This window comes from Heterodontus francisci, chromosome 36, assembly GCF_036365525.1.
Source record: "Heterodontus francisci isolate sHetFra1 chromosome 36, sHetFra1.hap1, whole genome shotgun sequence".
Lineage (NCBI taxonomy): Eukaryota > Metazoa > Chordata > Chondrichthyes > Heterodontiformes > Heterodontidae > Heterodontus > Heterodontus francisci.
Window position 1 is genome coordinate 20,409,017 of NC_090406.1, and position 144,179 is coordinate 20,553,195.

Sequence of the window (144,179 nt, forward strand, 5' to 3'; positions counted from 1 at the left end):
AGAGTGTATTGTATACAGCCATTATCCAAAACAGAGCAGGATAATGATGGGAGCCTCATTGACAATATGCATCAGATAAAAATAGTAACACAGCTTATATTTAAAAACTGTCACTAGAGCTTGCAGAGGCTGTGTTGAATGAGTGGAGATTGTGGTAATTGTGTGCAGTCTGCATCATCTCAACAGAGGGATGAGAGCTGCTAATAGGAAAAAAACCTGAAATGCAGGGGAACAAAACTGAATAAAACTCTGATTGTGTAGACCATTGAAAGAGGGCGTACCTTACATGACTGCTTCTGAATAAAGATTGGACAACTTCAAAGTAGAATTTTTTTTAATTTAGAAGCTAAACTGTCACAAACAGTTATCACAATGGCCCTACTCATGGTTGCTAGGACACTTGTACATCATATTTTATTGGCTGATTATGCTGATGACACCATTAATTTGGGTCTTATTCAAAGGAAGCAAATGAAATAGCAGCATTTCTTTGTTGCAACAAGAACACTGATTTGCATCAGAGATAATGATCAACATTTTAAATAGAACAAAGTATTCTGAGCTGGCCACTTGCCAGAAAGTATATTTAGATTTTCAGTAAAGTAACTCTTTACATACTAGACATTCTTCATCTCTTTCAAAAAGAGAATGCTTTATCATTGAAAGAATCATACAGAAGTGGATGTGTATCCATATCTGATCCAAGCACTCATTTCCCCTCCGTTAGTTTAGACAGAAATTAATTTCTGTTAAACAGGTATTTGGTTGCGTGTTAGGGGCAAGAGGAAAGCAAAGCAGGGTGCTCGTCGCTTTTGCACAGATTCCTTGTCCCATCAAGTATGGTGCACACCAAGATCTGCCACACATTTTCGGAGGTACCATTTCAAGTAGTGTGCACAATTGTCCTTTTGCTCACACATTTTTATTTGTGCCTGAGTGATATGGCACAATATTGTTGAATGTGGGGGTGGCAGCCAAACAAAAGCATGGATGCCTCAGCATCTGTTTGCTAAAGTGTTCCTCTGTTGTTAGGCGGTTTTATGGGGTCAGCAACCATGGATACAGAGGTAAAACCAAGAACCATCCATTCAGTGTTTCTTCCTCCTACAATCTTCAGGTCTTTTAAACCCAAGCTTGGTATTGCCTAATCACCTCTTCTGGATTTACCACTTCCATGCTTTTGTTACCTCCAGACTCAAATACTATACAACACTCTCCGAGCTATCTACCCTCCTTCCGCCCTCCGGCTTTGAGACGGTGAAGTTTATCCAAAACTCTGGAACACCCTCCCTAAATCTCCCACCTCTTTACCTTTCTTTCCTTAAGACGCCCCATAAAACCTAACTCTTAGCTCTAATATCTCAACGTGACTTGGTGTCAAATTTTGTCTGATAACGCTCCTGTGAAGTGCCTTGTTACATTTTACTACATTAAAGGTGCTATAAAAGTGCAAGTTGTCATTGTTGTTGTTTCTTCAGACTTTTCATCTGGTTGGTGTCTTTCTCCATGGTCTTTTGGAAAACAAGGTGAAGAATTTTTTTTAAAAAGGGGGCTCTTAATTTTATGATGAGAATCTTGAAGCATGTTAATAATTCCCAATTTTCTCAGTTACTTAGAAGCCATTTCAAGGAGGGGCAGTAATAAGCTACATACCAGGCTTACTCATCACCCCACCTGCTTAATCCAGGTTTGTGTGTGAATTGCTTTGACAAAAAAGAGGTGTTGTCAGCACGTATAGGCAGTTAGGAATGAAGATGTCATACAATACAAATTTTCAAACAATATAGTTTACCAGCTAGAGGGACAGCTTTTTCCCCCCAATTGAAGCATTGACTGCAGATCCTAGAGCAATACCAGCAGGGAACCACAGTTATACTGCTCACTTAGACTGTTCAGGAAGGCAGAGTTCTTTACACTTCAACATGGTTACAAAGCACTAATTAATGCCCTCCAACAGCTTGTGAGAATTTTAATATTCATAGAGAGCTGAGAATGACAGTGAGCTCTTTTTAATCTTTACAAATTGAATGAATGGCTGCTGAGTCTTTTAAATTTTAATCAAGTTTTAAAAAGCAGACCAAATTTCCTGTCTCCAGTGTACAGCACTCTTGATGCTCCCTGTGGTCTCTCAATCAGCACTAAACATCAATAGTGTTACAGTGCATATTTAACACTGGTGCAGTGCAAGCTATCTCAACAGCAATGTGTTTTCATTTAGCTACTTTAATATAGCAAATGTCCCACATCACTTGCCAGAGATTGGGATTGAGATTGGGAAGTTCATGCTCACACTACTGGGTGGGAGCAAGATGGTAGCACTCCCAAATCTCATGTAGAAAAACTCAGTGCTCTGTTTCCCTTCTCGATCAAGCCAACACCATTGTGAACAGGTTCTTACCACTGGGTGTTAGGCAGTAGGCCCCTTTGCCATTCCGGATGGAACGTGTGCTGTGCATGATCTGCTCAATTTTGCCCGATGGCACAGCTGAAAAGCAAAAATGGCCAGTTTAAACAACAACATATTGTCATGCTCATGGAGGGAACAGTGATGAAATATGAAATGAACTGGAGGAATTATGAAATAAAAATAAACGGTTGAACTAAGCTACAAGAAAATGGACACATTGCTACCCAGTAACATGGAGGGAGAGATCAGGTGATCCACTCCTGTACTGCCAATCAACATGTTTGTCTGTTGAAGACGGGACCATTATTAACACCTGGAATCACCTTGAAGGGGCACATTGATATATAAAACAGCCCGTTCCATACTAACGACTCCTATCATCAAAAAATTGGGCTAGCAAAGGCTTTTGCAGACAGACTGACTCTGAAGCCAAGACTGAGATAATAGGTGCGAAATAACACCTCTTTATCAAAATGGACCACACTCAGATGCCATTATGTAACAATGGTCCCCACATCCTGGGCATTGTACAAACACCCAAGGGGAGAGCATATTGAGTTACCTGACTGAAACCAAAGCCTGATAAGTTTTTACCTTAAAAGAAGTAATTTCTCAGTGTGAAACAGAAAGCCATACCAGCCAGAGACACGGAGATCAATCCAGCTAAGCAAGGACCCCTGCCAGCACCATCTTTAAACTATTGAGGCAGAGAGATTGCAAAGTGACCTTGAAAACTCCGCATCTGAGAAATTGAATCAGGACTTCCACCATCAACTTTGGACTGAGTTTAGCCAAAAGAGTCTCCGACACTTCATCAATTTCAAGACAAGGAATATTCAGGCCTGTAACGTTGTTAAAAATTCCTCCCAGTAAACCAAGGTGGTTTCAAAATGAACTCTCTCAAATAAAGAAATAACAATTGGAATCTAATTGCAAGCTAATCTCTACTTTCTATCTTTTCTTGCGTGTGTGAGTGGATGAGATTGTGAACATTTTAAAAACACTATCCGCGGTCAGTTGAGAGGTGAAAAGTGGAAGCCACCAACACCATTTCCCACCTGTCTGCACAATATATTTATATAGTGCCTTTAACATAATAAAATGTCCCAAGACACCAAGCCATATAATATTAGAGCAGATGGCCAAAAGCTTGGTCAAAGAGGTTGATTTAAGGAAGGTCTTAAAGGAAGAAAATGGTGTAAAGAGGCTTAGAGAAGGAATTCCAAAGCTTAGGACCTAGACAACTGAAAGCACAGCCGGAACAATTAGAATCGAGGATGCACAATAGGCCAGAATTAAATGAGCGCAGATATCGTGGAGGGTTGTGGGGCTGGAGGAGATTGTAGAGATAGGGAGGGGCGAGGCCATGGAGTGATTTGAAAGCAAGGATGAGAATTTAAAAATTAAGGCATGTAGGTCAGTGAACACAAGGGTATGGGTGAATGGGACTTGATGCAAGTAACGACACGGGCAGCAGAGTTTTGGATGACCTCAAGTTTACAGAGAGTAGAATGCGGGAGACTAGCCAGGATTAAATGATTAAATTATATAATTTTTGTGGGCTTTGTGGGACGAAGGGAAGGGACGTACCCAACAGGCTAGACTCAGAGGACTGATGGACATGGGTTAGAACAAATGGCTCCAGAAATAGGGTTGGGTGAGCCCATGGAATGATTTATAAACAAGGATAGCAATGAGATAAACAACCGGTTAGTCAAGTTTTTGGTAGCAGTTGAGTGTGTAATTTTGGGCACCAGGAAAAGTTCCTGCTGTTCTTTGGATGGCGTAATGGCTCTTTAACATCTGCTTGAACAGCAATTTACATTTCTACAGCCATTCATCGTGTTCAAATCTACAGCAAGACAAACAGTGAATATCAAACAGGAGGAGAAAGTGAACAAGGAGGTGGTTAGGATGGGGCCAGAGGCACTGTTAAAGAGAAGGCTTTGCTGGAGGCTTTTTGAAAGCAAATTGGGAGGTGACAGCATGGAAGGATTTAGTGAGTAGTTTCAGAGAACTGGGGCATTGGCCATCACTGACAGAGAGGAAGGAGTGGTGGCCGAGAACTAAGGCAGTTAGTTAGAGAAGCAGACAATATGTATGAGAACAAGGGACTGCAGGCGATCACTAAGGTAGGGTGCGGTGAGACCATGAGGGATTTGAAAGTGAGAGTGGGAATTTTAAAGTCAATTCACTGAAGCCAAGGAAGCCCCAAAGTTTAGAGAAAATGGAGATGACGAGAGTGTGGAACTTTGAACAGATGAGGATCCTGGCTGTGAATGATTTTTAATTTGGGGAAGGTTGAGGCAGGGAACATTAGAGAAATATAAAAGTGGATTTTCCTGTAGTTGTAATGGCTCCCTGGCTAGCTAATGAAAGAAAGTGTATCTAAACCCACAAAGAATTCCAAAACTCCTGCATAACGTTAGCTAGCAGCAGGCAATGTAACATACAGATCTGATGGCATAAGGCTGCTTCTAATCTCTTCACAGGAAACCACGGCTGGGAGTATCCATCCTGAAACCTGTCGTGCTGAGCAAGTGAGGTCATAAAATTAATGAATGGAAGGAACTACATAATGGAGGAATGTTCTGAACAGTAAAAAGCTACCTGGAGCCTAGCATTCGCAAGGATGAAGTTTAGGCAGAAGTGGACTGTATTTAACAGTGCTGAGTGAGGCATCCTATCTTCCTCATTCAGCCTTATTTTACCAATCGCAGATGCTGCACTGGGTACAGCTTCCGTAGACAGCTTGGATTGAATATTAGCCCCCTTTTACCCCACGATGGGTGGGAGAGAGTCAGGGGTGGCTAAACCATCAAATAGGCTAAAGGTGACCTTATCCTGTCGCACACAACCTGCCTTGTTATTTTTACAGTGGTGGATATCGAGTTGTCTGAATATCCCGCCATGGAGAGGAGGGTTGATCATTTGTGTTTAAATCTGGCTCCTAAAACATGATTGGGACCCCAATTTGGAATGAATGGCTGCACAGGCTTCCTAGAGGTCGGGAAACTTGGCAGTGAAACCAAGGCAAGAATGAGTGGCACTTTATTAAGGTGGTTAAAGGACTGGAGACATGATCCAAATGTTCAGTGCCCACAGCTGCTTTCTCTGAGCCATGATCTGGTGAAAGTACTTGTTGTGAGAGACTTATTAGTAGAGTTTGGATGTGTTCACAGAGATCACGATGGCTGGCAGGAGGACTGTTTTTGTTTGGACTTTGGATGAGAGTGAGCATCTTTAGCAGCAAGGAAGGGGACTGCAGGTGGCCAACAGAGAAGGCAACAATCAAGGGTTCGAGGTCACAGGAGGTACAGTCCACCTAACATGGTGTACAGAGGCTCAGCTTCCTTGCGCTGTCGGGGAAGTTTCCAAAAGCTGAGGTTGTAATGTCAGGTGCGCGCAGACATCATTAGGTTGCTAGAAGACAACCTGATGGCCATACATCATCAGTGTCTGTGAAAACCATCACCGCCCTTAATTTCTTTGCCTCTGGTTCCTTATAGGGTCCTATCAGAGACATGGTGAAGGTCTTGCAGTTGGTTACAAAGGTATCAATAAGATGACGGGTTTGCAAGGGCTGGGAGGTATATAAATTTCCTACGATGATCATAGCCAGAATGAGCAAGCACTCAATTCATATGTCTGACTGGCTTCCCACAGGTGCAGAAATAACACTGTCTGCACACACGTGGCAATCAGAGCACCTCAGATCAACCAGCAGCAATCAACCAAGAGATTTTATTACATCAATGTTCAGCTGGTGTACAACCACAAAAAATTGTTCATGCAGGTCTGCCCTGGGAACTGCCATGATGCTTTCATACTGCAGCAGTCCAACATGTTCAGACTTGGACCCAGCCTTAAAGGATGGCTTCTAGCTGACAAAGGATACTCCTTTCAAACCTGGCTGTTGACAGCTGTGAGGAACCCCACCAATGCACCCCAAGAGCACTACGACACAAGCCATATAACCACGAGGTGCGTCAAGTTGCACTTCAGGTGCCTGGACAGATCTGGAGGCGTCCTTCAGTATTCACCAGCAAGGGTCTCCAGGATAATCATGGTCTACTGTGTTCTGCACAACATAGTGCAGCAAAGGGGACTAGAATCACAGGAGGAACAAGCTGCTGAACACTCCTCATCTGATGAGGATTCCAATGGTGAGCAGGAGGAGGAAGACAGGAGGAGGGAGCACAACACCAAACCAGCTGATCGCAACACTGCTCGAGATGCCAGGGATATCCGAATAGCTTGAATTCAGTTAATCAATCACAGTGACATAAAGTAACTACAACATTCCCTACCCTATCCATCCACTTTTTGCACATGAACCAATTGGTCTCAGTCAATTCCATGTCTTCACATTCAGCAACAAACAAATTAAAAGCAGCACCGGCACTCACCATTCATCTATGTAGGACATGGGAAGGCACTGCAATAGTGTGATGTCCAAACGCTTTGACAGGAGCTTGGATTTCCATCTCCCTCATCACCACCGTCCTTCTTCTTAGTTAGCAGCAAATAGCCCATGAATAATCTGTCAGCCTGCGTAAGACATACTGACCTTCAGAATGGGCAGAGCTGCTATCTGGGCCTGCAGGTCTCATTGGTGCACTGCGATTCAAGTTAACAGTGGTGCAGTGGTTAGCACCGCAGCCTCACAGCTCCAGCGACCCAGGTTCAGTTCTGGGTACTGCCTGTGTGGAGTTTGAAAGTTCTCCCTGTGTCTGCGTGGGTTTCCTCCGGGTGCTCCGGTTTCCTCCCACATGCCAAAGACTTGCAGGTTGATAGGTAAATTGGTCATTATAAATTGCCCCTAGTATAGGTAGGTGGTAGGGAAATATAGGGACAGGTGGGGATATGATAGGAATATGGGATTAGTGTAGGATTAGTATAAATGGGTGGCTGATGGTCGGCACAGACTCGGTGGGTTTAAGGGCCTGTTTCAGTGCTGTATCTCTAAAAAAAAAGGTCAGTCGCTCCACAGAAGATTGCATCTTCATAAGGGCCTATGACATCATTGTCTAAATTTTTGAGCTGGACACTTCCATCCTCTGGAACACTGTGATTAGTACACTGCCAGCACCCGACACAGTTGCTGAAGACTCTCTCTATCATCATCCTTTTCATTGATGAACCCCCCCGCCCCCAACTGGACAAGTTCAGAATCTCTGTCCAGATGAGCAGCGCTTGGACAGCATCATGTCCTCTGACATGGACTCTCCACATCTGTCCCTGCCATCAGTCCCTGCTTCTGCTCACTTATGAAGTGCGATTCATCGAGTGAGATTCCACCTAACTTACGCGAGCTGGTGCCTGGCACCCACACACCCTGTGGTTGGTGCACCCGCAACAGGAATGAGATCTTCTAAGGAGTCCTCGTTATCAAAAGGGCAGATGCTGCTGCGCTTTGTGTCATGGCTCTGGAGGAGAGTACAGAATGCAAGGGAGATGGCAAGGAACTGAGGTGGAACCCGACAGATCACAAAGGTCACTGCAATGGAAAAGAAGGGACTGAAGATAAGAGGCACATTTCCCTCACTCAGCAGAGATAGTGAGATTGGTAATGTGTTGCAGCTTCTCTCAGACCGACATCTCCCAAAACACAGTCAACTTGACTTCAGCACTTAATCAAAAATGATCACCTTAATCATGTGCATTTCAACATTTGTACAGTCCCATGGCCAAACCATATCCATCCCCTCTTCTCACGCCTCCTCCAGTCACACCTTCTTTGTAGCAGCTGCAGCTTTCTTATTCCCATTGGTGACAAACAGGATCTCTTTTCTTGCTCTTACTGCACCTAACAGTACATCCAGGGATGTCTCATTGATCCTTGGGCATAATCTTTGGCCTCCTTCTTTTCATGACTCTGCTTCTACTTATCGCAACACAATGTAGAAAACTCCAAACCTCTTCTATTGTCTTTGTTAACAGGATTTTTAAATAGCCAAAGTGAAATCGTGTTACGCGGGTCCGCATTACACCGGCAGTTCACACACATGAAGCCCAGGAGTAAAATGATAATCAGACATCACTGTTGAAATCAACCATTCCCACAATGTTGTGCATTTGTTATGCACTATCGCGCTCTCCCCCACTCCCATCCCAACGCTGAGTTAATGTCTGTCCATCTATTTAGGAGTATGGAAATATTGGGCAGCCTTAATTTGGCAGGGTTTTCAGTTCTGTAAATTGTTCCCTCATTTGCTTCCGTACATTCTGGGTCGAGCATACATTCGTTCATGTTGCTACCTCCTCACAGGGTTACGGCACTGCTCTCCCAAGGGGCAGCTGCCCTAGAGTGTGAAACTCCAGGTGGCAATGAGGAAGTGGAAGAGATGTTAAATAGAAGATGACACAAATTACATACCAGAAATAGAGGGGAACCAAGGGGCTAATAAGAATGAGAAACTTAAAGTAATTAACATCAACAGTGAAAAGGTTTTGAAGAAACTTAAGGGACCAAAATTCGACAAATCCCCAGAACCTAATGGCATACACCCTAGGGTTCTAAAAGAGGTAGCTGCAGAGATAGTGAATGCACCGATTCGGATTTGCCCAAATTCCCTAGATTCTAGAATGGTCTCAGCAGATTGGAAGTTAGCAAATGTAACATTGCCTTTCAGGAAAGGAGGGAGAGAGAAAACAGGGAACTACAGGCCAATTAGCCTGACATCAGTTGTCAGGAAAATGCTGGAATCTATTAAGGAAGTTTGAACAATGCACTTAGAACATCATAGTATGATCAGACAGAGTTAACATGGTTTAATGAAAGCAAAATGGTGTTTGACAGATTTATTAGAGCTTTTTGAGGATGCAACCAGTAGGGTAGATAAAGGGCACCCAATAGATGTAGTATACTTGGATTTCCAAAAGGCATTCAAGAAGGTGCCACACAAAAAAAAAATAACACAAGCTAAGGGCTCATGGAGTTGGGGATAATATATTAGCATGGATGGAGGATTGGTTAACAGACAGGAAGCAGACAGTAGGGATAAATTGACAGGCTATAACAAGTGGAGTACTGCAAGGATCAGTGCTGGGGCTATTTACAATCTATATTCATGAATGAGATGAAGAGACTGAGAGTAATGTATTCAGGTTTGCTGACAACACAAAACTAGGTAGGAAGGTAAGATGCGAGGAAGACACTGAGAAGCTGCAAAGAGATATAGACAGGTTAAATAAGTGAGCTACAAGATGGCAGAGAGAGTATAACATGATGAAGTGTGGAGTTATTCACATTGGTAGCAAGAATAGAAAAAAGAGAATATTCTTTATAAGGCATGAAACTTCTAAAATGATGTTCAGAGAGACATGGGTGCACTCGTAGAAGGAACACAAAGTGAGCTTGCAGGTACAGCAAGTAATTAGGAAGGCAAATAGCATGTTGGCCTTTATTGCAAGGAGACTGGAGTACAAGAACAAGGAAGACTTTCTACAATTGTACAGGGCATTGGTGAGACCACATCTGGAATACTGTGCGCACTATTGTTCTCTATGTCAAAGGAAGAATACACTTGCATTGTAGACAGTACAGTGAAGGTTCACTTGATTGTTTCCTGGGATGAGGGTTGACCTATGATAAGAGGCTGAGTAAGTTAGGCCTATACTCACTGGAGTTTAGAAGAATGAGAGGTGATCTCATTGAAACATACAAGATTTGAAGGGGCTTGTTAGGGTAGACACAGAGGTTGTTCCCCCTGGCTGGGGATTCTGGAACATCTGGCACAATATCAGGACAAGGGGTTAATCATTTAGGACTGAGATGAGGAGAAATTACTTCACTCAGAAGGTTGTAAATCTTAGGAGTTCTCTACTCCAGGGGTTGTGAATGCTCCACCGTTGAATACATTTAAGGCTTCATTGTCGAGTATATTCAAGACAGAGACAGACAGATCTTTGGTGTCTCAGACTCGAGGGATATGGGCAGCAGCTGGGAAAAGTAGAGTTGAGGAAGATGATCAACCAGGAGGCAGAGCAGCCTCTCATTCCTCTAAACTCCAGAGAGTATAGACCCAATTTACTCAGCTTCTCATAGGACAACTCTCTCATCGCAGGTATGGTCTACCCGTGCTCCTATTTCTTATGTTCTTAAACAGGACAACAGGCCTTTCACCCACTTCCTGTAGCAGCACCTTCACTACTGCAATGGTAAAGCAGAGTATCCTTTTGTTGTGCCACTCTCTCACTTGCTTTGACATTCAGGTTTGCCCATATAATGGGTTTCTACGGTGCAATAAAAACTTTAAAGACCGCATTTGGTATTGCTGCAACTGCCCAGTCCGCACTTCAGCACATATAGTAGTAGTGTCTGTGACATCAAAGCCAGCGACTTCCTAGACAGCTGCCTGCAACAAAGATGGTGGGATCTGGGGTGGGGCGGGGGGGGGGGGGGGGGGGGGGGGGGAGTGGGGGAAGGAGAGAGGGAGCAGGTCTGCCAGGTTAGAGAGCGAGGTGCTGAGTCCCGGGGTAGAGAGACAGAGGCCAATAGACTGTGGCTGGCAGCAGCTGACACTGGACTGCGGGAGAGAGGTTTAATGGGCTCAGGAGAGAGGTGGCAAGGGCTCAGGAGACAAGACACTGGAGAGCGAGATGAGGGACTGGGGCAGCAGTATAAAGGATAGCGTGCGAGCTGAGAACACATGCGCAAAGCCACCTGCCGATCGGCGTCAGGGGTTACTTCCTACTAAATTGTCAGTTCCTTTTAAATGGCTGCTGCAGCCCTTTAATTAGCAGTAGAGAAACTACAACTCCCATTGTGCAAGATCTCCATGGTAAACCACTGTGCTGGTGGACGTTCACACAAAATAGTTAATTAGATGTGCCCCAAAGGTTTTGGTAAGAGAAACTGTGCTGAAAACAGTCTAAGGAAAACCTACCCACCTGAAACACTGTAAATTCCCACGTGGCCACTTGCGTAGTAAAACAAAACACACAGAGCAAGTTAGACCTCTAATGAACTTACGCTTTGCATTCATGATGAATTATGTGATCAATATCAGTTGGTGGTTTATTTTTGGTAACCAACAATTCCCGTTATGCTTTTTTCCCAGTAACAGCAGAAAATTAGATTCCTGATGCAAATAGTTTCACTGAACAATAAAATTTACATGAAAGCTGTAATCATACTTCAGAAGAACTTGTGTATTTGGATCTGGGTGTGCTACTGCATGAATCGCAAAAGGTTAGCATGCAGGTACAGCAAGTTGTAAGGAAAGCTAATAGAATGTTTTCATTTATTGCAAGGGGAGTTGAATACAAAATTAGGGATTTTATGCTTCAGTTATACAGGGCATTGGTGAGACCACATCTGGAGTCCTGAGTACAGTATTGGTCTCCTTATTTAAGGAAGGATGTAAATGCATTAGAAGCAGTTCAGAGAAGGTTTATTAGACTAATGCCTGGAATGAGCATATTGTCTTATGAGGAAAGGTTGGTCAGGCTAGGCTGGTATCCGCTGTAGTTTAGAAGAGTAAGAGGTGACTTGATTGAAACATAGAAGATCCTGAGGGGTCTTGACGGGGTGAAAGTGGAAAGGATGTTTTCTCTTGTGGCAGAATCTAGAACTAAGGGTCACTGTTTAAAAATAAGGGGCCGCCCTTTTAAGACAGAAATGAGAAATTTTTTCTCTGAGGGTTGATAGTCTTTGGAACACACTTCCTCCAAAGGCAGTGGAAGCAGAGTCTTTGAATATTTTTGAGGCAAAGGGTTGATAGATTCTTGATAAGCAAGGGGGTGAAAGGTTATCGGGGGTATACAGGAATATAAAGTTGAGGTTACAATCAGATCAACCACGATCGTTTTGAATGGCGGAGCAGGCTCAAAGGGCCGAGTGGCCTACTCCTGCTCCTAATTCGTATGTTCGTATTTTATATTTTACATTTTAGGAGTTAAGCATGGTATCTCTGAATGGTCATCATCAAATGATAACCTTGGTGTTAGCTGAAGACAGTTTTATACCAAAGGAGTACCACCAACTGTAGATAGGTGATATTCCTGACCTTGACGGAACTTGCTAAATAGACCAGCTTTACGAGATCTAACAGCATAGAGTCCCATTTCTGTCAGTCTCCAGTTATGACTTAAAGCACAAAATCAGAACCCCTCTTTTTCACAAATCGGCATCACAGATCTCCAGTCTTAACAAGTAGTGACAGAAAATAAAAGAGCAGTACATTGAGGTTGCAGATGCTGATGGAGCATCAGTTTTCTCAAATCACTTTATATATAATGTAAATGAGATATAAGGTTTGTTGTAAATTATTTAACACATGCACCCTGGAAGAATTAAACAAGCTTTTCTAAAAGGGAACATTTCAAAATGCATCGTCTCCAGGTTAATACAATTAATCTGCCATAGATATGAAAAGCAATTAATGATAAAAATAACTTTCCTGCTGCTGCACAGTAAGATTTTCTCAGACGGAGCCAAAAGTAATGCTTAAACCTTCTTCAGCTACTAATGTAATTTTGCAAACGTTTATTCTGGGCATGGAGCCTCAATAACAGCAAACAATGGTCAGAAAATTGAGGCTATGAAGTTGTAGCCCTGCTTCCATTGTGGCAAGTACCTTTTATGAGACTGCACAGAGCAGAAATGCACAAATTACCCCTACTGTCTTTGATATTCCTTTGAAGAAAGCACTATAGAAATCTCTTGCATGGAGAACCTCATCAAGTGCCTGCTGAAAGGCCATATAGTCAACATCCATAGAAACTTCCTTATTTACCATGCCAGTAACCTCCTCAAAAAAATTCAACTAGATTAGTCAAACATGACCTACTCCTCACAAATCAATTCTCACTCTCTTTGATCAACTGATTTTTGTCTTACGTGCTCAAGCCACTCCGTCCCTGATGATAGATTCCAGTAATTTCTCCAAAATTGATGTTAAACCAGTAAATCTATAGCTACCTCGTTTCTTCCTCCCTCCTTTCTTAAATAGTGACATTTCAATTTTCCAAACTAAAGGCATAATTCCTGAATCTAGATGTTTTAGGAACATTATGACCAACACATCTGCAATTTCCTCATTTATTTCTTCTAATACCTGGGGTGGTAACCATTAGGTCCTGAAGATTTGTCCAACTTAATTCCCATTATTTGCTCCATTGCCATTTTCTTAGTTCTAGTCATTCCACTAAGTTCCTTCCGTTGATTTAATTTTAGGTCCCCCTTGGAACACTGGTGTTTGTCTTCTTCCTTCATTGTGAAAATGGATACAATGTACAATACCACTGTAAATAGCAAGCAGAGTAATTCCATGCCCAGAGAACGTCCTAATGATCTGTTGAGCTGTTTTTGCACAAATGCCAGAAAATTAGTAATAAGCTACTAGAATTCAACATACTTGAAATCAACATATGAATGAGCACTTAAATTTATTCTGAATCACAGAAGCCTGGTTTAACAATAGTGGTGGACCAGAAAGTGTGACAAAATACTTTGGGGGACAGAAGACATCATGGTGAAGTATTCATTTGTAGAAGAAAATTTAGGGACACTGAAATAATGAAAATGAGTCACTAGAAACAATTCGAAAGCTTTGTGATGAATGTTTGGCATCTAATAAGCTGCTGGGCATTGAGCAGTTGGTAGAAGAGAACAAGGAGCTTTGCAAGAAAATTAAGTGAACAGGTAAAATGTGCAAGTTAATTATTACAGAGATTTAAACTACCCATCTGTAAGGGAGCATGAAATGGCCCGCCAATTGGGTGAGTCTTTAGCTGCTCTTATTTTGATTTTGCGCTGTGTTCGTGTTGCAGTTTCTAACGTACAAAAGATCAAACTGTCAGTTAAATAGACAAAAATGTAAAAAGTACTATAGTAGTTAAATATTAGTTTAAAAAGGCTAAAATGGCATTTTAAAAGGATTTTGGAAAATACGGTAATGGCAAAGCATTTCTTAATTATAAAAGACTCTCTCTGAGGCCATTCTGATTGATAGTGTAGAAAGTAAAGCTACAGACCTCTTCTAAGGTGAGATCTAGTGGCTTTCATCCCTTATTTCCTGCCTTTGCCCTCTCGCTCACCAACACAAGCATACATATACCCACAAAAAGGTTCACACACACTATATTTAAATGCCCCCTCTGCTTATGGGTGTACTTTGGGGGGGCCAGCATTTCAACATTGATTTCCTCTCTGATATTACGGCCCAGGAAGAGCAACCTGCAGGTGGCACAGGATAAGACAACATATCATAGCACCCTGCAGCTCTCCTGTCAATATATGGAAGCATCAGCATCACTACACACAATCTGCAAGATGCACTTAGCTCAAGAAGGTAATGATGGGCAAGGTGCAGTGGGCCGAAGGGTCTGTTTCTGTGCTGTATAACTCTATGACTCTATAAGTGAGAAACAGCAAGTGGTACCAGAGGAGCAACAAGAACCTGATGTTAATGACCCTTTTTTGCTTTGGAAATTGGATAGCTGTATTATGCTCCTGCTTCTATTTATTCAGTGAGAAAGCAGATAAAGGTACAGACTGTGTATTCTTTGCAAGTTCTGATGCCAAAGCAATACAGAAAGAGAAAATAAATATTTTGCCCCTTTATGCACTCTCTGAACATGAGCTTCTCCTGCAGACGACCCTAGATAGATGAGCTGAGTGCATAGCACAATCGCATGCCAAACAGTGAAATTACATAACTTAATATTTTAACAATTTTCCAGATTATAAAGGCATTATGTGCGAGTGCTACAGGCTGGTTAGCACATCCTGCACAGCACTAATCAAACCTGGATCTTTGTCTGACTTTTAAGCCCTGGTATTCCCATTTCATAGCAGTGGCATCAGTCTTTTTTTTTAAAAGAGATACAGCACTGAAACAGGCCCTTCGGCCCACCGAGTCTGTGCCGACCAACAACCACCCATTTATACTAATTCTACACTAATTCCATATTCCTACCAAACATCCCCACCTGTCCCTATGTTTCCCTACCACCTACCTATACTAGGGGCAATTTATAATGGCCAATTTACCCATCAACCCGCAAGTCTTTGGCTGTGGGAGGAAACCAGAGCACCCGGCAAAAACCCACGCGGTCACAGGGAGAACTTGCAAACTCCGCACAGGCAGTATCTGGCAGTATCAAGAATTGAACCCGGGTCCCTGGAGCTGTGAGGCTGCGGTGCTAACCACTGCGCTGCCCTAAATTACCAAACAGAAAATACATGCAGTGCAGGTCGGAAGGAATTTTCCTCAGTGTTTCCCAAAATCAGCTACAGTCTTTTTTTTGCCCCACTTGTATTTACTAGAACGTGGGAGAGCAGCATACAAGGTATCCTTGGTAGCTATAAGAAGCGCTGATAGGTCTGCCAGTCTTTTCATTAATTTATATGTTAAATGAACATAAGTAAACAAATCATTTAAAACATTCATTATGATTGATTTCCAAGAAGTCATTTTCAAATGGGGGCGGCACAGTGGTTAGCACCGCAGCCTCACAGCTCCAGCGACCCGGGTTCAATTCTGGGTACTGCCTGTGTGGAGTTTGCAAGTTCTCCCTGTGTCTGCGTGGGTTTCCTCCGGGTGCTCCGGTTTCCTCCCACAAGCCAAAGACTGGCAGGGTGATAGGTAAATTGGCCATTAGCAATTGCCCCTAGTATAGGTAGGTGGTAGGGAAATATAGGGACAGGTGGGGAAGTGATAGGAATATGGAATTAGTGCAGGATTAGTATAAATGGGTGGTTGATGGTCAGCACAGACTCAGTGGGTTTAAGGGCCTGTTCCAGCGCTGTATCTCTAAACAATAAACAATAAATGTTAGTGGATGACTTTGGCTTGCTGTGTGGTAACGACATATGCTGTCCCTTCATAACCAAATGGCTGTAGATTTAGGCCCAGGAAATGCTTGTCCCTTGGATTTCACAGAATTGCAGAATTGTTACAGCACAGAAGGAGGTCATTCGGCGCATCGTGTCTGCACCGGTTCTCTGAATAAGGAATGCACCTCGTGCCATTTCCCCACCACAGTATTCATATGGCTGATCCAGTTTTCTGGTCAATGGTAACCCCAGGATGTTGATGGTGGAGGATTCAGTGATGGTAATGCCATTCAATGTCAAGGGGAGATGGTCATTGCCTGACACTTGTCTGGCACGAATGTTACTTGCCACTTATCAGCCCAAGTCTGAACGCGGTCCAAGTGGGCATGGACTGCTTCAATATCTAAGGAGTTGTGAATTGAACACTGTGCATTTGAGTATCATCTTTGTTGGAATGACTTTTATACATTTTTTTCCATGTAGGCTGTGAGCTTGACAATCCCATGCTTCAAGCCAAGCTCTTATAAAGTGATACCATCAGTACCGGAGAAATTTGCAGTCTTGATCAGCGGAAGGTATATTTTGCTCTGTTAGGCAGTTAACCGGCAATGTAAATCAACTGGTGTTTCTCTTACCGGAGGCAGCGTGCATCGCTAGAAGTAGTGGTATTTAAGACATTCTTATGTTTAAATTGTTGCTAGTGTTCCTACCGATCCAGAATCAAATGTGGGTAAAAATAAAGTTAATGCAAGTGTAGAATGGCGCAATCTGAGTTCTGATGAAAGGTCATCGACCTGAAATGTTAACTCGGTTTCTCTCTCCAAAGATGCAGACTAACCTGCCTAGTATTTCCAGCATTTTCTGTTTTTATTATGGAATGGATCAACCGGTTTTATACTCACATTTGCATTTTTGCTCACATTAGTGATTGGAGCAAATATGCACCCGGTCCTCTTGGGAAAGGAGGGGTCCATGGAGTCAAGTTACCCTGTGTGCAAACAAATAGTAAAAATGTAAATACATGCTATAACACTCTGCTACACCATAATCTTGTAGTTCACTTACAATAGTTTAGGTGGCAATCCTGCATGAAATGAGCTGTTCTTGCCAGAGGCAATATGCATTACCAATGAGGTGGTATTTATGCTGTCCGTAAGTTGAAATTGTCAATGGTTCTACTGATCCTGCATCAAATGATAAAGTAATAATAACCAGATTTATTATAGTTTTAAACATTTTTATATTTGGTAACTCACTTCCAGGTCACAAGCTCCACTTTGCCAATGGACTTAATTCTCCAGTCTTACAAATTGCATACTGATGCCAAGAGAACATCTGTAAATGTTAAAAGTCAAACTGATACATTATAGAAATAAAACAGAAAATGCTGCAAACAGGTCAGGCAGCATCTGTGGAGTGAGAAACAGTTAACACTTCAGGTCGATGACCTTTCATCAGAACCTGACTTGCTGAGTGTCTCCAGCATTTTCTGCTATTATTTCAGATGTCCTGCATCTGCAGTATTTTGCTTTTGATATAGTTATTGAATCTGGGAGTGCTATGCCTAATTCAGTACAAACAGCTGGTTTGCTGTTGGAATCACCATGTTTTTTTTGACAAGCAGATGGTATTGACTGAAACATGCTTGCTCATGTCATTCAGGCTGGCGCAGCAGCCCTTTAAACACTGTTCTGCATGAAAATCCCTTAGCTGTTGGCAAATACTACCAGAGTAAGAAGAAACTTAAAAATGAGCTGCACATCTGCAAACTTAGCTGTTTCTGTGGAGTTGTCCTCAATGACGTGATGCCATTGCCCTTATCCTTCATCCCTCCCCACCCCACCACATAGAGGACAATGCAATCAAAACAACAGGAATAAAAACAAGAAATGCTGGAAATACTCAGCAGGACTGGCAGCATCTGTGGAGAGAGAAGCAGAGTTAACGTTTCAGGTCAGTGACCCTTCATTAGATCAAAACAACATGAGCCAGTTACAAGCCATGAGCAACATACTCAGAGCATTAGAATGTTATGATAAACTGACCATGGGTTATCATGAGAAATCAACACATTTTGGGCAGGTGCACACAGTACCCAAGTAACATGATAAAGTCGTATCACCAGGAGCACATCACCATCCCCATTAATTTTAAATCCATGTCCCCATGAATTTACTTTTATCTCAAGTGTCAGATCCTAACAGAACTTAGCCTTCTTATTTAGGAGTTATGCGTTTATGAGTCAGTCCTTTCCAAAGTTCCAGGCCCACAAAATTGAAGGACAAACCAATATGTAGATATTCCTGAACTTTGACCTCAACACCTATTTCCCTGGGTACAAAAGTCAGGAAAAAAAAAAGTGAGTGGAGACCTGCTTCATTGGGGTCCCCAGCTCTTCTACTTTGTCACTAGGTTTCATGGGTTTGAGGGATGGGAGGAGGGTCTGCATCTGGGTCTGCACTTGCAGTTGAGATTTGTCAGTACATGGGAAAAATCATAGGTTATAGTAAAACAGAACACTGGACTGTAACCAGGCCCAAGTTACCAATTTTCTTGAAAGGTGTTGCCACATGTTGAGGTACATCACCGTGGGCACCAGTCTCCCTTTGGTACTTTTCTGAAGTGGTCTTTTTGCATTTTACAGCCTTTGCAGTGCTGGCAGATTATGAAACCATAGGAGGCATTACAGCTAAGCTGATCCAATCCTCACTCAACAACAATACATGCACATTTCCAACAGGGGTTGTGGATAATGATCAGGAGTGAAAATCCTGGCTCCCTAGCCCATGTTGTGGAGGCCAACTCCAGCACTCTGCCACTACTTTCACTCAAATCAACTTACTGGCCATAGACCAAACCTAGGCTTTCATGATCTGTAGCATGCACTGGGAAGCAAATATACCAACTGAGCCATCAGGGGTCTATGAAAGACTGACCAAAATAAAACTATGGAAGAGTACATGTAACTAGTTGAGCCATTTGGGCCAAGAGGATTCCAGTTGTGAAGCTGGTCTTATTCTGAGTAAACTGAAATCAGACAGGGCAATAGTTGGGGCATTACTGTTAGAAAGGGGCAAATCTTGTAGGGTTCCCATTTCTGATTGCTATCCAATGTGTGTGCACATGCTGTATGTCTCAGCTTTGTTGTTGGATAGCCTGCTGAAAGTCAGTGCCAAAAGCTCACAATGAACAACGGTCACAAGCTATCAGAGGGCATTTATAATCTGTTTAGCCATACCAAAAAACGGAGTCAGCAGAGGACGTAGAAAATTGGAAGAAAACTTGCTAAGAGAAAAAAGGACAGTATAAATATCTCCTCTGAATCCAACTCTGGCAGGCTTAAACAGCCCAGTGTCAACTCAAAGGAATTTGTTAGTAACCACTCAAACAGGACATCATCATCCTGCCTATTGCAACTCTTGAAACTGTACAGAACACCACCATGGGTCCATTTTTCATTCCTAGTTTTAGAAGAGCTAGTGTTGACAGAAGAAAAAGGTAAAACATTGGCACCACCCAATCCCAAGCTTCCTGCTTTATAAATACAGTGCACTAGTCATTATGTACATTGCCAATTGTATTCAGTGCTGTCTGTTGTGTTTGCAATACTGCCAAGATGTAAACCCAATTTTCTTCTAATGTAAAGGCTGAGGCAGAGAAAGAAAATTCCACCCACAAATATACCATAAGGATACCATCATTACTGGAAACAACATTTAGCTTTTTCTAAGAATTGTGAAAATATGATTAGTGAGATGTTTTGAAACCTTTAAAAGACATGTGTTCTCACTCAAGAGTATAGTCTGAAAACTGCAAACACTGCAAGCTTCAGGATTTAATAAGACAAACAGTCATGGGCAGTGTAGGAGCGTTAACAAGGGTCTGCTTTACCAGTTAACTAGTTTTCTTCTTTACAAACCACATCACAAATCTTCCCGATTTAACAACCCTCCACTCCAAGCAGTTTGGATAATCATGGAGCAGACCGAGAACTCGAATTTCGGTAACTTAAAACTTTCAAATACTTTGCTTCCATTTTCCCCACCTCATAGTCTGGGCCCCTGAAATCATAAGAAAGTAGAACTCTGTGGTAAGGATTGTTAAATACTGTGGCAACAAATATCTAAACTCTGTGGCAATTTGAAATTACTGTTTTCTCTCAACAACATATAAAATAGCAGAGTTGGCCTATACAGCAGCACTTGAACATCCAAAATATCAACAGAGGGTTTAGTTAGTCAAGGGTAACCAGTGACAATACTGTAAAACATGTTAATTCCACTGTTAACTGTGGATGGTAAATCTCACTTCCTGCTATTCTGACTGATGCTGGGGTACAGTTCCACAGCTGCTGGCTACCCAGCACCACTTCACTCTGCTCCCACCCATACCCCAACACACACTGTTTCCTGGAGGCTGGGCCTGGCTACTGAAAACCAGATGGAAATGGGGGAAAACAGTCGGTTATCTTTCCCAACGTTTGCATTATACAAATGCTGGATATTTTTGGCATAGCAGTCCAGTGTTTAAAAGGTCAGCAAACGGGTGGAAGGGGATCACTCAAACAAATGGGGGCCTATTCAAGTACTCAGGGTATTCTCCTGTGCACAGATTCAAAAGTAGCAATAGATACTTTTTTTAAAAATGTGGTGGCAGAGAACTTGGAGGCGGTTTCCATCCCAATGCTGGGGCAGGTCATTGAGGCATACTGCATTAAAACGCTGCCCTCTTTTTGAGGGATTTCTCGGCAGAGGGTGAGCAGCATGGCCCAATATAGTACTTGCTTCATTGCCAGAAAGGCTGGGTTGGAATGTGTCTCCATGGTGGGCAGATGTTCTGTCCTCTTTCTGAGGAAGGGTCGCTGATCTGAAGCATTGACTCTGCTTCTCTCTCCACGGATGCTGCCGGACCTGCTGAGTATTTCCAGCATTTCCTGTTTTTGTTTCGGATTTCCAGCATCTGCAGTATTTTGCTTTTATTCTGTCCTCTTTCCCTCCCCTCTGGAAATGTGGCCCAATGAAAGGTTTGGAGATAGAATGCCTAGGCTTGAGTGTCATTAGGCTGTTCAACTTTAGGGGCACTTGATGGATCTGGAATGGAATTTGAACCCACCATCTGCTTACTTAGAGGCGAGAGTACAACCAGCTGTACCAAGCTGACATAATAGAACAAAAACCCAATGGTTCAATTAAGTGAACATAAAAAGCATACCTGCAGTTCCTGTATAAAGTATGATTGTGACAAAGGTTCAGTCAGCTGCTTGTAACTTAAAAGGAATTGGATCATGGCATGATTCAGATTTAGTGAAATACTTGTGCCAAATCACGATTACATATATAACCCAAGCTGGAACATGCACACAAAGAATATGGGCCCCTCTTAACTGATTGACTGCAAAGGAGTTAATACTGTACTGTTTGATAAAAGCAGTTCTCAGACTGTTATAGGACTGGAAAAGATTACAGAGACAGTAGCCAGGTGGCAACAAGGCTATGGAGGAATTTGAACACAAGGGTGAGAATTTTAAATCTGAAGCATTGCTGGATCAGAAGCCAATATAGATCAGCGAACACAGGGCTGATGAGATAACGGAACTCGGTGGGGGTTTAGAATAAGGACAACAGACACAGAAATAGAAAGTTTGGCAATGAGGAGGTCTGTAAACTACTTCAGAAAGAACAAAGAACAAAAAACAGTACAGCACAGGAACAGGCCATTCAGCCCTCCAAGCCTGCACCGATCTTGATGCCTGCCTAAACGAACACATTCTGCACTTCTGGGGCCCATATCCCTCTATTCCCTTCCTATTCATGTATTTGTCAAGATGTCTCTTAAACGTCGCTATCGTATCTGCTTCCACCACCTCCCCTGACAGCAAGTTCCAGGCACTCACCACCCTCTGTGTAAAAAAACTTGCCTCGCACCTTAAACCTACGTCACCTAGTAACTGACTCTTCCACCCTGGGAAAAAGCTTCTGACTATCCACTCTGTCTATGCCGCTCATAACTTTGTAAACCTCTATCATGTCGCCCCTCCGCCTCCGTCGTTCCAGTGAAAACAATCAGAGTTTTTCCAACCTCTCCTCATAGCTAATGCCCTCCAGACCAGGCAACATCCTGGCAAACCTCCTCTGTACCCTCTCCAAGGCCTCCACGTCCTTCTGGTAGTGTGGCAACCAGAATTGCAGATAAGTTAGTCTAATGGGAGGTAGGTGGTAGATGCAATCTAATGTGGTTAGATGTGAAGGGTGTTTATGGTCACTACATTATATGAAGGATATGATTGCACTAGAGAGGATACAAAAAGAGATTTAGGAGGATGTTGCCAGGAATGGAGAATTTTAGCAATGAGGAAAGACTGGATAGACTGAATTGTTTTCTTTGGAACAGTGGAACCTGAGATTTAAAAAGTGGTGCATAAAATTATGAGGGGCAGAGATAGAGTGGATAGGAAGAATCTATTTCCTACAGTAATCAATAACCAGAGGGCATAGATTTCAAGTAATTCGCAGAAGAATTAGAGGAGAGTTGAGGAGAAATTGTTTCACCAAAGGGTGGTGGGGATCTGGTACTCACTGCTTGAAAGGGTAGTCGAGGCAGAAACCCTCATCGCATTTAAAAAATACCTGGATATGCAGTTGAAGTGCAGTAAGCTACAAGGTTATAGACCAACAGCTAGAAAGTAGGATTCGGCTGGATCACTCTTTTACAGTCAGCACTGAAACAATGGGCCAAATGGCCTCCTTCTGTGTTGTAAATTTTCTATATTTCTATTAGTACAAATTATTCCCTTTAAGAACAAATTTAACACTCCACCCACCCATGCCACTGAACCCCTGTACACCACAAGCTTCCATATTATTTTGTACAGCAGAAACATAGGCATTTATGTATCACCTTATTACATCTCTCAAACAACTCAAAGAACTTGAAATACAAATGTAGTTTTGAAGTGGCTGTTGTTACACATGGCAAAGATCAATGGTGTGCGTGCAGTCTTTTGTTCTGCAACCTACACCAGAGTCCTGTTGCAGAGGCCTCCAAATGCGTTAATATATTAAAAAGGACACGGTATGCTGTCTCTCCTCTGTAGTATTGACTGTGGGCACTGGGCTTTTCCAAAGAGGAGGTCTATAAGCTACACACTACTCTGGCTTTAAGAAAACGTTTATGCTGTTTTAAATTCTTAGAAAAATCTGTCAAACTCTGACATCATTTTGGGCATTCACTGGTGACTAGAGAAATATGAATTCCTGATGAGAAGATTTTTAGTTATGACCAAATTTCCTGACTGGAAAATCTGACTGCACTACCACATGGGTTAAGGTTGGTACCTTTCATTATTGGACATGGCAGTTTTGAATGAACTACCCCTTATCCTGTCCCACATTAGGTTCTGCTCACCCATCATCCCCACCATCTTCGCTGAACTACATTGCCTCTCTGTCCCCTAATGTATTAGATTTGAACTCCTCATCCTAAATCTTCATATCACTCCACTGATTTTCCCCATCCTCTCTCTACAATCTTATCCAAGCTTATATACTCACCCTCTTATCCCCCTCAACCATTGTTTGGTCTCGAGTTTGGTCTTTTATGCACCTCCCCTCTATCCTTTACCCTAAAATGTGTGACACAGCCTTCAGCTGCTTTAGATCAATTCTCGGGAACTATCTTCCTAAACCTTTGCCTTACCTCTGCTCTCTCCTTTAAAAGGCTTAAAATCCACCTTTTTGACCAAGCTTTCTGTCACTTCCCTAAATCTTTCTCTTCATTTATGCTCCATTTACTTTGGTGTCACATAATGTAAAGGCTTTAATTATTTAAGTTTTTACTGAATTTTGCAAAGAAAGCTTTTGAGCTCTAGAGGCATGATCACCTCTGCCAGCTGCTTTTCTGCTCAGTTGGCTGAGGCGGCGGCCCAACAGAGGTCTTTAAGATTATGAAGGAGTTTGATAGGGTAGACACAGAGGTGTTTCCACTTGTGGTGGGAGACCAAAGCTAGGGATCACGAATATAAGATAGGCACCAATATATCCAATAGGGAGTTCACAGGAGAAACATCTTTATCCAGAGAGTGGCAAGAATGTGGAACTCACTACCACAAGGAGTAGCGGAGGTGAATAACAGACACATTTAAGGGGAAGCTAGATAATCACTTGAGGGAGAAAGGAATAGAAAGTTAGGCTGATAGGGTTATACAAAAGAGTGGTGGAAGGAGCATCAAACCCGATAGAGACCAGTTGGGTTGAATTGTTTGTTTCTGCGCTGTACATTCTATGCAATTCTATGTAAAGGATGTCCTACTGCTCATTTACTGTCAATTTCCATTTGGAGATATTTTTTTTTTAAAAAAAGGTTTTTACATTAAAGGCACCATATAAAATTCCCTCTGTGGTTGTTATTAAAACTGATACACTGTAGAGTGCAAACTGCACTGCGCTCTGCATATTTATATTTGGGTATTTCCACTTCCTCCTCTTATATAAAAAAATAACTTGCAGTTAATTAATGAACTGTCCAGGAGATCCAAAAGGGCCAGCCAAGGAGTTTAAAAATACTCAGTTTTACACCACACTGGAATTATATTCCACACAGTCAACCACAGCAGTGCAAGACAGCCTCCCAAGAATCTGGTGAGGATCTGATTCCTAAGTTATACTGCTACTCTCATGTCAATACATACTTGACCTGAAAGTGGTAGTAGAACTGCAGTCTGAAACCCATTTACAACAACAACTTGCATTTATATCATGCGTTCAACATAGTAAAACATCCCAAGACACTTCATAGGAGCACTTCCAAACAAAATTTGCCATGGAGCTACGTAAGGAGATATTAAAGGAGATGATCAAAAGAGGGAGGTTTTAAGGAGCGTCATAAAGGAGCAAAGAGAGATAGCGAGGTGGAAAGGTTTCGGGAGGGAATTCCAGAGCCTAGGGTCTAGGCAGCTGAAGGCACGGCCACCAATGGTGGAGGAATGAAAATTGTGAATGCCCAAGAAGCCAGAATCGGAGAAGTGCAGAGATCTCTGAGGTTCATGCTTGAGTTTCATGTTTTAAGACATGATGGCTTTAGTTATTCAATTGTGCAAAGCAAAAGTTAGAACTCGGAGCCACAATCCTTCCTGCTCGGCCTGTCCTGACCAGTCTAGTTTTGGATCTGGTGGAAAGTGGCAACCTTAACATGAACTAATCTCTAGAACCCAACCAAAATATAAAAGCAGCTTGACAATCACTCACTAAAAACTTTTGCTCGTCAAAGGAACTTTTTTTCCAAACCTTTGATTCATTCTTCAGATTAAATTTCTTTACTAAATACCTGTAAGGTCACAATCAATTTTTTACTGATAATAGCAACTTTGATCATTTCCTCCTCCATCGAAGGAAAAAAGAAATCACTCGAAGGACGGCCCTGCTTAGATTGGGGCTGTTTGTCATTACTGTTACAGCACTTCCATACTATTGCAGTCAGAAATTCATTTCAAAAGAATCATGCTGGCTTGTAATTTACTCTTAATGAGCTCCTGTGGCTGAACCACACAGACCAATAAGGCCACATGTTCAATCCACAGTCAGTCTTAGCCAGGGTAGCAGCAGGGTTGCTACAATTAGTCTCAATGCCCCAATTTAGGGAGGAGAGGAAAATCTTTAAGGAGTTCCATGTTAAGCTTCCCTGCGTGGAGTGACTGTCTGCTGATGTTGGGTGAAGACATGATCAAGTTTAGCTGTGATGAAAACCCAAATGATCAAATAATTGGCCGACACACTCAGTCAAGGTTCATGCATGAATAGTAGCTAATTGGCGTGGTATGATAAAGTAATAAGCCCCATGGGACTGTACTCAAGCATGGCTTCAGGAGAGGGGAGAGGAGAACATGATTCTGAAATATTAATGGATAATGACTGATCGCCTAGGCACACAAAGCATCCATTCGGCTCACTGGTAACACTTTTACTTGAAACGAAGGGTTGAGAGTTCATGCCCGAATACAGGACCTAAGCACACAAACCGAAACGTCAGTGGATTAGAGAGAGGGATCTATTGTCAGAGGCCCTTCTATACGATGTTAAACTGAGACCCTGCCAATCTGTTCTGGTGGAAATAAAAGATCCCATGGCACTGTAAAGTGCGGTGAGGTCAACATTTATCACAACTTAAAAAGATCCCTTGCTCTACAGAAATTGGCTACGTTTTGCTTACATAACCATAACTACACTTCAAAGGCAATTAATTGGCTGCGAAGTGTTTTGGGACATTCTGAATCCATTAAAGGCACTATATCAATGCATGTCCTTTCCAAGTAAAAATATTTTAACTTCTATTTTCAATGGAATTATAATCAGAGAGGTAGATGTTCAATTTCAGATTTTTTTTATTTAAAAGGATGCTGACAAATATGGGAATATGATTGCCAGGAAAAGGCCAGCTGATCCATCAAGGCTGCCCCAAACTCATGATGGCTGGAGTATCATCACTAAACACTTCCTCCCCTCCAGCAGTCATGTAATCTCCTGGGCGGAAAAAAAATGAATTACATTGCACTGTATTTTCAAATTTGCAGCCCAACTGATTTGTGATTGGCATTTTTATCTGGAGATGTGATCATTGGAAATAGGAGCAGGAGTAGGCCATTCAGCCCATCGAGCCGACTCTGCCATTCAAACAGAGCATGGTTGATCATCTACCTCGATGCCATTTTTCCCCACTATTTCCATATCCCTTAACGTCATTCTTCTTAAGAACAAAGAACAAAGAAAATTACAGCACAGGAACAGGCCCTTCGGCCCTCCAAGCCTGCGCCGATCCAGATCCTCTATCTAAACCTGTCGCCTATTTTCTAAGGGTCTGTATCTCTTTGCTTCCTGCCCATTCATGTATCTGTCTAGATACATCTTTAAAGGCGTTCCAGGTGCCCACCACCCTCTGCGTAAAGAACTTTCCACGCATACCCCCCCTAAACTTTTCCCCTTTCACTTTGAACTCGTGACCCCTAGTAATTGAATCCCCCACTCTGGGAAAAAGCTTCTTGCTATCCACCCTGTCTATACCTCTCATGATTTTGTACACCTCAATCAGGTCCCCCCTCAACCTCAGTCTTTCTAATGAAAATAATCCTAATCTACTCAACCTCTCTTCATAGCTAGCGCCCTCCATACCAGGCAACATCCTGGTGAACCTCCTCTGCACCCTCTCCAAAGCATCTACATCCTTTTGGTAATGTGGCGACCAGAACTGCACACAGTATTCCAAATGTGGCCGAACCAAAGTCTTAAACAACTGTAACATGACCTGCCAACTCTTGTACTCAATACCCCGTCCGATGAAGGAAAGCATGCCGTATGCCTTCTTGACCACTCGATTGACCTGCGTTGCCACCTTCAGAGAACAATGGACCTGAACACCCAAATCTCTCTGTACATCAATTTTCCCCAGGACTTTTCCATTTACTGTATAGTTCACTCTTGAATTAGATCTTCCAAAATGCATCACCTCGCATTTGCCCGGATTGAACTCCATCTGACATTTCTCTGCCCAACTCTCCAATCTATCTGTATTCTGCTGTATTCTCTGACAGTCCCCTTCACTATCTGCTACTCCACCAATCTTAGTGTCGTCTGCAAACTTGCTAATCAGACCACCTATGCTTTCCTCCAAATCATTTATGTACATCACAAACAGTGGTCCCAACACGGATCCCTGTGGAACACCACTGGTCACACGTCTCCATTTTGAGAAACTCCCTTCCACTGCTACTCTCTGTCTCCTGTTGCCCAGCCAGTTCTTTATCCATCTGGCTAGTACACCCTGGACCCCATGCGACTTCACTTTCTCCATCAACCTACCATGGGGAACCTTATCAAATGCCTTACTGAAGTCCGTGTATATGACATCTACAGCCCTTCCCTCATCGATCAACTTTGTCACTTCCTCAAAGAATTCTATTAAGTTGGTAAGACATGACCTTCCCTGCACAAAACCATGTTGCCTATCACTGATAAGCCCATTTTCTTCCAAATGGGAATAGATCCTATCCCTCAGTATCTTCTCCAGCAGTTTCCCTACCACTGACGTTAGGCTCACCGGTCTATAATTACCTGGATTATCCCTGCTACCCTTCTTAAACAAGGGGACTACATTAGCAATTCTCCAGTCCTCCGGGATCTCACCCGTGTTTAAGGATGCTGCAAAGATATCTGTTAAGGCCCCAGCTATTTCCTCTCTCGCTTCCCTCAGTAACCTGGGATAGATCCCATCCGGACCTGGGGACTTGTCCACCTTAATGCCTTTTAGAATACCCAGCACTTCCTCCCTCCTTATGCCGACTTGACCTAGAGTAATCAAACATCTGTTCCTAACCTCAACATCCGTCATGTCCCTCTCCTCGTTGAATACCGATGCAAAGTACTCGTTTAGAATCTCACCCATTTTCTCTGACTCCACGCATAATTTTCCTCCTTTGTCCTTGAGTGGGCCAATCCTTTCTCTAGTTACCCTCTTGCTCCTTATATATGAATAAAAGGCTTTGGGATTTTCCTTAACCCTGTTTGCTAAAGATATTTCATGACCCCTTTTAGCCCCCTTAATTCCTCGTTTCAGATTGGTCCTACATTCCCGATATTCTTCCAAAGCTTCGTCTTTCTTCAGCCGCCTAGACCTTATGTATGCTTCCTTTTTCCTCTTAGCTAGTCTCACAATTTCACCTGTCATCCATGGTTCCCTAATCTTGCCATTTCTATCCCTCATTTTCACAGGAACATGTCTCTCCTGCACGCTAATCAACCTCTCTTTAAAAGCCTCCCACATATCAAATGTGGATTTACCTTCAAACAGCTGCTCCCAATCTACATTCCCCAGCTCCTGCCGAATTTTGGTATAGTTGGCCTTCCCCCAATTTAGCACTCTTCCTTTAGGACCACTCTCGTCTTTGTCCATGAGTATTCTAAAACTTACGGAATTGTGATCACTATCCTCAAAGTAGTCCCCTACTGAAACTTCAACCACCTGGCCGGGCTCATTCCCCAACACCAGGTCCAGTATGGCCCCTTCCCGAGTTGGACTATTTACATACTGCTCTAGAAAACCCTCCTGGATGCTCGTTACAAATTCTGCTCCATCTAGACCTCTAACACTAAGTGAATCCCAGTCAATGTTGGGAAAATTAAAATCTCCTATCACCACCACCCTGTTGCTCCTAAATCTTTCCATAATCTGTTTACATATTTGTACCTCTATCTCATGCTCGCTGTTGGGAGGCCTGTAGTATAGCCCCAACATTGTTACCACACCCTTCCTATTTCTGAGTTCTGCCCATATTGCCTCACTGCTCGAGTCCTCCATAGTGCCCTCCTTCAGCACAGCTGTGATATCCTCTTTGACCAGTAATGCAACTCCTCCATCCCTTTTACCTCACTCTCTATCCCGCCTGAAGCATCGATATTCTGGGATATTTAGTTCCCAATCGTGCCCTTCCCTCAAGCAAGTCTCAGTAATAGCAATATCATACTCCCAGGTACTAATCCAAGCCCCAAGTTCATCTGCCTTACCTACTACACTTCTTGCATTAAAACAAATGCACCTCAGACCACCAGTCCCTTTGCGTTCATCATCTGCTCCCTGCCTACTCTTCCCCTTAGTCACGCTGACTTCATTATCTAGTTCCTTACAGGCTTTAGTTACTACCTCCTTACTGTCCACTGACCTCCTCATTTGGTTCCCATCCCCCTGCCACATTAGTTTAAACCCTTCCCAACAGTGTTAGCAAAAGCACCCCCAAGGACATTGGTTCCAGTCCGGCCCAGGTGTAGACCGTCCAATTTGTAATAGTCCCACCTCCCCCAGAACCGGTCCCAATGTCCCAAAAATCTGAACCCCTCCCTCCTGCACCATCTCTCAAGCCACGCATTCATCCTGACTATTCTTTCATTTCTACTCTGATTAGCACGTGGCACTGGCAGCAATCCTGAGATTACTACCTCTGAGGTCCTACTTTTTAAACGGCTCCTAACTCCCTAAATTCTGCTTGTAGGACCTCATCCCGTTTTTTTACCTATATCATTGGTGCCTATGTGCACAACGACAACTGGCTGTTCACCCTCCCCCTTCAGAATGTTCTGCAGCCGATCTGAGACATCCCTGACCCGTGCACCTGGGAGGCAACATACCATTCGGGAGTCTCGTTTTCGGCCACAGAACCGCCTATCTACTCCCCTTACAATCGAATCCCCTATGACTATAGCCCTTCCACTCTTTTTCCCACCCTTCTGAACAGCAGAGCCAGCCACGGTGCTGTGAACCTGGCTACTGCTGCTTTCCCCTGGTGAGCCATCTCCCCCATCAGTATCCAAAACGGTATACCTGTTTTGGAGGGAGATGACCGCAGGTGACACCTGCGCTGCCTTCCTGCTCTTTCTCTGCCTTTTGGTCACCCATTTCCTTTCTTCCTCAGCAATCCTAATCTGCGGTGTGACCAATTCGCTAAACGTGCTATCTACGACCTCCTCAGCATCGCGGATGCTCCAAAGGTGAGTCCATCCGCAGCTCCAGAGCCGTCATGCGGTCTAACAAGAGCTGCAGCTGGACACACTTCCAGCACATGAAGGAGTCAGGGACCTCAGCCGTGTCCCTGAGCTCCCACATTGAGCAAGAGGAGCATAACACGGGTCTGAGATCTCCTGCCATTTTTAATCTTAAGCTTAACTTAGATAAATGAAAAAGGAACAAAAAGTTTTTACCAATCACACGAAAAAAAAAATAGAAAAAGCCTTACCTTATCTACACACCACCGAGTCCTTTTTTTTTGGTTAGAGGATGAGGGCGGGTGGGAGACACTACAGGTGTAGTGTCTCAGGTTCAGCTGCTGCCCAAATATATAGGACTTACTTACCCAGCTGCCACCTCGCTCTCCCTGTCGCCGCTGCAAAAAGAAACCAGCTGCCACCTCGCTCTCCCGGTCGCCGCTGTCTCGGGAGACAATGGGTAAGCGCCTGGAGGTGGTCAATGGTTTGTGGAGCAGTGCCTGGAGTGGCTATAAAGGCCAATACTAGAGTGACAGACTCTTCCACAGGTGCTGCAGAAAAAATTGGTTGTCGGGGCTGTTACACAGTTGGCTCTCCCCTTGCACTTCTGTCTTTTTTCCTGCCAACTGCTAAGTCTCTTCGACTCGCCACACTTTAGCCCCGCCTTTATGGCTGCCTGCCAGCTCTGGCGATCACTGGCAACTGACTCCCACGACTTGTGATCAATGTCACTGGACTTCATGTCACGTTTGCAGACGTCTTTAAAGCGGAGACATGGACGGCGGGTAGATCTGATACCAGTGGCGAGCTCGCTGTACAATGTGTCCTTGGGGATCCTGCCATCTTCCATGCGGCTCACATGGCCAAGCCATCTCAAGCGCCGCTGACTCAGTAGTGTGTATAAGCTGGGGATGTTGGCCGCCTCGAGGACTTCGGTGTTGGAGATGCGGTCCTGCCACCTGATGCCAAGGATTCTCCGGAGGCAGCGAAGATGGAATGAATTGAGACGTCGCTCTTGGCTGACATACGTTGTCCAGGCCTCGCTGCCGTAGAGCAAGGTACTGAGGACACAGGCTCAATACACTCGGACTTTTGTGTTCCGTGTCAGTGCACCATTTTCCCACACTCTCTTGGCCAGTCTGGACATAGCAGTGGAAGCCTTTCCCATGCGCTTGTTGATTTCTGCATCGAGAGACAGTATCCAGAAATCTGATCTACAGTTACAATTTAAACTCAGTTCCTCGTAATTTATAATATTAAGCTACATGCAGCTTCCATTCCTGCTTGTGATTACTAATCACACCAATCTGTGAATCTATAAAATCTCAGTTTAAACCAGCGATATTGTAAAGACTGGGCCAGACTTGCAGTCAGCTGCTGTTTTGGATACTGAAGCTGATCTCATTTATACACAAGTAAAAATTTCTGTTTTTCAATAAACCACTAACTTTTAAATGTATTTATAATTAATTAAACTTATGTGATTAGCCTAGTCTCAGTGGTAGCACTCTCATCTCCAAGACAGAAGGTTACACAAGGCGGCAAGAAATCGGAGCACAAATAGGCGATATGGCCCGTTGTGCCTGTTCCTTCTTTTAGTAAGATCATGGCTGATCTTCCACCTCAACTCCAATTTCTGGCTCGATTCCCCCATACCTCTTGATTCCCTTAGTGTTCAAATATCTATCAATTTCAGCCTTGAATATACTCAATGACTGAAACCAATGGCTTATACAGGGATTGAAACCATGGGACCTTGGCATTATTAGCATCACACTCTAACCAGGTAAGCTTAACCAGCCTCAGGCTTGAGACCCAAGAGTATAATCTAGACTAACACTTTAGTGAAGTACTGAAGGAGTGCTGAGGTCGTTGGAGGCAAGATGTTAAACTGAGGGTTCCACCTGCCCTCTCAATTGGACATAAAAGATCCCACAGTACTATTTGAAAAAGTGCTGGAGAGATGTCCTGCTTAATAGTCATTCCTCAACCAACATCGTTACCTGGTCATTTATCACAATGCAGTTTGTGGGATCTTGCTGTGCATAAACTGGCTAATGTTTCTCTACATTACAGCAATGACTAGGCTCCAAAGGTACTTCATTGGAAGTGAAATGCTTTGGGACACTGACATCATGAAAGGCACGATACTGGTTCTTTCTTTAAAAGCAGCAGCTGGAAGGTTGCGGTATCATAACTGACAATGTATTGGCAATAATGAAAATACCAGTTTAGGTGCCTGTGTTTCAGTTGTATCTCGGAGCTTCACCTTGTGCCAAAACAAACTGCTGCAGTGCTAAACATATGGGTCGAAGAAGGTATTATTACAGGAACGAAATCATAGAATCATAAGAATGTTTACGACACAGAAAGAAGCCACTTGGCCCACAGTGTCTGCGCCGGCCAAAAACGAGCCACCCAGCTGAATCACACCTTCCAGTGTTTGGTCTGTAGCCTTGCAGGTTACGGCACTTGAGGTGCACATCCAGACACCTTTCAAATAAGTTGAGGGTTTCTGCCTCTACTACCCTTTTAGGCAATGAGCTCCAGACCCCCACCACCATCTAGGTGAAAACATTTTTCATCTCCTCTCTAATCTTTCTACCAATCACTTTAAATCTATGCCCCCTCGTCACTGACCTCTCTCAGGCAAATAGCCCCTTCAAATCCACTCAATCCAGACCCCTCACAATTTTGTACATTTCAATCAAATGTCCCCCCAGCCTATTGCTGCATAGCTGCATTTTTCCAGTCCTGGCAACATCCTCGTAAATCTCTTCTGTACCCTCTCTAGTGCGATCAGATCCTTTCTATAATGAGGTCACCAGAACTGCACACAGTACTCAAGTTGTGGCGTAACCAATGATTTATACAGTTCCAGCATAACCTCCCTGCTCTTATATTCTACACCTCAGGTAATAAAGGAAAGGATTCCATGTGCCTTCTTAACCATCTTATTGACCTGTCTTGCTACATTCAGAGATCTGCAAACATTGACCCCAAGGTCCCTCACTTCCTCTACATCTCTTAATATTCTCCCATTAATCATGTATTCCTTTGCCACTTTTCTGCCCCCCTGACCATCCCATTGATATCTTCCTGCAGCCTACAGCTACCCTATCTGACCCTACAGAAAAAAGAAATCATACTTACAATTGTATGAGGACAGTAAAGATGAATGAGGCATGCAGAAAGTTGGTTTAGTTGAAGAAACGCAAGTACAAGAATGTAAAACCTGCAATTATGAAAAGGGTCAATTCTGAAGATTGCTCAACACTATGACAATCAGTATGTTTAGCATTACACAGTAACATTTTGAAATCATTTCATACAAGAGTTTTGAAAATGAGCATGTGCAAAATACTTGATCGGCAAATTTCAAGGAGTTTCCCATGGAATGAGAAGTTGACGTTGATTCTTTTGCATCAAACAGTGCAATGTCTGAGGTACGACATGTCCTGAACTATCTTTTTTATTCTCTCCTCTCCCTTGGAGTGGCTACTATTTATCCATGAATAACTAACACTGTGTGGCAGGAGGCTATCTTACATCACAGCTGTATCCAACCTTGTCCATACCCACAGGTTTCTCTCAGGGACATTATCATAATCTGGATCGCTGATTTTCCTTTCCTAAACAGAGTGTAGCAGTGGCCAACTGTAATGCTCCTATTGTGCTAAAATAATCTTTTAAAGAACCATATACTTAGGGCTTCAGTTAGTCTTTTCATTATAGAATCATGACACCATGCTCCAGGTGGATCTAAGATACTGTAGCACAATATGAAAAAGAGTTGGGAATTCCAACAGTTATCCCTCAACTAACACCACCATAACAGATTATCTGGCCATTCAAAATTTTCCATTTGTGGGGCCTTGTTCTGTGCAGATTGGCTGCTGTGTTTGCCTACGCATCAAAAGTAATTAATTAGCTGCAAAGTAAAAGGATTTTGGCAGTTAACAAATGTGCAAATTCCAAAAGACATTCAGTACTGGGTTAATCTGTACAGTTACATTTTAGTGATGTGTCAGTAGCACCTTTGGGTGTTTTGTTTTATAAATTGTGGCTCACTTTGGAGTATTATCAAGATGGCATATAAATGCAAACTTGCTTGCTCTCTTTTGTCATTTAGAACTCACTGAAAAAATAGCTTTAAGTATCAATTTAAAAAAACACAGAAAATGGCGAGCGGAGGATAAACAGAAAATATGAGTTGCTGAAAATACTAAAAATATGAATAATATACTCAGCAGCTGGAAAATCCCTAAAGACTGCCAAGCTTGGTAATTAAAGCAGAAGTCTGACCTGAATCAGTGGCATTTTCACAATATATTTCAGTCATATTCTACAACCATGAAGGCTTCAATTTTACCAGTTCTGATGAAAGGTCACAGACCTGAAATGTTAACTTTGCTTCTCTTTCCACAGATGCTGCCAGACCTACCGAGTATTTCCAGCACTTTTTGTTTTGTTTCAATTCCACCATTTCTTTATTGTCATTATATTACAGTAAATATCCTCAGGTAAGTAAATTATTACTTCTCCCTGGCATCTTTTTTGTTGTGCCGTGCTGATTTGAAACATGCTACAATACAGCTGTATGCTATAATAAATTAACAGTTGACCATATGACAGAATATTACAAAACCTTCAAAGAATAAGAGGATTTATTGTGTACTAAAATGCCAAATGCTCCCCAACTGCTGTCTCATTGATGGAAGTAATCTTTGTTTTATTATATGCTCAGCTTTACTTTCAAAATAAAACTTATTTCCTTTGTTTTTGAATGCTTTTGTTCACAATGTGTAGCATTAATCTGTTTAGTTGGCTCCTGATGTGACTCACTTAGTAGCATTGGTACTCAATGAGTGGAAGCCATTTGCACCTTATTCCCCATTCACCTGTGATCCTCACCAGAAGCGTTGATCCATCTGTCTCTGGGTCCATTCACAGTTCTGGTATGTTGACTGACCTGAAGTTCAGTGCTGTTCCCTTTCTTGCAAAAGTATGCAAGGGAATGAAATTTGGAGGCTGGGTTATCCCAATCCACACAGTAAGTGATAGAGCCCAAGTACTACAGAAAATACGTTTTGTTTTCCTCTTTCTGCATCCACCTGTCACATGCAGGAGCTGAGTGGGTGAAGAAATCACAGGTGCAGATCCATGCCCCATCAATCCAGGATCAGCAATGTTGCAGCATTCCTGAGAGTAACCTTAAGCATGACAGGAATTAAAGTTTCTTTGGAACCTCCAAGCCAAGCTACAGTGTCTCTGTTTGACCGATATTTCTCCCCATTCAAACACATCTTCCAGATTTAAAGAGCTTAGGTACAGATTGATGGAGGCAAATCTCAGGGATCCCCAAGTGCAGGCAATGGTACTGCTGGTGTTTAACTAGATAAAACCCACCTTATCACTGTTTGTCCATCTAAGATCACTCAACCCATTAATGAGGCTTGTAAGGTTTGCAATAATTGAGTAGGAAGAATCCCATCCTGGAGTAACAAGTCAGCCCCTCTAGGCTCCATGAGTGAGCCAGACTGGCTGGTCATTCATAGCCAGTGCCCTGGAGTACTCCTGACCTGCCAAGTTCAATTTGACTGGGAACCAAAATTCCTTTGCCAGGCATGTTAGCTTAAAGCCAATTTCTCCCTCCCCAGGGGGGATATTTACCAGTCGGTCCTTAGTCAACTGACCAGTGAAGATTTGAACCCTTTTGAAGTAGGTAGCAGGTAACAGAAGCTCCTCACAACTAGCATAAGCAGCACAGCTCACCATAAACAATGTCACTGCATTGCCATATCCTTCTGACCCAAAGCATGGACACATATCACACATATCGTAACATGGGAATTCTCCAGTCAAGAGGTATGGAGCCTCAGCAGCAGCTGCTTGCCTCTCTTAGTAGTTGTTCATCAGTTTTTTATCCAGATAAATTAACATACGTTCATACATATCGGGCCTTCAGGAGCTGTCATAGCAATTATCTGTGATTCCAATTTGGTTATACAACCTATGGAGTGTGGTGTAAGGACTTTCACACAACAGCGTGCATCGTGCCAGTCATCATGTTCTAAATGTTTCTTGCATTTTTCAATTATTACACCCAGGATCCTTTATTGATCTGTGCATTAGTGTAATACAGCACGTGAAGACACCCTCCATCCTATCCCACTGATAAGTCCACTTTTCAAGGTGCTCACTAGGTCTGTAGTCGGGTCTGGCAAGAACACACTACCACATGCCAAAAGGAATGCCATGGTTCGCTGAGAAATGCCTGGATACTCCCAGTCCCTTATAACGCCATCCAATATCACTGGCTGGAGGACAGCCCTCAATAATCAGTAACACTGCTTGATAAACATGGTCTACTGATGAAGTAGCAGCCAATGGTAAAAGCCATTACTTCTACATGATGACTCTTCAGTAGCTGTGTGTGTGGTTTACAATGTCATCAGAGATCCCATGGTGAAATGACAGAATAACTACTTCGTCAAAATTTGTTTTTAAATTTTCAGTTAAATACGTTTAATATAATGTTGCAATAAAGAATTTTTTTTGTCGTTGTTGCAAACAATAATTGCTTCAAAATAGAGAACAATCCAGTGGCAAGGCTGCCAACAGCAGCCTTAAAAAGAAAAGGACATGTAGTGACCAAAAGTACTTTAGCACAGCTGGTTAACATTTACATTCAATCCCTCTCTGTCTGCCTCCCATTTTACCACTTTTGACGATTGCACCATTTTACCTTTGCATGTCTATTATCTATTGAACATTAAAAATTATTATTTTAGGGGTGAAACGTCTAAACTGCACCACTCCTGGGCACATTCTGGGAATGGATATAGCAAAACTGCATACTCTTAACCTGTGATTGCCCAATTTTGAAATACACATGCCCAGTTCTCACCAGGGAGTGAAACATTGAGATTCTCACCCCTTCAGTTCTCCACCACCTGTTAACTACTAACTTAATGCAACAATTTAGAGATGTGCAATAAGAATTATAATTCAAAAATACTTCTTTACCTTAGAACCAATGTTCTATTTAAAAGATTTCTATCATCTGATACTGGGCATATCCACATTTATAACCATCATGCACTTAATATGGAGGCGTTAAAATATGAACACCTGCAGGGTGCAAAGGGCACCATTAAAGCCCAGGACCAAGAAATTAATCAAGGACCCTACCCACACCCAGTGACTGTAATTACTTTAGCCTAGAAAGTAGTTTGTGATATTAATATACAAAAGCTTAATGTTTGTCTAATGATTCTCTGCCTGCTATTTGTTAACCTGTTTAAAACAAACCAATTAATTAAAATAGCAGATTGAGGAATGTCCTGCTAGTACATTAAGTGCTTGTTTGCCAATATCACAGACAGACACTCATTTCTAGTCAGTATATATTCCCATTAAATTTGATGAAAATGTTTTTCCGCAGTTGTCCAATTATTCTCCCCTCCCTTCCAATAGGTACCAAGCATGCAAGTATTCTGTTCCCCCAGCACCAACTGTACTCTGGTATCTCAGCCATGGACTATTCATTTGTGAACCTAGGTGGGGAGCTTCATCAGGTTATTCAACTATGAGGAGCATCACAACCTAGCCTGATCCTGCTCACTCAAAGTCCACACACTGCACATTCCAACAAGTCATTGGCTAATGACCAGAAGGCTGATTTTTCCCTTTGCTAGTCCAATGGCATTAAAGACCCATGACTGCTAACTCAGCACAGACTGGGAATAAAATCAAGTACCTTTCCTGGATTGTACAGGGTTATTAAATATAGCTGGACTAGCCTCCATATAATTCTGGATACAGGACCTTCCTTCCCCAATTTAACATTTCCAGATATTTAAGAGTATTCAACCCTACTAATTACTGATATTTATAAAATTAGTGGAATATGAGGTCTATTTATTTGCTTCAGGTCCTAGTGTTTGTCGATTGCGAAAATCACAAAAAAAAAGTTCATTTAACAAATGTAAAAAGCAGTAGTGTGGATTTGAAACTGTGATTTACTGCACACCCTTACAGATAATTAAGTTTATATTACAGTCATGTTTACCATTCTGGTGATCTTATAGGATAATGTATGCGATGTCACCTTGCTGGGTGTCAGTAAATGAGATGGATTTTTGTTTTTGCCCCTCCAGTTTTCTCCTTTCCTCTCCTGAAAGCACCCGCCTCATGCTGGGACACTTCCAAATGTACTGGCTGCCCTCACCTTATGCAAGAGAACATTCATCACTTGTGAGCCTAGAATGCAAGTGCTGACCTTGTGAGAGGGGGAAAAAGAGGCAAGTTGGAAATCATAGTCAAGCCTGATCCTATTCTCACCCAAAACCCACACATGTACACAATAACTAGCAGCAGTTACTGGATAGCAATCAGGAGTGGAAGCCCTAGCTGATTTTTTTTTTCCTCTTTCCTTCACCCAGGGACAGTCAGATTTCTCGCTCCTCTACCTCATCTCAGCTGAGATCAGCTAACTCAGCACAAACTCAGACTTAGACCTAGGACCCTCCTGGGTCTGTATGGCTCAGTTTCACACTGTGCAGTACACTTATCCGTACTTAACCATCAAGGGAAATTTCTTAAAGATGGATTTCAGAATCCATTAAATCTTGATTGCTCTGGACAGCTTACAATACAAAATGCAGGCCACAAGCAGCTACACTTAAACTTCAATAGATCTACCAAGTTGCTGCCAAACAGCTGAGGAATAGTTCAGTGCCCTAAACAATCTCAAAGCACCAGGTCTTTGCTGTAAAAGGCACCACTGGGTTGCAATTTGGTCAGATTCAGCTACTCCAGACATTTGAAAATGCATCCCAATGAACACTGAAAAATCCTGACCTACTGGCTGCAGGATGGCAGGAGTAATGCACAAACATCAAGTTTAGGATTTTGGTACACTGAGCTGGCTACTAAACTCACTTTACATTCGCAGCCTTAAACTAAACCACATTTATAAAATAAATGTCAGCAAATGTTGATTTTTTTTCTTACATAAAACATTTTTCTATTAGATTCTCTCCAGGCTGGTTCTTTTTCAATCAAGCTCTCATTGATTATTGTCTCAGGTATTCTTTTCCAACAAAGATTCAATTCTACAGTGCTAAGCTGTACCATTTCTAACACGCACTACCAATAAGTTACAGGGCGAAGAGTTTAATACCTGTGACTTGCTTACTGGATACAATATCCCAAAATCCTCCCTACTCCTCAGTGCATGTTTAAATGGAGCCAAAATATGGCAGCTCATCTAGGAGTATGGGAGGGGCTATGATACATCACAAGTTGACATAAATGACAGATCAACATTCTCAGTATTAAAGGGATGAGAAAATAGCATGGAGTCTTGCCTCTAAGAGCAGAGCCTTGCAATGCAGTTAACTTGGTCATTTTGGCCAATTTTTTGTGGCAACACTTCCTTCCCTTTCTGAATGAGATTACTACCATCTTAAAACTGCTATCCAAGGATGACTTACCATAATTTGAAGAAATGAAACTGTTTAAAAATACACTATATATCTCCCCTTACAGCCAAGAAGACCAAAGCGATCACATAAGGCGGCCTATCTCTTAAAGGGACAAGTTGAACATTACTCTGGTTTCATCCCTACAAATTCTTTTACAAATAGAAAATTAACAATTTACTATGGTTGTAAATAATTAGCAATACTTTCAAGGCTAATCGCTGCATCACATCTGTCTTCTATGCTTTACCTGCACTAGCACCCAACTTGAATTTAAAAAAACATCATGGTTGTGTTTGTGTTTCCGATGCTATCCAAAGTTCTCCTGAAAAAATAGACTCTCCAAAATGTTTGTTCTTGGTTCCATTCAATTTCGTTGCACATTTACCACTTCGTACGAGATGAACTTTCGGAGCCGTTCCAGGTACTGGCTGTACAGTTCAATGTCATTGTGACCGGCCCCTTCCACCCACAGCGGCTCCACTGCTTTCATGCAGCGTTCGTACAACGCCAGGCCATGGGAGAAATCGATCACCTCGTCCTCGGTGCCATGGATGATCAACACAGGAGATGTGATTTTGGAGATTTTATCAATGCTGTAAAATACAAGAAGAAAACTAACAGTCACAGTGTCAAAATAAAAGATATCTTACTTGATTCAGTGTGAATAACAACGGATCAATTCAGACCTGGTGAATTTTACTTTATTTTAAAAGGTTTTTTTGCAGAGAGGAGTGTGCTTTATTTTTTCCAATTCCCTCTTTTCCTCAAGGTGTTGACTCTTGCTGGGTTCTATTGGCCCCGTTTGCATTTGTTTTCTCACCTAGATGAGCATTCTTCATGTGAAAGTTTAGAGAGAGGCCTAGGCTTTCTGCCTGGCACTGTGCTGTCCGATCTAAGTGGGTGGACAGGTATTACCATATATCCCACTGATACCCTCCTGATTCCAGTCGTGGTTTCGGCTTCTGGGTCACCACCATACAAGAGACAGGCATCACGGGTCTCTGCGAGAGAGTAGGAGGGTGAAAATGAGCTGCAGCAGCCTTTTAAAAAAAAACTGCAAACCTCTTTTTCTTGGTTGAGGTCTGTGCATAGCAATGCTCATAGAGGCTCCTCTTCTGTGTTTGGCCTGAAGGCTCTTCTGACCACATCAGAATGTTGGGTGCTGGGGATTAACACTGTCATGGAACAGAGGAAATGGCAGGAAGCATGAAGATTTTGCCTTTGCTTATGTCTGGACATGCATATTTGACATGGTTGGGGCTGTCATGTGGAAAACTGGGAGGCGGGTAGGGATACAGCAATGTATGTTCTAGAGCACACATCCAGCTCTGCCTAGCCTAGATCCACAAGGAACTTAGGCCAAAACGTTGACAATGAGAAGCGTAACACACCCTTTTTCCCCACATATTTTCGACATTAAGTACTTACAGATTAGTTGTAACACAAGCCAAATACTGGGTGAAACTCCCCCTGCTCTACTCCAACTTGTCTATAGGAAGTACAGTAGAGGGGGAATAGAAACACCATATATGCATTCCAATTCCATTTAATAGTAAGGCAGGCGTTTGTCCCTACAACACGCATAGTACTCCACTCAAAACAGCAGCGCTGATAAGTCAAATAGATTACTCTTTGAATGGAAACAGCCAACTTTCTCTTGACATGTAAATGAATAATTCGTTTGTCACAAAACATTTCTTTTTGGGCAATTTTCCCATTCCTCCAATTGTTTCTGTTCAAACCAGCTGGATTCTGTCAGTAAACAATGCAGCAGCTGAAAACTCATTATTAGGTGAGAGGCGCAGTGGGACTGCCAGCGAACACATATGGTCCACATGGAGCAGGCCATGCAGTATCCAGGATCCATCCATCTAGTTAAGATATTCTGGTCAACAACAATGACACTATAGATTGGCTTAGGCTGAATGCATCATGGCAGCTCTGGCACCCACCTCTATGCTATGATGCAAATAACAACAAAAACCTGAAGGCTACAGGTAAAAGGTGCCAATATGGCCACAATGATTCCATTGGTGAGACCCTGCATTCTTAGGAACTCAGTCACCATGAAAAGGTGCAGTGCCCTCTTTTGCTGCAGCAGGATTTTGGTTGAAAATGTGATATCTGGTTTGCCAGTGTGAATGAAGTTATCAGGGACCAGATGTATGCATTAGAGACTGGCTGGTTTGGCAGCTGCTGTCAGCTTGAAAGGAACCAAATGCATGGAAGCTCAATGCAGCAGAGTTTCACAGCAGGAGACAGCAGCAAGTTTTCAGTGTTGGACAAAGGCAGTGGTAGGACAGCAGTCAGAAGAACATCACACCCTAGAAATTACAGTTTGATGATTTTAATGGAGGAGCTACCTACTTATTTTAAATGAGTTAATACGTCACTTAAAGTAGCACACTAATATCACAAACAATTATTTCCAGGATCGCAACTTACTGAACTTCAACAAGTGACTGGGACTCACTTAGTGCTAGGGGCTTGGATGGGGCAGAATTTGTAAGGAGCATCCAGGAGGGCTTCTTGAAACAATATGTAGATAGTCCAACTAGGGAAGGGGCCGCACTGGACCTGGTATTGGGGAATGAGCCCAGCCAGGTGGTCGAAGTCTCAGTAGGGGAGCATTTCGGAAACAGTGACCACAATTCCGTAAGTTTTAAGGTACTTGTGGATAAGGATAAGAGTAGTCCTCGAGTGAACGTGCTAAATTGGGGGAAGGCTAATTATATCAATATTAGGCAGGGACTGAAGAATTTAGATTGGGGGCGGCTGTTTGAGGGTAAATCAACATCTGACATGTGGGAGTCCTTCAAACGTCGGTTGATTAGAATCCAGGACCAGCATGTTCCTGTGAGGAAGAAGGATAAGTTTGGCAAGTTTCGGGAACCTTGGATAACGAGTGATATTGTGAGCCGAGTCAAAAAGAAAAAAGGAAACATTCGTAAGGGCTAGAAGGCTGGGAACAGACGAAGCCGTTGAGGAATATAAAGAAAGTAGGAAGGAACTTAAGCAAGCAGTCAGGAGGGCTAAAAGAGGTCATGAAAAGTCATTGGCAAAGAGGATTAAGGAGAATACCAAAGCTTTTTATATGTATATAAAAAGAGCAAGAGGGTAGTCAGGGAAAGGGTCGGCCCACTCAAGGACAGAGGAGGGAATCTACGCGTGGAGCCAGAGGAAATGGGCGAGGTACTAAATGAGTACTTTGCATCAGTATTCACCAAAGAGAAGGACTTGGTGGATGATGAGTCTAGGGAAGGGAGTGCAGATAGTCTGGGTCATATCATTATCAAAAAGGAGGTGGTGTTGGGTGTCTTGCAAAGCATTAAGGTAGGCCTGATGGGATCTACCCTAGAATACTGAGGGAGGCAAGGGAGGAAATTGCTGGGGCCTTGACAGAAATCTCTGTATCCTCACTGGCTACAGGTGAGGTCCCAGAGGACTGGAGAATAGCCAATGTTGTTTCTTTGTTTAAGAAGGGTAGCAAGGATAATCCAGGAAATTATAGGCCAGTGAGCCTTACATCAATGGTAGGGAAATTATTAGAGAGGATTCTTCAGGACAGGATTTACTACCATTTGGAAACAGATGAACTTATTAGCGAGAGGCAGCATGGTTTTGTGAAGGGGAGGTCGTGTCTCACTAACTTGATTAAGTTTTTTGAGGAAGTGACGAAGATGATTGATGAAGGAAGGGCAGTGGATGTTGTCTACATGGACTTCAGTAAAGCCTTTGACAAGGTCCCTCATGGTAGACTGGTACAAAAGGTGAAGTCACACGGGATCAGAGGTGAGCTGGCAAGATGGATACAGAACTGGGTCGGTCATAGAAGACAGAGGGTAGCAGTGGAAGGGTGCTTTTCTGAATGGAGGGCTGTGACTAGTGGTGTTCTGCAGGGATCATTATGTATACATACATACACACACACACACACACACACATATATATATATATACACATACACATACATATATACATATACATTTGGAGGAAAATGTAGCTGGTCTGATTAATAAGTTTGCAGACGACACAAAGGTTGGTGGAGTTGCAGATAGTGATGAGGATTGTCAGAGGATACAGCAGGATATAGATCGGTTGGAGACTTGGGCGGAGAAATGGCAGATGGAGTTTAATCCGGACAAATGTGAGGTAATTCATTTTGGAAGATCTAATACAGGTGGGAGGTATACAGTAAATGGCAGAACCCTTAGGAGAACTGACAGGCAGAGAGATCTGGGCGTACAGGTCCACAGGTCACAAAGTGGCAACGCATGTGGATAAGGTAGTCAAGAAGGCATACGGCGTGCTTGCCTTCATCGGTCAGGGCATAGGAGTATAAAAATTGGCAAGTCATGCTGCAGCTGTACAGAACCTTAGTTAGGCCACACTTAGAATATTGCATGCAATTCTAGTCGCCACACTACCAGAAGGATGTGGAGGCTTTGGAGAGGGTACAGAAGAAGTTTACCAGGATGTTGCCTGGTCTGGAGGGCATTAGCTATGAGGAGAGGTTGGATAAACTCGGACTGTTGTCACTGGAACGACGGAGGTGGAGGGGCGACACGATAGAGTTTACAAAGTTATGAGCGGCATGGACAGAGTGGATAGTCAGAAGCTTTTTCCCAGGGTGGAGAAGTCAGTTACTAGGGGATATAGGTTTAAGGTGCGAGGGGCAAAGTTTAGAGGGGATGTGCGAGGCAAGTTCTTTACACAGAGGGTGGTGAGTGTCTGGAACTTGCTGCCGGGGGAGGTGGTGGAACAGGTACGATAGTGACGTTTAAGAGGCATCTTGACAAATACATGAATAGGATGGGAATAGAGGGATACGGTCTCCGGAAGTGCAGAAGGTTTTAGTTTAGACAGGTATCAAGATCGGCGCAGGCTTGGAGGGCCAAATGGCCTGTTCCTGTGCTGTACTGTTGTTTGTTCTTTGAATCAGGGCGTCAGAATGAACTAGGTTATGCATTTTGTTTAAAGAGTCTGGAAATTATCAGAAAATAGACAATTTTTTGTGCTGTATTACTCATTTCTTTTAAGCAGGCTATTCATTTATTATGGTGGTTTTCAAACATTTCTGTCAAGATTCCTTGTAAATATTGACATTTCCATGAACTCTGTCACCCAACAAATAATGAAACACTCCCAAGAATCTCTGGCAAATATTAACTATCTTGGGTACCCTGTCTGAACTTCTACAGAGGAAGGGTAACATTGGAGAAAATGTTTTTATTAGCATACAGCAGAAATAAAGTGTCATTAAGTCAACAAATAAAGTACAACCTGATTTATATATAATAGTTGATCTTGTTCCTCAAAAATGCACTAAGTGCATGAATTGCAGCGACTGTTTAATGCAGAAAAAAAGAACTCAAATCGTATAAGATGGACATAAATCTGATGACTTTACAGACCACTGGCAGATAAAGGCCCACAGTTTTAAAATTTCTGCTACTGGGTGATTCCTTTAAGTAAACATTAGATGTATATTCCCTAGTGGCATGTGAAAGAAATGGCCATCTTGCAAAACAAGTAGCTTTGTCCACAAGTTTTAGAGTGTACAGTGATTTTGTTGCTTGGCAATGTCACATGTTGGTGTTTATTTCTGTGGGGAAAAAGGTCAGACAGAATTTCAGAGCTCGTTAGTTCTGCACTTCCTGTAACTAGGTTTAGACTACACAATGTGTGTATTTTTGTAGCACACAACATGTTTGCATGCTTTGTGTTTAATAAAACACTATTAAAAGGAATATATTTTATAGTAGACATATCCTATCAGGAGGTCTTTAGTTTGTAGGTGTGTCAGACGAATTGGATAGCTCTTTCAAAGAGCTGGCACAGGCACAAATAGTCAAATGGCCTCCTTCTGTGCTATATCATTTTATGTAAAACAGAAGACAGGTCCTCAGTGCTCAATGGTGTGTCTAAACTGGGATGTATGTATGTGACAGGAACCAGGGATGTCTTATCCTCTCATTCTTCCTCCCTGGGAGGAAATGCTTTGGCTCCTCTAGGCATCTGTTCTAGTGACACATCTGAGTTGACTATCCATATGCAGGATGGGGTTTTGGGCTCTGCTCCTTAAGTCACTGTTTACAAAGATGCTGCCAAAAATCACACAACTCAGTAAAATAGTTAATTAAAAAGTATAATTGCTTAACACCAGACAAAGAGCCATAAAAAAGAAACTTTTATAATCAAAAATGCCAGATTCTGCCTAGGTTGGAAATATAACGGGCCTGGCCGTGGCTATTTCCGTGGCAGTGCGGCCTCATTTTTTTTTTAAATGATAGATCTTTGAGCTGCTGCTGCATCACTGGCCCAGAAAGTCCAAAAGAGGTATGCAACAGAAGACCTTTCTCTGTCCCTTCGAGGACAAAACTGTAAAAAAAAACTTTCAAGAGAAGCAACAAGTCTCCACTTGGTATCAGCTCCAGACAGCCTTGTTGAGATTGGGAAACCACTATTTGGGAATTTGGGAGGATGAGCCCATATCCCACCATTCGCTGCCATCCATACAAGAGAAATGTCCGTGATGCACACCACAGATTGGATTTTGTGCTGAAGGCGGAGCTACCGGCATTGGGCCAAAAAGGCAGGGGTAACCCTACCTCTGCCTCTCCCCCCACCCCTGGAGCAATCCTCCAGTCTTTTGTCATCAAAGTTTTAGGAGGCGGGATCCCTGTCCCTTTAGAGAGGCAAGAATCCTCCACAAGTGAGCCGTGCTATCCTGCACATCCCTCCTGTTGGAATGTGCCAATTAGTGTGTACGCAGTCCAGCTGCTAGGTTGAGGCGGTGAGTTTCATGAATACAGTTCTGACAAATCATTTCTCACTTGTTTACAAAACTAAGGCATGAGGCTGATTCCTAATGCCAAATACCTGAACTATGCATTTGTGAAGTGATGCTTTAGAAGTACACAGGGTAGTTAAGGGTATGGAAATCAAAAATGAGATTTATTACATTAAATTAAATGGTGAGAGTAGAAAAAAGGGACATCAATTCAAATCATTGAGAAGTAAACTCAAGACTGATATCAGGAAATTCTTCACACACAGAACAATCATCGTAAAACTCTGGAATCATTTATGAAGCAATTGGATGCTGCAACGACTTTAGGATTTCTCTGGTTAGATGAACTAAGTTGGGCAAAATGGCTTTCCTCATCTATAACTACTTTGCAACCCAAAACACAACGATAAAAGTTGCATTGAAATGTTACACTCTCCTGGTACTTTTCCCTCTCCAAAAGATTTGACCACTATGGTATAGAGTCATACAGCATGGAAATAGGCCCTTTGGCCCAACACGTCCATGCCGACCATAATGCCTATCTATACTAATCACACCTGCCTGCATTAATTCCATATCCCTCTATGCCTTTCTCATTCAAGTACCTGTCCAGATGCCTCTTAAATGTTGCTACTGTTCCTGCCTCCACCACCTCCTCTGGCAGCTCATTCCAGATACCCACTATTCTCTGTGTGAAAAATTTACCCCTTTGATCCCCTTTAAGCCTCCTCCCTCTCACCTTAAATCTATGCCCTCTAGTTTTAGTCACCCCTACCATGGGAAACAGACTCTGGCTATCTACCCTATCTATGCCTCTCATAATTTTATATACCTCTATCATGTCCCCTCTCAGCCTCCTTTGCTCCAGGGAAAACAGACCCAGCCTATCCAATCTCTCTTTATAACTCAAGCCCTCCAAACCAGGCAACATCCTTGTGAATCTTTTCTGCACCCTCTCTAGCTTAATCACATCTTTCCTGTAGTGCGGCGACCAGAACTTCACACAGTACTCCAAATGCGGCCTAACTAACGTTATGTACAACTGTAACATGATGTCCCAACTCTTGTACTCAATGTATCTGGAAGAGATAATTACAATACGGAAACACACCATTTGGCCCAATCAGTCCACATTGGTTTTTATCCTCCACGTGAGTAGTTGTCCTAATCCCATGTGCCTGCCCTGTTTCCATATCCCTTTTCTCCCCACTTTTTTTCAACCACCTTATCGAACAGGAACAGCAGCAAGCCATGCAGACCCTAGTGCCTGCTCTGTCACTCAAACAGATCATGACTGATTTGTACCTCAACACCAGATTCCAGCCTTTGCTCCATATTAATGGATCTCAATTTCAAAAATGGATATTGACTTCACACTCACAGCAGTTTGGGGAAAACAGCTCAGTCAGATTACCCCTCAAACTGTTATATTCAAGGGAACAAGAAGCCACGTTTATGCAGTCCCTCTTCATAATTTAACCCTCCAAGCCCCAGTATCATGCTGCTAAATCTGTGATCTAACTCCTCCAAGGCCAATATATCCTTCCTGAGTTACAGTACCCCAAACTAAATGCAGTGTTCCAGATGGGGTCTGATCAAGACTCTGTACAATAGAAGCATAACCTCCGCCCCTTTGTATTCCAGCCCCCTCAAGATGAAGGCCAAAATTCTATTACCAGTAGCTGTTTTGATTGCTTTTTGTACCTGTAGCTTTTTAACGATTAGCACACTTGAGACTTCCAAATCTCTCTGCTCCTCTACAATTCATTTCTCATCCTTTTTTTTTTAAAAACTCCAATTTACCTTTCTTGACCTCACTCACCCACAATGAACTCTATTTGCTGTAGTTTTTCCCAACTAACTTAATCTTTCTATATCCCTCTGCAACTTACTGCTCCCATCTACACTATTTACTGCCCCTCCTAGTTTACTGTCATCTGTATCTTAGATATAGAACTCTTCAAGTCATTTACACATATGGTGAAAAACTGAGACCCTAGTGCAGATCACTGGGAAACACATGTTACATACATTCCACTAATAACGAGTACATTCTCTTTATCCCAATTCTCAACCAATTACCATAACAATTTATTCTTAAATTTTGATATGGTCTCTGTTTCAATTACTAGCTCTGGTAATGCATTCAACAGCCTCCCAACCAGTGATGTAAAAATGTTTCTCCAGCTCTGCACTAATTCTCTTACATTTAACTTGATTAAATGCCCCCACATTCTAGACACCTCAACTACTGGAAATTATTGTTTTTTTTTAAAATCTAGTCTGTCACACCTCTATCAAATTATCCTTTCGTTGCCACTCTTCTAACGAAAATAGCTCCAGTTGTTCGACTCACTCTTTGCATTTGTACTTTCTCATTCCAGACGGCATCTTACGGAGCCTTTGCTGTACTCTCTCTATTGTCAACATCCGTCCTATAGTGTGTAACCCAAAACTGCAATCAAGGTCTCACTAAGGATTTATATACATTCAACATTACATCACAATTTTTATTATATGCCTCCTGCCACAAAACTCAGTATTCAATTATTTTCTTTGCGTTTTAAAAAAAATAGCCTTATTGATTTGAAATGTTGATTTTAAACTCTTGTGGAACCCGAACCTCCACTGTTCCATACCACTCAGTCTTACCCCAAAGTACAATTACTTTTTAAAAACCAAAACACATTATTTCACATTCAATAACATTGAATTCCATCTATCACTATTATTTTTATATCCATTTCACCATCTGATCAATATCCCCTTGGAAGTTCCTTTGGTTCTCAGAACTATTTACTGTACGACATATTTTAATGTCTTCTGCAAATTTTAAGTAAACTTTAAATGTAATATTCTATAAACACAGCCGTGGAAGGAAAGTCTTTGGTGAGGTAGGCTCAATCTCTGATTCACCATTATTATGTTTGTGTGGGAAGTGTTGCTAAATCCTGTAGGCCAAGAAGCTACCACAGCTTATGACTCTGGTTTTCTGCATCCCTCTCCACCGGTTTATAGTAGGGTGCAGTCACACTACAGCTGTAGCACTGGGGGAAGTGGTTTGGTTATGCCCCAATGCTGCAATTACAGTAAACATGCCAGCCGAATCTGGCATCAGGGCTCAACGGACACCAGAATAAAGCTGGGTGAGACGCCTTGAAAAAGGGAGTCAGTTTTGACCTTGGCACCCAAATTATACTCCAGGTTTTTTTTTAGTGTCAGTAGCTTGAGCTTTATACCAATGTTAAACTTGTGGAGTGTGAGTGCACCCCAAGTTTCGGTATTTCCTAGATATCCAAACTTCAGCTCTACAGAACTGTCATCTTTATCATTCTTACCACACTGCCAAATGGCAATCAAAACACCATTATATTATATTGTAGCCACGAACGATAAGCCCCAACTTCAGTGGAAGAAACACTTAAAGACAGCTAGCTAGAATGGTAAACATAAAACTCTGCCACTGCCAGTCACTACTTTACTGCCTGCAGGCTTCACCAGCCAACAGAAAAAGGTTTGTGACCAGAAATGAAAGTCACAATTCACAGTGTATTTGCTGTGGTTGGTTTTGTGGAATCCACTCTGCAAACGGGGGCAGAGGATTCACAGCAGTGGAAGCTCCAGTATATTACAACCACTTCAAAAGCTCCTGTTGTGTAAAGTAAATATCTGTGTGTCAGCCACACATCAAAAATGGTACAAAATAGATGGTGGTTAAGGCTACTTTAAAAAGAAAACAAGTATACTAGTAAATGGGGAAGTATTTCAGTCTTGTGATTCAGCTAATATTTGTACCTCCACTTCACTGAATTATACTTTATAACTCACTACTAGACATCAATAATGTATTGTATTTACTCTAATAATTATTTAGATTGAGGTCATACAGTACATTCAACCACCTGTAGCACATTTACTTACGTTGGGCTTGTCCCAAGTGATTTATCTATAACCATCTCTTTCCAAAAATGCATTTTGTTGATAGGATTAGCTGCATTGTGTTGTCACTATAAAAGGGACAAGGTGGAAATTGACCAGAAATCAACTCAGCATACCAGCTCCAGTTGAATCATAGTAGTGTGCACTTACTTGGGGAATGCATCAAAGCAGTAAGTTTTCTTCGTGTCTGGGAATGCCACGCGCATTCCTGAGGTCAGAGGAGAGTGCAGAATAACGGCAGCACACTCATACCGGGAAGCCAAGTCTACGGTCGGAACGGTACCAATACTCTGTCCATACAATATAATGTTTTCAGGACTGATGCCATATCTGTAAGGAAAAGGAAATCAAGCACATGAGGGAGGGTCATCACTTAACAGGTCTCATCAATTGCTTCAAAATAGTTCCTATCGTGTTATCTTTTTCAATCTATTGTTAATAGTTCCTGTCTTTTTATCCTTTTTAATCTAATGCTGTGTTTGCATCCACCAAGTGTGGTTCAGATTAATACCCATCACAACTGATGGGCATTTGCTGCATTTGGAATACAATCCAACAGCAGACGTGGTTGAAAAGCAACATCAAACAGATGTCCCAAAGTGCTTTACAGCTAAGTAATTACTTTTGAAGTGTCGCCAGATTGATTTGTAAGTTAATATCGTTTCCAACATGTTCACAGCAAGTTCCCATAAACTGCAAAGAGAAGAATGACCATTAATTTGATCCAGTGGTACTGAATGTGGGATAATTGTTGGCTAGGACGCCAGGGAAATTCACTGCTCTTCTTGAAATAGTAGTATAGAAGGTATTCTGTCCATCTGAACAGGCAGACAGGACCTTGGCTTAACATCTCATCCAAAAGATGACACCTCCAGCAGTGCAGTACTCTCACAATGAGCCAAGTTTAGAATTAAATGTGCTTAACTGTACCAAAAGCAGTGAGATCCATCCTAGGTGGTACTCACAATTGATGCACATGTGAAGGGGATTTCCTGTTTTCTACTCTTGCCAATGTTTTTATTCAAATTCCCGATGGAAGTTCTACTTGTTGCAGGTCAGTACAGCAACTTAGGTTAGGACAGATATAGCTTAAATCATAGAACGGTTACAGCACAGAAGGATACCTTTCAGCCCACAGTGTCTGTGCCGGCTCTCTGCAAGGACAACTCGGCTAGTCCCACTTCCCCGTGCTTTCTCAGTGGCCCTGCAAATCTTCTCTCTTCAGGTGCTTATCCAATTCCCTTTGAAAAGCCACTATTTAATCTGTCTCCACCACACTCTCAAGCTATGCATTCAGATTTTAACCACTCACTGCATAAAAAAGTTTTTCCTCATGTTGCTAGAACAATGAAATTGGCAAGAGTGGAGTAGAAGCAGAGTTTGAAGAATATTTCATAAGTTTCTTGGAGCAATACGTTGCGGAACCGACTAGGGATCAAGCCATCTTAGATCTAGTATTGTGTAATGAAGCAGGGTTAATTAGTAATGTCATAGTAAAAGGTCGACGGGAAATACTGATCATAATACCATTCTATTCTATGTTAAATTTGAAAGTGATATATTCCAATCACTAACAAGAATCTTAAACAAAGCCAATTATGTAGGCATCAGGGGAGAACTGTCTAGGGTAAATAGACTGGAAGGTATGGCGGTAAATGAACAGTGGGAAACCTTTAAAGGAACAATTTGTAATGTTCAACAAAAATACATCCCATTGAGAAACAAAAACTCACCAGGAAAGACTCATCTATGGCTTACTCAGGAAGCTAAGGATAGTATTAGTTTAAAAGAGGCAGCTTACAATGTTGCAAAAAAAAAAGTAGCAAGTCTGCGGATTGGGAGTATTACAGAAACCAGCTTAGGGCCACCAAAATGTTGATTAAAAAGGAAAAATAGAATGAGAGTAAACTAGCCAGGAACATATAAACAGATTGTAAGAGCTTTTATAGGTATACAAAAAAAAAATAGTTAAAGTAAACGTTGGTCCCTTAGAAGCAAAAACAGAAGCAATTATGAGGAAATGGCAGAGACATTGAACAAATATTTTGTGTCTGTCTTCACAGTAGAGACACAGGTTTCATACCAGAAAGAGACAGTAACCTCAGGGCTAAAAAGAGTGATGAAGTTAAGGAAATTAAGATCAGCAGAGAAAAAGTATTGGAGAAACTTAAGGGACTAAAATCTGACAAATTCACTGGACCTGATGGCCTACACCATTCTAAAAGAGATAGTTGCAGAGATAGTGGATGTGCTAGCTATGATTTTCCAAAACTCCTTAGATTTGGGAACAGTCTCATCAGAGAAGTTGGCAACTGTTACACCGCTTTTCAAGAAAGGAGAGAGAGAGTCAACAGGGAACTACAGGCCAGTTAGCTTATCAGTCATTGGGAAAATGCTGGAATCTATTATTAAGAAAGCCTTAACAATGCATTTAGAAAAGCACAGTAGGATTAGAACAAACCAACATGGTTTTACTAAAAGGAAATCCAGTTTGACAAATTCATTAGAGTTTTTTGAGGATGTAACTAGTGACTGCCCTTGACATCAAGGCAACATTTGACCAAGTATGGCATCAAGGAGCTGAAGCAAACTGGAGTGAAAGGGCATCAGGGGAAAAACTCTTCGCTAGTTGGAGTCATACCTAGCACAAAGGAAGATGGTTGTGGTTGTTGGAGGTCAATCATCTCAGTCCCAGAACATCACTGCAGGAGTTCCTCAGGGTAGTGTCCTAGGCCCAACCATCTTCAGCTGCTTCAATGACCTTCCCTCCACCATTCGCGACTCCTCAGACACTGAAGCAGCCCGTGGCCAGATGCTGCCAAGACCTGAACAACATCCAGGCTTGGGCTGAAAAGCGGCAAGTAACATTCGCGCCAGGCAATGTCCATCTCACACAAGAGAGAATCTAACCATCTCGCTTTGATATTCAATAGCATTAACATCGCTGAATCTCCCACTATCAACATCCTGGGGGTGGGGGTTACCACTGACCAGAAACTGAATTGGACCAGCCATATAAATACTGTGGCTACAAGAGCAGGTCAGAGGTTGGGAATTCAGCAGCAAGTAACTCACCTCCCATCTCCCCAATGCCTGTCTACCATCTACAAGTCACAAGTCAGGAGTCTGATAGAATACTCTCCACCTGCCTGGATGGGTGCAGCTCCAACAACACTTAAGAAGCTCGACACCATCCAGGACAAAACAGCTCGCTTGATTGGCACCCCATCCACCACCTTCAACATTCACTCTGTTCACCACCGATGCACAGTGGCAGCAGTGTGTACTACCTACAAGATGCACTGCGGAAACTCACCAAGGCTCCTTCAATAGCATCTTCCAAACTATGTCCTCTTCCACTTAGGACAAGGGCAGCAGATACATGGGACCACCTGCACGCTCCCCTCCCAGCCGCACACCATTCTGACTTGGAACTATATCGCCGTTCCTGCATTGTCGCCAGGTCAAAATCCTCAAACTCCCTTCTTAACAGCAATGTTGGTGTACCTACACCCAAAGGACTGCAGCAGTTCAAGAAGACGGCTCACCACCACCACCTTCTCAAGGGCAATTAGGGATGGGCAATAAATGCTGGCCAAGCCCATGATATCCATATCCCATGAATGAATAAAAAAAACTAGCAGGGTAGATAAAGGGGAACCAGTAGATATAGTATATCTGGATTTCCAAAAGGGATTCGATAAGGCGTTACACAAAAGTTTAATAGGGAAGATAAAGGCTCATGGAGTTGGGGGTAATGTATTAGCATGGATAGAGGATTGGTTAATGGACTGGAAGCAAAGAGTGGGCATAAATGGGACATTTTCAAGCTGGCAGGTAGGGAATAGTGGAGTGCCACAAGGATCAGTAATGGGGCCTCAGCTATTTACAATCTATTATTAATGACTTAGATGAAGAGACAGAGAGTAATGTATCGAAGTTTGCTGATGATACAAGGGTAGGTGAAAAGGTAAGCTGTGGGGAGGACACAGAGGCTGCAAAGTGATATAGACAGGTTAAGTGAGTGGGCAACAAGATGTCAGATTAAGAATAATGTAGGGAAGTGTGAAGTTATTCACTTTGGTCATAAGAATAGAAAAGCAGAATATTTTTTAAAAGGTGTGAAAATTGTAAGTGTTGATTTTCAAAAAAAGACTTGGGTGTGATTGTACAAGGAATGCAAAAAGTTAGCATGCAAGTACAGCAAACAGGAAGGCAAATGGTATGTTGCCTTTATCGCAAGGGGAATGGAGTAGAGGAATAAATAAATCTTGCTACAATTGTACAGGGTTTTGTTGAGACCAGGTCTGGAGCACTGTGCAGTTTTGGTCTCTATTGGAGGTGGTACACCAAAGGTTCACTCATTTGGTCCCTGGGATGAGGGGGTTGTCCTATGATGAGGCTGAGTAAATTGGGCCTATACTCTCTGGAGTTTGGAAGAATGAGAAGCGATCTCATTGAAACATACAAGATTCTGAAGGGGCTGGACAGGGTCTGCTTTAGGTCGGGAAAAAGAACCCGACCTGAACCAAACCACAGTGGGCCCAAGCCCAACCAGAGTCCCTTCGAATTGCCCCGAGCCCAACCCAACCATCTGTTTACTTACCTTCCGGACATCGAACCTGCAAGAAGCTGCAGCACATGCACAAGACGTTATTGTGACGTCACTCGCTCACTGCGCAGACTCAGTTTCGTCCCGGACTCCCACTTTGGGAAGTTTTTTTATTTTTAATACTTACCAGCAGAGCACTTACCATGTGTGCCCGGCCCAACCTGACCTGACTCAAGCCTGAAAGCTGGGCCCAACCCGACCCGACGCATGTTGTCGGGTCCGGGTCAGGTAGCAGGCCTCTAGTAGACACAGATAGTTTCCGCTGGTCAAGGAATCTAAATCACGGTGACAGAGTCTCAGGATAAGGGGCCAATCATTTAGGACTGAGATGAGGAGAAATTACTTCACTCAACGGGTTGTGAATCTTTGGAATTCTCTCTCTCACCCAGAGAATCTTTGATGCACCATTACTGAATACATTTAAGGCTTGGAAAGACAGATTTTTGGTCTCTCAGGGAATCAAGGGATATGGCAAGTGGGCAGGAAAGTTGAGTTGAAGCCGAAGATCAGCCATGATCGTATTGAATGGCGGCGCAGGCTTGATAAGGCATCTGGTCTACTTCTGCTCCTATATCTTGTGCTCTTTTGCCAATCACCTAACATCAGTGTCCTATGGTTCTCAGCCCCTCTGCTAATGGAAAGTTTCTCCTGATCTACTCTGTCTAAACTCCTCATGATTTTAAACACTTCTATCAAATCTCATCTCAACCTTCTCTTCTCCAAGAACAGCCCAGCTTACATACATATGAACATACGAATTAGGAGTAGGCCACTCAACCTCTCGAGCCTGCTCTGCCATTCTATAAGTTCATGGCTGAACCGATTACTCCACATTTCCACCTACCCCCAATAACGTTCAACCCCCTTGTTTTATCAAGAATCTATGTACCTCTGCCTTAAAAATATTCAAAGACTCCACTTCCACTGCCTTTTGAGCAAGAAAATTCCAAAGACTCATGACCCTCTGAGTAAAAATTTCTCCTCATCTCAGCCTTAAATGGGCAAACCCTTTTTTTAAACAGTGACCCCTAGTTTGAGATTCTCCCGCAAGGGGAAACATCCTTTCCACATCCACCCTGTCAAGACCCCTCAGGATCTTAAATGTTTCAATCGTTGCCTCTTACCACTTCTAAATTCCAGTGGATACAAGCCTAGCCTGTCCAATCTTTCCTCTTAAGACAGGCCACCCATTCTAGGCATTAGTCTAGTAAACCTTCTCTGCACTGCCTCCAATGCATTTACATCCTTCCTTAAATAAGGAAACCAGTACTGTACACAATACTCCAGATGTGGGCTCACCAATGCACTGTATAGCTGAAGCATAACCTCCCTACTTTTGTATTGAATTCCCCCCGTGGTAAACAATAACATTCTTTCAACTTTCCTTATTACTTGCTGTACCTGCATACTAACCTTTTGTGATTCATGCACTAGGACACCCAGATCCCTATGCATCTCAGAGCTCTGCAATCTCTCACCATTTAGATAATATGCTTCTTTTTTATTCTTCCTGCCAAAGCGGACGATTTCACACTTTCCCATATTATACTCCATTTGCCATATCTTTGCCCACTCACTTAACCCATCTATATCCCTCTGTAGCCTCCTTATGTCCTCTTCACTCCAATCTACCCATGCATCTGACGTTCTTCAACCCTGGAACCATTCTTGAAAATCTTTTCTGCACCCTCTCGAAAGCCTTCACATCCTTCCTAATGTGCAGTGCCCAGAATTGGACACAATACTCCAGGTGAGGCCGAACCAGTGCTTTATAAAGGTTCACCATAACTTCCTTGCTCTTGTACTCTATTTATAAATCCAAGGATCCCGTATGCCTTTTTAACTACTTTCGCAACCTGCCCTCCCACCTTCAACAATTTGTGCCCATATACCCCCAGGTCTCTCTGTTCCTGCAGCCTCTTTAGAATTATACCCTTTACTTTATATTACCTTTCCTTATTCTTCCTATGAAAAAGCATCATTTCACACTTCTCTGCATTAAAGTGCAGCTGCCACGTGTCCTCCCATTCCACCAGCTTGTCTACACCCTCTTGAAGTCCATCACTATCCTCCTCACAGTTCACACAATATTTCCAATATGTGTATCACCTGCAAATTTTGAAATTGTGCCCTGCACACCCAATTCTAGGTGATTAATATACAAGAAAAGCAGTGGTCCTGGTACCAACCCATGGGGAACCTCACTGTATACCTTTCTCCAGTCTGAAAAACAACCGTTCACCACTACTGTTTCCTGTCAATGAGCCAACTTCGCATCCATGCTGCCACTGTCCCTTTTATTCCATGGGTGTCAATAAAATAGATCCTATGCGTCAAAGTTAAAATTTAAACCTGTGATCAGAAACCTAGCAACTAATTTGAGTGAAATTAAGACATATATAAAGTAGTTAAAATAGTAATTTTTAAACTCATTTCTATGTTTTCATGAGACAGCAAGGGCAGGAATTTCTTCCCAATGATACATCAATTCAAAATACAACACAAATCAGAATGCATTAGCCCTATTTAAATATCTAATTCTTTTATTGAATTCAAAACTGTACATTACAAATATATTTTGAGGGACTGCAGATATATTTTATTGAGGTGTACATTCATGACTATATTTTGTGATGCTATTGTGCAATGTGATTGCATGGTTCTTGCAGAAGGAGTGATCTAATATACCTTTGTCTGTATTTTCAAAGCAAACTTCTCTAACTATGTTCTAATCCTTCCGTCCTTCTCTCAGTTCAAGTTGTTAACCTGTTAATTGTGTATCAATTGTTTGATTAATATGCAGGTGGAGGGTGTTAATTGTCAGGAGGAATACATGTGCTTCACCACAATTTTGGGCAAAGTAGCACTTTGCATTTACCTAAAGACTATTTAATTCAAGATTTAAACACTTCAGTAGCTGTTCTGGTGGTTCAGCCATTTTAGTGTTCCACTGGACCAGGTCAGTGTGGTAGAAAGTCATGTTGGTACCAATGATTCCTCACATGACTAAATCCCCATTGTTGCCAGACTCTTGGGAGAAGTGGAGTAGGCAGAAAAAGTATTTCCCACAATGGAGGGGTGGGGAAGAAACAAGTCAGTCAGAAAGGATTTTCATGCATCTTTGAACACGCCTCAATTCCATGCACCAGTGATTGGGACACATCTTGTAGTGAACAGTTAGAGGTAGTGATAAAGGCCTGGGAGCAGTTCCGCTTCCGTGTGGTTGGCAAATTATTTTTTTTAAAAACTGATCGTGAATCGACAGAACAAACTACCCTGATGGTTAAGTGTCTAAAAGATCTGCCTGGTGTGGTACTGAGCCAGAGACCAGATGATCCATCCTTGGTTCGCACCGAGGGTACTACCCAAGGTTGAAAGGTGGGGAGGGGGAAGCAAAATCAACTTGGATTCCTGCTCCCAGCTCAATCTGTTAGTATCTTTTGGAAAACAAGCATGTGGACATGATTGGCATCAGTTTTAATGGAATCATAACCCAGCAAAGAGTCATCCTTTTCCAACGGGGAGGAAAGGGAGGAGAAAACTGGCAGGAAATGACGGGGGCGGGGGGTGGGTGGTGGTGGTGAGGATAAGATCAGCAACTTGTGTTAAGTGCTGAATAACTGCCAGTAACAACAGAATTGTATCTAAGCAAGGAGTCAGCAGCTCAAGAGAGAAATTAAGGTGGAAAATAACAGAGCAGACGGCGTTGTTTAACTGAACAGTTTAAGTCCTATGGTGCACATGACAGCTGTTAGTACTGCACCAGTGCCAACACAAAGAGTTACTGGAGCCCTGCCCTTATCTGTGCTGTCTTGTGCCCTGTACTCAAGCAATACGTCATCTTATTGCAATATCACAAGTTTCTTAGCATAGACTTTGACCTCAATCTAAAAGGTCAAACAATCTGGCTCCTAATTAAATCATTCCACATTTCAACAGTATGCCACCTATAATCCTCGTATTAGTCAAATGTTGTAGTCTAATTCAGAGCTGTTCTGTTTCCTCCAGCTGCTGCTGCTATCACATGATACTAAACTGAACAATACATCTGCTAACAAGCAACGTCTTTGGAAAATCAGTTCTCCCTTCCTCGCCTGAAGGCATGGTCTTTTCCTGGCGTACAGCACAAAAACTGCTGCCCCAGGACTGCATGAATGATAGGCAGCTGTGGGTGGCTAACTAACTGTGAAGGTTATCACAGCCAAGCATGCTTCTGTGTGGAAAGATGCAGTGGTGCTGCAGCACCCAATTTAAAAGGGATACAGAGCCCTTTTGATCAAAACACAACCTTCACTTTAGGCTGCAGACTGTATCAAGTGCTTCGGGGCTTGGGGATGGTGGGAGAAAGGAGAGATGCCTACTATTACGCCCTCTCCCTACATAAAGTTGATCTGCAGGACTTTTGCCACTATCCCAGGGATGACAGTCACCTGACTACTGGAGGCTCTGAGGCAATGCAGACAAAGGTTGAAGCAAGGAAGATTGGATAGATTGCCAGGCTCTGCATCCCCATTGACATTTTCATACAGCAGGTAAGAAAGGGAAGCTCACAAGCTTCCAAGCAGAAATGCAGGAGGAAGTTAGCAGCCACATTTGGAACAGGGTGTAGGCTCTGCCACGTTATCTGTGAGTGTCTTTTGCCACTATCCTGTCCCATTTGTGGCAGCACAACTAGTCCTAAAAGAGGAAATCCAGACATATAATACAAAATCCAAAAGCCACAGAGTCGCATAGGCAGGCAGCATTCTGCTATATTTTTCTATGGAAAACCATGTTTCAGTTTCAATGTGCTGGTGTTATGGCAACGCAAAACTTTCAGTACATGATGGCCTAACTAGCAGCAGACTTCGGAATAGAAAAACATTCCAGTATAGGGTACGGCCTTCTGTGCTTTTAACAGCAGCCTTGTCCCTAATGATTATGCCATTTTAAAGGTCCTAGTCCTCATGTGCTGAACTTGACCTCTGTTTCAGCATAAGAATTGTTTAAATCTGTAAAATATCTACCTTCCATTGAATTTTAAATGAAACTTCCATTGAAGATGTTTGATATCCTTTTGTTACTTCAGTCAAGAAGAATATTCAGTTTCAATCATTAAATGAAGAGTGGTACAAAAATATGCAAGTTTCAGATTTACCACATACAGAAACCCTGGTTCAATTATAGCAATTTTTTTCTAACAAGTTACTTAGCCAGGCATTCAACAGGATTAAATTGTTAAAAAATCTACTAAACTTTATGCTATATAAAATAGAATTTTACACTATGTTATACATTCTAAAGAATCATTGCTATATTAAGTGTACTGGAAAAGATGGTCATTCCATTGACCATGACATTTTTTGAAAATTCTTTCACAGGATGTGGGTGTCGCTGGCTAGGCCAGCATTTACTGCCCATCCCTAATTGCTCGAGAAGGTAGTGGTGAGCTGCCTTCTTCGACCGCTGCAGTCCATGTGGTGTAGGTACACCCACAGTGCTGTTAGGGAGGGAGTAAAAGGATTTTGACCCAGCGACAGTGAAGAAACGGCGATAATAGTTGCAAGTCAGGATGGTGTGTGGCTTGGAGGGGAACTTTCAGGTGGTGGTGTTCCCATGCATCTGCTGCCCTTGCCCTCCTAGGTGGTAGAGGTCACAGGTTTGAAAGGTGCTGTCAAAGACCCTTGGTGAGTTGCTTAATGATGATTTCCTAAGACAAATGGTGAAACTGCACTGCACATTTATAAACAGGAGGTAAAGTCTCCAGAGGTTCAGCTGGCAAATGTATTGCTCAGTTTGGAATTCAACCACAGCTTTGGCTGAATTAGCTGGAATCAGCATGAGCACTGCTTGATTATACTGCAATTGACTTCAGTGTGCCAAGGTTAGGGAGTGGGTAAATCAACCCACCAAGATCGCTAAATGGTGATTCCTGCTGGAAAATGCATGTGTATGGACGTTGGCTGACAATAAGCTCCCCCTCACCACATCCAAAAGACTGCTGGTATCTTCAGTGAATGGCCACTTGGATATGGTAACAGAGAACAGCAAGCTTTCGAGAGTCAGGGCTTACAGGAGAGGAGAACCTGAGGGAGGGGATGCCATTTTAAACACATCAGCAAATAAGGGAGGATGGAGCTTAGGTTTCTCAAGCAGAAAAGGGTTCAGATTAATGCAGAGCAACTGAGAACAAGCTGTCTTTTCACACTCTATTTACCCAGAGTGTCTACTCCTTCATTAATGACTATATTAAGAGTGTGAACCTTTAACCTAAAACCACACATGAAATACTAATCTTATTGAATCAGAAGGGGCTGAGAGCTGCACACTTTACCACATTTCACTGCTTTGTCTTCAATTTCAGTCAGTTCCAGGAGCTGTCACACCAGAACAGATTCTCAGCTATCAGAAGATATGTGGGTGGATTCATTTCTAAAAGCAGCAAAGGTTTGCTCAGTAAGAACCATTTCTGTGGGTTCTTCCATACATTTACCCAGAAAAGGATATATAATTCAAATTCAAACTTTCATTTTTCTCTTTAGAATTATAATATTACGCTTTCCATTTTGCTAACACTACCAGTTTTATACAGTCGCTTGTAACTGGTCTACTACTGAGGCATAAATTGCAGCTCTTAACAGCTACCCAAAGATTTGCACAGGCGGAGCTCATCAGGATCTCATCTTTTTACTTTGTATGCCTCATGCTCACTGAAGTGACTGATATTTCAACCTCCCAACCCTGACTTGCACATTGTTTCTCAAAGAATCAACACAACTTAGATCGACCACCAACTTGCATCTCTATTGCTCCATTAACAAGGTAAAACGTCCCAGGTGTGTTGCAGACAAAATTCGACAACGAGCCACATATTAAGACAGCTAACCAAAAGCTTGGTCCAAGAGGTAGGTATTAAGAAGCTTCTTAAAAAGAGAAGAGAGGTGCAGAGGTTTAGGAAAGCAATTCAGAGTTTAGGGTCAAGGCAGCTGAATATACAGCTGGCAATGGTGGGCCAATGGAAATTTGGGGTGCACAAGAGGCCACAATTGGAGCAGCACTGAGATCTCAGAGAGGTTAGAGAGATCAAGAGGGCGTAAGGCCATGGGGGAAATTCAAACGCAAGGATGAGAATTTCAAATATGAGCTGATGCCAAACCCAGAGCCAATGTAGGTCAGCAAGCACAGTTGTGCAAGGCAAACGGGACATGGTGTGAGTTAGGATACGGGTAGCAGAGTTTTGGAGAAGATAAGGTTTACAGTGGTGGAAGGTGGGAGGTTCACCAGGAGAGAACGGAATTGTCGACTTTGGAGACAACATGAATGTTGGCCGCAGATGAACTGAGACAGTGGTGTAGACAGATATTTCAGAAGTAAAAGTAGGTAGTCTTGTGTGATGGAGAGAATAGGAGGTCGGAAGCTTAGCTGAGCACAACTGCCGACAATTACGATTCTTCTTGTTGAGCAACAACTTAAACTTACAACTGTACAGGGTATTGGTGAGATTCCACCTAGAGTACTGCATTCAGTTTTGGTCTCCTTACTGAAGGAGGGATATACTTGCATTGGAAGAAGAGGTTCAAAGAAGGTTCACTAGGTTGACTCCTGGGACAAAGGGGTTGTCTTATGAAGAAAGGTTGAGCAGATTGGGTCTATACTCATTGGAATTTAGAAGAATGAGATGCGATCTTATTGAAACATATATGATTCTGAGGGGGCTTGACAGGGTAGATGCTAAGAGGATGCTTCCCCTTGTGGGGGAAATCTAGAATTAGGGGGCACCATTTCAGAATAAGGGGTCTCCCATTTAAGAATTTCTGTTCTCCAGAGAAGAGTGGAGGTTGGTTCATTGAATATATTCAAGGCTGAGTTAGACAGATTTTTGATCTACAAGGGCTATGGGGAGCAGGTTGGAAAGTGGAGTTGATGCCACAATCTGATCAGCTATGACCTTATTGAATAGCAGACCAGGCTCAAGGGGTTGCGTGGCCCAATCAAGTCCCTATTTCTTATGTTCTTACTCATATTGGACCCCTTGTCAAGAAGAGCCTCTCATAACTGATAAAGCATAGATTAACAAGAGAAACCGCAGTGGAGGCGGGGGGGGGGGTGGAAATGAGAGGAGGGGAAGGTGGTAGACAAAGTGAAAATGAGGAAACCAAAGGGATGAAGTTTTATCAAAGCTTTTGGACACAAAAATTTAATCAGGTAAATGGAAGTTCAGAGGAACACAGGTCATAGCAAATACATGGTCAGCTATAAAATGAAAATTTGCCCAGCCAACACATATACTTAAAATGCTGTTTTAATATCCAGGAACTAACATACACAGAGGCCCCGATTTTAATGGGGTAGAGTGCTCGCGAGTCACAAAGTGGGCAATGCTTGTGCAAAGACCATGGACACGGACTTTCACTTTCACTGGAGCCCCGCCTGAACTTGGTTATATGTGCTATTTGACCAACGGGTGGGAATGGAAAATCGCAATCAGAATGCAACAAAGAGGGACCTGCGGAATTCGCCTATGACATTTAGGTTAAGTGCCAAGAGAAGGCAGGGGCAGTTAGCAAAGTCCTCTGCCTTCTCCTGGCTCAAACTAAAATAAAAATTAAAAGACTTACCTCCTGGATCTCTTCTGGCATTGATCCACTTCCTGGCAGGTTTGGCCTGGTGGGGGAGCAATCATTGTTGCCTTGCTCAGGCCTTGGACTGAAATAGCAGATCAGGGCCTGGACCAGCTTGGAACAGGTGTCCTGCTCAAAAGAGGTTAGCATCGAAACACAGCAGGAAGGCAGTGGGGTTCTGACGGGGTAAATTGTTGCCCTCATTTTATCTGGTTCACTACCTAGTTTCCAGCAGGCACTGTGGGGAGATGGCAGTTGGGGGGCAGGGGTGTTAAAATTACACCATCATGCTGTCTTCATCAAAATCCACACACATGCACTTTACTAGAAGCAATGTAGACTGGAACCCTGTCTGATTTTCCCCTTGCCCAGTCCAGGCATGCTGACGGCAATTGTAATGTTCCAACTAGCGTCTCAGCTGACACATGCTAAATTAGCAGCAAAGGATCACATGTGGGGCATTCCTGGACCACCTAGTGAGTGCCACACCAGGAGATGCACCTTTACATTAAAATTAAACATGCTAGTTTCACATGCTGCCTCTGTACTTCTCCACCCCACCAACTGTTCACAAAGGTGAAAGACCTTGGGCTGAAATCTATACGCGGCAGCGGGCGAAAACAATGGCGGCCAGCCCACACAGGCTGCACATCATGGAGCCAGAGATATTAGAGATATTAAGCACTGCGGCTCATTTAAATAGCTGGGGCAGACTGCCTCCCTGAAAACGTGGAGGGGGCGGGCTGTCTGTCCCCGGCAATGGTGTCAGCTGCCTGCGCGCAGGCGCTGATGCCATTTTTAATGGGCTTCGAGCCCCACCATTCAATTTAAATATTTATAGGAACATTTAATTTTTAAAAATACATTAATTCTGTCCCTCTCCCACACCCCCCAATAACAAGTAAATTACTTGCCCTCTTCCTCAACCCCCACCCCCCAAAACACATTGTCCACCTGGCCTTCACCCCCCCCCCCCACCGCCCAAAGTACAGAAACTTTAAACTATAACCCTTCCCACCATCCCCCACACCAATGATATTACTTTGACCCCACTCCACCACACCCCAGCACCCCCCCAACACTGAGAAACTTACCTCCTTCCCCCCTCCCACCAGTGTTACGCCTCACTTCCCCGGATGGGGATCCAAAAGTGTGGGAGTGCCGGCCAGCAGCATGAATACCGCACTGGGTCAGATGGCAGGAATGTAAAGGTAATTAATTCATCAATTTAAATTTATTTCAGTATGTTAATAGCGGTCCCATCGCCGAGCGGCGGGCTGGCCGCCATGAGGCTTTGCCGCCGCCGGCAGTATCAGCCCAGGCCTTCATGGCGTTAGGGTGCGTGGCAGCCCTCTCTTGGAGGCATTAACAGCCCTGACCCCAGACGTTGGGGGGGGGGGGGGGGTGGGCAGGGGAAGGTGGGGGCCGTCTCTAAAATTCAGCCCCTTGTTTTTAATCAGATTGTACAACTAATATGACAAAACAAGGGATACAGGCATGGTATTGTCTGACATACTTAGTGCCCAAAACTGTGTCACTTCCTCATGCAAGGTTCTCTCTCCTCATATCAAGAGATAAGACTCATTCGCATGCAGTGCATATAGTCAGAGTCATAACAGCACAGGAGGAGGATACACAGAAGTTTTCACCCTTTCGTTGCCTTAAAATGTCTACTCTCACCTGCAGGTTACACAGCTAGCAACTGATTTTATGGGCATAAGACATTTTGTCAGGTTGTAAACCCTTTCCCTAACCCTCCACGCCCCTCACTCCCTGGTCAAAGTAAACCACATTGGCTACATTATACAATGTCTACAATGGCAATTTATTGGCACAGATTTCCTTGCAAATGAACTACTGCCTCACTGCAAAGTCTTTTCTTTGAGGGATTCCTGCAAAATGAGATGCAAATCTCAAAGAAAAGGAGAACACTTGTGTAGCAATGTCTCAGTTGCCTATGAAGTGCTTGGAGACATTTAAAATGTCAGGTTACACAATACAAAAAAGTTCCATGGTGGTTCTTGTGGGAAGAGATGGAACAATTGCTGTTCCTTAGGGCCACTTAGGCTAATTTGATCAATTCATAACCTTTCACTAGATAATTAGTCACAGGTAAGGATAATGAGAACAAAGAGTTGACAGGCGTGCCTTTGAACTTTGATTGCATCACTCATACTGACTACAATTTGGTAATTATTTTCCACTCGAAGAACTGACAGCTAGTGTGTGTCTAGCTGATTGTGTAATTTGTTTTATATAGCAGGGAGTCACTTTGAACCCTACGCACAGCTGCACAGGCTTTATCCCACTGGAATCAACTAGAGGGGAAGAGAAAAGAGCACCTTGCTGCAGGCAGCAAGAGTTTTGCCTGCAAACAACATTTGCAAATTTTTTTTATGATTGAAAACATACTGATCCTTTCCTTACATTACCAAAGCACGAAAATAAAGAAACAAGATGGCCTCTCTCTATAAATGTGCATCATCATCATACTAAAAAAAAATGACAGAGCTGTATAATGAAAAGAATTCTAATATTTCCCTTCAACTCTTACTTCCATGATTGACTCAAGTCTTAATGAAATTCAAGTATCTTCTGTCTGATGGCCATGGAAATTTCAGGATAACTGAGAATTGCTATATCAGGCCCATTCTACATTTACCGTACTTCCAATGTCTGGCTTACTAACAGCATCAGATGATGTACAGAAAAGTGGATTCGTGACCCTCAAGAGGCCGGAGCTCAGAAACCAGTTCCCTTCAAGTTTCCAGGTCATCTCAGAGAGGAAGGCAAAGTAGTGGTAAAACATCCTTTCAGCCATCACTTCCATGCATCAAGTTGAAAGTTCAATGTCAGTAACTGTGAGGCTTCTATAGATTGGACTGTTCTACTTTCCCACCTACAAATACAAGGAGATGGAAAAGGAGGAGGAGTTGTATTTATATTGTGCCTATCGCATCATGCAACATCCCAAGGTGCTTCACAGAAGTGTTATCATACAAAGTTTGACACTGACCCACATAAGGTGCTATTAGGATAGGTGACCAATAGGTGATCAAAGAGGTTGATTTTAAAGGAGCTTCTTTGAGGCGGATAGAGAGGTAGAGAGGGAATGTCAGAGGCTAAGGCCTAGAAAGCTGAAGGCACTACCGTCAATGGTGGAACAATTAAAATCAGGGATGTGCAAGAGGCCAGAATCAGATGAGTGCAGAGATCTCGGAAGATTGTAGGAGGTTACAGCGATATGAAAGGGATAGGTTATGCAGGGATTTGAATGTAGGTCAGCGAGCACAGGAAAGAGGAAGAAAATTAGGGAACGTCTACAAACCCAACATTTTAAAAACCAGCTTTTATTTTTCCAATTAGCAATATCAGTGATAAGAAAACTTAAAATTGTACACACCGATATCTGAATGGAACATTAAACTAGAATGCACTGAGGAGTAGCTATTAATCTGGAAGGATGAAACTTGACCTCACCTGAGACTGGAAAGGATTAAATGAAATTAAAAATGACACCACTAACATAACAACCAAGTCATCATATTATGCAACACTGGTAACAGTGACCCTAGTAGCTGGATGGAAAATTGAGCTTGTGATCTTTTTTGCTATTGGATATCTGGAATAGCCAGGTCTGTGGAATAACAGCAGCAGCATCTGTGACAAACATGCCATATTTAGGAAGGGTGTCTCAAAATTGATAAGAGTACATGTTCAAATTGGTATTTTTGTTCAACCTACCTTCATGCAGACCCCCCCCCTGCCAAGAATGAGGCACATTAATTTTGTCATATGAACATTGATTTGAAAACTGTTGCTGAAGTGAAGAAAGGACTTGTTTAAAAAAAAAATCACCAGTCCCTTAGCTGGAAAGACATTTGTATATTAACAGACAGTGCTTGTGGAGACAAAGGGGTCACTTCCCTTATCCAATTTAACCCACAATGGACTTTGAGCACCAGCCACTGAAGGCGAGGGAGCTCAAATTTCAGGATGACTGCTGGGATGGCCGAATCCACAAACAGGCGTGGTCAGGCCAGCTGGTCACGTGACTAGCCTGCTTGGCAAACTGTTTTTTCTGAATTGTATAAAGAGTTTTGAACAGAGAGACTGCAATATGCTCTTGGACTGAAGAAGACCTCTCCTGTCCCGTCTGCTCCTATCTTTTTCGCACAGAATTCCAAATCCACTGAAGACACATGAACCCCAAGAGAGAAAGGTCTCCTACAGCGAACAAGGTTTAAGAAGAATACTGGGCCCCAACAAAGAGCAAGATCTACCTACAATCAGTAAGCTCAAAGAACCGTAACAAAAACCATCTTCAGATATTGCCTCAAACTTTTCCACTTAATTTTCTTCTCTTTTCTGTCTCTATTTGTGTGTGTATCGTGTATGCATGCTAGCATGGGCGTGTCGTGTATCCATAAGCATTAACCGAATTAGAGTTTAAATTTAATAAATGTCACCTTTCTTCTTTAAACTCAAGAAAACCTGTTGATGCTGATATCTTTGCCAAAAGCAGTGAACAAGGATTCACCGAGGATGAGCTAAAAACAAGGTGTGTTTAAAATTAAACCGTTAGGGTAAGACCAGGTAAAGGCTGAGGGGGAACCCTAGACTCCTTTCTCACCGGGTCATAACCCCTACATATAATGTTCACAGCCGAGAGATGGGAGGGGAAGGCAAAGAGCTGCTATGACCGTCATCTGCTCTTGTAACTTTACCTACATTGTTGCATGGGGACTAGCTAGAGAAAAGTGAGTTCAGAAGAAAACGCTATATTGCGTGTGCACAAACACCTCAGAGGAAGGTTTCCTCCAGGCATCTGGCATAGCAAAATAATCACATTTATAAGGAACACATTTACAGTTTAGCAGCAGCTAGTGATCAATCAAACTCTCCCAATAAATGCTATCATAAAAAGCAGCTTAATTTTGGGTCAGCTGATACTCTAAGTACAGAGGAAAGAGCTTTATAGGTCTAATAGTCTTTTTCTGATTCCAAACTTTCATGTGTAAGGCATCAGTTTTTGTTAGCTTACACCTTGTCTTTATACTGTTTAATGTACAGAAAGAAGTGGTATAGTCAGAGATGCCCTTGGACTATGTCACCTCGTCAGTTTCGCAGTCAAAGTCGATTCTTACAAATTGGATGTTCAACTAAAATAAACACAGAGCTGTGACGGAAATCCCACATGCCAAATGGAAAATATTAATTTCACCGTATGGAACTTTGCCTGAAATTTTTACTGGACATCATTACAAATAACTTTTTTTAAAAAAAGCAGAAGAGCAGCTCAAGATGGCCACACATGAATTTGCACATGAAAAGCCAAAGGCTGCCTGGAGACCGAGGTGATTACCCAGTCTAGCCAGAACAATGGGGTGCTCTCTGATTAAATTACGTGGAATGGTTTTGTCATTGTTGGGTCAAGCGCCATCGACACCCATTGACTTTGAAAGAACCAAACCGCACCTCCCCGCCCCGCCCCACCAAGTATGACTGAACAGCCTTGAATTTCAAATATCATTCCAGAAGGTGCTGTTTCAAACAAAGATGGTCATGACTGCCTGTATAAACTCAATTTGTGAATTGCGCCAGAGAAAGACAGTAACTGAACTCCAAAGAAGGAACTCTCTCTCTCTCCATCAAAGTCCCAGGGGAGCCTCGGTTGCAGACAGACCTCAAATATACAGGACCTCACAGTCAACAAAAGGAGGAAGGATAAAGCCTCTCTTTGGCCTTCCGGAACCAGAGAAGCGTCCAAATTGTGCACATGGCCCAGTGAGGACTTCAAGACTTCAATTTCAACTATGGACACTGGGACTACACTTCCGCATTTAAATTCCACTTTTACTAAGGACTCTACTCCAACCTCCCAACTCTGTTTTTTCCCCTCTGTATCTATTTGTGTGTGTTTGTGTGCACCTCTCGTATGAACGAGAGTGTGGATGCGTCGCGTATTTTAGTAATTTTAACCAGTTTAGAGTGATGAGGTTAATAAGCTTATATCTTTCTTGTTTAAACTCAAGAAAACCTGTCCGATCGGTTAATTTACAACTATAATTAGAGGAGCAAGAGCAAGTGCTCACTGAGGTGTTAAGTTAAAATCACTATGTTAAAAGGGGTGAAAGGGGAGCCTGAGACCCCTTACTCACCTGGTCGTAACACAGCATAAAGACTTCAGAGCTGCTCATTATTCCGCTATTAACAGTCTCGCTGGACTAATGCTTTGTCTTTCACCACAAGCATTAACACATGCTTTGCCTTTGTCCCAGGACAGCTCTGTTATTTAATCTCTCCTGCCCCATCAAACACCTTCCCCGTTGTTCTCTCCCCCACCCCCTTCACTTGCTTAAAACCTAATTATTTTCTAATCTTTGCCAGTTCTGATGAAAGGTCACAGACCTGAAACATTAACTTTGCTTCTCTCTCCACAGATGCTGCCAGACCTGCTGCGTATTTCCAGCACTTTTTGTTTTTCTTTCATAATGACATCATGTACTTCCACAAGATTACAGAATGGCACGTTAGTAACCAAATACTTGCAATTAGGTTTAAAAAAAGTTATTGTCACTTTAATTAGTGGTCTTCAAAGTCACTTGCCCTTTGAGATGCGACAACACTTTTGAACTGATCAGCACCTTGGTACCTTGTTCTAAATGCTGGATTTACACCTCATAGGATTCATGGATGCTTCACAAGAGAATCGCTCAGTTATTGATTAGTATAGCACACTTTAATCTCAATTTAACTACATATTAAAAAATACCACCTCACTGTTCCCACTGGTCGTCACGTTTCAGGTGAAATCTCTCTGCTTAGTGCCTGTGACATACTTCCCCTACTGAATGCATATTCAAGTTAGTTGCAAGCATAAGCCAATAGCCTAAATGGTAATGCTCGGCAAGCTCATCGACTTTGCATTGGGGGAGTTGTGAAGTCAACATACGGTCACAAAACGTAACCAAGTCATCGATTCCAGAGTGAGTATATCCTGGTATTAAATTATCAAACTGCTTATCAGACATCCATTACTGGATGAACAGAAATTTCATCCAATTAAATATTTGGAAGACTGAAGCCATTGCCTTAGATCCCCACTCCAAACTCTGTTCCCTAGCTACAGACTCCATCCTTGGTCCTTACTCGCACCAAGTCCCATTCACTTATCACTATACTCGCTGACCTACATTGGCTCCCAGTCAAGCAACATCCTTGTTTTCAAATCTCTATCTCTGTAACCTCCTCCAGCCACCCAGCCTTCCAAGATAGACTATTTTAATCGCTCCACCATTGTTGGCCAAGCTTTCAGCTGCCTAGGCCCGAAGCTCTGGAATTCCCTTCCTACACTTCTCTGCCTCTCTATCTCGCTTTCCTCCTTTAAGACACTCCTTAAAACCTACCTCTTTGGCAAAGATTTTGGTGATCCAACCTAGCATCTTATGTGGCTTTGTGTCATATTTTGTTCTATTATGATCCTGTGAAATGCCTTGGGCCATTTTATTACATTAAAGGCACTATATAAGTTTTTGTTGAAACACTGCCAATCTGGTGCTGTACTTACATGAGTCATAGAATCATAATGGCAAAGGAGGAGGCCATTTAGCCCATCAGGTCCATGCCAGCTCTCTGCAGAGCAATCCAATCAGTTTCATTCTCCAGCTCTATCCCCGTAGCCCTGTAAGTTCATTTGCCTCAAGTGCCCATCCAATTTCCTTTTGAAATCATTCATCGTCTTCACTTCTACCGTCCTCGTAGGCAGCGAGTTTCAGGTCATTACCATGCTTTAACAAGTTCTTCCTCATATCCCCTCTGCATCACTTGCTCCAAAAGTTAAATCTGTGTCCACTGTCCTTGTACCAATAGCTTTTCTTTGTCGATCTTATCTAACCCTGTCAGAAACTTGCACATTTCAATCAAATCTCCCCTCAATTGCCTTTGATCCAAGGAGAACAACCCCAGATTCTCTGGCCTAACCATGTAGCTAAAATCCCTCATCCCTATTCTGGCAAATCTCAGATAAGGGCACAAACTGATAATATGATGGGATAAGTGTGAGACTTACTTCTTTCTCACTTGAACATGTTTAAATTTCATAAACCACTACAAATGGTGAGATGGGAAGGGCAATTAAGATTTCTTTTAACTTTCCATCAATTCCAACTTCCTAGGTAAGATTGAGGCTATTCTTGGCCATCAAAAAAACGAAATGCCTTTGTCTTCAGTCAATGTTTGCAAAATATCCATTGCGAGTTAATGATGAAAGCTATATTATTACACACAGCCTTAAAGCAGAGGACAGAAAAGTCTCCTGACAGTGAGAACTGTGAGGTCAACAGGCAGCAGCAGCAGAAAGTTTCCTGCATTTAAAATATCTGAACCAGCTTAGCCTTGAATAGCTTAGCTAGAGAAATGAACTTACATTTATGGAATTAGCGTTAGATAGGATACACAAAGAAAAGCTATTGCCATTAGCTGATGGCACAAGGACTAGTGGACACAGATTTAACGTTTGGAGCAAGAGATGCAGAGGGGATGTGAGGAAGAACTTGTTAAAGCATAGTAATGACCTGAAACTCACTGCCTACGAGGATAGTAGAAGACGATGAATGATTTCAAAAGGAAATTAGATGGGCACTACTTACAGGGCTACGGGGATAGAGCTGGAGAATGAAACTGATAGGATTGCTCTGCAGAGAGCTGGCATGAACTTGTGTTTCCATAATCAAGGAGTATAGAGGATTGAATTTCACTGTGAAAAGTATATACAGTTCATTTATGTATGTTATGTAAAATAAACCAATCAGTTTGAAGCTGTACCTGATTTGTTAAGAGTGCTTTTCAATCCATTTTCCGTAATGAGAGGGAAATGCAAATGGCAGCAAGTGCAAAATTTCAGTAGCTAGTTTATGTACCGGGGGTCTTTGTTAAAATCCCTGCAGCATTGTTAATTTATTTATTTATTTAGAGATACAGCACTGAAACAGGCCCTTCGGCCTACCAAGTCTGTGCCGACCCAACAACCACCCATTTATACTAATCCTACATTAATCCCATATTCCTTACTACATCCCCACCATTGTCCTACCACCTACCTACACTAGGGACAATTTACAATGGCCAATTTACCTATCAACCTGCAAGTCTTTGGCTGCGGGAGGAAACCGGAGCACCCGGCGGAAACCCACGCAGTCACAGGGAGAACTTGCAAACTCCGCACTGGCAGTACCCAGAACTTAACCTAGGTCGCTGGAGCGGTGAGGCTACGGTGCTAACCACAGTGCCACTGTGCCGCCACTGTTTAAGTAGATGCATTATGGTAAAAGATGCACTGTGAATCATAGGATGCAAGGTCTGCGGAGAGTGTGTGTCCAGTGATGCTGAACATGAACAAGCATCTTACACAAAAAACCCAAAGGTTGCGATAGTAACATTCTTACCTGAGTCAGTAGGTAGCGCGTTCAAGCCCCATTACAGATTTAAGCACATAATCTAGACTAATCCTTCAATGCAACACCAAGGTGCCATCTTTCGAATGGGATGGCAAACCAAGGGTCTGCGCCTGTTGAGGTGGATATTGGAGATTTCATGATACTACTCCAAGAGCAGGGAGCCATCTCAGTGTCCTGGACAACACTTTTTAAACAACCACCACCAAAGATTATCTGGTCATTTATTCAATTCCAAATTGGCTGCTTTGTTTGCCCATCTAACAACACTGTTTACAAGTCATGAAGTAATCCTTCAACTGAAGGAATCTTTGGGACATCCTGAAGACATAATGAGGTGCTAAATAAATGCATTCTTTCTTTGTCTCTCCTTCTGGACTAGATTTCTATATGGACCATATCAAAACAGAATTTGTCCTGGAACTTCCTCCCTTAACATGCATGGTTAACGCTAAACATTATGGTTAAAAACATTAGCAATATTGTGGTAAGAGTATGACAGTGATAATCACAAAATATCCATTTAGTTTATGCAAGACTTTACACTATTTGGAGTTGTGACAAAGCACTATAATCTGTACTCTTTGTCCACAGCCTAAAGTGTTGCTGGGTATCACTCAAAACCACTATATAAACAAGACCCATTCAAGAATATAGACAATCCTGAATTAATTTAACAGGCAGGTATTTCAACACTATCACTCAGATTATGCAGTCACATTATACTTCATGTTTTTTACAGTCACCTGCATTGTCTCAGCCAAACATGTCAGCACCTTAATGAACCTTATAAAACTGCCAAGAATGAGGCACATTAATTTTGTCATAAACATTGATTTTAAACTGTTGGAGTGAGGAAATGACTTGTTAAACAGATCAACAATGGCTGGAAAAGACATTTGCATGTTAACAGACGGTGAACGGAAGGACAAAGGACCATTGTCTGACACATTCAACCCACAATGGACCTTGATCACCGGGTATTATGTGCAAGAGGAGCATTCCAGAGACTGCTAAGGTGATACAATCCAGGACTGGTTAGACCAGCAGGTCACATGACTGACTGGCTGTTGCAGGGTCTTTTGAACTAGCCACAGAGAGACTGAACTGAGAGTGTCTGTTTGCTCCTGGACTGAGACGATCTCTCCTGTCTGCTCCCATCTCTTTCTCACTAGCCTCGAATCCACTGAAAACACATGAATCACAAGAGAGAAAAGTCTCCTGCAGCAAACAAGGTTTAAGAAGAATACTGGGCCTACCTACAATCAAGGATTCTACAGTGAGCTTGAAGAACCATAACAAAAACTCTTTAGGTTTTGCCTCAAACTTTTCCACTTTATTTTTTTCTTCTCTTTTCTGTCTCTATTTGCATATATCGCAGATGCATGCTAGTGTGGGCGCGTCGTGTATCCGTAGGCGCAACCGAATTAAAGTTTAAGATAATAAATTTCAACTTTTCTTCTTTAAACCTAAGAAAATCTATTTGTGCTGGTTTCTTTGCCTTATAATAGGAAAGCGGTGAAAAAGGATTCACCAAGGGGGAGCTAAAAACATGGTGTTTTAAAAATTAAACCCTGTTATGGTAAGACCAGGTGAAGGCTGAGAGGGACTCCTAGACAGCTTTCTCACCTGGTCGTAACACTTACAAAGCAATTAGTAAAATGTACAAACTACAGTAAGATGACAAATTTTAACAAAAATAATGAGCCCCTTCAACGTTTAGTAAAACATCTCATAAAGCATACCTGGTTCGCAATGCCTGCCATGCAGCGTCAATGTCTGCATAAAGGTTCTTCTCGGAAGGTTTTCCATTGCTGACTCCATACCCTGAGTAGTCATAGGAGAAGATGTTACAGTTGATTCTGGTGCCTAGACCAATGTAGAAGCTGCTCATCTGACCCAAATCCACTGCATTCCCATGGGAGAAGAGAAGGGTGAACCTGGAAGCAAAGAGAAATACCGTTACAAGCTGATATCAAAGTAATTTTATCAGTGCTATCATTGAGGTAGGAAACTCCACAGGTAGAAAGTCTGCAAAATGTTGCTATATTGCACTGGGCCTGTGGAGTAAACAGAAATATTTTCTGGCGATGAGAGGAACCTTATTTAAATGGTGAGAGAGAGTCCAGAAACTGATATTTGACATGGCAGAATTGTATTTGTACACTAAAGACCATAAACAGGCGAAACCCATTTCTACCACAGCAATCTTTGAGCCACACATTTAACTCTAATCTTATTTACCCTACACCAATTTTCTTGTGGCTCAGGTAATCAGAGATTACCACCTTTGAGGTTCTGCTTTCTAACTTAGCCCCTAGCTGTTCATACTCCCTATGCAGAATGTCTTTCCTAGTCCTATGTTGTTGGTATGTAAGTGGACCACAACAACTAGATCCTCCCCCTCCCACTGCAAGTTCCTCTCCAGCCCTGAGCAGATGTCCCGAGCCTGGCACCGGGCAGACAACGCAGCCTTCTGGACTCTTCGCTCTCAGCTGTAGTGAACTGTATCTATCCTCCCGATAATACTGTGTCCTACAATCACTACATTCCTATTTACTCCAACCACTAGAATGGCAAAGACTCTTCAATACCTGATTTGATGATTTGTAACCAGCAAGCAGCTTTTTCTTTCCCAATTTCAACATTTTTATAACTAATAAAAAAGAAAATAATGTTTTTATGCTTTTCCCCTGGGTTGTTCCCAGCAGTGTCCTGAAGATTAATCTTGAATTCCTGGATGGTTGGTAACCCTATCCTACCAGTGTAAAATATTCTGAGCTGCCTGCTTAGGCTGCGTTTGCTGACAACGCAATCATTAGGTGGTGCTGCACAGGCACATGCAGCCTGTTCCACTAAAACGTCACAGCCTGCGACATTCAGGCAGATGCCAAGACTAAAGATGGAGCTGCTCAAATAATCACACAAAGGCAGCGAATAATGGTCGGTGAGAGCAAGCGGGGGGCGAGAGAGCAGGGAGGGTGGTGGGTGGGGTGGGAGAGGAGAGCGCACCCGCCGCCACCAAGGTCTGTGGCCGATCTCTCTGTGCTTTCCGCCCTGTTCCCGCTTCCCCGTGTTACATGATTACATCATCTGCGCATGCGCCAACCAGTCCTGGCCATGCGCAAAGCCGCGCATGCGCAGAGAGCAGGAGCCCATTTGCACATGTGCGCAAATTGCCGCAGTCTGATGATGTTAGCGGCCAGCTGCGTCGTCAAGAATCACTTTGTTTCGATTCATGGGGCACTGCCACCAGTACTGAGGAAAGTGGGATCTGTACCGTTGGGATGATCTTCACCTGAACAGTGCTGGGAACAGCATTCTGGCAAATCATATAACTGGGACGGTAGAAAGGACTTCAACCTGAATAGTGGTGGCGAGAGATCATGTGAGGGAAGAAGTGATTATTTAAATAGAGAGGGGAAGGCAACACAGCAAGATAGCAATAAGGGCAATGATAATCAAGGCAGGAAGGGACAGAGCGTACAAATTTAACAGTGTGCCAGCAGATAAGGATAGAGATTGTGAACGAACAGAGTGGGAGGGGGGGGGGGGGGGGCATAGGGGAAGGTTCGGGTTAAGGGAGATTTAGAAATCCAAAGGGAAAGGTTGAGGCATCAGAACAGTATAGTGTTCTGGGTAAAGACAAGCAGAATAGGACAGGAAGGGACAGAGAGTTTAACAAAAATTGGACATCAGTGAATAACATCATTGCAGGGAATAAAAGTAACAAAATGAAATTAAAGGTTCTTTATCTGAACGCGCAAAGCATCTGCAATAAGATAAAAATCCTAGTGGCACAAAGAGATAAATGATTTAGATCCAATTGCCATTACAGAGACATGGTTACAAGGTGATCAAGGTTCGGAAATAAATATTCCAATATTTTGGAAAGACAGACAGAATGGCAAAGCAGGAGGGCTAGCCCTGATAGTAAAGAATGACATAAGGACAATAGTGAGAAAGGATCTGGCTTCAGAAGATCATGAAGTAGAATCAGTATGGGTGGAAATTAGGAATATCAAGAATCCAAAGACCCTGGTGGGCGCAGTTTATAATAGTAGTTATACCGTTGGACAGAGCATTAAACAAGAAATTATGGAGTTTATAACAAAGACAATGTAATAATTGTGGGGGACTTTTATCTTCATATGGACTGGGACAAAGAAATTGGCAAGAAGATGAATTTGTAAAATGTTTTCGGTCAATTTCTTAGAGCAATACGTTTTGTAACCCACTAGGGATAAAAGCTATCAGATCTAGGATTGTGTAATGAAGCAGGCTTAATTAGTAATGTCATAGTAAAAGATCCACTGGGAAATAGTGATCATAATAAAGGTGACCGCGGTGACTGCAACAACTACCGTGGAATCTCCCTGCTCAGCATAGTGGGGAAAGTCTTTGCTCGAGTCGCTCTGAACAGGCTCCAGAAGCTGGCCGAGCGCGTCTACCCTGAGGCACAGTGTGGCTTTCGTGCAGAGAGATCGACTATTGACATGCTGTTCTCCCTTCGTCAGATACAGGAGAAATGCCGTGAACAACAGATGCCCCTCTACATTGCTTTCATTGATCTCACCAAAGCCTTTGACCTCGTCAGCAGACGTGGTCTCTTCAGACTACTAGAAAAGATCGGATGTCCACCAAAGCTACTAAGTATCATCACCTCATTCCATGTCAATATGAAAGGCACAATTCAACATGGTGGCTCCTCATCAGAGCCCTTTCCTATCCTGAGTGGTGTGAAACAGGGCTGTGTTCTCGCACCCACACTTTTTGGGATTTTCTTCTCCCTGCTGCTTTCACATGCGTTCAAATCCTCTGAAGAAGGAATTTTCCTCCACACAAGATCAGGGGGCAGGTTGTTCAACCTTGCCCGTCTAAGAGCGAAGTCCAAAGTACGGAAAGTCCTCATCAGAGAACTCCTCTTTGCTGCTTTAACATCTCACACTGAAGAATGCCTGCAGAGTCTCATCGACAGGTTTGCGTCTGCCTGCAATGAATTTGGCCTAACCATCAGCCTCAAGAAAACGAACATCATGGGGCAGGATGTCAGAAATGCTCCATCCATCAATATTGGCGACCACGCTCTGGAAGTGGTTCAAGAGTTCACCTACCTAGGCTCAACTATCACCAGTAACCTGTCTCTAGATGCAGAAATCAACAAGCGCATGGGTAAGGCTTCCACTGCTATGTCCAGAATGGCCAAGAGAGTGTGGGAAAATGGCGCACTGACACGGAACACAAAAGTCCGAGTGTATCAGGCCTGTGTCCTCAGTACCTTGCTCTACGGCAGCGAGGCCTGGACAACGTATGCCAGCCAAGAGCGACGTCTCAATTCATTCCATCTTCGCTGCCTTCGGAGAATACTTGGCATCAGGTGGCAGGACTATATCTCCAACACAGAAGTCCTTGAAGCGGCCAACACCCCCAGCTTATACACACTACTGAGTCAGCGGCGCTTGAGATGGCTTGGCCATGTGAGCCGCATGGAAGATGGCAGGATCCCCAAAGACACATTGTACAGCGAGCTCGCCACTGGTATCAGACCCACCGGCCGTCCATGTCTCCGTTATAAAGACGTCTGCAAACGCGACATGAAATCGTGTGACATTGATCACAAGTCGTGGGAGTCAGTTGTCAGCATTCGCCAGAGCTGGCGGGCAGCCATAAAGGCGGGCTAAAGTGTGGCGAGTCGAAGAGACTTAGTAGTTGGCAGGAAAAAAGACAGAGGCGCAAGGGGAGAGCCAACTGTGCAACAGCCCCAACAAACAAATTTCTCTGCAGCACCTGTGGAAGAGCCTGTCACTCCAGAATTGGCCTTTATAGCCACTCCAGGCGCTGCTTCACAAACCACTGACCACCTCCAGGCGCGTATCCATTGTCTCTCGAGATAAGGAGGCCCAAAAGAAAGAAAAAGAAAGAATACCATTCAATTCCATGTTAAGTTTGAAAGTGACATACTCCAACCGCAAACAAGAATCTTAAACCCAATTATGTAGGCATTCGGGAAGAACTGGCTAAGGTAAATTGGGTAAATAGACTAAAAGGTATGGCGGTAAATGAACAGTGGAAAACCTTCAAAGAAACAACTCTATGTTCAACAAAAATACATCTCACCGAAAAACAAAAACTCAGTAAGACCCATCCATGGCTCACTCAGGAAGCCAAGGATAGTATTAGATTGAAAGAAGAGGCTGACATTGCTGCAAAAAAAAAAAGAGCGGCAAGGCTGAGGATTGGCCGTGTTTTAGAAACCAGCAAAGGGCCACCAAAAAGTTGATAAAAAAGGAAAAAATAGAATGAGTAAACTAGCCTGTAACATAAAAACAAGTTGTAAGAGCATTTTATAGGGTTCCAAAAGAGACAGCTGCAGTGATAGTGGATACGCTAACTCTGATTTTCCAAAATTCCTTAGATTTGGGAACTGTCCCATCAAATTGGAAGTTGGCAAATGTTACACCGCTATTCAAGAAAGGAAGGAGAGAGAAAACAGGGAACTACAGACCAGTTAACCTATCAGTCATTGGGAAAATGCTGGAAGCTATTATTAAGGAAGTCTTAACAAAGCATGTAGACAAGCACAGTATGATTTGAACAAGTCAACATGTTTTTATGAAAGGGAAATCCTGTTTGACAAACTGATTAGAGTTTTTCAAAGATACAACTAGTAAGGTTGATAAAGGGGAACCAGAAGATGTAGTATACCTGGATTTTCAAAAGATTAATAGACAAGATAAGGGCATATGACGTTGGGAGTAATATATTAGCATGGATAGATGATTGGTTAATGGACATGTGATGGAATCCACACCAGCCAAATGGAAACATATTAATTTTGTCAAATGGAATACTACTTGACCTTTTACTGGGCATTGAACATAACTTGTTTAAAAAGACCACAGGGATGAACAGCTGAAAACATGGCTGCACATTTGCATTCTGAGAGACAGTTGCATAGAGAGTAAATGTGAGTGCTCCCTGATTCAATTAGCAAGATGGGTTTTGTCAATAGTGTTGATCAAAAGACATTGAGAGCCATTATCTGTGTAAGAGCCAGCACGCCACCCCACCCCACCCCCAACCACCGAGTGTGCCTAGTAAGCTTTGAAGAATCAATAGCCCTCGCAGAAGAGCTGGTCACTTGACTTACCTGCTGACCAGACTGGGAACGGTTTTTGAATTGTGCCTCACAGAAAGGTTTGGGCAGACTGCAATTGAACTTCAAGAAGAAAGCACCGCTCTCTGCCTGTCTTTCTCTCTCTCAGACAAAGTTCCAGGGACCCACGAAAGCAACTTAAGCCTCAAGACAGAGGACTTCTCCAGCCTTCTGGTACCAGCGAAATAAGTCTGAAAATGTGCACTGGGCCCCAGCAAGAACTGCCAGACATAACTCCAATCAAGGACTTTACATCCAAAACAAAGACAATAACTGAATTCCATCTACTACTCCAAAACCCTCCCCCTTTCTTTCTTCTCCTCTGTATCTATTTGTGTGTGTGTTTATTGCGTATGCATGCTAGCACGGCTGTGTCGCATATTTTTAGTAAGTTTAACTGGGTTAGAGTGTTAAGGCTAATAAACTTGCACCTTTCTTGTTTAAACCTAAGAAAGCCTGTCTGATTGGTTCATTTACAATTACAATTAGAAAGCAATGAGCAAGGACTCACTGAATGAGGCGAAGCTAAAAACATCGTTTTAAAAGTTAAACCCTGTTACGGCCAAACCAGGAAAGGGGCTAGAGGGGAGCCTGAGACACCTTCCTCAGCTGGTCGTAACAGGCAGGAAGTAACATATTCAAGCTGGCAGGCAGTGAATAGTTGAGTGTCACAAGATTCAGTGCTGGGGCCTCAGCTATTTACAATCTATATTAATGACTTAGATGAAGAGACAGAGAGTAATGTATCGAAGTTTGCCGATGATACAAAGGTAGGTGGAAAGATAAGCTGTGGGGAGGACACAGAGGCTGCAAAGAACTCTCGACGGGTTAAGTGAGTGGGCAACAAGATGGAAGATTAAGTATAAATGTAGGGAAACATGAAGTTATTCACTTTGGTCACGAAAATAAAAAAGCAGAATATTTTTTAAAAGGTGTGAAACGTGTAAGTGTTGATGTTCAAAGAGACCTGTGTGCGCTATACAAGGAATGCAGAAAGTTAGCACGCAGGTACAGCAAACCATTAGGAAGGCAAATGGCATGTTGACCTTTACTGCAAGGGGATTGGAATACAGGAATAAAGAAGTCTTGCTACAATTGTGCAGGGTTTTGGTGAGACCAGGTCTGGAATGCTGTGTGCAGTTTTGGTCTCCACATTTAAGAAAGGATATACATTGCATTGGTCTCCTTATCTGAGGAAGGATGTTCTTGCCTTGGAGGCAGTGCAAAGTAGATTTACTTGGCTGATTCCTGGGATGGCAGGATTGACGTATGAGGAGAGATTGGGTCGACTAGGCCTATATCCACTAACGTTTAGAAGAATGAGAGGGGATCTCATAGAAACCTAGAAAATTCTAACAGGACTAGACAGGCTAGATGCAGGGAGGATGTTCCCGATGGCTGGGGAGTCCAGAACCAGGAGTCACAGTCTCAGGATACGGGGTATGCCATTTAGAACTGAGATGAGAGAAATTTCTTCAGAGGGTGGTGAACCTGTGGAATTCTCTACCGCAGAAGGCAGTGGAGGCCATGTCATTAAATATATTCAAGAAGGAGATAGATATATTTCTTAATGCCAAAGAGATCAAGGGCTATGGGGAGAAAGCGGGAACAGGGTACTGAATTAGACAATCAGCCATGATCTTTTTTGAATGGCAGAGCAGGCCCAAAGGGCCAAAAGGCCTACTCCTGCTCCTATTTTCTATGTCTATGTTTCTATGGAGGTGGTACAGTGAAGGTTCACTAAATTGGCCCCTGGGATGAGGGCGTTGTCCTATGAAGAGAGGCCGAGTAAATTGGGCCTATACTCTCTGGCGTTTAGAAGAATGAGAAGTGATCTCATTGAAACATACAAGATTCTGAAGGGGCTGGATAGGGTAGACACTGCAAGATTGTTTCCACTGGTCAAGGAATCTAAAACACGGGGGAAGAGTCTCAGGACAAGCGACCAATCATTTAGGACTGAAACGAGGAGAAATTACTTCACGCAAAGGGTTGTGAATCTTCGGAATTCTCTATCACAGAGGGTTGTGGATGCTCCATCTTTTAAGACTGGGATAGACAGATTTTTGGTCTCTCAGGGAATCAAGGGATATGGCGAGCAGGTGGGAAAGTGGAGCTGAAGTTTAAGATCAGCCACCATCGTAGTGAATGGCAGAGCAGGCTCGATGGGCCATATGGTCTACTCCTGCTCCTATTTCTTGTGTTCTTTCCAATTGGCGTGAGAAGGCATTTCGCCATAAAAATGGACACATTGGGGGATCACTGGAGAGCATGAGGGCTGGGCAGTTGGAGGATAGATATCATGTTATGTTAGGATCTAGACCAACAGGCCTGCAGTAACAGTTTATGTGCAGTCCTGATGCTGTAGCATGCAGCTTATCTATCCATTAGGCATAAGATCCTCATAACTGAATGAAAATCCACCCAGTTAACAAGATTCCATTTTGTAGCTACCAGATTTAATCATTTAATTCTGCAAAGCACTCAAACCAACAGCTGGCCAGCAACTGCATGAATGTAGCAGCTTTGACCTCAGAATGCAATATTAAACTACCCAATGTACATTCACAGCAGCAGAAACATACAGAGTTTGCAACTCTGAAGAATGCAATATTATTGCAAAGCAACACAGGGTGCTCAGCATAATCACAAGGCCGAAACGGCCAATTTATCTCAATCTTCAAGTAATAATGTAGATTACAGACACTGGTGCCACATCTTAATTGAAATATATCTGCCATTCATGGGGCCACTACAAATGGGAGCAGCCATATGGACCACAATTGTCTCTTCCGATCCATTGAGTTCCCATGTTTAAATGGTCAACTGAGGCGCAATTTTAAGGTTTGAGTTTTTGAGTCAGTGTTATACACACCAACACTGTACTTACTTTGGGTATCTGAGTGAGTCATCAGAAATCAAAGAGCAAATGCTGAAAAAAATCAACAGATGCAAACTCACTTGAGCTGAACACATTTAGAGTTGGAGCTCATCGCTAAAATGTCAAATCAACAGACAAGGAACAGTCAATGGGCAGAAAAATAAATGCCAGAATGAACTGGCGAACATATGCAGTCAGGATACGCATGTTAGAGCATCAAAACTTGCATTTATATACTGCCTTTCATGTAGTAAAATCTCCCAAAGGAACTTCACAACAGTGTTAACAAACAAAATTTGACACCGAGCCACATAAAGAGGTATTAGAACTGGTTAACGACAGTTTTTAAAGGAACAGCTTACAGGAGCAGAGAGAGGCAGATAAATTTAGGGAAGGAATTTCAGAACTTAGGACATGGACAGCTGAAGGCACAGCCACTAATGGTGGAGCAATTGAAATTAGTGATGCTCAAGAGGCCAAAGTTAGAGGAGCACAGAGGTCTCAGAAGGTTATATGGTTAGAGAGGTTAAAGAGATATAAAGGCCATAAAGACATTCAAAAAATAAGAATTTTTGGATCGGAACATTGCCGGACAGGAAGCCAACGAAGATCAGTGAGCACAGGGGTGACATGTGAATGGAGTTTTGTGCAAGTCAAGATATGGCAACAGAGTCTTGGATGAGCTCAAGTTTATGGAGGGTGCAAGGTAAAAGGCTAGATAGGAGAGCTTTAGAATAGTCAAGTCTACAGGAAATAAAGGCACAGATAAGGGTTTCAGCAGATGTGCGGATGCAGAAATAGAGACAGACAATGTTATGGAGGTAGAAGTAAGTGGTGTCTGTGATGGAGGGGATGTGGGGTCATTAATAGATGTTGTGCTGTGGTCTGAAAACAATGGCTTCAGTCTTCTTGATATATACTTGGAGGACATTTCTGCTCATCCAGCACCTGATATTGGACAAGTAACATGACAAATCAGAGACAATAGAGAAGGTCGAGAGAGTTTGTGCTGAGGTAAAGTTGATCATCAGCGTACACACAGAACCTGGCATTGTGTTTTTGGATGATGTCACTGACAGGAAGCAGAATGATGAGAAATAGGAGGCTGCCAAGGATAGATCTGAGAGGGACTGGTGTGAAACAGGAAGGGAAACCATGGGCAGTGATTGGCTAAGATTGAATAGATAAGAATGGAACCAAGCAAGGGCAGTCCCATTCAGGTGAATGACAGGATAGAGGCGTCAGAGGAGGATGGTATGGTCAACCCTGTCAAAGGCTGAAGACAAGTCAAGAAGAATGATCAAGGACAGTTGACCACAGTTTCCATCACATCGGATTTCTGACTTTGATAAGGGCATTTCACTGCTGTAGCAGGAGCAGAACCTTATTGAAAATGTTCAGAGTTGCAGCAAAGAAGGGCAAGGATTTGGGAGGTGATAATACATTCAAAAGACTGGAGAGGGAAAAAAGGTCAGAGATGGGACAGTAGTTTGCTAGACAGAGGGGATCAAAGGTATATATTTTTGGAGAGATGTCAATGGCAGATTTGAAGGGATGAGGGACAGTACCCGAGGAGAGGGAGTGGTTAGCAATATCAGTTAACTTAGGGTCAGGAACGGAGGTTGGAGTTTTTGGTTCCTGTGCTACAGTAGGCTGGTGGTAACACTGACTGATCAGATACTGGAATGTATTGTTGGGCTTCAGTATTTCAGTAGAATATAAATGTGGCAAATGCAGCCAAACTGAGTTGTGTTTCACTCAATGATGTCACATCTCATGTGCGATGCTGAACATAGGATGCCATGCTTCTCCTAAGATGGATTAACTGTACTCAAATATTTCATGAATTATTTTAATTAAGTCAATGTAATACATGAACAGTGAGTTGGCTGACAGTCTCAAGCACAATGTACATTGGATGGGGGGAAAAAAATCATACTGTAAATGCATTTGAATTCATTGAGTTCACGAAGACTCAAATAGAACGAGGAATTGCCTTGCAAAAAAAGGATTAATGTAATTATGGAGTGAAAAGGTGAGCATTTATTGTGAAATTCAGTGCGCCAAGGGCTGCTTCTACTACTAGAGTAGTCTACGACCATCCCAGATTGTCAGTCTCCCAGATTAAAAATAACTAATCTCCCAGACACTCCAGTGAGTAACCTGGAAGAAAAATAATTTGGATTAAATGGACTCTCAACAAACAGCAGGGTGACAATGTTCCGGGGATGCAATGTTCCCCTGCTCAACATGCACGTTCGAACCGGTGAACATGATAGCTAGAGCAGTTTCTGGAGCCCAGAGGGTATTGCAGCCACCATTACTAACCTATTTCCAAGACCACTAATGTGTCTGCCAACCAATGGCAGTTAACTGGGAGCAGACTGATTGGAAGCAAGAGATCACAAGGTGAAATAGCCTGGAATTTTGTTTAACAAGATGTGGCCACCCTATTGTACACAGCAGTAAAGCCACAATGACAAAATGGGCCAGACCATCTATGTTAAAAACAAAAAAAGGCACAAGGAACTAGTTAATAAGATTTTTGTATTGATTTTCGGGTTATTATTTGTGGTTCTCTCAATTTCTCAGTGCTTTGTTTCAACATCAAGTTCAGAGAGTGAATGGAATTGCAAAGATATCAGATTTTAAGCCAATCCAAACTCTCCTTTATTCCTATGCAAAGTCAAGTGTGATATAGAGTAACCACTCACAAACAGCTTAATATGGATAGACTATAATTGGTGCTCTTAAAATATGATTAATCTATTAATGAGGTTCTATAAATTATTTTATTTACAGACCCACATTAATAGAATCATACTTTAAGATTCCAACTATGAAAGCCACTCATTCGAACAACTGGTAGTATAGTTCCCAACCAATAATGTAGGTACTAGAGAGGGGTCTGCCATACTGAATTCTATTATTCAATTTCCAAAATTATCATTTAACATAGCTGTACATTACCCTCTCAGTAAACCAAATTAATACTCTCCCACCAAAATCTGAATTACTCAGTAACACAAATCCTATATGAAGAGTGAGAAGCTCTGCTTTTTTCTTATTCTAACTGAAGTAGATCCTAGCACTTTAAGCATACAAGGGCTATAACTCTTAATTTTACAGTGTCAGTTTCATGCACAGGCACAACAGTAAAACCTTGACTATCTCCATGCACAGACCTGCCTGTTACCACAGCATTTATGAAGAAGTTCTGACATTACTCTTGCTGCCCTTTAAAAAGTGAACACAAAGCAAAAAGGACATGGAGACTCAAAACCCAGGTTCATTCAGCACAACCATTGTCGAAATATAGACAATGAAACCAGTTTTGGAGAAATTACCCATCTACACTAACCATATACATTCATTGCTACACAGATGTTTCACTGCATTACAAACTTAACATTGTTACATCAGTCTGATCTTGACTATATAAATGGCATTTATAAAGAAAAACTGACATCCAAGTCATTTAATAGAGATTTTTGAAGAAAACCTTCTCAATTTTACAATTTGGACTTATCCCCAACTGTCTATTTGTGTTCACAGCAAATTGCAATTTCCATAGGCAAACCCTCACCTCTAGTGACTTAAAACTTACAACTATGCACAGTGTGAGTGCAAAAGGCACGCTATATGATTAACAATTGGTCTTTTACCCAGATATTTCATGCTAGTTACTCCTCATCTCTCCAAAATGAACTGATTTATTTACCTCCATTTTTAAGTTCTCCCGGTATCCTGGTCAATACTTATCCCTCAAGCAACACCATTGATTTATTTCATTGCTATTTTTGAGGCCTTGCTGTGCACAAATTGGCTGTTGCCTTTTCTAAATTACAACAATGACTACACTTCAAAACTATTTAATTGGCTGTAAAGTGCTATCGGATGCCCTGAAAGACTTACATTTCTACACTGTCTTTCTTTTAAGGGGTAATCACATTCCAAAGTCCCCAAGAAAACAATGTGCTCTCAGAATTTACTACACAAATTAATAACTGAACTTTTAGTAAAAATATCATTTCAATCTTTAGAAATTGTTTTAACAGTTCATTCTGTCTTGACAGCTTGGGGTGTTTTTACATTAAAGGGGTTGTACAAGTTATTACCAAATGGAAGGACGGACAGACAGACTGTGATAAACCTACCAAAAGGCTACATCCTACACAGCTGCAGCCTTAGCATTTGACAGTTTGATCGACCCTGTCTTCAGAAGAATTTCAAGAATGAAGACGAAGCAGACACTGATCCCATTCCATTCATTATGTCATTAAGACCTTGTTCCAGGACTTAATCTGACCATGTTTTCATGGTCAACATCACGTCAAGTAGACAGTTAAGACTCTTCAGAATATTCTATGAACACAACTATTGAGCCAGTTATCAAATCTGGTCTAGTAAAGCTGGTTTATCCCATAATCAGTTTAATGAAAATGTAATTATATTTTAAATGATTCACTATGACCTCATTCCTTCCTTTCTGAAGCACATTTAAAACATGGGTGAAATGAACAGACTATATAGCTGTGTGTCACCTACCTATATCCTGAATTTATCTCCAGACAGCCGTTAGACACAATGACAAAAGGTACAGGATCACTACAGCCTCTATCACATGCCTGATCTCAAGAGACCCAAAATCAGCTGGGTTGTGACAGTGTACAACTGCCTCCAATGAGAGAAGCAGTCAACAAATTCTATATTAAAAGGTCTTGCAAAAAGACAAGTAAAGTTCACAAACTCTTTACTGGTTGTTGACAGTCTGCAGGAGGTACTATTTACATCACCAATTGCTTTGGGACAGCAAGGAATGAGCATGCTTTGGTAGATTTAATGTTTGATAATGTTAATTTTGCATCCACATCAGATTAACAGCGTGAATAAATACAACATTGTTTACAACATTTTTGAATTCATGTTAAATTACTTGATCAATAATAATTCTCCCAGTGATACTTGGAGTATATAGAACAATGAGCTTCACTGAAACAAAACCACTCTGTAGCTTAGCCTGGCGTAACTTAGGTTTTCTTCATTTCCAGAATGAAACCTGATTAACTGTACAACAAAAAAATATTGGATCACAAAACTAACCAGGGTAACACATTTGAAATACCATATATAGTATGTTATTTGGCTGTGTCTCATGGTAAAAAAAATCATAGATACATCCAACAGTGACTCTTGCAAGAGTGCTACCAATTAACCCAAGTAAACACTTATGATCTAATTAAACACATGAATCGATTAACTTACCTAGCTCCCATCATGCTGGATTCACCCAATTTAGACTACAAGGCAGTCTTAGAAAGCAGCAGCAAAATCAAAATTATTGAATGTACAACTGCCACAAAATTGAGTTCATAACTTCCCATTCTGGCCCTAGACCTGCCCTAATGCTGAAAGATGATCGGTATAGGTCAGCAAAGTGGAAACTGCATTGCAGGGGCCGATACAGCTTGGCAGAGAACTCATCCCATTGTAAGCCACAATCAAATTGCAGCCTCAGCTGCACGTGGGGTTCACAGACACTTTTTAACTTTACTACTTACTAGGAGTCCTTTGCATCCAGAGGCAAGGACCAAAACCACCTCACAAGGCGACACTCCTCCCTGCCTCTGGAGGGTGTCCGCTGCCTCATTAATATTGCAGGCCTAATTTCTTCAGATACAGGGCACAGTGGTTAGCACCGCAGCCTCACAGCTCCAGCGACCCGGGTTCAATTCTGGGTACTGCCTGTGTGGAGTTTGCAAGTTCTCCCTGTGTCTGCGTGGGTTTCCTCCGGGTGCTCCGGTTTCCTCCCACAGCCAAAAGACTTGCAGGTTAATAGGTAAATTGGCCATTATAAATTACCCCTAGTATAGGTAGGTGGTAGGGGAATATAGGGACAGGTGGGGATGTGGTAGGAATATGGGATTAGTGTAGGATTAGTATAAATGGGTGGTTAATGGTCGGCACAGACTCGGTGGGCTGAAGGGCCTGTTTCAGTGCTGTATCTCTAAATCAAATCAATATCGCAACATTGCATTTCACACACTTAGTTTATGGTTTCCTCTTTAACAACTAAACCAGAAACAATACAGTGTAAGACATACGTGTTAGAAATGGTTCCAGAAACAGTGTTCAGGAGGGTTCACTGTACTAGTACAGACAAAGTTTGAGTTCTAAACAAATTTATATGTTTCATGTTAGTTTACGGGACTATTTAATTACTCTAGTAAGAATGATAAATTGTAAATACACAGTAGAAAATAGTCCTTATCTGTAACTTTGAAGGAATTCCTTAGGAGGCTCTTGAACACAGAACATAGAACAGTACAGCACAGTACAGGCCCTTCGGCCCACGATGTTGTGCCGAACCTTTAACCTACTCTAAGATCAAACTAACTACCTACCCTTCATTCTACTATCATCCATGTACCTATCCAAGAGTCGCTTAAATGCTCCTAATGTATCTGCTTCTACTACCACCGCTGGCAACGCATTCCACGCATCCACCACTCATTGTGTAAAGATCCTACCTCTGACATCTCCCCGAAACCTTCCTCCAATCACCTTAAAATTATGCCCCCTGGTGATAGCCCTTTCCACCCTGGGAAAAAGTCTCTGACTATCCACTATCTATGCCTCTCATCATCTTGTACCCCTCTATCAAATCACCTCTCATCCTTCTTCGCTCCAATGAGAAAAGCCCCAGCTCCCTCAATCTTTCTTCGTAGGACATGCCCTCCAGTCCAGGCAGCATCCTGGTAAATCCCCTCTGCACCCTCTCTAAAGCTTCCACATCCTTCCTAACATGAGGCGACCAGAACTGAACACAATATTCCAAGTGTGGTCGAACCAGGGCCTTATAGAGCTGCAGCATAACCTCGCGGCTCTTAAACTCAATCCCCCTGTTAATGAAAGCCAACACACCATACGCCTTCTTAACAACCCTATCAACTTGGGTGGCAACTTTGAGCGATCTATGGACATGGACCCCAAGATCCCTCTGTTCCTCCACACTACCAAGAATCCTGTCTTTAAGCCTATATTCCGCATTCAAATTCGACCTTCCAAAATGAATCACTTCACACTTTTCCAGGTTGAACTCCATCTGCCACTTCTCAGCCCAGCTGTGCATCCTGTCAATGTCCCGTTGCAACCTACAACAGCCTTCCACACTATCCACAACTCCAGCAACCATCGTGTCATCGGCAAACTTGCTAACCCAGCCTTCCACTTCCTCATCCAAGTCATTTATAAAAATCACAAAGAGCAGAGGTCCCAGAACAGATCCTTGTGGAACACCACTGGTCACCGAGCTCCATGCTGAATACTTTCCATCTACTACCACCCTCTGACTTCTATGGGCCAGCCAATTTTGTATCTAGACAGCCAATTTTCCCTGAATCCCATGCCTCCTTACTTTCTGAATGAGCCTACCATGGGGAACCTTATCAAACGCCTTGCTAAAATCCATATACACCACATCCACTGCTCTTCCTGCATCAAAGTGTTTTGTCACATCTTCAAAGAATTCAATAAGGCTTGTGAGGCATGACCTGCCCCTCTCAAAGCCATGCTGACTGTCTCTAATCAAGCTATGCTTTTCCAAATAATCATAAATCCTGTCTCTCAGAATCCTCTCCAATAATTTGCCCACTACCGACGTAAGACTGACTGGTCTATATTTCCCAGGGTTATCCCTATTCCCTTTCTTGAACAAGGGAACAACATTTGCCACCCTCCAATCATCCAGTACTACTCCAGTGGACAGTGAAGACGCAAAGATCATCGCCAAAGGCACAGCAATCTCTTGCTTCGCTTCCCGTAATATCCTTGGGTATATCCCGTCTGGCCCCGGGGACTTATCTGTCCTCATATCATTCAAAATTTCCAGCACATCCTCCCTCTTAACCTCAACCTGTTCGAGCATATCAGCTTGTTCCACGCTGTCCTCACAAACGACCAGGTCCCTCTCACTAGTGAATACTGAGGCAAAGTATTCATTTAGGATCTCCCCTACCTCCTCCGACTCCAGGCACAAGTTCCCTCCACTATCCCTGATCTGCCCTACCCTCACTCTGGCCATCCTCTTGTTCCGCACATAAGTGTAGAACGCCTTGGGATTTTCCTTAATCCTACCCGCCAAGACTTTTTCATGTCCCCTTCTAGCTCTCCTGAGTGGCTACCTTGTAACCCTCTAGAGCCCTGTCTGATCCTTGCTTCCTCAACCTTAAGTAAGCTTCCTTCTTCCTCTTGACTAGCTGTTCCACATCCCATCATCCAAGGTTCCTTCACCCTACCATCCCTTCCCTGCCTCATCGGGACAAACCTATCCAGCAGTCGCAGCAAGTGCTCCCTAAACAACCTCCACATTTCTGTCGTGCATTTCCCTGAGAACATCTGTTCCCAATTTATGCGCCCCAGTTCCTGCCTAATAGCATTGTAATTCCCCCTCCCCCAATTAAATATTTTCCCATCCCGTCTGCTCCTGTCCCTCTCCATGACTATAGTCAAGGTCAGGGAGTTGTGATCACTATCACCGAAATGCTCTCCCACCAAGAGATCTGCCACCTGGCCTGGTTCGTTGCCAAGCACCAAGTCCAACATATTCTCCCTCTAGTCAGCCTATCTACATATTGAGTCAGGAAATATTCCTGGACACACCCGACAAAAACTGCTCCATCCAAACTATTTGCACTAAGGAGGTTCCAATCAATATTAGGGAAGTTGAAGTCACCCATGACAACAACCCTGTTACTTCTGCACCTTTCCAAAATCTGCCTCCCAATCTGTTCCTCCATGTCTCTGTTGCTATTGGGGGGGTCTATAGAAAACTCCCAACAAAGTGACTGCTCCTTTCCTGTTTCTGACTTCCACCCATAATGACTCAGTAGACAAACCCTCCTCGACGACCTCCCTTTCTGCAGCCGTGATACTATCCCTGATTAACAATGCCACTCCCCCACCTCTTTTACCTCCCTCCCTATTCCTTTTGAAACATCTAAACCCCGGAACATTCCTGCCTTTGTGATATCCACATCTCCGTAATGGCCACAACATCGTAGCTCCAAGTACTGCTGCAAACTACTGATCAAGTAACATACTGCAGGAGTATCTTCACTGGCTACTGAGGTGCATACCATGGAGCCTTAGGGGCCATACAAATAAAGTTTAAAGTTCTAATTTACATACATCTCAAGCTGCTGGTATTAACAGATATTGGTGTTCTGATTTAGGATTTAGCCGCTAGTGAGGCAATGACACCAAGAACAGGCCTTTTCAAACCTCCAGAGAGAGGGCGAAAGAGACAGGTAAAGAGAGACAGATGTATGCGAGAAGAGAAAGAAGCCATAATTCAGATTGGCAAAGGTCTCTAGTATTTGAGAAACTGATGTTTAGTGGAATCAAATGCTTACTCAGAACAAATGAAACATCAATCAGATCTACTTATCTATTTGAAGAATTCATTAAAGGATACAAAATTAATTTTTAAAATTCATTTTACATGATTTTCAGGAAAGTGTGCAGAAAATAAGGCACCATAAGATTTTACTGTACACCAACAATCATAAAAAGGGAGCATTTAAAAATCCTACTGTAAAATCTGGTGCATCAACCATATTCTCACAACCTGAAGGTTTAGGGGTGCGACTGTGTTCCACTGAAAAACATTATCTTCTATTCTGCATAAAAGTTAGATTCAACATTTATACATACACGATGTGACGACTGCAATTTGTTTCACAATACTCCAAACTGATTGGCCTTTTAGATTTTAGGATGAAATGTGCAAGCACACCTTTGTTTAAAGCTGCTATTTTAGTACACAGATGGAATTTAAAAATAGTTTGTATGAATCACTCCTTTGTAACCAGTGATTCAGAGATAGAGGGGTTGGGAGGGAGAGATGTAAGACAGGACAGAGAGGGAGGGAAAGATAGAAAAGAAAGCAACAATTTACATTTATATAGCACTTTTAACATAGAAAAATGTCCCAAGGCGCTTCACAAAGTGCAGTCAAATATATGGATGCTAAGTCAAAGGGGCGATGACTCTATAAGGAGATATTGAGAGAGGTAACCTAACATTTGCTCAAAGAAGTGGGTTTTAAAGATGGTCTTGAAGAGAATCTGCATACTTAGCTTTATTCTATGCATATTCAGTACTCTGCATGGGTATGTCATCAATTTTCACTGGTGAAGCATTTCAAAATGTGTGATCTTCACACTTACTACAGTGTAGAGGTCTGAAACTGTAAAAATAACACTACTAAAAACACAACACTCACAGTTCATCATTTTGGAGTGTTTCAAACAGGGAGCCTGCTGACATGTACATTTCCTGCTATTCCAGTTATTCCCAAGGGCCTTGCCTTCTCAATCTAAAAAGAACAGAGAATCTGCATGGTAAGCTTTATTCTGTGAGTACAGTACCCTGCATCAGAAGACTGTTAGTGCTGCAGTAAAAAGTGTTCTGCAGTCATTAGATTTTAAGTGAAAACTGGCACCAAAAATATGTCTGCTTTACATGAATCAAATAGATAAAAAATATATTTTTAAAACTGTATATCCCATCTTATTATACTCCTCTCCTATTAATTTCCCCAAAGGTATCCCTTAGGAAGGATAGCTGGACAGACCAGACAGGCAGTAACGCCTTCTCTGCTGACTCCATGACTAGGCAGCAGGAGACATCAATTGCCTGGAATGATTTAACAGTGTATCTCCATCTGACAGCTCAGCAGCAATTGCTCAAAGACTGAGGGAATACGAACATACGAATTAGGAGCAGGAGTAGGCCATTCGGCCCTTCAAGCCTACTCCACCATTCATTAAGTTCGGCTGAACTGATTACTCCACATTTCCAACTACCCAGATAACCTTCCACCTCCTTGCTTATCAAGAATCTATCTACCTCTGCCTTAAAAATATTCAAAGACTCTGCTTCCACTGCCTTTTGAGGAAGAGAGTTCCAAAGACTCACAACCCTCAGAAAAAATTTCTCCTCATCTCTGCCTTAAATGGGCGACCCCTTATTTTTAAAAGGTGACCCCTAGTTCTAGATTCTCCCACAAAGGGAAACATCCTTTCCACATCTACCCTGTCAAGACCCCTCAGGATCTTATATGTTGCAATCAAGACACCTCTTACTCTTCTAAATTCCAGTGGATACAAGCCTGGTCTGTCCAATCTTTCCTCGTTGAGTTTGTGTAACAGGAGTTGTCAACTGAAAACCATATGACATTCTTACTGACTTAAGTAACTAAACAAACCCTCTGCATCCAATCCATCCAGCGATTCAAACTCACCAATAACATATCTTGAATTCAAAATACTCAATTCGTTAACTTGTTTTGAGAATTCATTGAATATGTCAATTATAACTAACTGGTTAGATTTAAACACTCATTGTGCTGTAAGGTCTCCAGTCACCGGTCATTCATAACTGGAAATATGTACCCGATTATTAACAGTAATTCTCGTCATTGATCATTCAAATTTAACACTCCAAGCCAATAAAAACAAATAATAATCTGGAAGCTGGAACTGACCAACTGAGTTAGATGCTGACATGGCAAGTTCGCCGAGTGAAGGCAAGGAAAATAGTTTGGCTTGAATAGGAGTTTGGCACTGAAAGCATCAGCATAAATCTGCAAGGCCAGACAAGTATATGAACGCTGATAATGTATTCTTGACATTCAAATAGATTGTGTAGGCAAGAAGCAATCAAGTTGTGAGAGGCCAGCAGAGTGAAAGGCAGATGAATGAGTATCTCTTTGGATTGAATGAGTTCCACTGAAATCCCAACAAATGCACAACACCCTTAACTGCAGCACAATAAAAGTCAGTTAGTCTTCCTTCAATTGTTGGTGAACTATTAGGGTATAGAATACCAGATCAAACTACTAAACACTTAGAGAAACTAAGGGCTAGAAACATCACAGTGGTGCAATAGTAAGTGTGCCTGATACTGGGGATAAAGGTATCTCATTCAGAATCGTTACCCCGCAACCAACTCGTATTATACTTAACCCCAGACTTAATTGGTTTATTGATATCAATACACTTTATGTACAATTAATAATTCTTTTCAGCAAATTATTCTGACCACTAACACCAACAGACATGACCCACCAGTAATTAACCCTGGCGACGACAGCTCAAAATGTTCCAATGACCCAAAGCAAATTTGGAACAGTGGAATTTACAATTGTACAACTCATTGTTTTTCACAATTCAAGTGGACCAAAAAGCAGAAAGGTAGTCCATTTCCTAGTACTGGCAAGACAGAACTTAAACAGCAAACAAAAAACAAAAATCTCTTGAAAATAATTAATATACTGCTAGAAAAGATATTGAATCCACATGTTAATGCTCTTGTATCTTTTGCTTACTTTAGCTATATTAAAATATACACCACTTACATCCACAGTGTGTGTATGAGATATGCAACCATGCCCAATGTGTATGGGATATACAGCCCTTGTACAAGTGCAATTTGTGGGCCATTTACCAAATCTGCTCTCCAGGTTTTGGCTCTACATTCTCCATTTTGCAATGGAACCCCTCTGCATCGCTAGTGCCAGTGTGCCTTCAACATTGCCTGCAGAAATGCTCACCATGGTCAAGACAACAAATATCAAACATTTTACAATCCACCAGAAAAGGTCAGGTCACACGCTGTACAAATATCTAGAGGCAAACCTGGAAGCATTAATTTTACAAACTACACTGTTTTACAGAGGTTTTCAAATCTAATTTGAAGTGAATTCTGCAATAAAAAGTATTTAAGGGGCCACTAATGCCAGCAGGCCAATTTGCCGGTAGGTTCAGTGTTAGGAACAGCTAGTGCTGGTGGGGAACAGAAAATGCAGTAGTGCATGAAATACAGGCTGCAAAGCAAACTTACTAGAGTATTCGGCGACAGACCATTAGTGCCCCTGGTTGCTGAGTGGATAAATACACCATATGCTGTGGTACTAAGCCACAATCACCACACAGTCCCAGGTTTGATCCTTGATCTGTAGTGATTTTGCTGGACTCAGTTGGGGCAGCAGTAGGTCTGCTGTCATTAGACTTAATGCCACAGTCATAAGGGAGAAAAATCAGCAAGGGTACCTACTCCTCATCACTAACCAATTATTACCCTGGCTGGAAGGCATGTGCGTGTGGACACTGAACAAGGACAGCATTGGGATCAGCTGTGACATACGCCATACTCAATCAACTTGCTGACACACACTGTGCAGGCTCGTAAGAATAATGGTTACCTAGATGAGGTATTGGAGTGTTACCAGCACTCATGGAACTCTACTCTGCATGAATCAGTGTCTCTGGAAGAGCAGGGTGAAGATTGGAAGAGAAAATAAAATGTTGCTTTTGATGTTGTCCATGATGATTCGATTATAGCCAGTACCAGTTTGAGAGATCATCTCTGCATTTGGACCTTGTCACTACAGTAACATTATGGGCTTTTCAGTTTGTGTGACATTCTGATAATTCCATCACACACCCCTCACCATGTGATGACTCACCCTGTTAAGTGGCAACACAGTATAGTTTGATGCCAGCACTCATTAATCATGGAGCTGCATTCTCCTTGTGCATTTTCTTGCATGCGCTGAGTACGACAGCAATGGGCACTGCGTGGGTACAACTTAAGGGGGTGGGTTGTTAATTCAAGGGCTGAGTCATCAAATTGAGTGGGAAAAAACTGAGGGGGTGGCCTTAGTCTCACAGCAACCTGAAACAGTCCACAGTTACCATAGCAACAGCTCCCTGATGCAGGGATGATCTCTAGGAGCAAGCATCAGTAAAATCTCTATCCAGCTCAGTATCGACAGGACTGAGCACAGAGAATAACATGTTAAATAAATCACACCGGAAACAACTAAAATCAGACAAACAGAATCAGTACTATTCTGTCATAAAACAGGACACCGCAGGTACACGGTAAACTGAAGGGGTATGCCACTCCTCAGATTATCTTACTGGAAGGAAAAAATTAAAACTGATCATTCAAGGAGCCGCCTGCTCTGCACCCAGCTGGCTACTGCTGAGACTCAAGAGATGTTTTAACAGCAAGCATGGTTATATTTTAGAACTTCTTGATTCAAGAGATACTGAGATAATACTGCATGCATTAAGCATTTCAGTACACAACCACATAGCTCCTAAGAAGCAGACAGCAGTTATAGCAGCTTCTTTACACAGTTTATTCACAGGACTTTGCTGAGAGCAGAGATTCCGCACATTTGTCAGGCACCAGCAAGGAAAAAAATCAAAACAGTTTAAGGAAGAGCACTGAACCCAAAAAGGACATGAATAAAAAGGATAAGAACACATTACTTTCCTCTTGTAAAATCTGACAGCCTCATGATGAGAGTATCATACTCTTCATTATGGCCTTCAGAACAGTACTCCAAGGGAATAACAGTTTCAGTAATTCCACCTGATTAATTCAAAACACAAACATCAATTACTAAGTTGGCATGCTACAACAAGGGAACCGACTGATGAGAGAGTTGGAATGCACATCCTGGCAAGATACCCGAGCGACATGTTTAGCTCTGTCATGCCAGGTTGCAGATGGAGAGTGCAGAACATTCCCAACAAACAAGGTGAAGGATCCAGGTTTGTGAAAATACACAGAAATTCATAGAAAGTACAACACAGACAGTCCATCCAGCCAGTGTCGGCATTTACTCTCCACATGAGTGTACAGTTTCAATCACATTTACTGATCTTGTTGCCATATCCCTTCAGCCTCTTTGCTTCATCCACCTATTCAATCTAACCTTCAATGATGATATAACTTTTGCCTCAACCATCAAGTTTCTCCTATTCTGTTCTAAATCTCCTTCCATTTGATCTCATATCTATAGCCCCTTGTTCTTGACCCCTCAACTACTACAAACAGTCTGCATCCTTTCATAATTTTAAACATTTCTAGAACATTGCAGATTAAGAGGCAATATAATAATAAAAAAACACTTATAATTACGAAGAAAGATTGGGAATATTATGTTCTCATAGCAGGTAGAATTCTGGTGAATCTCCACTTTATCTTCACTGATACCTCAATATCCTTCTTAATAGTATGTAGTCCAATGATGCAAACAGCATTCAAATGAAAAATGTTAATGTTTTATATAAGCTTATTATCGACCGTTTTTTATAATCTACACCCCAGAGATAAAACCTAAAATTCTATTAGCATCTTTCTTACAAAGCAGAGGCGCTACCTTTAACGTTATGTGGACATCTACCCTATCAAATCCCTCTGATCTTCCACAGCAATGAGCCTATTTCAATTAAGAGTATAATTACTGATTTTTTTTAATGTATCAAAATGTTTCACCTTGACCTAATGACACTGAATTTTAACTACTGCCTTTAAACCTATTCCCCCATCTTATTCCTTTGGTCTTCTAAAGAATTAACTATACCTTCTCTTTTGGGGTCATCTGCAAATTGTGACACCACTCCCTCTAGGTCTATATCCAAGTCCCTAATATACAGTGAACAAAAGTGGCACCAGAACTGAACCCCGACGGACACCATCATCGATACCCAATCAGACTCAAAAACTGCACTTATGTGCCTTGTTTTATTTCTAGAAGGATCACATACCAGTATCACTGGATCACAGGATAAAAATCAAATGTACAGGAGCTTTTCAAAATTCCCACAACTTCTCCAAAATGGCTGTTGGTGGAATCCTGTAAGAATCTGAAATATTGCCGCACTCCATCACTCAGTTATATAATGTCTATGGCTCAAGCAGCTATCTTCCTAATCTAAGTGGCATGCAATACCCCTGCCCTGCACAGCTGAGTCAGAAAGGTGCTAATTGGTTTCATAGAAAACCACTTTTTGCTTTATTATGTCAATATACAATGATCTGGTGTCCTTGTCCAGAGCTGAGCTACATGAATCACAAAAAGTTGGCATGCGGTACAGAAAGTAATTAGGAAGGCAAATAGAATGTTGCCCTTTACTGTAAGGGGGATACAGTATAAAAAGTAGGCAAGTCTTGCTAAAACTGTACAGGGCATTGGTGAAACCACACCTAGAGTACTGCGTACAGTTTTGGCCTTAAGGAGGGACATCCTTGCATTGGAGGTAGGTCAAAGAAGGTTCACTAGGTCGAATCCCGGGATGAAGGAGTTGTCTTGTGAGGAAAGGTTGAAGATTTTGAGGGGGCTTAACAGGGTAGATGCTGAGAGGATGTTTCCCCTCATTGGGGAATCTAGAACTGAGGGGCAGAGCTTCAGAATTAGGGGTCTCCCATTTAAGACGGACATGGAGAAATTTCTTCTCTCAAAGGGTCGTTAATCTTTGTAATTCTGTGCCCCAGACAGCAATGGAGGCTGGGTCATTGAATATATTCAAGGCTGAGCTAGACAGATGTTTGATCTGCAAGGGAGTCAAGGGTTATGGGGGGGGCAGGCAGAAAAGTAGAGTTAAGGCCACAATCAGATCAGCCATGATCTTATTGAATGGTGCAGCAGGCTCAAAGGGTCAAATGGCCTACTCCTGTTCCTATTTCTTATGTTCTTATGTAGCTATTGAAAATAAAATCTTGTCTCAGCACTTGGCATGATCTATAGCATTCAACACGTGCACTGACTTGAAGGGCAATGATCACCTAATATTTGAGTCACCTCAGATCACTCTCATTATCATGAACTCTCTACGTATGGAATTCTTTTCCCACAATTGTGAATTAATGGACAGCTTCAGAGAACTGTGGAAATGGTGACTGATATCTCTCCAAGCTTGTGACCTCAATCAGCTGCTGAGATCACACCACAAAGGAAAGGTAGCAGAGCTATGGAACAGGAATAAGCACCCCTGTTCCACGTCCACCCACAAATTTTACAGGGTCTTAAATCTACTCCACAAACTCCACAATACAAGCAGCTCTCTTTCCTAATTTTAGGAAAGCTATACAACATGACACGACTCACATCAAGACACCTCACTCTATCAGAAGAACTGCCCTGAATATATATCATCCAGAAAATATATACAAGTAATCCACGTAATCTCTCTTCCCCCACAATAAAGACTGTGTATCCTTAAATTTTCTGTTTTGTATTAAACTTACTTCAGTGCAGCACATACCTATTTAATGTACACCTCTGAGTAGGCTTGCATTCCACATTTCACATAGCTCCCTTCTGTGTTACATGAATACTGTCTGATTGCATTAAATTAAGAAAACATCTGAAACAGCTTAAAAATGGGAAAATCTTCAATTTCAGTTAAAAGGGTAGTACATGTCAGAATGGAAGAGCCAAGCCATCAGTCAATGTCCATCAAGGACAGGGATGCATTCTGCTGGAATGGAGTTGCACAAGTTATTGTCTGCATCCTGGGATTTCACTCAAGCAATCTTCATGCGACTGCCTTGGCAGCAAGTGTAGGCACAAGAGTGCATCACAGCCAAGACCATTCCTATCCCAACCGGACCTCTACTTTTTAGCAACAGTCACTGTACAATAAAAAAAAAATCACAAACCTTGGCTGATTCCTCCATCCTTCTTAGGGGTGCAGAGGCCAACTGTAGGATACCTACTGTTGCATCAGCTGAGATTAGGTGACTCAGCCTAATTCAAAGATTGAATTTGGGACTGTGAGATCTGTACGGTTCAGCAGTATATCACATCTAACTATTTGAGCCACTGGAAGAATTCCAGGTTATTCCCTTCCCAGGATTTGACTGAATCTCCAATTGCCTGATCTGCAACAAAACTATTTTTAAACAGTAAAATATTCTTTTGCACAAATCAGGCATTACTAAACTCCAGTGATATACAGAAACCATTAGAAATTAAAATTGAAAAATAAATGTACCACAAAAGAGAGCTTAAATATTTATGGCATAAAAGTGCTTCGTTTCACAAAAACAAGAAACACGTGTGGTCATATCAAGCCAGTCTCTTTAAAACACCCCACTATCAATTTCTCTATCTTTGGCTACTGATAACCAGTAGATCTATTAAAATAAACAAATATCCTTTTAGCAGTAAATTCATGTTGGTATGCTTATTGTGCATAATGCAACCTCACGGATCCAGCTTTGGACAGTGGGTGAGCGCTCACTGATACTGTTAAGTGTGAGAATTAAATCAATGCCTGTAGCATCAAAGCAGGATAATGAGAATGCACCACCGTATCACTAACAGAATGTTGTCCTGCAGCTCAATCTCCTCAAAGTGAAGGCTATTTCAAACCCTTCCGCTACTACAGTTTAATCAGCCACTAAAAGTCTGAAAATACTTAAAATATTTTTCAGTAAAATGATCAGACCTCTAGAACACACTTGCTGTCAGCAGATAAAGAATGTCTATCGGCTGGCTGCATTAAAGCATCAAAACCAGAAAAATATAGAGCACTTCAGGCTTAAATTAGGATGTTATATTTAAGTAGTATGTTTTCATGTGGAACTCCATGCAAAAGCTTTAACTTGGAAAATTGATTATTACATTATCCGAGGTTCACAATTGAGCAATGCCTGCTATAAATTTAGTTACTGGAGAAGTGGTGGGGTGTCAGGATTGGGCTCAATTGAGATATTTCCCACAATTGAACATCCAGCCAACATTCCATAAAAGTTCATATGCAAATAATTTCTTGGAGGAGGCACCAAAGAATTAATACCAGTCAACATCTTCAGACAAACAGGATGTTTGAAAATACTCTAGTTGAATTGAGTGAACTTCTACTTTTTAAGAATAGTATTGAGCAGAGGTATACAAAAGATAAATATTACTGACATTATAAAATAATCACATTTTTAAGTAATTAAAAAGGTTAAAAAAATGAATAATGTTCTAAACTTTACAGCTTTGTGCCCAAATTTGCAGTTCTTTCATCTGATGGATTGGCCAGACTTGCCAAAAATGTTGTTGATGTGTCTAAACTGGCAGTGAAGTATCTCTAGTGTATTTATGCAGGCTTCTGTACATCTATTTGTGTACTTCCTCTGCAGAGTCTTATTCTCAGTCAACTGTCACATAAGCTCAGATGTGATCTCGAGCATCATGTTAAAAGGGTCAGAGGTGAGATTTCAATCACAGTTTCTATTAGAAGCAGCAGAGAATCAACAACTTGATCTCAAGTTGGACACAGATCATCCAGACACAAATGACAAGTTGCAAAACACACTAAAGTTGAATACAAATGCATAAAATATTCACGCATCCCCTGAAAGTTGAACTTGGAAGGGAGTGCTTGGCCCTTAACCATATCTGGCATTTTTGAAATGTCAACCTCTGGTTAGACATCTCAATACAATAATTTACTGTGTAATTTACGTTATTTTCTCTGATCCTACAATATTAATTATCCCAAGCAGTTCTTCCTGCATCCTAGCCAACATTGTTCCTTCAACCATTGCTACCAAGAAAACAGAATAACTGGTCATCTATTTAACTGTGGGATGTTGCTGCAACAATCAACTTTGAAAGTCTTTCATTATGTAAAGCACTTTGAGATATTTTGATCCAAGTGCTGTATAAATGTATTATAATTATAACAAACACACAGAAGCATTCTGGTATCAAATCTTACAATATACCACAATCTGCTTTTCATCTCTGAACTGTCCTGAAACACTATTAGAAAAATCTCCTCAAAAATTATTTAAAATATTTTAGATCAAACAATTGAAGGGAACATGAATATTAAAATAATTTCCTCTGTAAGCAGTCCACGTAGATTCTAGTGGATTCCAGTCCATGAACCCCACCTACTTTTCACATTCAAGATGTAACCTGTGTAATCGTGGTGTTGCCGTGAATGACCTGCTGTTCAGCAATATATAATGAACAAATCACAAAAATATACAACCCTCCAAAATAACTTCAGTTCGTTTTCTCAGGCATGAATATGTAACAGCAAATCTTAATTATAAATATAACCTCAATAAACCAACAGGAAACACAGGAACACAATAAGTAGTGCTTTTTACTTGACGAATAAAGGTTAAAGCAGCAATAGACTATTGTTATTTATAATTTTTATATGAACTGATTGAACTACAAAACCTACTTCCCAGGAGCCCAATAAATGAAAAGGCAATGTTGAAATGCTATCCCTTTGCAATTTATTTTACAACAAAGTTTAATTTGGACACCTATACTGCTTTTATGCATTCAATGAACACCCGCCTCATCCACTAACCGCCCCCGCCCACCCCACCACCCATGTTTCCTAGTCAAGGAATGGAGGTCAGTGTTGTAACAACACAGATCACACAATCCAGCTCTCAATCCTCACTCTGAATTAACTCTGCCAAAAAGTAGGATTTGTGAAATAACAGTACAACATATTCAGAATTTTGATAAATTCCCCTGTCAAATCATGAAAAAGTCATAGTTTGACATCACAATTATAGCTTAGATTTCCTTCAATATCTAGCTGGATGTGCCCACTTAATGTAACAATTAAGCTTGGCTGTTCCTATTAATTGAAATAAACCTTTTCCATTTTCAGTCACTATATTACATTAATAAAAAAATCAAGTTGATCATTAATCGATTAGATTCTCCTCGTACCTCATTGCTGATGGACACCTCATGTATTATGAAGGACTAGCCTTGTAGAGGCTAGTTAAAGACAAAGGATCCTTTTTAAAAATAAGTTAATCTGTCCATTTCATTTTTTTAAATTTAAAATAGTGAGCACTGCTGAAGAGATCAACCTGAAGGTATTTCCTGATTCGACGGTCTGAGACAGCTGAATCAACATGCACATTGTTGAAATTGCATTATTACTATTTTCCCTGTATCCATTCATGTGGGCGTTTTAGCTGCCACTCAGACCCAAGTCCATCACTGCTATTTCCACGTTTTATTTTCTACCCCTTTTTTAAAAAATTTCTTTTTTCCCTTTCTAGACCTCACTCTCCTATTGTCACGCCTCCTTTCATTTCTCCCCTCTCAAGTACTCTATCCTCAAACTACTACCCCAAACTGCAGCACTCCAACATTTCTACTCTCCTGCTGCCAACCCAGACTTGACTCCCTCTTAGATAAGCCCACAGCTTTCCTCTGCGCCTCTCTGGGCACCCTCCAAAAGGCCCAAAGCACTCTTTGCTGCCTCCTTATAAGCAGCTACACAAACTGCCCCACCTTACTCTCACACTGACCTTCCTGCTCAGTGCATATGCCAAGGGCTAATCTTACCAATCTCCTTCTAGCACTGACCCTGTGGATTCTGCCAGCTGGTCGCCTATCACCGCCCCTCTTCGTATCTCCCTCCAGAATGTCCGTTCCCTTGTGAACAAGACCTTGACAGAGACCTTCTCTCATCACCAAATCACACCTTGGTCTGTTCCCCTACTTTCTCCTTTCAGCATCACACCTTGTTCCAACCCTCTCACCTTTAATTCAAAATGCTCTTTCTTTACCGCCCACCAAGCACCATAAAAATTTTCCTACCATGATATCTCACTGCTTGCCTCCCTCAGCCTCTCCACCAAGTGACATCTCAACCCTTGGTGATTTCAACCTCCATCTCAATTTATTGCGCTCTCACTCCTCTGGGTTCACTTGCCTCCTATCCTCCCTTAATCTCTCCTCCACATAAACTCCCCAACACCTATTCAAAGGCACCCTCTTGCCATCCTACATATCCTATTAACTCCCATCATGTCAACCACCAATTAGGCTATCTCTGATAGCTTCCTTGTATTGCTCTCCACCCACATTCCCCTTCTCGGTCCTAACCCTACTTACTTCAGTGTCGTCCTGGGAAAAGAATCTCTCACTTATTGACATAAATGCAGCTAACTAGCCTTTGGCCCTCTATTCATTACAACATTTCTGCAGCTACTAATCTGTTCAACCACATCCTCCCCTCCATCACTGATGCTCTAGTCCCAATTAAAACCATTACACTTTCTCACCCTGCCCATTCCCCTGATGCGGCCCTCATTTCCATTCCCTGATATCCAAGGGATGCACTTGAATGAATATGGCAGATAAATGGCTTAGCCATTCACCGCCAGATCTGGCTGAACCACATAAAGCACTCAGGTCCAGCTGTCATCAGCAAAAACTGCTCATTATTCCAGGAATCCTGGAATGCAATTCTTTTCTCAATTGCAAGCCATTTTCTTAAACCCTCTTCCCTGTCTCATCCAGCCTCACCTCCAAGTGCGAGGAGCTCATGGACTTCTTTGTCACTAAGATTGAGGTCATCTGATCAGCTGCCTCTGCTGTTTCCCTCTTCTTCTTCTGAAGGCTCCCCTCTGTCCTAGCCCTGAATTCGCATCTTCCTCTTGTTTCTCTATCCCCACCTTATGCCCTCTGAGTTTGTCCTGTCCATGACACCCACATCTTGATCCTTCAACCCTATCCCCACTAAACTGATCACCAAACTTCCCTCCCTGGCTCCCATGTTAGCCAATATTGTTAACTGTTCTCTCTTCTCAGGTATTGTCCCCCTCTTCTTCAAATCTGCCATCACCCCTCTCCTAAAAAAAAAACCCTTGACCCCATCATCCTTGCACCGGCCCATCTCCAACCTCCCTTCCCTCTCAAATCCTTGAATACGTCTCCTCCCAAAACAATGCCCATCTTTCCCAGAACTCTATGTTTGAATCCCTCCAAGCAGGTTTCCGACGGTGTCACAGTACCAAATCCGCTCCCATCAAAATCACAAATAACATCCCGTCTGACTGTGACAAGGTAAATGTATCCCTCCTCATCCTTCTCGACCCTTTAACACAGTTGGCCACATGAGCCTCCAACACCTCTCCACAATCGTCCAGCTAGGTGGAACTGCACTCACCTACTTCCACTCTCATCTATCTAGTCGTAGCCAGAGAATTACCTATAATTACTTTTCTTCCCGCTCCCGCAACATTAACTCTGATCTCCCCCAAGGACCTATCCTTGGCCCCCTCCTATTTCTCAACTACATGCTGCCCCTTGGCGACATTATCTGAAAACAAAGTCAGTTTCCAAAAATACGGTGACGACACCCAGCTCTACTGCACCACCACTTTTCTCAACACCTGCACTGTCTGTAAATTGTCTGACAGCGTGTCTGGCATCCAGTACTGGATAAGCTAACGTTTCCTCCAATTAAATATTGGGAAAACCAAAGCCATTGTCTTCGGTCCTTATGACAAACTCCATTCCATAGTCACCGACTCTATCCCTCACCCTGGCAAGGGTCAGAGACTGAACCACACTGCTTGTAACCTTGCTGTCGTATCAGAGCCCTAGGTGAGCTACCGACCACATATCCACCCCATGATCAAGACTGCCTATTTCCACCTCCATCACATTGCTGGACCCTGCCCCTGCCATGCTCATTTGCTGGAAAAACCTTCATCCATGCCTTGGTTACCTCTAAATGACTATTTCAACGCATTCATGGTCAGCCTCCAACATTCTTCCCTCCATAAACTTGAAGTCATCCAAAACATTGCTGTGTCCTAACTTGCACAAATTCCTGTTCACCCATCATCTGTGTTTGCTGACATACACTGCCTGGCAAGTAACGCATCACATTTAAAATACTCATCCTTGTATTCAAACCCTCCAGGGCCTCTCTCATCATTATCTCTAATGTCCTCCAATCTTACAACCCTCCTCCAATTCTGACCTCCCAAGCATCCCCATTTTAATCACTCCATCATGCTTTCAGCTTTCTAGGCCTTAAGCACTGGAATTCCCTTCCTAATTCCCACCCCACTTCCTTTCCTTCCTCCTTTAATGCTCCTTAAAACCTTCCTCTCTGGCCAAGGTTTCAGTTATCTATCCTAATATTTCCTTAGGTGGCTTGATGTCAATTTTGTTTGATAACACTCCTGTGAAGCGCCTTTAGATGTTTTACTATATTAAAAGCACGATATAAATACTTGGTGTTGTTGAAGAGTGTTGGCTTAACACTAACCATCAATGCTACTGGCCAACACAGACTGTTTCTTAGTCAGTTCATCCATTTAGGTCAACTGCACTTACCAATTGATTTGACAATCAACAAAAATTGATGCAGCAAAACAGTCCCTTTTCTGTATTTGAACATCAGTAATTATTTGATTTTTTTTCATTAAGAATGACTCTTAGGAGAACAGTGTCTTAAAATAGATTTGTTTAGGCTTGATTCAATTACCATACAATAATTGCTTCATAGGAATGGCTGAATGATAGGAGCATTTCTTGATCACGGGATGATAGGGCTTCCCTTAGGAATTATCTGCTGTAATATAATGGAACTTACTAAAAATGAATCCCCATAGCTCAAAGGGCAACTTTTCTAGACAAGTGATATATTATTTGTATCGCAGCTATTGAAATTCTCCAATCCACTACTCTAGCATAGAATCTGTTGAAGCATGATTAAATCTCAAAAGGTCTAAATGAAGGCACAACAGCAATATATTCCTTAGTAGAACTCAATGCAACACTTCCAAATTCATTTGCAGAATGTGGACCCCTACTGCGGATTACTACCCACTGACCAACCAGAACACAAAAAAGTGTGATCCAATGCCAGCTTCAACCTGATTACATCATCCAACAGTTCTCGGTCTACAACACTTTCCAATATCTACACAACCTCACATTGTACAGATTTAATTGTATGATTGAAAGTGGAAGCAAAAATCCCTGTGCTGACTCATGAAATTAATGCAGCAAATAACATAGCCACACAGACCAGGAGTGTCCCAGGTTGGATTGTTGGGCTGTGATTAATTATCTGATCTCAGCCAGGAGTGAACAAAAAATTACAATTGGCCACAAACCCCTAATTAGAGTGGGAAAAATGGTTTCCACTCCCATGAATATAACCATTTAGGTGAAGTACCCATGGAACCACAAGGAATCAATGCCTTCAGCAGAGAAAGGAAGAAAACAGTTGAACAGGTCAAGTACTTGTGGTAGAAATAATATTAATTTTTCTAAAGTTCTTTTGTAATATTTAAGTCATGCCGATGTTAGAAAACGCTTAAAATATACGTATTTCTAAAGATGATCTTAGTTGACAAACTTGTAAACAAAACCTGCAGTTTACTGCGATTTTATAGGGTGCAGTTTCAGTCACATTAATGCTATTTTGTATCAGACTTATGTCGGGTCACATTAGCACTACATCTGGAGTTATGTTGTTTTTCTGGATGGACAGATGTATAATGTTTTATCTATCACGTTACCACTGCACTGTACAACCAAAATATTGCTGCTACTCTACGTTGAACCCGTACAGTGGTTATGTTGCACTGTTATTCTGTGTGCTCAGCCCTCTAAACTGGTTCGCAATCCTGCTGCACCCGATGCAGGGTGTGGGAACCTGGGTTTCTGACCCACGAATGTCGAAGCGGCAACAGCTCACAGTACCTGGCAGTCGGGGAGCATCTGATAAACATGCAGGCGATCCTGTTTCCTCGGCTGGTGCGGATGAGGAAGATGTCGGTGCAGTCCAGCTCCCTCTGGCCGTACTGCCACTCGGCCCGCTCGGTGAAGCGCAGGGTCCAGCGGCTGCCCGACTCGTCGGCCACCGCCGCGTAGGTGGGCTCGGGGGGCAGGAAGGCCAGCTTGGCAGCGATCCGGCTGGGGCAGGGCGGGCAGCAGAAGAGGCAGCAGAGCTCGCTCAGCGACAGACCATTCATCCTGATGGCGGGCTAGCGGCGAGGAAAGATCCTGCTCGGCGGGGGGGCTACAGACGGCACCGCGATCAACCGGTGCCAAGCGGCGCGACTGACCGGAGCACCCCGAGACCGAGCGGCTACAGGGGAGTTGGCGGGGCCTATGGTTGCCAAATGGCTCCTCCGTCAAGTCACATCCTTTTCCTCCATTTCTGGCGATGAGCGAACACAGATCGCCGTTGACGGATGTGACGTGAGCTCCAGGAAGTGACGCGCTCCCTCCTCAGGCGTTGCCGCCTCAGCAGGAATTATCTGGGTCAAAGGTTGCCATGTTGGCCATTCTCCAGAGTGCAGTTCACCTGTAACGACATAGTTCTACATCTCAGCAGTGTTCCTCTGCTGCATTGTCACCCTTCATTTCCCTTTTTGTCCTTTCCCCTCCCCCTGTCTTTCTTGCTTACAAATACCTGCATTTATAAAGCACCTTTCACAACCACAGGACCGCCCAAAGCCCTTCACAACTGATGTGGTATTTCTGAAGTTCACTGTTGTAATGTAGCAAATGCAGCAGCCAATACAGCAAGCTCCCACAAACAGCAATGTTGTCATGACCAGATAATCTGTTTTTGGGATGTTGATTGAGGGATGAATATTGACCAAGACACCAGAGAAAACTCCCCCTGCTCTTTGAAATAGTGGGATCTTTTATGTCCACCCGAGAGGGCAGTCGGGACCTTAGTTTAACGTCTCATCCAAATGACAGCACTTCCGAAAGTGCAGCTCCCCCTCAGTATTGCACTGGAGTGTTAAAGCCTGTCTGCATCTCTGAACTTTCGTCAGTTCTGACAAAAAGATCACCTTTACAGATGCTGCCTGGGTATTTCCAGCATTTTCTGTTTATATTTGCTACTTTGCTCTTGTCAGGCTGCAATCCTATTTGTTTGCGCGTTTACACATACATACTAGAAATCGGGCCACAATTTGCTGTGGGAGGGTATCGAATGGCATTTACCATTAGTTGAGGTTGCACTTACACGTTTCAGTTTTTAATATCTTTTGCAGGGCAAGTTGCTGAAAGTGCAAGGTGATACCGTTGTGGTGAGGGAAATGGGATTTTAAAAAATTTGTTCTTGTTCATGGAATGTGGGCATCACTGGCTAGGCCAGCATTTATTGCCCATCCCTAATTGCCTTTGAGAAGGTAGTAGTGAGCTACCTTCTTGAACCGCTGCAGTCCTTGGGGTGTACGTACACCAACAGTGCTGTTAGGAAGGGAGTTCCAGGATTTTGATCCAGCGACAGTGAAGGAACGGCAATAAATTTCCAAGTCAAGATGGTGTGTGGCTTGGAGGGGAACTTGCAGGTGGTGGTGTTCCCATGCATCTGTTGCCCTTGTCCTTCTAGTTGATAGAGGTCGCGAGTTTGGAAGGTGCTGCCGAAGTAGCCTTGGTGAGTTTGGGACCTAAGTGAACAGGTCTAGCACCTGTATATCTCCTTAATAAGTTAGTGTGGGTGAATTCAAAGTCAAATCGGGTACAAAAAGAGAAATAAAGGGATTATGCATATGCTGCTCGAGGCACCTGAAGCTGTTTCCCCCTCATGACATTTTCCTCTTTATCTAATTCAAGCAAAATAATTGGAATACTTCCAGAGATTTCCATTCTCAAAATTCCATTAACTGCAACTTTTAATGCAACAGCAATTGAGAAGATTTCAGAAAAATCCTGTCTGCAAAATGAAGTGTTTTGTAATAATGCAGAAATACACACGAAAAGGAAATGTTGATGGCTAAATGCAAAAGCAGATAAATGCTCAATGGAAGAAGTAAACTGTTATCCACTAACTTCAAAAAAATCTTGCTTTAAGCATTATACTAAAGCAGGAGAGGCCGGTGGAGCAGTCATGTATATACCAGGAAATAACCTACAGTTTAAAAAAAAACTACACTCCAGGTGCAGTTACAGGATGCAACATGCATTCTGGTTCAATGTCATAAAATTGGTAACACTCTTTGTTTTATGTAATGCATTACCTCCATCTTCAAACAACATCAAAATACCTACACATCAAATAGAGTGATAAGAAAGAAACTTTAAATTAAAATTTTCAGTGGCATATTAAAATGAAAGGCAATATCTTTAAATAAATTTGAACCATCAATCTAAAAGTTGGCTTCAAATGATATTTAGAGAACATTAATTTAAACCGCTTGATTTGATTATAACCTTGTGATTTATTTACAGTTAGCCATTATCCTCTTATAGTGTTCAGTCATTGATATGTTGGAATGAGTTCAAAGAAGAATAAATTGAATAATTGTAGGGTGTGGGACTCAAAGTTATCAGGAAAAGACTCCTAGAGCGGAACTTGTCTCCACTGGAGAAAAGAAGACTGAGAAGAAACATAATCCAGATCTGTAAAATGTTGAAAGGCCCTAGGCTCTGGAATTCCCTCCCTAAACCTCTCTGTCTCTCTATCTCTCTTTCCTCCTTTAAGATGCTCCTTAACCTCTTTGACCAAGTTTTTGGTCATTTCATTTAACATCATCTTATGTGGTTCATGTCAAATTTTGTTTCACAATGCTTGTAAAGCTCCATGGGACATCTTATGTTAAAGATGCTATATAAATGCAAGTTGTTGGTGATATAAAAAGACTATCTAATTTGTGCTTTGAAGCCAGAATTTAGATATTACAAGTTTAAAATTAACAAGACTGAAACAAGAGTGTAGATTAGAAGATTTACAGAAGTGTCAGCTGTTGTCTGGATGGTCGCAAGCTCACCTCTGAGTCAGTAATTGTGGGTTTAAGTCCCACTGCAGGGCTTGAGCACAAAAATCCAGACTGACACTCCAGTGCAGTACTGAGGGAGTGCTGCACAGTCCGAGGTGCTGTCTTTCAAATGAGATGTTAAACCGAGGCCTTGCCTGCCGTCTCAAGTGGATGTAAAAGGTCCCGTGGCACTACTTCAACGAAGAGCTGGGAAGTTATCCCCAGTGTTCTGGTCAATATTTATCCTTCAATCATCATTACAAAAACAAATGATCTGATTATCACATCGCTGTTGTGGGAGCTTGCTGGCTTTTGTGCGCATGCCTCTGTTATACCGGGATACCATATACTTTATTAATTGCTTTGTTAATCTTGGCCTATACCACCTTCAAAGATTTGTGCACAAACATCTCCAGGTCTCTTTGTTTATGCACTCCATTTAAACTTCCATTAAACTGGACTCCAACATCAGACAGAAAATCCTACAATTACCAGTTCGGTCATTGTCCTTGTGCCTGACCCTTCCTCTTCCCCAGATCAGAGGATCAGCAGCAAGGACAGAGAGGCCGCAAAAGGTAAGTTAAACATTTTTTTCAGTATTCCGATGGATCCTCAGGGCAAGATAGCAGCCTGAAGCACTTGGAGCCAATGGCCATTAACACAAATTACCAATTCCAATTGTAAACACAGCATCTGCCAAAAGGCAGGGATGCACCTGGGGAGTATTTGGCCTAGGCAAAGGATCTGAAGCTGGAAGCCCTGACAGGTTTAGGCCATGTCAAGTACAGTGCACTTCAGCCCTGCTCTGCCTGACCTTGTCCAAGCAGAAGGAGAGGGCAGGAAAATCAAAGCAATTGGTTGGGCCTGCCAGCCTTGACTATCTGGCCTATGAAGCCCTCCTGCAGCACCGCACCCACCCCAATTTCTAACTATTATCATTTTTACAGTGCTGGGTTTGTCTAAATTTGGCACTGGTAGTTCGGAAAGCTCTGTTCTCAGCTCTGCTCTAGTGGATTCACAAACTTCTGACTGCACCAGAAAGGAAATTACACTGCCTTTGGCCATGAAGGCACGTAGTCACCCAAGAATTGTATAAATCGACCACTTCTTTAGCAAAACTCTACAGAAAAAGCATTCAAGTAATGAATTTTGGAGGCTTTCTATTAGTTAAATAGGTACCTGTCAAGTTTACATTTAATAAAAAGAACTTGAAAGAACCAATTTGAGATATGTATATTTCTTCAGAGAAGTTTTTAATGCATTTTTAATTATATGTCACAATGTAATTTTTATGTTATAATTCATCAAAATTAATCTTTAAGTCTACAAATTAACTTCAGGGAATGCTTTTAAGTGTATTCAATCACATAATGCTAATTTTTAATTTAACAGACATATCTGGCCATTTGCAACAACAAAAGAAAAACTTGTATTTATATAGTGCCTTTAACATAGCAAACAGTCCCAAGGCGCTTCACAGAAGCACTATCAAACAAAATTTGACACCGAACTACATATTAGGGCAGATGACCAAAAGCTTGGTCAAAGAGGTAGGTTTTATGGAATGTCTTAAATGAGCAAAGAGAGGCAGAGAGGTTTAGGGAGGCAAAATGCCACAAAATTGACAGCGAATGTTATTTTAATATGGTCCACAGATGTCACTGCATACAACAAAATGCTGCAAAGGGCCAAATTTTATATTTTAAACACCGATCCTGCCGTCAGGCCTGGAGCCAGGCGCAAGGCATGCCAGAGGCAGGAGTGGCCGGACACTCCCAAATCAGCAGCAGCAGGCCAATTGGGCTTGATGAGCTGTGAACTCCATCTAATTGCGTGGTTGCTGTTGGGCCTGGAAGCTGGGGAGCATGGCATCAGGTGATATCTCGGCAGTTGAAGGGGACATTTTTAAAGGCCGGGCTGCCAGGCCTGTAATGCACTCTGCATTTGGAAGGCCTGGCAGAGGAGGAGGTGACTGTACATGTTTAGAAATAGCTGACAGGAGACTCCGTGCGGCCCAATTCTTTCTTGATGCCTCCCTCCAGGTTCTCCTGCAGGTTGTCAGGAAGAGGAGGGACATCTCGTTCCACAGGAACGGGAGGACGAGACCTGGGAGCCAGACCAAGCACGCCTGGCTCCAAATCGCTGAGGATGTCAGCAGCCATGGTGTAATGCCACGCACATGGATACAGTGTTGCAAGCGGCTCAATGACCACATCCAGGCTGCGAAAGTGAGTATCATTTAATGCTTTCATCCTCTTGGGCCTTGCATCTGACAAAGTGTGATAATGCATTGGAAAGAGAGTGGGCAAAGGGTCAGTGGATGCAAGATGTCTGTCAGCGGCCTGTCGCAGTGGACCTGAAAGGAGGCTCTCTGTCATATTGAAATCTTGCGCGGTCCCTGGGAAGGGAGCACATGCAGGAGGCATCTGTGTGCCCCATTAGTGGGAACTTCACTGCCTGCAGTCTATGTGTTGGGACTGATGTCGCTAGGGGACAAACATCTCCCCTCCCTCTGTCTACAGGAGACGCTAGCGCATAATCATAGGCAGTGGGTGAAGGCAGGAGGTAGGCTGTCATTGCTGCATGTACTAACGCTGATGGAGGAGGAGGCCATGGAGCTGGCCGAACCGCAGGATAGATGGAGTGCTGCAGATGGAGAGACGGGCATCTTCCCAAGGAGGTACGTAAGGTACATCATGGGGCACAATGATGCATCTGCAACGATGGAGCCATGCTGCTCATCAGGCATCCGGTGCCCACAGGGGTCTACATTTGTAGGGGTGTGTGCTATAGAGGGAGGGCAGGTCCTTGACCCTTACATGTCTTTGTTCTGTCGTGCAGGTCAAGCTGTGCCAAATCAGAGAGCAGTCAAATCAAAGTGGGAAGGAGCCTTAGTAGGTCTATCGGTACCTCATACTCCTCCACCCTCCACCAGTGCAGATACTCCCACCTCCGGTGGATTTGCACGTAACTTTAGATATGGGCACGGAATCTGGTGAGCACAGCACATATGATTCCAAGCAGCTGATGGAGTCGGTGACAGCGCAGGCCTCTGATGGTTGGAGAGCTGTGGGAGGCCAGGCCCATGCTGAGCCCCAGGCTCATGATGTGCCTCTGGTTTTGGTAGCAACAAGGAAAATACTGGAGCTGCAGCAAGAGCTGCAGCAACATCTGGCAGAGATGCCAGAGGCTAAGCGTCCCCAAGCGCAGTTGATGGAGGAGTCTCCATCCAAGTCTTGACATCGACATTGTCTCTGACTGATGCATGACTGGCCTCCTCCATTGAGAGTTGACAGCTCTAATGGAGACCCACATCCAGCAGAGGACTCAGTGCTTGCTGGATATTCGTGCAGACTTCCATATCCTCGTCCTGACCATGGGCACAAGACAGCAGTGGCAAGGTGAGAGGGGGAGAGGGGACCTTGAGTCACCACCAGGGAGGCAGAAGACTGTCTTGATAGGGAGGAGGAGTGTCTGCCTCCCGCAGCTGTGGGCATCTCTCAGAGTCCTTCTGGTGCATGCAGCAGCTCCTCTGCCCCTCTGCCAGTGCCACCAGTTCCTCCAGCATCCCAGCCGAAAGAGGACAATACTATTTATGTGCAGGAGGCTTGCAGTATGCCTGGGCTCTCCAGGCCCAAGGCATCCCGAGGACGACTGCCAAGATCATCAGTTGCCATGGGGCACCAAGGTCAACAGGCAACCTCCACCTCAGCTGACGGCGCAGGGGCAGCATCACGTAGGAATTCGCATAAGAGAATTAAGAAGTGCACTTAGCATCACTGAGTTTTCACAGGTGAGCGTTAGTTTTTGTTTACACTGGCAGTCTCCTTTCTAAATGCAAATAAATTTTTACTGCTAGGCATGGACTCCCTCCCTTTCTTTTTCATCAGGGGCTTGGCCCTTCGCTGAATGCCAGCCTCTATGAAGAAGCTGGAGGTGATCAAAGATGCTGCAAGGGGTCAACTCTGGAGCATCATCATTTCTGCTCCGTGCAAATGTTCAATAAGCCCATCGTTAAGGAAGGAAGGTGGAAAGATGGCTGCATAAAGGAAGGTCTTTATTGGAAAAGGTACAAGGGCCATAAAGGATCAAATGAAACACAAATGTATATGGGTATCGCAAGCCTCCCTTGTGCATCTCTCACGTCCAATGTCATATTGCCCTGGGGTACTTCATCTGGCATAGCTTGCCCATCACCACACTCCACATCCACATCATCTGAGGGGGCAGCCCGATCCTCACTTTCATCGTTGCTCAACAGTTCCCCACTCTACAGGGCCAGGTTGTGCAGTGCACAGCAAACCATGATGATAGGTGAGACCCTTGCCAGGGCATACTGAAGGGCTCCACCTGACCGATCTAGGTACCTGAATCTCACCTTCAGCAGACCAATGGCCTGCTCAATGGTAGCCCCTATTGTCCCGTGGCAGGCGTTGTACCTCTCCTCTGCATTCATATATGGGTTCCTCACAGATGGGCAGTTGTTAGCACCGCAGCCTCACAGCTCCAGCGACCCGGGTTCAATTCTGGGTACTGCCTGTGTGGAGTTTGTAAGTTCTCCCTGTGTCTGCGTGGGTTTCCTCCGGGTGCTCCGGTTTCCTCCCACAGCCAAAAGACTTGCAGGTTGATAGGTGAATTGGCCACTATAAATTGGCACTAGTATAGGTAGGTGGTAGGGGAATATAGGGACAGGTGGGGATGTGGTAGGAACATGGGATTAGTGTAGGATTAGTATAAATGGGTGGTTAATGGTCGGCACAGACTCGGTGGGCTGAAGGGCCTGTTTCAGTACTGTATCTCTAAAAAAAAATGTCAGTAGCCAAGTCCTCAGTGGGTAGCTCTTGTCTCCAAGGATCCATTCCTGAAGGCTGGAGGGTGGGCGGAAAGGTTCAGGCACCTGGGACTGCCTCAAAATGTCGGAATCATGACCACTTTCCAGGAAGCATGCACAGACCTGCAGGATCTGTTTACAGTGGTCACAGACCAGTGATACATTAAAGGAGCGGAGGCTCTTCCATTTGATGATTGCTGCTGGCTGGTGTTCCGGAGCCTTGATGGTCACATGCGTGCAGTCAATGACCCCCTGCAACTGGGGAAATCCAGCGATGGCCCCAAAACCAATGGCAAAGCTTGTGTGTTGGGATCCGTGTGGAAGTGCACATAGTCTCTGGCCCTCCTGAGCAAGGCATTGGTGACCTCCTTGATGCACCGATGTGCAGCTGACTGCAAGATTCCACACATGTCCCCTTTGGATCCCTGGAATGATCCAGTGACCTACAAGTTCAGCGCCACAGTGAACATCAGGGCCATTGGCATTGGATTCCCACGAGGCACAGCTCATTCTGCATCATAGTACACAGGTTTGTCATGGTCTTGCTAGAGAGGCAGCATCTTCGTTGGCACTGCCTCTTGAACATCAGTAGTTGAGCCTCAACCCATACACTCTCTCTTGAGGGTAGCTCCTTCTGCGCTGAGCAGCACCCTCTCTCTTTCCTCTTTGAACTTCTGCCACATCGGGAGGCTGCTGAGGACTCTCCTGCGTTTGCATAGCTGTTGCAGTACTACTGCAGGTGCCTGGCCCTCCCTCCTGCTCAGATGAACCTCGTCTTCAACGGGGTCCCTGAAGCCTGGGTGAATGGCCCATGATAAGTATCCTCTCCCTGAAAGGCAGTCCTCCCCTGCCAGTGTCCCCCTCTTGATTCCTCCACTTGTGATCCTTGCACGTTGCCCACCTTGTATTGCCCCCCGCCCCGCAGCGTAGCCAACCTTTCCCTCCTGGCGCACTTTCAGCCCTCCCTTTGTGGCCCTTCCAGGCCCTCGATGGTACCCCTTCCAATAGCCTCCCCTTTCAGCCAGCCATGATCTGCTGCCTCCATGTCACCTCCTTGAAGGAGGTGAGACTCTGAAGCCCTGTGAGACCCATGCACTGTTTATAAAATTGCATCCACTGCATAAAATCAATTTCAATTGGCCTGTTAACTATCTCAGTTACCTGTCTGCCGTGTTGCCATCGGATCTCTGCCCACCACGATTGCCACCATAGACAAAATTGGGATGAGATGTTGGACTTTTTGTCTGACGTGTCCCATCCCGATTTTATGCACCCCCACACCTCCATACTCGTCCACTTCGTTCCCTTAAAATTCAGCCTGAAGAATTTGATTTGTGCACCCTGCCCTACCCCTTGTTATACCTAATGCAGAATTGCTCGAAGTTGACACGATGTAAAAAAATTGAAAGTTTCTTTTTTTCACACTGATGTTCATAAAACCACCTAAAAAGCATTTATTTTAAAAAATAAGTAAGTTTATAGAAATGTAAATTTAGACTGGAGAGATCCACAAAAATAGAAATTTACTGGTTGGCACTAATGGCTATTTCCATCACGATTCCACTCACTTCTCTGATTCCCATTAAAGCAACATACTGCTACATGTTGACCCATATGCATCCCGTTAGATAAATTCCTCTGCAACTTGCACAGTTGAAGGTCCGTCAGTGCTGAGATGCAAACGACCAGTGTTACGACCGAGGCAGGAGGAGTACACTGTTATTCTAGTTCCACATCTCCACAGGTCACAACATATATTTACATTTTTTCCCACTACTGATACGGTCAATCATAGACTCTATTTTTATCCCAGAAACACAGGTTTCTTCAATAAACAACAAAATTATCGGTTTATTATAAAACAAGTCTTAACCAGTAATGGAGCAAAGCACCACCACAGATCAAAATATAAAAGTTCTGTTTTTACCTTAGCCCCTCATGCACACACAGCCACACACATGCACACACCAGTTAGCTGAAAAAATAAAGAGATTTACTCTTTAGTGTTATATTACAAACAAAAAAAACAAAAAAATGTTGGCCAAAATACTTGCTAATTCTTGAAGAAAAAAAGAGAAGATATGATAAGATGTCAGATGTCCTTTTTTTGGTTTGTTGTCCCAAATATGTGTAGACAACTGTCACTGGAACCTTCCTAGAACAGTTCCTGACAGGCGACGTCGAAGATCAGTTTAGGCAGGCTTTCCAGGAAAAATGTAGCAACAGGGGTTTCATGCAGTTTCTTACTTCTTGCTTCTCAAGCTCAAACCATTGTCCTTATCCCAACTCACTGTTCAAAGTGAAATCAAAAACAATGTCACATGAGTCAAGCCTCTTGACCCCTATAAATCTTGACCTGTCACTTCCTTGTAAACATCTTTCCCCAAGTCAAAAAAAACCCTGCTGGGTATTTATCTGAAAATAGGTGCCTTCCAGTAACTGTTTACAATCCAGACCTCTCAGTGATCTTTGTAAAAAAAAAATCATCGATGGATTCCTTTTCAGTTTTAAGACACAAATCCTTAAAATTTAATGAAAAAAAGAAAGCATTCATAACACAAGTTACATGATTGAAAAAGGTGATCTGTGTTGGCAGTATGGCACAAATATTTCCTGGGTCATTGAATTGGAACATCTTCACCAGCAGCCCAGATAGGAGCTAATGAAACTCATCACTGGAATTCAATTGGCAGGTTGTATTTTTAAGTCTGTAGTCATGAACTCCTAACCACAAGAATTTAAAGAGAACATTGCACTGCCTTAGGTTATTGCATACATATGCGCCCCAATTTTAAACCCTTGTGCCCAATGAGAACCATTCACAGGGGGTTAAAATAAAGGCAAATTATTTGCTTTTCTGTTAATGCCACACTCCTGCCCACTGCCAATTTAACTCTTAGGTTTCAACAAGCATCATAGGTGCTCACTGCAGGCAGCAAGGGGCTCATAAGTAGACATATTGGCTCCAGTACAATTTAAATTCACAGATACTGGAACCATAATAAAAACCTGGCCTGAAGAAGCCCAGGAAGGCATTTTTGAAATTTTTAAAAGGTTTCCTTTATGGGTCACAAGGAGCAAAAGAGCTCCTCTGAGCATTGTACCTCCCATGCCCCAGGCTGCCACCCTCCACTCCCCACAACTGTGTCTCCTGACCAACACATAACCGCTTACCTTAGTGCTAGGGATCATTTTCTTGGGTCCCCTGCGACAGCCTTCTGCTGCTGAAATTCCACTCTCACCCACCGGCCACTTCACAGTTCATGTCAAGTTTGGGTGGGAGATGCGCTTTCAACATGTAAATGACACCTGCGAGTTAAAACCTCTCTTGATCTCACATGGTGCAGGAATGCAAAGTTGTCACTAGGTTCACTGCCCACCGCCCCCACCCCCCCCCCAACGCCCCCATTCCACACTCGCCACTTGAGCCCCATATTTGAATTAGGACTATGGTCTCCAACAAATGTTAAAATGAGCACCTCGTTGGCAAAATTCACCGAAAACACTGGTCAGACAATGAACTTTCAAGGATCTTTATTCATAAAATATTTACCTGGCAAGTTTCCATTTAATAACAGAGACTTGAAAGTACCAATTCAAAGTACATTTAGATCAGATTTGAACTTTTAATGTCAAATGATCAGATTTGCACTACCGTGAAAAGACTTTGAAGTTGGGATAACCTTTAGCTACGTGGCAGTGTAATAACCATTTATATGTGGACAATTTTAATGGCAATTCCAACTCATTCAATAATAATCCAATGACCTTTGAAATTGGAACTTTGGACTTCTCTAGTTGCAATTTTTTTGGAGTGCTGTCACAACTTGGAAATAAATCCAGTAAATTCATTCCTCAACTGCAATCCTCTTGGGGCAATTTGTGTTAGAATAATATTATCACATCAATTTATCATTTTTTGTTTGCTGTCAATTACAGTTAGCATTTTTTGTCAAGCAGAGGGTTAAGAGGAAAACTTTATAAAAATTTTAGAGGGTAACCCGATGATATAGCATGTCAGTGTATGAACATAAGTATGATAGGATACTGTGAGTTTGCACAATTGATTCCAATGTAGATAGTTCCCAACCTTAGTCACACTGTTTGGGATTGTGGAATGCCTAAACAAAGACAAGGCAATTTTCCATAAAAGAGTGATAGTCATACAAGGAGTAAATAAGTGCCATTCAGATATGCCTTGTAGCAGCTAGTTTCAGAGTGACATTGGTAGGTTCTTTCTTTGGCCTCCTTATCTCGAGAGACAATGGGTAAGCGCTGTACTGTGCTGTACTGTTCTTTGTTCTTTGTTCTATGTGTCCTACATTATAACAGTGACTACAGTTCCAAACTACTTCATTGCCTGTAAAGAGCTATGGCGCATCCTGAGGTTGTGAAAGGTGCTATATCAATGCAAGTCTTTCTTCTATAGTTAACTATAGAATTTACCTCAGAAAAAAAACTAAAACTTTCTTCTTTCTTCTTCTTTGGCCTCCTTGTCTTGAGAGACAATGGGTAAGTGCCTGGAGATGGTCAGTGCTTTGTGAAGCAGTGCCTGGAGTGGCAAAAAAGGCCAATTCTAGAGTGACAGGCTCTTCCACAGGTGCTGCAGAAAAATTTGTTTGTCGGGGCTGTTACACAGTTGGCTCTCCCCTTGCGCCTCTCTTTTTTCCTGCCAACTGCTAAGTCTCTTCGACTCGCCACACTTTAGCCCCGCCTTTATGGCTGCCCGCCAGCTCTGCCGAACGCTGGCAACTGACTCCCACGACTTGTGATCAATGTCACAGGACTTCATGTCGCGTTTGCAGACGTCTTTAAAGCGGAGACATGGACGGCCGGTGGGTCTGATACCAGTGGCGAGCTCGCTGTACAATGTGTCTTTGGGGATTCTGCCATCTTCCATGCGGCTCACGTGGCCAAGCCATCTCAAGTGCCACTGACTCAGTAGTGTGTATAAGCTGGGGATGTTGGCCGCCTCGAGGACTTCTGTGTTGGAGATACTGTCCTGCCACCTGATGCCAAGTATTCTCCGGAGGCAGCGAAGATGGAATGAATTGAGATGTCGCAATTTTCCATAAAAGAGTGATAGTCATACAAGGAGTAAATAAGTGCCATTCAGATATGCCTTGTAACAGCTAGTTTCAGAGTGACATTGGTAGGTTATAGAATCATAAAAGCACAGAAGGAGGCGGTTCAGCCCATTGATTCTGTGTCAGCTCTTTGCAAGTGCAACTCACCTGGTCCTACTCCTCTGCTTTTTCTCTGCAGCCCTACAATTTTTTTCTCTTCAGATAATTAAGCAGTTCTCTTTTGAAGGCCTGAATTGAATCTGTCTCCACCACAGTCTCAGGCAATGCATTCCAGACTTCACTGCGTAGAAAGGCTTTTCCTCACATCACTGTTGCTTCTTTTGCTAATCACTTTAACTCAGTGTCCTCTGGTTTTGGATCCTTCAGCCAATAGGAACAGTTTCTCCCTATCTATTCTGTCCAGTCCCCTCATGATTTTGAACATCGCTGTCAAATCTCCTGTTAATCTTCTCTTCTCCAAGGAGATCAGACCCAGCTTCTCCTGCCAATCCACGCAACTGAAGTTCCTCATCCCTGGAACTATTCTTGTGAATCTTTTCTGCACCCTCTCTAATGCCTTCACATCCTTCCTAAAATGTGGTGCCCAGAACAGGAAACAATACTGCAGTTAAGGCCAAACCAGTGTTTTATACAGGTTTCTCATAACTTCCTTGTATTTGTACCCTATGCCCCTATTTATAAAGCCTACGGTCCCATATGCTTTATTAACTTTCTCAACCTGACCTGCAACCTTCTGTGGTTTGTGCACATATACCCCCAGGTCCCTCTGCTCCTGCACCACATTTAGAATTGTACCCTTTAATTTATATTGCCTCTCCTTGTTCTTCCTACCAAATTGAATCACTTCACACTTTTCTGCGTTGAACTTCATCTGCCAGTTGTTTGCCCATTAAACGAGCCTGTCTATGTCCTCTTGAAGTTTGTCACTATCCTCCTCACAGTTGACAATACTTCCATGTTTCATGTCATTCACAAATTTTGAAATTGTGCCCTGTATACCCAAGTCTAGGTCATTAATATATACCAAGAAAAGCAGTGATCCCAGCATCAACCTCTAGGGAAACCCACTATATACCTTCTTCCAGTCCGAAAGCAATTGTTCACAACTACTCTCTCTTTCCTGTCACTCAACCAATTTTGTATCCATAGGCAATAGTATTTGGGTATGTTTCTTAGATTTTTTTGTGTCCTTATTTAATGTCTACATACACAGCGGGAGTCATTGGATTGTAATCAGGAGTAGACACCCAGGCAAATTCCTCTTTTCTCCACCCAAAGATACTGAGGCCAGTTTTATTGGCCTTACTACTAGTCCAGTTGACATCTTCTACATCAGTAGAGACCAGGAATCGAACCTGCGATCTTCCTGGTCGAGTATAGCTCACAACTGAATAGAGTCTTTACCCACTGAGCACATGCCTTTTTTTAATGAGAAGTCAAGTTGAAGGGCCAGGGCCCAATAGTGCAGGACACCAGCGAGGTTAAAAAGAGGGGAAAAAATGGGCAAGGTTGGGAGTTCCACAGATTTCATGTCCTTGGAGAGAATGAGATAAAATAGGAGACCATGCAATTAATTTTGATTTCAAAAGACCAGAATGTAAAATGGAGAGAGAACATGTAGAATGGTGTATATGGATTTTCTATGGAACAAGAGAAGAACATTCAGAGGAATACTTCTTCTTCTTTGGCCTCCTTACCTCGAGAGACAATGGGTAAGCGCCTGGAGGTGGTCAGTGGTTTGTGAAGCAGTGCCTGGAGAGGCTATAAAGGCCAATTCTAGAGTGACAGACTCTTCCACAGGTGCTGCAGATAAAATTGGTTGTCGGGGCTGTTACACAGTTGGCTCTCCCCTTGCGCTTCTGTCTTTTTTCCTGCCAGCTGCTAAGTCTATTCGATTCGCCAGGCTTTAGCCCCGCCTTTATGGTTGCCCGCCAGCACTAATATCAAGCAAGCTTGTGAAGGTAAGAGGCTGGTGACTGATGGCTAGGAATCACAATATTTGCCTGTCCTTCTTGATGAGGGAATGGGACATAGAAATGGAGATGTAGGAAAAGGAAGAACATAACACATAAATGGGAGGAAAATTTGAATTTGAACCAGTGACAGGAGTACTTCCATGTCTTTTGGTCTCAACAATGTCTTCACAGTGTGATTTTGTATTGCATTAGACTGCATCATTGAACTGTATTACTTGCCATTCCATTTTACCCTCCTTTCCCAACTGAACTTCTATCCAAATTGCAATTTAAATTTCTAATTTTATTTTGACACCGTAAACTTCAAATATAACAAATGTGTTTTTATATCTCACCTATTTGATTGTATAAAAAGTGCTTTGGATCTTTCTGGGTGATAAGGCTCTGCATAAATGTAAGTTGTTTCTAAGGTTGATTCTGAATAATCAAGGTACCTCCATGCAGGTTTTGCAAAGCTCTTACCATGCCATTACAATCAAGGAGTTGTAAGCTTAGCAGCATCGCTCATGTCCAAACAAAATAGCCTAATGCACCAGGTATACTACTCATTGGAGTTGGGATGGCATATCTCATACAATGAACCAGTATGATACCACCATTTCTTTTAGTGACTTGCAGTTCGACATTGACTTGAAAAAGATAATCTTGCACCATGAGCTTCATGTGTGAGTTACAATAGGAATCCAACCATTATATCAATTGTTTAGAAAAATCTCAGATGAATCAGTGCATTGCCATTCAATGCTAATGGTAGTAAAGAAGCATCTCCTAAATTTTCTAGCAATTCACTGATTTTAGAGAATGGTACTCGGTGCTCTGTGGATGTGTTTGAGTGTGCATGCATGGAACTTTGCTTAACTCCACTGATTTGTTTTTTAATTCTTTCATGGGATGTGAGCATTGCTGGCAAGGACAGCATTTGTTGCCCATCCCTAATTACCCTTGAGAAGGTGGTAGTGAGCTGGGGCATTAAGTAAGGTCGCCACAGCTGCCCCCACAAATTTATGTTTAGCTCTTGCATTGCTTGGTCCAATATAACTGGGTTAGCTGTGTGGAAAGTTGCAACTTCATTACTAGAGATGACGATTTCCAAGATGATGGGCTGATTTTAGTCCTGGCAGCAGGGCTCCCACCGGCAGGGCCCAAAAATGGGGGTGAGGCACCGCTTCGGCGGTCAGTGGGACATGGGGCCACATCTTGTCACAGGGAGCAGTGGCCACTGCTGGGGCTGCACCTGGAGGAGGAGGGCGCAGTGATGAATGGTGTCCTCACCACCAGGTAAGTGGAGTCTGGCGGAGCCGGGGCCAGTCAGGCAGGCCTCAGTGATGGGGGCGGGGTTGGGATTGGTGAGGGCAGGCATTTTGCCAGTGGCGGAGGAGGGGACCCACCACTGTGTGGGGAGACTGCCGGGTAAACTCTGGTGGCCCCCAGCGAGCTGCAGTGGTGGTGGGGAGTCCTCTTTTTTGAGGCACACATTAGCCCACGGAGGGCACCCCCCCCTACCCCCCCTCTGGCTGTGGCCGCCCTAACCACAACAGTGCTGTGGCTCAATTGGCTCTGGGCAGGAGGGCCATCCACTACCTTCCCCGCCGCTGGCAAGATGGCATGGCGGTGGGAAGACAACTTCCCTCACCGTTTTATGGGCACCCCCACCTCCAAGCCCATCCCCAGAGGGCTGGTAAAATCCAGCCCTATAATTCAGGAAAGAATGGACAAACAGCACTCTGCTGGAATACAATACCTTTACTTTCTAATCTAGGCAAAATAAATTTACTCCAGATAGGGCTTCATCTGGTATATTTTTCTGCCAGACAGAAGAAAGAACTTGCATTTATATGGTAACTAACATCTTCAGGACATCCTACCATGCTTCAGTTCCAATGAGTTATTTTTGAATTACAGTCGCTACTGTATTGTCAGCAAATACGGGAACCAATTTTCACACAGGGAGACTCCACAAACAAAAACTTGAGACATATGACCAGATAATCTATTCTGGTGATACTGGTTGAGGGGGTGAATGTTGGCTATTTGTTGCCTATCCCTAATTGCCCTTGACAACTGAATGGCTTGCTTGGCCACTTCAGAGGGCAGTTAAGAGTCAACCACATTGCTGTGGGTCTGCAGTCACATGTAGGCCAGACCAGGTAAGGACGGCAGATTTTATTCCCTAAAGGACATTAGTGAACCAGATGGATTTTTACGACAATTGATAAGTTCCATGGCACCATTACTGAGACTAGCTTTCAATTCCAGATTTTTATTAATTAATTGAATTAAATGATTGCAGAAAAAAAAATCACTGCTTCCAGGCTCCAAATTTTATTTTTTATAAATGGCAACTCTGAGTGATTCATTGTTTTTTAATTTAAGCAGCCCTCAGAAACAACTTATCCAACAATATGAAAAATCCTTGAAGTAGGAGCCAGAAATACATGGTGAATTATTGGGCTCTTTGGAGTCTCCAATGGTTTTGGTCCTTGTATATACATTAGTGGCTGATACTTCTGCACATCAATCACCTGTTATCCATTCATCCTAAACAAACTGGAATAAAAGGATACTAAATACACATTAATGATTTGCAGGCAAGGAAATTAACTACACATGCATTTAAATTGCAGGTTGGAACTTTAACTTTGTAGATACTAGTAAATTGAATATCTATTGAAAATTCATGTGTTGAAAAATGTTGTGAGCATGCCATTCCAGTACATACACAGTGCTGATTTCCTGAATGGGACAATAACCTTTCATCTGGACAATGAATGGAAACAGCAAAATAAGGCCTTTACAGATGTGTTTCATAGAATTTTATTGCTTTATAAACAGCAACACAGAAGTTCAAGTTCAATTCTTTATCATTGCAAATGGAGCCCTTTGAAGATTCTGGTAACAATAACACATAACAAATCAATGGATCTATAACTGCGTGCCATGAATACAGCCAAGTTCCAGGTTTACTGTGTTCTCATTGTTTGTTTTCATCTATTGTTGGAAACAATGATGGATGGGGTCTGAGCTGTGGAGATTTCCCTGAATAAAATCAATACCAGTTACCATTCGCTCTTTAATTTGTCCTAAGTTAGAGAGTACACTGTACTGAGGTGTTCTGTCCAGCATCTGTCTGGGGAATGTCCTGCTCTTCATGGTTTTGCATTTTAAAATGTTGAACTGGAACATTATTTGTTCATCAAGATGAGAGATGTCAGTAATAAAAAATGGAATAAACTTTCACCTTTGGTATCCAATGTTCTTATTCTGCCCTCCTTGGTCAGGTATAGTACAGGCCAGATACATATTAAATATTTCTCTACACACACATTCATCTCAGAAGAGCTTGTCTCCAGCCTTTCTGAGTTAAATGGGCAATTTAGTGCCAAATTGCAAGTATTTTTATGCTCAACAAAAACTGGAGCCTCCTTTAAAATGATTTTATAGAAACATAAGAACAGGAGGTCATTCAGACCCTCGGACCTCTTCCACTATTCTGTAAGATCATGGCTGATCTGTAACCTAACTCCGTTTACCCGCCTTTTCTCCATATTCCTCGATACCATCAACTGACAAAAGATTATCAATCTCAGTCTTGAACATTTTAATTGTCCCAGCATCCACAGCCTTTTTGGGGAGAAAGTTCCAGATTTCCACAACCATTTGTGGGAAAAAAAATGCTTCTAGATTTCAATACCAACTGGCCCAGCTCTAATTTTGAGGTTAGATCCTCTATAGCAGCAGGCTGCACTCTGTGCTTTTATTTTATGTTTTATAAGAGATTTATTATAATTTCAGTTTTATGTTTGAATTCAGATGTTTGCTATGATAGTGTGTTTGTGTGACAAAAGTGTTACAGTTCATAAGAGCCCAGCACGATGAATTCTATTTTTGCTATATTTTGTATCAGCGACAATGGACTGAATTTAATGAGCCCGCCGTGGGTTCTGGCGGTGAACCTGGGAATGGGCACCATTTCTACTAATCACATAGATGGCTGCGCCACCGTGATCACGCGGCAGGCAGCCATTTTTGCGTAATGGAGGCGTGTCCAATCATGCAGTAGGGATGGGATGCAAGACATAAAATATGGCGTCAGATGACTCTGGAGCAGATGCTGCCGCCATATTTAAAGCCATGCCAGCTCTTCTTGTATTGCTTTCTTGCTAGTTTGTCAAAACTGAGACCCATGTTGCAGTGACTCTGGAGACTTCTCCCGCTCCTTGTGCTTCTCTGGTCAGCAGGGAGGTTCAAGTGAACCTTGAGAGGGAGGAGGAGAGGCTGACTTCCACAGCTGGGGACTCCCCTCAGGGGGCTGTGAGTGTGGAAAATGGCTCTTCGGCATCTCTGCCAGTGATCCCAGCTCCAGTAGCCGTGATGCCTGAGGAGAGTCCTGCATCTGTGTAGGAAATCCTCAGGCAGCTGGGGCCCTACAGGCCTCAGGAAGCCAGAGGACATCCGCCGAAGTCACGAGCCAAGGGGTGGCCTGATCAGCAGCCTGCCTCCTGCCCAGCTGCTAGTGCTGGGGTCACACCTCATAGATGCACTTGTAAATGTATTTTTAAAAAAGCACCTAGACAAACCTGGGGGTTCATGGGTGTTTGAGATTTGATATGTGCTGCATCATAAAAAGTTCTTTTGTTCAAGCAATTGACCTTCATTGTGTAAAAGAATTTATTCTATTGTGCATTAATTGTGAGCTGCTGACTTCACCCTTCCCCCTTCGTGGATTGCCAATGTTGGCACATCCCTCATTTGAATATGATCGACCATGGGCACTAGTGCGTGGTTCAGCTGGGCACTAGTGCGTGGTTCAGCTGGGCACTAGGCACGGAGCACAAATAGAAAGGAGGTGACAGACTGCATGCATTTAGGTGAGTCTTTCTTGATTTTACTCTGAGTGGCCGTCATGGTGTCTGGAAGCGGATAAGTATGAGATTGTCTCTTGCCAACTTGGCCCCTCGCTCAATCTGCCTAGTCTCCAGTGTAAAGGCTTCAACATCCAGTGCTGCTAACTCATCGCCCTCTTCCGCATCCTCCTCGTCGAGAGGAGTGTCGCTCAGTCATGTCATTGTCATGCAAGGCTACCCCCCTCCCCTCTGCAGAGCACAGCAGACCACAGCAATACACAAAATCCTTGCCGAGGCATACTGCAGGGCTCTGGATCGATCTAAGCAGCAGAATCTCATCTTGAGCAGCAGCTTAATGGCCTGCTGGATGGTTGCGCGGGTGGAGCCGTGGCAAATGTTGTACCTCTCCTCTGCTACAGTACCAGGGTTCCTCACAGGCATCAGTAGCCATGCCTTCAATGGGTAGTCCTTGTCCCTGAGAATCCATCCCTGAAGGCGAGCGAGGGGCCTGAAAAGCTGTGGCACCTGAAGTATTTAGGCATCATGGCCGCTTTCCAGGAAGCGGGGCACATACCTGCAGGGAATGCTTTCAGTGGTTGCAGACCAGTTGAATGTTGATTGCATGGAAGTCTTTCCTGTAGATGAAGGTAGCTGGCTGGTCCGCTGGAGCCTTGATGGCCACACACGTGCAATTTATCACACCTCACACACAGGGAAATCCAGCGATGGTCCTGAATCTGATGGCCCTTTTAGTGTAACTGTCAGGGTCAGTCTGGTAGGGGCATATAGTCACCGGCCCTCTTGAACAGGGCATTTGTCACCTCCTTGATGCAGCAGTGGGCTGCTGCCTGGGAGACCCCACACATGTCCCCGCTTGTAATGATCCAGATGCGTAGAATTTGAGTGCCATGGTGATCTTCAGGACCACTGGCTTAGGGTGACCCCCAAATTCCATAGGTTTCAAATCGTCCTGCAGCAAGGCGCATATATCGGTGACGGCCTCCCTGTAGAGGCATAGTCTTTACTGACAATACTGCTTGGACATTTGGAGGTAGCTGATCCGAGTCCAGTATACTCTCTGGCGCAAGTGGGCCCTTCTTGACATGGCTGGCTGTTGTTGCTCTCGTTGTGGAGCTTCATGGGCAGGCGTAGATGCCTCTTGGTCCTCCCTCTGACTAGGAGCTGCATCACACTACAGGGGTTCAAAAAGACAGGCTGTATGACACACATGCCAGGTGAACAGTGGGCCTAAAGAGCGCTGTCGTTGCACAGGTGACCCAGCCTTGGCAGCTTTTGCTACTTCTCCCGGAAGACTCCCTTATTGCCCTCAGTGCCCACCCTTGCTGATAGGGTCGGCTATCATCCAGCAGTACGAGCAACCAAACATCTTACCCAACAGTTTGGTCACTTGATACAGCCACCCAAACCCAAGCCCCACCTTGCAGAGCATCTGAGACCCTTATTCCCTTTGCAGAGCACCCGAGAACTCGATCCCCCTTGCAGAATGCACAGCTCTGTTGGCCGACAATGGCCTCCGCACTCCCCTCTTCCCCTATGCAGTGCTGATCATGGCTGCCTACCCATTGCGGCACTGAAGCCTCGCCTCGGTGCCATCAACTTTTAACGGTCAGGAATCTGAAGGCACGTGAGTGCCACCCGCTGTCCACTTAATCCTAAGCCCCCCCATTGTATCGCAATGAATTAGATGCAAATCTATTAAAAGTAAGTGCTCAGCGATTTAAAATACATTCCTGTTGAGCGGGGCATCGATTCCGCCTTGGTGCTTGACTGGTGCGTCCCTGACTAAATCCGAAACTGAAGCCACGACACTGGATTCCCAGGCGGACGCTTCCGACACAATTCTCCATCCCCCCACACCACCATTCCCATTCCAAACGGCCGCCCTAAATTCAGCCCAATGTCTGTGTGAATTTATTTGCTGATTCTGACAGCTTGATTCTAACCTCCCTCACTCAATGAGATTAGTGCATGGGAGGGGTTAAGATTAGGCCAAAACTCCCCACAAAGACTGCTTGGGCCTCCTCAGCCCCGACCTTGCCTCTTCCTCTGTACGCCAGCATCAACAGCTGGCGTTCTTGCACAACACTTGAGTGGATTATAATCCTAGCCCCTTTTTTGGGGCTATCCCAGATCAGGCCTACTTCTCAGATGATCACGATCAACTTAAGGTTGAGTAAGACAGATCCCAATGACACTTGAATGGGTCTGAATGACTGATCTAACTCTCCCTAAAGGAAAGGAACCAGCTGAGAACATTACCGTCCTCCAGATTGCCTTTTTAACAAGTTGCAGCCAGATTATAATAACCCAGATATCATGAGGGTCCAGGAATCTCCCGTCAGTAATGTACCTCCCCACCAAAGAGTGTACAGAGACAGATTGCTTTACGAGTTAGCGATACAGAAGACTATGTGAGGCAATATAAATTCTAATTTATATAGAAGTTTATTAAAGAACCGAACGTGCAATTCATAGTTGGTGAGAAAGTCAATCGCAACATTAATAGTTCTAGGAAAAGATAGAAAGTACAATCTTGTTTCTAGTAGAGAATCCAGATTGTAAATCCAAATATTGTTACAGTAAAATATTTTAGTATATCAAATTATTAAAGTAACATTTACCTTAAATCACCAAGTAGAAGACTATAGAGTTAGTGAGATACCTCTGTCCCAGTTAAGTGGAGAACTATCATCGCCACACTCCAATGGTCATACCTTTACAGTGAGAGACATTGGAGCGAGTCCAACGAATCTAAAAATCCAATGTGTGCTTCCAATATTTATACTGTTTTCAAGTTGCATAATTAATTTCTTACATAGGAGGTGTTACCTCAACTGCAAGTAAGTTCGTCCCCCTTTATTTCCCAAATAAGGCTGTAAAACCTAATTTGTAGGTAAGAACAAACAAAGAACAAAGAACAGTACAGCACAGGAACAGGCCATTCGTCCCTCCAAGCCTGCGCAGATCTTGATGCCTGCCCAAACTAACACCTTCTGCACTTCTGGGGCCCATATCCCTCTATTCCCTTCCTTGCCACCCTTCTTAAACAAAGGAACAATATTGGCTATTCTCCAGTCCTTTGGGACCTCACCTGTAGCCAATGAGGATGCAAAGATTTCTATCAAGGCCCCAGCAATTTCTTCCCTTGCCTCCCTCAGTATTTTGGGGTAGATCCCATAAGGCCCTGGGGACTTATCTACCTTAATGCTTTGCAAGACACCCAACACCTTCTCCTTTTTGATAATGAGATGACTGAGACAATCTACACTCCCTTCCCTCGGCTCAACATCCACCAAAGAAAGGTTGTACAACTGTTAATTTCTAAGTAAGGTCTGTCCCTCGTTGATTTCTAAGAAAGGCCAAGCTGCGAGACTTGTGATGGTCAATTTTTCTTTAGTCAACTGTGTTTCAAGATGATAATTCAGTTTTTGGGTTTGGTTAGCTTTATCAAAAATTCAGTGCTTTAGGGCTATCAATATAAAACTTATCAACTATTACACTGTTGTAGCTTTTGTGACAGTTCGCAAAACTATATTATCAATGTTTTACCTTGTGGTGAGTTTTGTGACATTAGGGAGTGAATCTTCCTTATCAGGAGCTGCCTTTATGCTTCTAAGATGAGGCAAACTTTTAACACAGAGGCATGTCCATCTGGTATTATAGAGATGAACCTTTTCAACCTTTTAGGAAGATGAACCCTTTATTAATTTTTTTAATCCCTCATTCACAGGAAAATTACTCTTTTAACTTTATAAGCCCTTGTTATGGCTGGATTCCTTCACACACTGAGGTTACGAAAAAGACTGTGACTTTGAGTCCCCTGCAACATAATGCTTCCAAGCCAATTTCCCACTGGCCGCAACATTAGTCCTGCCAGTTTTGGAATGGAATATTCTGGAATGTTTAAATGAGGCCCAAGAGTTAAAATGTCCCCTGTGGGGCTCCCTATTGGGATTTCCCTCCCCACCCCCAACAACCACCCACATCTCTGCCCATCGCAGATTAAAAATCAAGGCCTAAATGTCTGGTATGATTTGTTGCTTGCTTTTAGTGTTCAGGTACTGTTTATGCTGGAATTTGTATATAGTATCCTGTATATTGTTCTGGATAAAGAACACTTATTATGCTCTGGGTCTTCTGGAATATATATCAATGTTTTAGAAATGATAAATGTATAGAGATCAAAGACTGAAAAAATGCCCCTTTTTTTGTTGCTCCTTTTCATTTTGAATTCTCTCACTCCTGTCATCTGTTATGTTGCGAGCAGGTTTGATTTCTATCCAGCAGATGATATTAAACAGTTGGGATGAAAGAAAAACACAGGAAGGCTGAAAACATGGGGGGAAAGAAAATGCTGGAAATGCTCAGTAGGTTAGCCATCTTCTGAAAATCAAAGATAGTTTCATATTTATCTTACTGCATCTGATGCATCCAATCCCAGCATTAGCCTATCTTTCTCTTGCAGAAAATGAACTGACCAGCTCTGCAGATCCAGGATTTTTTGGTTTTGTTGAGACTGCTGGTGATAGGCGTTTCAGTAGAGAGAGCTGCAGTCCATTGTTTACAGTGAGAGCTGCACTCCACTGTTTACAGTGCACACAAGGGGTTTATTGTCATTCTGTACTCACTGTGTTGTGTGACACAAAATTGCAGAATGAAAAAACGTGATAGACTTAGAAATTAGTTCCTTAAAATTCTACCCGTGAAAACTAAATATGACCAACATTTTATTTTCTTCGTGCTGTTCGGGATCTTTTAATTCATATGTATTTTCTAACAATACGGTCTATGTATAATTTCTAATGTAACGTTAGATTGTGCTGAACTAAGTGGATATTATTTATTTTCTACAATTAAAATAAACCATAAAAAGAAACTAAAATATGTTCCTGCTGTTATCGAAGAGCATATATTATTAATTCCTCGTCAGTAACTGTTTTCACATCTTTATTTCCTAACTACAGCTTTGTTGTGAGCCAACTTGAGCATTCCCAACAGGAGCACTGTTATAATATCAGTTCCCAATTTTTTTCCTCAATATAATTGATATTGCTTTGGTTTCCAGTTTCCTCTCCTCTCCTCAAGATGTTAATACCTGCCAGGTACTGCTCCATGGGCACTGGTAGCCCACCAAAGCCTCCCCCAAGTGACCATTCTTTTTGTATGTGAGCCTAAAGGGTGAGTGGCAGGGGCTATACTGGCAGGGGTGGCACCACAGCAGAACCAGATACAATCAACAACAACAACTTAATGTAATAAAATGTCCCAAGGCACTTCACAGGGGCATTATAAAATAAAATATGACACCGAGCCACATAAAGGGATATCAGGTCAGATGACCAAAAGCTTAGTCAAAGAGGGAGGTTTTTAAGGAGTGTCTTAAAGGAGAAAAGTGAGGTAGAGACTCGGCGAGGTGTAGGGAGGGAATTCTGGAGCTTAGGACCTAGGCAACTGAAGGCGGGGCCACCAATGGTTTCACCAGCCGATCAGCTGAGGCAGGGATGAAGTCGGGCAATGTTATGGAAGTGGAAATAGGTGGTGTTAGTGATGGAACATCTGATCATGTGACATTTGGCCAAATGATGTCTGAAAGTATTATTGCACTTACCATTATAAAGGTTGGGACTCCTGTAGTTAAATATCAGCAGCTGTTGTACAAGATGTTCTGAGAACCAAACAGCCACTTACAAGCAGGCGAGGAAGGGAAACCAAGCGGGGCTATGAGGGGAAACTGAAAGTGAGGGAGTGATTCGCAGAGGGAAAACCAGAGGTGAGAGGATATTTGATTCCACCAGTAACTAATAGTTATCAATGCAATTTTAATGAGTTACTAAGGTTATGGGCCTTAACATCATCCCAGATGTAGTGCTCTAGACTTGGGCGTCAGAACTAGTCACGTCTATAGCCAAGCTGTTCCAGCACAGCTATAACAATGGTATCCACCTGACAATATGGAAAATGACCCAGATATGTCTTATCTGCATAAAGCAGGACAAATTCAATCTGGCCAACTACTGCCCCATCAGCCTACTCTCCATCATCAGCAAAATGATGAAAGGTGTTGTCAACAGTGCTATCAAACAATACTTACTCACCAATAACGTGCTCACCGATGTTTATCTTGTGTTCCACCAGGGGCACCTGGCTCCAGACTTGGTTCAAACATGGGCAGAAGAGCTGAATTCCAGAGTTAAGGTGAAAGTGACTGCCCTTGGCAATGTTTGATCAAGTGCAGCATCAAGGAGATCCAGTAAAATTGAAGTAAATGGGGATTAAGAAGAAAATCTCTCCATTGGCTAGAGTCATACCTGGCACAAAGGAAGAAGGCTGTGGCTAATCATCTCAGCCCCAGGTCATTGCTGCAGAAGTTCCACAGGGCAATGTCCTAGACCCAGCCATCTTCAGATTTCATCAATGATTTTCCCTCCCAATCAGGTCAGAATGGGGATGTTCATTGATGATTGCACATTGTTCAGTTCCAATTGAATTTCCTCACATTATGAAGCAGTCTGTGCCTGCATGTAGCAAGACCTGGACAACATCCAGGCTTGGACCGATAAGTGGCAAGTAACATTTGCACCAAGTGCCAGGCAATGGCCATTTCCAACAAGGGAAGGTCTAACCATCTCCTCTTGACGTTCAAAGCATTTACCATTGTCGAATTTCCCACCATCACATCGTGGGGGTCACCATTGACCAGCCATATAAATACTGTGGCTACAAGAGCAGGTCAGAGGCTGGGAATTCTGTGGTGAGTAACTCCCCTGCTGACTCCCAAAAGCCTGTCCACCATCTACAAGGCACAAGTCAGGAGTGTGATAGAATACTCCCCACTTGCCTGTATGGGTTCAGCCCCAACAACACTCAAGCAGCTCAACACCATCCAGGGCAAAACAGCCCGCTTGATTGGCAACCCAGCCACCACCATAAACATTCACTCTGTTCATCACCACAGTGGCAGCAGTGTGTACCATCTACAAGATGCACTGCAGCAACTTACAAAGGCATCTTTGACAGGTCCTCCCAAATCCACGACTTCTATCACCTCGAAGGACAAGGCGGATGGGAACACCATCGCCTCCAAATTCTCCCCCAAGCCACACATCTTCCTGATTTGGAAATATATCCTCAGAGAACAAAGAACAGTACAGCACAGGAACAGGCCATTTGGCCTTCCAAGCCTGTGCCGATCTTGACGCCTGCCTAAACTACAACCTTCTGCACTTCCGGGGTCCGTATCCCTCTATTCCCATCCTATTCATGTATTTGTCAAGATGCCTCTTAAACGTCTCTATGGTACCTGCTTCCACCACCTCCCCTGGCAGCAAGTTCCAGGCACTCACCACCCTCTGTGTAAAGAACTTGCCTCGCACATCCCCTCTAAACTTTGCCCCTCTCACCTTAAACCTATGTCCCCTAGTAACTGACTCTTCCACCCTGGGAAAAAGCTTCTGACTATTCACTCTGTCCATGCCGCTTATAACTTTGTAAACCTCTATCATGTCGCCCCTCCACCTCCGTCGTTCCAGTGAAAACAATCCGAGTTTATCCAACCTCTCCTCATAGCTAATGCCCTCCAGACCAGGCAACATCCTGGTAAACCTCTTCTGTACCCTCTCCAAAGCCTCCAAGTCCTTCTGGTAGTGTGGCGACCAGAATTGCACACAATATTCTAAGTGTGGCCTAACTAAAGTTCTGTACAGCTGCAGCATGACTTGCCAATTTTTAAGTGTGGCCTAACTAAAGTTCTGTACAGCTGCAACATGACTTGCCAATTTTCATTATCTATGCCCCAACCGATGAAGGCAAGCATGCCTTATGACTTCTTGACTACCTTATCCACCTCCGTTGCCACTTTCAGTGACCTGTGGACCTGTACGCCCAGATCTCTCTGCCTGTCAATACTCCTAAGGGTTCTGCCATTTACTGTATACTTCCCACCTGCATTAGACCTTCCAAAATGCATTTCCTCACATTTGTCCGGATTAAACTCCATCTGCCATTTCTCCGCCCAAGTCTCCAACCGATCTATATCCTGCAGTATCCTCTGACAATCCTCATCACTGTCTGCAACTCCACCAACCTTTGTGTCATCCGCAAACTTACTAATCAGACCAGCTACATTTTCCTCTAAATCATTTATATATACTACAAACAGCAAAGGTCCCAGCACTGATTCTGCGGAACACCACTAGTCACATCCCTCCATTCAGAAAAGCACCCTTCCACTGCTACCCTCTGTCTTCTGTCTTCTATGACCGAGTCAGTTCTGTATCCATCTGATCCCGTGTGACTTCACCTTTTGTACCAGTCTGCCATGAGGGACCTTGTCAAAGGCTTTACTGAAGTCCATATAGATAACATCCACTTCCCTTCCTTCATCAATCATCTTCGTCACTTCCTCAAAGAACTCAATCAAATTAGTGAGACACGACCTCCCCTTCACAAAACCATGCTGCCTCTTGCTAATAAGTCCATTTGTTTCCAAATGGGAGTAAATCCTGTCCCGAATAATCCTCTCTAATAATTTCCCTACCACAGACGTAAGGCTCACCGGCCTATAATTTCCTGGATTATCCTTGCTACCCTTCTTAAACAAAGGAACAACATTGGCTATTCTCAAGTCCTCTGGGACCTCACCTGTAGCCAATGAGGATGCAAAGATTTCTGTCAAGGCCCCAGCAATTTCTTCCCTTGCCTCCCTCAGTATTCTGGGGTAGATCCCATCAGGCCCTGGGGACTTATCTACCTTAATTCTTTGCAAGACACCCAACACCTCCTCCTTTTTGATAATGAGATGACTGAGACTATCTACACTCCCTTCCCTAGGCTCATCATCCACCAAGTCCTTCTCCTCGTTCCTTAATCGTCACTGGGTCAAAATCCTGGAACTCCCTGTCTACGATGTATCTTCACTACATGGACTGCAGCGATTCAACAGAAAAGAAAACCACCACCTTCTCAAGGGCAATTAGGGATTGACAATAAATGTTGGTTTTGCCAGTGACACCCACATCCTGTGAATGAATAAATGTAAAAAAGAACCAACAGTCACATTATAACCTACTTATAGTCTATATGTCACTGGTAGTAATAAGAGCATTATCCTGATATTCAACCTTAAACTACAGCCAGGATCAACCTGCACTCCTGTGCAAGGTCTGGCCAGGCTCCGCAGCTGATGCCACTTTTAACAGGCCCTATCTATCTCTCTATTTGCTGAGACTCCGTTTTGGATTTGTGTTCTGTTTGAAGGTGATAACCCTGAGCTCGGAGCCGCAGTCAAAGCCGCTCTATACTTGGACTTTGCACATTAAAATCGTCCATCACAGAATGACCTGACCCAAATCAAGAATGCAGGGCACAACCTCCTAAACTCAGTTTAGTACCTACATTACTAAACTAGTCCCTGGGCTCAGGCTGAATAAAGGAAAGTTTTCATAAAATTTACAGGAGGAGGCGCTGTCTCCAGTTAGCCCTTTTCCCCATGATCCTTCTATATTCCTTTTTCAAATATGTATCCCATTCCCCTTTAATGTTCTTGTCTCTACCGCAACAGCATTTGAGTGAAGTATCCATGGCCTAACAGCCCTCAGTTCAAGAGCTCCAGCCACCCCCACTTCTTCACTATTTGTTCCTAGTAAAGTTCGCAGGTTTCACTTGAGAATGCTTCTCATTCAGCACCACTCCCACACATCATGCTACTGCTCTGGTTGCTGGCTCTGTAGAAAATGCTGGTCACCACACTGAAGTCATTCCCCAGACCTCTTCTCTCCACCCTGCCCGAGCCCCAATTCCCATTCCCCACTCTTGCTCTGTACACCGACCCTTCGTTCTCAGTCTCCTTTTCTCCCCATCGACTCCTGAGCACTCCGCCAACTCCCCAACCCCTCTCCGACTCCCGAACTAATATAATTTCAATTGTCTTTCATATGATGAGGTATAACTACAGTAAAATAGGGTGGACATAGAGTTTCCACTTATGGGGAATCCAAACTAAGGGGCCATGAATGAGTCACTAATAAATCAAATGGATAATTCAGGAGTAACTTCTTTACCCAGAGAGTGGTTAGAATGTAGAACTCACTACCATATTGAATAGTTGAGGCAAATAGCATAAATGCATTTAAGGCCAAGCTAGATAATGCATGAGGGAGAAAAGACTAGAAGGATATGCAGATAAGGTTAGGTGAAGTGGGTGGGTGGAGGCTTGTGTGGAGCATTACTGCAGGCACAGAGCAGTTGGAGTGAATGGTCTGTTTCTATGCTGAAAATTTTATGTAATGTTATGCAATACAACCTGTGTTATCTCAACTTGGCAGTATTTGACTCAGCACCATATATGGTAGTAATTTCATGCTTACACATTGTAATTGGATAGTAAGTTATTTTTTTTGATTTGTCACAAGTTAGCAGTTCGCCACATTTGCAGCTATCAGCCTTCACAGAATATTATTGGCACAGTGGAAAAGTTAGATAACAGTGCAGAAAGCAATCAGTTTATAGATAAATTGTGAATCCTTTAATAGTTATTTTTGTATTTTTGACAAAGATTTAGGATTTTGTGCTAATGAAATCTGCTAATTTTATTACAAAGCCTCAGATCAGAAAGAAACTGAAAAAATAGTATAAGTGAGGCAATCTTTAATTTATTATATATTTCAAGTATTTTGCTGATCAAAATGAGAGTTGTCAGTGTTGTGGAATAATACACTTTCCCCCATTGCCAGCATCCAAAACACTCCCAGATTAGAAAGAGCACTGGTTTAAAAACTCCTTCCACTCCTTCCCAATAACCTTCCTCTGTTATCATACGAACCATCCTGTGGACAGAGTAGGACTGGCAATTCATTGTTACGTTGTTGCAAATTTTCTGCTCTAGGTACATGTTCACTCAGAAATGGATTGTGATTGCATAAATTGCCTGCATTTAGAACCCTTACAGCTATCAAGGAAGGGTGGACTAGACTGGATTCAAACAGAAAAGATAATATGCAAATCCGTTGGGCCCACTTTTGTTTGTGATATATATAGAATATTCAGAATTTGATTAATGAAACACAATCTTGAAATTTGCTGACACCACAAAGGAGGTTTAATAAGCAACGTGGAGAACTATAACAGATTTCAGGAAGACATAGACAGGTTAGTGTAATGGACAGACAAATGGCAGATGCAATTTAATATGGGTAAATCGACAATATCATTCAAATACACAGCATCAATTTCCATGTGTCCACTGACGACACCCAACTCTACCTCACCATTACCTCTCTTGACCTTTCTACTGTCTCTAAATTGTTGGGCCGCTTGTCCAACACCCAGTATTCGATGAGCAGAAATTTGATCCAATTAAATATTGGCGAGACTGAAGAATTGTCTTCGGTTCCCATCACAAACTCCACTCCCTAGCCACCAAATCCATCCCTCTTCCTGGCACCTATCTGATGTTGAACCTGTCTGATCACATCCTTGGTGTCATATTTAACCCTGAGATGAGCTTCTGACCACATATCTGCACCATTACTAAGATTGTGTATTTCCATCTCTGTAAAATTGCCTGACTGTGTCCTGCCTCAGCTCATCTGCTGCCAAAACCCTCATCCAAGCCTTTGGTACCTCTAGACTGACTATTCCAATGTACTCCGAGCCTGCCTCCCACATTTTTCCCTCCATCAACTTGAGGTCATCCAATGCTTGCTGCCCATGTCCGAACTCGCACAAAGTCCTGCTCACCCAAGACCCCTATGTTCACTGATCCACACTGGCTCTCGATTTAGTAACGCCTTAAATTTAAAATACTCCATCCTTGTTTTCAAATCTCTCCATGGCCTCTTCCCTCCTTACCTCTGTAATCTGCTCTAGCCTTATAACCCTCCAAGATATCTGCACTCCTCCGATTCTGGCCTCTTGAGCAACCCTGATTTCAATTTCTCCACCATTGACTGCTGTGCCATCAGCTGCCAAGGCCCTAAGCTCTGGAATTCCTGAATTCTCTCCGCCTCTCTTCCCCATTTAAGCTGTTCCTCAAAACCCACCTCTTTCACCAAGCTTTCAACCATTCTGCCTTAATATCTCCATATTGGGGGAGACGGTGGCGTAGTGGTATTATCACTGGACTGGTAACCCAGAGACCCAGGGTATTGATCTGGAGACATGGGTTTGAATCCCACCACAGCAGGAGGTGGAATTTGAATTTAATTAATAAATCTGCAATTAAAAGTTAGTCTAATGGTGGCCATGAAACCATTGTTGATTGTTGTAAAAACCCATCTGGTTCACTCATGTCCTTTAGGGAAGGAAATCTGCTGTCCTTACCTGGTCTGGCCTACATGCCCTCTGAAATGGCCTAGCAAGCCACTCAGTTGTACACATCGCTACGAAGTCAATAAAAGGAATGAAACCCAACGGACCACCCGGCATCGACCAATGCACCGGAAACGACAACAGCCCTGTCAACCCTGCAAAGTCCTCCTTACTAACATCTGGGGGCCTGTGCCAAAATTGGGAGAGCTGTTCCACAGACTAGTCAAGCAACAGCCTGACATAGTCATACTCATGGAATCATACCTTACAATGTCCCAGACACTGCAATCACTATCCCTGGGTACGTCCTGTCCCACCGGCAGGACAGACCCAGCAGAGGTGGCGGGACAGTGGTCTACAGTAGGGAGGGAGTTGCCCTGGAAGTCCTTAACATCGACGCCGGACCCCATGAAGTCTCATGGCATCAGGTCAAACATGGGCAAGGTAACCTCCTACTGATTATCACCTACTGCCCTCTCTCAGCTGATGACTCAGTACTGCTCCATGTTGAACACCACTTGGAGGAAGCACTGAGGGTAGCAAGGGCACAAAATGTACTCTGGGTGGGGGACTTCAATGTCCACCACCAAGAGTGGCTCGGTAGCACCACTACTGACCAAGCTGGCCAAGTAATAAAGGACATAGCTGCTAGACTGGGTCTGCGGCAGGTGGTGGGGGAACCAACACGAGGGCAAAACATACTTGACCTTGTCCTCACCAATCTGCCTGCCGCAGATGCTTCTGTCCATGACTTTATTGGTAGGAGTGACCACCGCACAGTCCTTGTGGAGATGAAGTCCCGCCTTCACATTGTGGAAACCGTCCATCATGTTGTGTGGCACTATCACCGTGCTAAATGGGACAGATTTCGAACAGTTCGAGCAATGCAAAACTGGGCATCCATGAGGTGCTGTGGGCCATCAGCAGCAGCAGAATTGTACTCAACCACAATCTGTAACTTCATGGCCCATCATATCCCCCACTCTACCATTACCATCAAGCCAGGAGACCAACCCTGGTTCAATGAAGAGTGCAGGAGGGCATGCCAGGAATAGCACCAGGCATACCTCAAAATGAGGTGTCAACCTGGTGAAGCTACAACCCAGGACTACTTGCATGCCAAACTGCATAAGCAGCATGCAATAGACAGAGCTAAGCGATCCCATAACCAACGGATCAGATTTAAGCTCTGCAGTCCTGCCACATCCAGTCGTGAATGGTGGTGGACAATTAAACAACTAACTGGAGGAGGTGGCTCCACAAATATCCCCATCCTCAATGATGGGGGAGCCCAGCACATCAGTGCGAAAGATAAGCTGAAGCATTTGCAATAATCTTCAGCCAGAAGTGCCGAGTTGATGATTCATCTTGGCCCCCTCCTGAAGTCCCCAGTATTACAAATGCCAGACTTCAGCCAATTCGATTCACTCCGCGTGATATCAAGAAACGACTGAAGGCACTGGATACTGCAAAGGCTATGGGTCCTGACAATATTCCGGCAATAATACTGAAGACCTGTGCTCCAGAACTTGCCGCGCACCTAGCCAAGCTGTTCCAGTTGAGCTACAACACTGGCATCTACCCGGCAATGTGGAAAATTGCCCAGGTATGTCCTGTACACAAAAAGCAGGACAAGTCCAACCCGGCCAATTACCGCCCCATCAGTCAACTCTCAATCATCAGTAAAGTGATGGAAGGTGTCATCAACAGTGCCATCAAGCAGCACTTGCTTAGCAATAACCTGCTCAGTGATGCTCAGTTTGGGTTCCGCCAGGGCCACTCAGCTCCTGACCTCATTACAGCCTTGGTTCAAACCTGGACAAAAGAGCTGAACTCAAGAGGTGAGGTGAAAGTGACTGCCCTTGACATCAAGGCAGCATTTGACCGAGTATCAAGGAGCCCTAGCAACACTGGAGTCAATGGGAATCAGGGGGAAAACCCTCCGCTGGCTGGAGTCATACCTAACGCAAAGGAAGATGGCTGTGGTTGTTGGAGGTCTATCATCTGAGGGCCAGGACATCACTGCAGGAATTCCTTAGGGTAGTGTCCTACGCCCAACCATCTTCAGCTGCTTCATCAATTAACATCCTTCAATCATAAGGTCAGAAGTGGGGATGTTCGCTGATGATTGCACAATGTTCAGCAGCATTCGCGACTCCTCAAACACTCAAGCAGTCCGTTTAGAAATGCAGCAAGACCTGGACAATATCCAGGCTTGGGCTGATGAGTGGCAAGTAACATTTGCGCCACACATGTGCCAGGCAATGACCATCTCCAACAAGAGAGAATCTAACCATCTCCCCTTGACATTCAATGGCATTACCATTGCTGAATCCCTCACTATCAACATCCTGGGGGCTACCATTGACCAGAAACTGAACTGGAGTAGCCATATAAATACCGTGGCTACAAGAGCAGGTCAGAGGTTAGGAATCCTGCAGCGACTAACTCACCTCCTGACTCCCCAAAGTCTGTCCACCATCTACAAAGCACAAATCTGGAGTGTGATGGAATATTCTCCACTTGCCTGGATAGGTGCAGCTCCAACAACACTGTAGAAGCTCGACACCATCCAGAATAAAACAGCCCGCTTGATTGGCACACCATCCACAAACATTCACTCCCTCCACCACCAATGCACAGTGGCAGCAGTGTGTACCATCTGCAAGATGCACTGCAACAACGCACCAAGGCTCCTTAGACAGCAATTTCCAAACCCATGACCTCTACCACTTCAAAGGACAAGAGCAGCAGATTCATGGGAACATCATCATCTGCAAGTTCCCATCCAAGTCACACATCATCCTGACTTGGAACTATATCTCCATTCCTTCACTGTCGCTGGGTCAAAATCCTGGAACTCCCTTCCTAATAGCACTTTGGGTGTACCTACCTCTGCACCGGTTCAAGAAGGCAGCTCACCACCACCTTCTCAAGGGCAATTAAGGATGGGTAATAAATGCTGGCATAGCCAGTGATGCCCACATCCCATGAACGAATAAAAAAAAATGTGGCTAAGTGTCAAATTTTGTTTGCGAAGCACCTTGGGACGTTTTATTACATTAAATGTGCTATATAAATATAAGTTGTTGTTGGTG

General features: G+C 43.0%; 1 protein-coding gene across 1 annotated transcript; it reads right to left on the reverse strand.

The window, feature by feature from the left end:
• Positions 1 to 37,211: 37,211 nt before the first annotated feature.
• LOC137351639 (alpha/beta hydrolase domain-containing protein 17B-like) lies at positions 37,212 to 109,510 on the reverse strand. Its single transcript, XM_068016290.1, has 4 exons — positions 109,000 to 109,510; positions 75,348 to 75,542; positions 51,086 to 51,265; positions 37,212 to 40,796 (listed from the first exon to the last, which is right to left on the reverse strand). Exons 1-4 carry the CDS (start codon positions 109,269 to 109,271, stop codon positions 40,568 to 40,570), a joined length of 876 nt encoding a protein of 291 aa, XP_067872391.1. The 5' UTR covers positions 109,272 to 109,510; the 3' UTR covers positions 37,212 to 40,567.
• Between the last annotated feature and the right edge of the window lie 34,669 nt (positions 109,511 to 144,179).

Coding starts and splice junctions, on each gene's coding strand:
- LOC137351639 (XM_068016290.1), bottom strand. CDS start 109,271: ATGAATGGTCTGTCGCTGAGCGAGCTCTGCTGCCTCTTCTGCTGCCCG. Junction 75,543..108,999: donor AGATGCTCCCCGACTGCCAG/GTACTGTGAGCT, acceptor CTTTGCTTCCAG/GTTCACCCTTCTCTTCTCCC. Junction 40,797..51,085: donor TGCTTTGATGCATTCCCCAA/GTAAGTGCACAC, acceptor TGTATTTTACAG/CATTGATAAAATCTCCAAAA.